At 42.5% G+C, this 110,478-nt stretch overlaps 1 protein-coding gene across 2 annotated transcripts; it reads right to left on the reverse strand.

Moving 5' to 3' along the window:
• Positions 1 to 1,003: 1,003 nt before the first annotated feature.
• Positions 1,004 to 80,503, reverse strand: MED27 (mediator complex subunit 27). Of its 2 annotated transcripts, XM_080356138.1 has the most exons (9): positions 80,285 to 80,503; positions 78,612 to 78,756; positions 50,258 to 50,388; positions 28,095 to 28,188; positions 18,633 to 18,740; positions 11,962 to 12,003; positions 3,844 to 3,921; positions 3,014 to 3,116; positions 1,347 to 1,475 (listed from the first exon to the last, which is right to left on the reverse strand). In XM_080356138.1, exons 1-8 carry the CDS (start codon positions 80,488 to 80,490, stop codon positions 3,036 to 3,038), a joined length of 885 nt encoding a protein of 294 aa, XP_080212264.1. In that variant the 5' UTR covers positions 80,491 to 80,503; the 3' UTR covers positions 1,347 to 1,475; positions 3,014 to 3,035. The 2 variants fall into 2 exon arrangements, with proteins under 2 accessions (XP_080212263.1, XP_080212264.1); XM_080356137.1 differs by lacking the exon at positions 3,014 to 3,116 and having other exon boundaries at positions 1,004 to 1,475.
• Between the last annotated feature and the right edge of the window lie 29,975 nt (positions 80,504 to 110,478).

A 110,478-nucleotide genomic window follows, 5' to 3' on the forward strand; every position in this document is an offset into this window, starting at 1 on the left:
GGCATCTTTTCTTTCCGCAATGGAAGTTTCTTACACAGGCAGATGGAACCTCAAAAATGAGTCCACAGCGCTAGACCTTAATGTCCATTGATTTGAAAATGAACTGTGTGACAAATCTCCTGCACACCCTCCCCCAGCAGCTCCCCAAAGCAGGGTTATTACCAAAGCTTTTGCAGGTTGTAAAGGAAACAACGCTGCTAGTGGGAGTGATGGTAGAGTTAATCAAATTGGGTACCAGGAGACAACAGATGAGATGTAAAGTCCTCAAGAAAATCCCAGAGAAGACACTTCACCCCTGGCCAGTGAACCCTGGACACCCCGGTCTTTGCGGGAAGGAAAAATGCCTGAGACTCATCAGAGTTGAACATTCAGAGAATCATAGAATCGACTGGGTTGGAAAAGACCTCAGAGATCATCAAGTCCAACCCTTGATCCAACCCCAGTCCATTGACAAGATCATGGCACTAAGTGCCATGTCCAATCCATTCCCAGTGCAACGATCGCTGGGAGGGATCTTCCTCTTCGCTGCTGTGTTGCGTGTACATTTTAAATCATTTAGGAGACACGCTGCGTGTCTGCACTGTGCTTTGGGGCTGAGTTATTTTACTGCTCTCTGTTCTAAACCATGACGAATTATACACGCTGCCACTGCTCATCACGCGTTTCCTAACCACTTAATACATGCAGATCTTGCTAACATTTTTCATTACATTTTTAGTAAAGGGAAACATCTGTTTCCCTCTGCCTTCGAAAGTACGTTGCATCTTCCAAGCTGCCACATGCCTTTGAAATTCCGTGTTCAATCAACGTCATAATCTCTCCCACAAAAAAAATCCCAGCACCCAGATAAGCAGCCTTGCCGCACCACCCCTGCCCCATCGCATCAGCGTGCATGGTTAAATGTTTCAAGTTCTCTACAGAAAAGAGCCGTGTTGAGAAGTCCACACCAAACCCAAGGGGTTTCTTGACCAAATAATGAAATAAACAGCATGAACTCTGGAATACAAAATTTATTTCAGGCTTATAAAAGTCTTCAACATTGCAAATTCTGCAACAAAACACAAACTGTACACAGATATTTTCATTAAGGTTTAGAATAATGATTATTACTGTTGGGTCTCCTCAGATATATAATTTCAGCTCAGAAGCATCAAGCGATCACGCACGGCTTCTCACATGTACCTTGCAGACCGATGGCTTTTAAACAGTCAAAACGCATTAGCGCAACCTCACTACTTAGTATAGGATGAAAGGTTCAGAAATGGAACTACCAACCAGAACTCCTAAACCACCAGCTTGTTCGCCAACCAAGAGACTGTCGGCTCCTCGCGTCTCGGCGACTATTGCCTGCAAGTGTCATGAAAAGCTTCGAGCGTTCGGAAATCCCTCCAGGTGGGCGGCAAACCGTCCTGCAGGAACTTCCCGCAGCGCTGGCACGGAGCCTGGAACAGCTTTATGTAACTTCGTAACCAGGTCTAAAACCAAAAGGGAGAGAAATTCAGAGAACTCTGGATGGGGACGTTCCCCTTTGTCATCATTCTTGTCAAACAGCGACAGCAAGGACAGAGAATGTACTTTGGCCAGGGCCCAGTGGGTGATTTTATAAACAGAAACATGCAGAAGATTACAAGGTCACTGTACAGTTGAATTCCCACTTTATTAATCATCTTGTGCTTTTTTAGTCACTTAAGCAGATTTGTTACTAGAGATTCATGCACTCCGAGCAGAGATATTCACAGCTCAAGAACCAGGGTGGACAGCAAGTACTGGAACGCTTCTCATATATTTACTGGAATATAATCGTTCTTGATGGGTACCTTCTTCAACCAAATATTGGTTTGTCTCTTCCTATGACCATCTATCCTACCCCGGCTGCAATCACACTGGATTGGTCTGAACTCGTCATTGCTGAAGATATAAGGACTTTCACAGCAAGCTAACGAACTTCCTCTCTAATGCAATTTCAAGATCAATACTTGTTGGTCATAAAAATACCATGCCATTTAAAATCTGATTATGCTGATAAATATATACATAAAGGGCTCATGCTGAGCAACACAGAGCAAGTTTGGGTGTTCCTGGGGAAAGTTCTTGCCTCTAAAGTGGATTGTTCCCATCATCACATATAGCAATGAGCACCACATACCCCCCAACCCAAGGAGATACACAACTAAATCCCACCTAGACCAGCAGATTGATACTGTGAAGGATGCACATGAATCTTGTCATTTAAAGTTCTATTGAATCACATCGATAAGAGAAAATTGTTCTCTGAAGAAGAGGTCAGCTGAGTTTATTGAAACAAATCCTTCCATCTTCATCAGAGCCTTCTCTATAGCAACCGAACCTTTGGCCGTCAATAACTCTCCTCCGAAAGAACTAGATCTTCCCTGGGTTTAGCAGTAAATATGGGGACAAGGGCAACAAAACACTACAAGCAAATTGCTGTTATTTACTTCAGCTTGGATGGGCTTTGCTCGCACTACAGAGAAATCGAACTTTCTGAACCATAACATGAGAATAGGTAAATGAAGTTAAATTGTGCACTTGAGACATCTGTAGATAGAAAAAAACCCCACAACATTCTTCACTCCCATCAGAAAATTAGGGGTTCATGACATCCTGTCATGGTGATTGCACAACTGACATGTGAAAGGACCAACATATTGACACTCCTGGTGTACATCTGGCTTCGCTTTCTTAAGAGTTTTAGTAGCGTTGTATCAAATCAATAAGGCAGGTCCATGGCTTAAACAAACGTGTTACCCATTCTATTAAACATTAATTTTCAGAAACATGTTGAAACATGGATTTGACCAGTAATAGTTGCTTTCACCTTTCAAAGCCTATTATTAGAAGATGCAGTCCCAGAGAAGAGACCGTTGCAAATCTCTCATCTTAGTGGCCTTTTTATCAAATAAACAAACCAGCACAGCAGGTAAAGGAGCCTGACTGGTCTGAAATTACAGAGTGGAAATGACAGATACAGAATAACCAAAGCTACCATACACACCTCAAGATTGCGAATGGCAAAATTAGATGTTTGTTTTCGTAAGTCTCGGTGACATTGCTCCAGGTGAAAGGGTAATGTAGTGGAAGTAAATGAAGGAAAAAGTCTGAAAAGAAGAGAAAACCTTTCCCCGAAGCCTTTGGGAGACTGCAGCGGAGAGAACAGCAAGAGCCTCCACCGCCAACATTCAGCTTGGTGGAAGAATTCTGAATCATAACCCCTTGCTTTCACCCCCTGATTAACCAGGCTGCTTGTATGCAAGTTTATTTCAAAAATAAAATTCTAAATACAAGCAGAATTAAAGGTGATCAACTTAAATCTGCATATCAAGGTTCAGCGGTATTTGATTCATTATATCCAGCAATAAGCCAGTGGAATACTTGAGCAAGCTTCTCCTTGATTTTCAAAAGAACCTGCTGAGGTGCGGGGTGAGTCCGTGCAATTCCTTAGGAACAAAGTCCGGGCTGGAAGTGGCTACAGCAAAACGGGCTCATCCCAAACATGTTCCTCCCTCTCATCATTCTGCAGATAACTCAGATCACTTCCCATGCTGGACAGGTTGACAAACAAGCAAAGAGTTTGGCTGAGAGAGATGACCCAGAGCAGCTTTGCAAATAGGACTCATCAAGCAAATATAGAGACCTATGACAGAAGAACCGTATTCAACTCAGTCCTCCAACACCAATTATGCCAGGGTAATGAGAACGAGCTCTTCATCCTTGTCCAGGTATGAGATACAAGGAATTAGTGTAATCCTCTACTGTGCAGCTTATTTAAGCAGGTGCAAGCATGCTGAAGTCTATCTGGAAATCTGTATTTTCCAAGACACTTACCATGAAAGATCTGACCACCACATCTGGCATTTGAGGCAGCTGGTAGTGCAACAGAGCCGTGGTCGCATGATCCGTCACCTGTACCAGACAAAAGGAGAATACAACCTTATAGATGCTGTGTTTCAGACAAAACAGTGTTAATCTGCAGGGAAGCAGTGTAAATTCCATGGGGATGTAGCAAATCGAGGATTACATCACTGTGAAGACATTCTCAAAGTAATTCTGAGTAGATTTGGCCAGCGAGCTTCCATTCCCTCTGCCGAGTTCATTCGAGAATGAGCTGAAGAAATCAGGATAAATAACTTCGTATGCACACACTAAAATCCAACACACCTCTGGAAGTTCAGAAAATAGGATAAAACCTAATAGTGCCCAACAAAAGACAAAACGCTGTCAATAACCTTGCTAAATTAAATAGATCTGGAGGACTAACTTATAAGAATAGAGACTAAGAATTCCAAAAAAACCTAAAGCTTTGGGGTTGGTGTGGTTTACTGGAAAAACAAACAAAGACACGAATAAACAACCCCCCCCCAACCACAAACCAACCACACAACCAAACCCACAAACCAAAAAACACCAAAACCCTCACCTAAAATAGGATAAAATACCCTCACTTGAAAATGCATTTTGATGAAAAAAATCAGCACACTTCTCTCCAGTTTTTAATGGGGAAACTTAAAATAGTCCTAGTTCAGGTCGCTTACATTGAACGAACTGGAATCAACGTCTCAGTTTCATGTCCTCTGAAACCAGGAATCAATCCACATGATTATGGTTTGTAAATACTCGCATTAGGAAAAGATTTCTGATAGAAAGCCTTTTGATTTCCCAGATGGAGCCATAACAAGATCTTACAGCTGGGAAAATGTATAATAACAAGAGTAATTAAAGAAAAATCAGGAAGACTAACCAATAGTTTAATAGATTTCTACTTTAAAAAAATTACTACTATTTTAAAATTACTCTGGAAGGGGCAGTTTCTGAACTGCTACAATACAATTCACTAACAGTTCCTAAATGATTAGCACAGTCAATAGCTTGTTCCTGTCCTGAAGTTCTGGGTTTAATGTACAAATTGTTGGCAAAACTCTTTAGGCTTGACTATAAAATAACTCAGACAACACAACGACGAGAGCTCTTCCACTTCTTGTAACTTGTAAATCTATTAATGTTCCTCATTAGTAATAACAAAGCATTCAAGAAGATACATGATTGTTTAGTTAGTGATTAAAGTGTATTTTCTAATTTCAGCACAGAGAAGTAATGCTTGTCTATATATTTCCCAGTGCTCGTCTATATGCTATGGTAAATTTTGAGTAAGATAGTATGAACTGAAATTACATTTGCTATTCCCAGCTAACTCCGCTTGTTCTTGATCCATATTTAGTCTAATTCAGCAATGTAAGTTGTGCTGAAACACTCCCACTTTGGCTGGAGAAAGAGGCTCGTGCTTGAAGCTATTCAGGGAGGTGAATCTGTAGATGTATTCCTGAATAGATCCGTGTATAGACAGGCTCTAATTCACACCACGCAAACCTCCACACCACATCAAATCAGTCTGTCCTGCACCAGAGCTGGGCTGAAGTTACTTCACAACGTTGGGAGCAGCTCCTGCTCCCCTTGGTTGGTACAGCAGTGCCGTTCAGTGTGAACACGGGATCCCGACATCGGGAACAGAAAACTATCAGGACCGTGTGCATTCTGGTGAGTTCGCAACAATATTCACAAAATGGATCTCAGCCTCCTTGGGCCATTTCTATTCAAAATAAATCAGAAAGAATGTGATTAACAGCGTGTTAATACCTCTGCCTAACTCAAATCAGGCATTTCATTTAAATACATCTCATGTAGCTTTTAGAAATGACTGGAATCCAAGCCCTGGTAGCTATGTGAATTATTTTCTTTTGAGATAATGCTTTTATAGGATGGTACCAGACATGTCAAAGAATAGAAAGTTCTGAAAATATTTATGAGCAGCCGCTCTCCTTCTGCTGTATTTCTACTTCTAACAAACTGTATTTCTTTTTTTCCTGAACAACAAAGTTGTTTTCTCTTGGCACTGAAGGAAGTTGCTTAGAAAAATACTGCTATTAACAAATTCAAATTGACTGGCCACTTTGGCGAAGTCGCACATATGTTGTTCCCATTGTAATGTAAAGCTAATGAGATGCCATGGGGAGATAAAAGCCATCCCAGCATCCCTAGAACACTAATAATGTTTTCTGAACAAAAAGGAGGTGATATCTACCATAAAAAAAGCGCTGCTAAAGTGCTTCTAAAAAAAGATCAAAGTAGGTGTCAAATGTGAGGAAGAGTAGGGGAATGACCCCCCCAAAACCAGCAAACATGATGTCAAATAGAAAAGAGCTGGGCAAATGATGAACTGGCCAGTCCATGGGAGAAGGGGAAGGATTATACCCCCCAGGATAACACAGATGATGAGAGAAAACATAAACCGTCCAAGATTAAAAGAGGAAAAAGAATCAATACCCACAGCTCCACTAATGGCAATACGATTTCACAGCAAAGCAAAGCAAAACAAACTGCATATGTGCCAGCTCGCTTAAAGGACACGCTTTTTCTTCCAGCCAAGTTGGAATCACAAACTAATTTATTCTGGGTTTAGGATGACATGGTGTACATTTCAGGGCTTTATTTTATTAACTTCACTTTTATTGCTCTACCTTACGTACTGCTGTCTAAGTTATCGGGCCCTTTCTAATGTCTCTCCCTGTTTCTATTCGGGAGCACATTCAGAAGAGCACACATTGATCGGGATAGCTGGATCCTGAAATAGATTTTCAAGTGATCTTGCAGAAAAGCTCAACATTTCACAATTCATATATCTAAAAGCACTTGCACTTTTTATCAGAATAAAAGCAAGACAAGGCAATCTCCTGAAGCCACAATTTTGCTCAATGAAACAGCCACTGTGTAACTGAGCATGGTCCTGCTTGGAGACAGAGCAAAGAGACTTGAGTTACATGGGAACAAAAAGCTGGCAAAGAGACAGTCCTGGTCTTCTCCTTTGAACAAATCTCAGCTGTCTTGGGCTGTGTGAAACGCTTCTCCTTTCGCAAGGTAAACTGAGCAAGAAAACTTCCCTTCTTGCTAATAGTTAATTATATTGCCTGAATTTTTTTCTTTCTCTTTTTCACATCCAAATTCAAGTTGCCTATAACCACGTGCTTCTTAAACACAACTCTGCTCCCTTGTCTAGGGCACCGTATGTATCAGGAATACAAACCAGACTGACACTGGATCAAACCTTATGTGAATTTGCATGGAATTGCAGTGAAATCCTACGTCCTTGTCACTCTTGGCGAACGCACTGAGGACCCAGAAAGAGGAGGAAGAAAATCCCCAACACCCAGAACCCAAAATCCCTGCTATTTGACTCACCCGAACCAACCCCAGTCATTCCTGCAGCATTTCTCTACCCACTCGACAGTGCTACTGGGCTGAAACGTGCTTCCCAAAGGTGACACATCCAACAAATGGCACCTGTCAGTCATACAGCATTCCCAAGGCTGAAAATTCATTGTAAAAAAGCATTCTGCAATTCACAAGCTGAGAAAGCTGAACACGTGCTTCCTCTAATTGGAATAAAAGGCACCTATGGTCCAGCTTTGTTCCACCACAGCCGAGGTATGTTCCACAGATATATCAAGCTATACCCGGTATAAAAACTAAAACAGAAAAAATATGAACATCACAGGACTAAATTATAGAAGCTGCCTCTCTCTTCTAGCATTTTATCTCGCTGACAGTAAATATGCTTTTCAAAAGTCCGTGCAAAACTTCCTTTAAGCGCCATAACTTTCCTGCCACTTACTTATTGGTTTATTCCCTCAAGCGCAGCACTGACAACTCCATCTCATATAAAGGGATTCTCTAAATCCCCTGGAAGTTTTTTCATTTTTTGGTTTAAACCCTGCTAAGTTCACGGCCTTAACAGTCACCTGTAGCAATGAGCTCTGGAGGATGATCGCAGCACTAAAAAAAAAAGAAGTTATAAGTTATTTTATTAGTGTTTAGACCTTTTACAGGAAAACTGCACAAGCGCCTTTGTTCGTTCCCAAGGATTCTCATTATTCAACCTTCTCTCCAGAACACATTGGAGTCTCTCTGGAGGGAAGCCGGCGCATCAACGCGGTGCCCGAGAGGCGCTCGGAAGGATGATGGATGGTGCCTCTGCCAACGGGCACTGATGAACAACATACGAATCCTTCACGCACCTTTCCCCACTCCCAGTTCAGCAAAGCACCACCAGACTTCTCCGAAGCGCAGGATTTATCAGTTGTCTTGAGAGCTCATAGAGCGCTTAAGTTTTTATTTCGCTTGTTCTGCTTATTTGGAATGGGTCATGGAGATTTTATTTCGAACAGAGCCAAGTACTGATCACGCAAAGGAGCGATCGCGCAGGTGACCCTGGGACGGTCCATCTCCTCTCCTTGAACAGACATCATCAATAGCCCAATATTTGCCTCATGCATGCATTCATCCCGTGTGTGATTTTATTCTGAGATTATTGACAAGAATACATCTTCATACATTACAATACTTATGTGCCCTTGTGGTGGTGAAAATCGTGCTCCGAGGTCCCCCACGGTGGGATCACGCAGCTCACAAACAGCTGCATGGGCACAAATAGCTTCCCAAATTTAGGTTAAAATGTGCCTTGGGATGAAGCATATCAAGCCAAAACAAAGGCAGCTTGTGGCATGCTAAAAGTGACAGACTGCTCAGGCAAAATTAATAACAGCACTCCAAGATTAGAATGAAATACATGAGTTTAACACCTATGCATATGTCTCAAACAGACAAACTGACCATATTACACAGCTGGAACAGCTACGCTGCTCTTAACTGGGGAGCTTGATAAACTAAACAGTTAATGTTTGACACCATCTCCCATTTTGATCCATTCAGAGCGGTTTCACTATTCTATATATTTGCCTGTTTTTTGAATGTAAAGTTATGAATATCGCAACATTCTCTACAATATATGATCCTCTGCACAATGACCGGGCATTACACAGCCCTCCTGTACAGTCTTCCTCCCACCCATATTTAAGTCCCCAAATATCTCCTGTTCCGTTCCTCCTCTCGCACGAGTGGATCAAGCCATGCAAGGTGTTAAAATAAGGAGGTTTAAGATCAAAACAGTTGCCGCTCCTGCCGAGTTTAAATGTCAGACCAACACGGAAGCCTGAAAAACCTTTTCTTTGCTCCTTGTGCTTTTGCCCTTTCAGCTTTCCCTCTCTTCTTTCCCAGCTCCATTCTCTGAATCTAACCCTGCTGGTGGATTCAATGCCTATAAAGCTTATTCACCCCAGGACCAGATTCAAGGAGTCTCCAGGGAACTCAGAAAATGACCGTACACTTTATCGGTAATGGGCCCTCCGGGAGCTGTCTCCCGTCAAATTATACACACTCGGGTATCCTGCTTAATAAGGAGGGGAGAGAAAAGGCTTGCTGACACAGCCAACGTTTGCAAACAAAAAGTCAGGACAAATTTAGCTTCGTTTGACAGGGTTGGTTTGAAGATCAGAGGTCTCTGGTCCTTAACCTGGACAGTCGCACTGAGCCCTGTGAGGTCTGACAGGCCGGCGGCCACCCCAGCAGGCACCTCGTCAGCTCCAGGTGTTGTTATTTATCATTGAAGACACAGTTGGAGAACTTGGTCCAGGTTTTAAAGAGAATCAGCCCTGCCCTTCAGAGGGGTGATGGGTTTTACCACGGGAAAGGTGGGAGCAGATCCTCAGCCGCGTTTTCCCATGCGAAACGTGTTTCAGGAACATCCAGACGTGCTCTGACACATTTACTGATGATTTTTTAATGGCACAAAAACATCTGTTCTGAAGATCCCGCAGCACAGATCCTACACTAGTAACAGAGTGTAATAGTTTCTCTAATGCTATTTTATCTATTTATCTTGCTACTGCTACATCACTATTCCTGAGTATTACAAATGGCTACAAGTGCAGCTTCAGAGAATAAAGAGAAAATCAAACCAAGCACAGCACCACAGAGAAAAAAACCTATGCTGAACCACAGCATTTTCTATCATCTGCTTGAAAACTTGACTCAGGTCCTAGCCTGAACTTTAACTATCAGCTCAATAGTACAGAATCTATCGATTACAAAGTCCCATCGCCTTGCATTTTTATCACATTTTTCATGCAACCGATTCAGCAACAGCTCCTGTGACGTCAGCAAGTATTATCCCAGCCTAAGGGATGTGGGAAACCCGTCCAAAGAGAGGTTGAGATGCCCCAGGTAACACAGCGACAGGGCTGGGAACAAAATATATACAACTACTATAAAAATGCAGACAGCTGGTAACAGGGAACCCTTCCTCCTGCAGTCCTTTCCTTCTGGTTTTGTGTGGTAAATATTAATGCATTTGGTATTATTTACAGAGAGGGAACTGGAGAACAGGAACTTAAAATTCAGGTTGCATCACGTTATTTTAGAAAATGAGGAAGACAATGAAGATTCTTATTTATGCACACAGGCAGCAGTAAGGGGGTTAGTTCATGTTTTCTCACTCTTTCAGTCTGAAGGCCGTGAACTACACCTGGAATTTACATGTTCCCTAAGTCCTTAACTTGGACTTCTAAACAAACTCTATATTTACTCTGTTATCTTGTATATAGAAAAATAAAAACATACTACCAAAACCTCACAATTTATTATCATTTAGCACAAATTATGGCAATCGGACTTAACCCTTCTCAATTATTCCAAACCAAAACACCCAGGAAGACTATGTTATGCCCAAATGAACTAAGAACCAAGTGCACACATGGGGGAATTCAGATGATGCACTTACAGAACTTTGAATCTACTCCATTGCAAGAAAATCTTTAAAGCACACTGCTAAACAAGTCAAGATATACACTGGTTTACTTCCTGCTGGTTTACCCTATTTGACACTAAATATGTTTGAAGAGCAAGAAAAAAAGAGAAAGAATATTTAATCCACTAATCTCAGGGGTAAAGCATGAAATGCAGCACAACTTTGCTTTAATGGTAGGCAGAGGGGAGCACAAGCACCCTCCCCAAAAGCTGTCCTTTGATCTCCAGCAGGTTAATATCACAGGTCAAACGTCCTCCCTCCTGAGTGCATCTCAAACCTCGGAAGGAAGATGCACAAATAGAGTCGATATGCCCCACTTTTGACCCCTGCTTTTGTGCCCTTTGGAGTCTGTGACCCCCATTTGTTACACGAAGTACAAAAGCAGATGAAAGGAACCTGGAGCAGGAGCTGGAGACTCAGGCTCCTTGAACTGTGGCTGGAAGGTAAGGAAAGCGGAATTTAAACCCAGATCAATCTGAACTTAGAGCATTTTGACAAGAAGGCTTCAAAGAAAAATCTTCTCTTCCCTACCTGAAAATAGCAAGATATAGATCTTCCCAAAATACACTGTAACCTTCTCAGTAATTTTATACTCATTGCTCACATTCATTGGTCTTTTCACAGAATCCCAGAATGTCAGGGGTTGGGAGGGACCTGGAAAGCCCATCCAGTGCAATCCCCCCATGGAGCAGGAACACCCAGATGAGGTTACACAGGAAGGTGTCCAGGAGGGTTGGAATGTCTGCAGAGAAGGAGACTCCACAACCCCCCTGGGCAGCCTGGGCCAGGCTCTGCCACCCTCACCAGGAACAAGTTTCTTCTCATATTTAAGTGGAACATTCAACTGATGTATTAAACTCAAGCCCCCAGGAAAGGGAGGGGAAACTAAACCCAACGAAAACAACAAAACAAAATCCAAATCAACCTGAAACAGTTCTTCCTCCCCTGAAAGATCTAAACCAGAATACTTGACAATTCCTCATGAAATTTTAAGGCTGCAGTAGTATAATCTCCAATATTCTAAACCATGGACTGGAACTGTGATGGGAAATAAATCCAAATTAAATAACAGAGGTGATCGCCTTTTGTATTCATAGTTTTCCATCATTCCAGATTATTGTCTGTTATTTGCAGGTTGTGATGACAAAGGAACAAAATCTGAATTCTTTTACATAAGGGCACAGATATTTAAAATAATTTCCACGTATCTACTATACGCATTATGGAGAGAGAAACAACATGGGACTTACCTTCTGAAAAACTTGATAGTTGGATTTGGACCATATGTCAAGCTACAGTAGGAAAAAAAAAAGTTATATATTACTACATGTGATTATTGAGAAAAAGAAGTTAAGCAGTTGTTCCAATTAAAAAAGCAGCAAACAGATCTATGGAGACTTATTTCTCAGTTCGCTGTTTTGAACCAATTGCCTTTACTTATTGCAGTCGAAGAACAGGAATTAATGACCTACGATTTCCTTTGCATCACAATGAAGGATGAGCATAGTTAATCACAGCTGTAGTAAAAAAAATACATATATATATATATATACAGGACCTGTTGAATTAACACATTGTCTCTTAAAAAAAGCAAAATCTCTATTTGTATGGGGTTGTGGCTGATCTATGCAAATATTCATCAGCTCAGTCTGTTTCTAAAATGAGGGCATTTTTCCTAAGTTTATGCTTGTCTTGTGTCTGAATAAGTGATTCAGTTACAAACGACACAAAGAACGTTTAGCTGAATTAAGCCCAAGCAGTGGTCTGCTGGGGCTAAATAAAGCATCCCTTAGGAAACTGCATTTACATTTGAAGACAAAAATTCCACTAAAAGAGATTTAAGGTTGCAGATAACTGCACAAACCCATGACATGTATGTGTGCTCAACTATAGACAAACTAGAACAACAAAATTGAAATAAGTTTTATTAACCCCAGAAACCAGAAGGTAAGGGACATGTTAAACAATTTCAGCTGACATGCTAATGCTCTTTTAGCCCAGCCCTGTGCAATATCTTGTGCTGTGTCAAGGAAAAGCAGCAGCAAAAAATGAGCAATTTCCATCAGTTCCAGCCTTGCAAATCACTTTTTTTTGCTACAGATGCCACCACACTGGACAATTCCATATGCACAAAACTTGTCATAGGAAAGGTGTCTGCTACAATATTAACCTTGGGAATCTTAATCTAGACAGAAGAAAACATTTTCTGAGTAAATTTGTGAAGCAGATGAAGCTCTTCTAGCGCTTGATAACATGGTCAGACACACGCGTTCCCACCATGGGGTTTATCTCCTTTACTATGAAATACAACTTATTATTTCAACACTGTCTTATGGTAATGCCCGTAAGTGATATTGAATTAACAAGTCTTCTAAAAGGCACAAAAATGAGAGTCTGAAATGAAGGAAATCACAGAATCCCAGAATGTCAGGGATTGGAAGGGACCTGGAAAGCTCATCCAGTGCAATCCCCCCATGGAGCAGGAACACCCAGATGGGGTTAGGTAGGGAGGCAAAGCAAGTAGGGAGAGGGGTTGCCCATGGCCCCGAACTGGAACCTGCTTCCAACCCTCGTCATCTTTTCTGTCCCCTACCTCTGCCCCACAGCGACGGGGCTGTCTCAGGTTTTCTCCCTCTGCCCAACAGGGCAAGGGGTTCATCACCTTTCGGGGGGTATCCCCCTGGAGCCCCTCTGAGTGGCACACCAGGGAGTTACTCCACCAGTCGATTTCCTTGTCACACTCCCTGATGGTCCTCAGTGTCTCAATCTCCTCCTTAAGCTTCGCAACCATGTAGAGCAGACTTTGCACCTGCTAACCCCTCACACAGGGGACTGGGCAGACAGTCTGTCTGAGTTGCTACAGTCTTCTTCAGACAAGCTCTCTTTCTGGTTGAGACCAAGGTCAGCAACAGTATGAGACACTGGCAATAGGTGAGAGAGTCTAACTAGCAAAAGGTGACAACCTCTACACCCTAGTGCACAAGTTACCACATCGCTAAAACGGTTCAGAATGCACAAAGTTCCCGCTTCTAAATACTGGCACAGAAGTGACACTTGAGTCCCCGAACCTCAATCTGGACAGGAGGTGATGTTAAAGACTTTAAAAACCAGTTCAGGACAGATTTTTCCTGGCTCAGTACCACTGACCTTGCCGTGACACCAAAGGCAGCTGATGTCTCGATGCCTTTTCCAGGTCGGACTAAGACAGAAATACCTTGAGGCATGAATCTCCAAACCTTTTTGCATTTACCAGCTCTTAGGGTGGGATCAAGAACCTGCGTGAACACCAACACCCTCATACTCTAGAGTCCATTTCAGCCTGAAGTTGGACCTGAGCTTGATTTAATAACAGACCTGAGCCTGTTGGGAAGGAAGCATCGCATTTCCATTTAGAAAAGCCTACATTTGAATATAAAAAATTAATGCGTATTTTTAAAAAAATGTTTTCATGTAATTTAAGGCTTTCTTTGGCTGCAGACAGAGTTGCTATAATTGGAATGTATATATGGTTTTGCTAATCTCTAGTGATCAAACCAAGTACGTGATTCTCTCTAGTTAGACTCAAGATCTAAAAAAAAGTCCACTTCAGATGCTGCATTAAGATGAGTCCAACAGGTTCTGAATGTTCATTAGCAAGCAGGAAGACTGAAAAGCTGAAAAAGTAATGAATGTCTGTCTTACAGACGTGCTGTTATCCGAGTTAAAAAAAAGAGAAAGAAAAGCTACCAAACCCCTCAAACCACATGCATACATCCTAAATGAATGCCCACCTTTCCCCCCCGAAACAGAGGATTAAGGCAGAGGCAGATTAAAGAATGCATCGTTATAGGTCTATTATTCTTCAACTTTTCACTTTCAATCAAGACACACATTTGTAACTAAAAAACTGCTGAAAGCACAATTTCAGGGCATCCTCTGCATGTGAATTAAACTGGGGCTCTTTTTCCCAATGCCCCACTCTCCCCACCCACCCCCGGCACAAGTAACAAGAGGCCATTTTCTGAAGGTCGTCTGAACGATTTCAAAGGCGATAACAAATCAGAATGTTCCCTGCATCTAATATCAAACAGGTCCGGTGCCAACACTTATTAGAGAAATCGGATTTAACCCCCCCGTCACCCAAACACACACACATCCAGCTTTGAAGTGGAAAGAATGCAGGGATCAGAAATTACCCGAGAGACGGCTCTGCCTGTCTTTGAAGCTTTCCTTTGATACTACTATTTCTTTTCCTCTCTTACGCTAGGAGGCTAAAAGCTGCCTTTTCTTATTGATATGGGGTAATTAATGAAGCTATAGAATTAACATAACCCAAGTTCCTTAACGTGATAATTCAACAGAGACACTTATGTTTCTTTAGTTAAGTATAACAGATGCAAAACCAGGAATTTGGTGAGGCAGCAGTGTTAAGTACTCACTCTAAATATGTCCTGTCAAGGTGGTTCTTGGTCTCTGCATCCAAAGAAAAGCGTGGTATTATTCTGCCAAAAAATCCCAATCCATTTTGATTTTTATTGGCAGACTAGGGCTCCTAATGGCTCAGCTGACAATAAGGCTGCCCTGGAAGGGTGAGCTGCGTAGCTTCATTTATTCAGGCATCAGGACAACACTAGTAATTAATTACTACCCATGGTTAAATTCCAGTGCACAAGGAGTGTGTCAGAGTTTGAAATTAAGGGTGGCACGGTGCCATCATGAGAACCACGGGGCTAATTAAAGTGCAGCAGTAAGTGGTGGAGGTAACGGGTTCATACGGTAAGCAAGAGAGACCACAGAGCGATCAGCGCCTGGAACCCACAACACGACAGAGCCTGCCAGATCTCACCCGTTGTTTTCACCAAATGTCACCAAAAATGTCTAAGTTATGTAGCTGGCAACCTGGCAATGACATATTCTGTGGGGTTTGTGAATAACTGAAGAGAGAAGTACATGAAGCACTTAAGAAACGAAATTATTCTTTGTCTGTGTAAGCAAAGCGTGAAAATAAAACCCTGGAATGTAGTATCCTATTTTAATCAGTGCAAGCTTAAGACTTCTATTTTTTCACCTTAATTTTGAAAGTATTTAAAGCTGTAAGAGGGAGTACGCAATTTAACTAGACTCCAGCACAGTAGAAACCACGTGAAGCTTTCACATGAACTAGTAGGATGCCACCATGGACCACCACTGGGAGCAACATTCACATTTGTTTTATTTCTATACTTGCCTGACTAAGGGACCAGAGGACCGTCAGCAGTTCTGCTGTTTGCACTCACCTCTTCCATTTGTATTTATTTTTCTCCAGTAATGTGAATTTTGCTAAACCAGTTGTACTTTCAGAGACGACGACTTCCCTGCTCTGCAAATCCTCGGCCTCTTCTGTGCACAGTCCATGTTTCACTTATGGTCCGTGTGACCATTCAGTCTCCCCATGATGGCCATTTCTTCTTTTGTTGAATAGATTTTCCTGCCCCAAATCTTGCTCTACCTGCAGGAATCCCCTCACTAAATCTCACTTTTGGTACTGAAAGGACCTCCTGCTCTGTGCAGCTCAGAGAATAACTCAACAGACCCTCATTCAGCTATTTCAGCGTAAAGAAACACAACCATTTATCCAGCGTCCCTTCTTCAACATGGCTTACAGAAAAGACAGGAGCTTCAAAATTGTCATATTGTATGATACGTTAATCTCATCGCTGCTGTTTGCAGGCATTAAATGCTTCCTAGGAACACATAAACCAACGTCCAAATCAGCAATGACTGTGCAAACTGCTCAATGGAAAAGACCATCTCCTACTGTGATCCTGAGTGTTCTCCCTGTTTTTGTTACTTAATAAAGAAGATACATGCTGATCTTCTCTTTTTTCGTACTCTTCTGTATCTCTTCTGTGCATTTTTTCCCCCTTTCAGGCTATAAACTGAGAAGCCAGAATAGTTTGGTGAAAGCTCACTGGTACTTTCCCAAAAGCATCTCTTGTGACAGCGAAGGAATTGGAATGGACTATGTTTGCAACTGACTGTAATCGCTCATTCCCAGCAGGCACAATAAGTAAAGCAAATCGTTGCAAGAGCACAATCTTATTCTTATTCTTCAATTACCAGTGTAGTTAATTAGTGAAAAAGAGGGAGCGCGCTGTTTGTCAATATGTGCTCCAGTTGGCAAAACTAGCAAGCTACGCATTTATTCAATCTTCCAAGCCAAATTTACTCATGATTTAAGTGGCCGCAACTCCAGTTCTACTTCAGTTAAATGAAATGTTCCAACTTACGCCTAAAACACAGACCTTCAGGTTTGCGAAAGCCCTGGGATGGCCCAAGGGAACAGCAAACTGCCACGGAATGGTCTGTGTAGCCTCGCGGGAGCAGTCAAAGAGCGGGGCTTTAGACACAGAAAGCTAAACTGGTAGGAAACAGACTCCCTGCAGACTGGCTTAAAGCAAGAAAATAAGCCAGGTGTTAGCACCGATGCTTTGGAGCGGCTGGACCGCTCCCCAGGGACAGCGGACACAGGTTAGTGCCCTGTGCCCAAAGCTGGCCTTGGTGGGACCCGCCGTCCCCTCGCAAACAATGACAGAGGAACAGCGTACGGCTCGAGAGAGGGTGAAGCTGGAGCTAAATACAAGCCCAGCGCCAGGTGCCGAGTTTCAGAAAGGAACTCTTTTACTTAGCTTTTCAGTGTATATAGCATTATTTTATTTCAAGGGAGCTTCAAAGCAAACTGGATTCATCAGAGGATACCCAAATGAAGGGTGACACGGGAATCCATCAAGCACTGTCAGCGCTCCTCAGGCAGACAATCATGTCACTTCCGAGCAGAATTTGGGGTGAACAGGGGCTGGTGCTCTAAGTCTGTATTTATATGCTAATATACAAGGATATGGTGCAGCTGCTCCTGCATATTTGAATAATGCAAATAAAAATCAGGCAGTTTTTGTTTTACTACTTCTTAGGCCAATCCCCTGCCCTTTGAGCCAGAATCTCTCTCTGGCAACATAGCTGCAGTGTCTCCTTCAGCACATCAGCTCCCGGCCTTTTGCAGGGAACGGAGGCTCAGCCTCAGCGCCGCTGAACCCCGGGTCAGCACACAACGTGCTACAACACTGTTCTCACTTTTGAAAAGAAAAAAGTCTCACCTCATTATAACATGGCCTATGGGTGCCAAGTGCTCATCTTGATATAATGAACTTTTTATTTTAATAGGCTTCGTAATCAGAAGAGAAAGCTCCAGAGAGAAAACTATGTGAAACATGGAGAGGTATTTAGTACTATTACTGGCAAAGGACAGTGCTGGTGGATGTCTCGGAAAGAGAGACCGTTCCACCCCGAAAAGAGAAACAAGCTGAGCTGCAGGCCGTCAGGTCCCATTAACATCTTGCGATGCGCTAAAGAGCCACAGGGAGTGTGTGCGGTCAGACGGAACTTGAGGGTTCAAGCAGGGTGAATTGTTCATAAAACAAATCGCTTGTGGAAACAGGTAACACTTGCTTTAACAGCTGCTGTTCTGCGCTATTACTGACAGGCAAATTCTTGAAGACAACCTACCAATGATCCTCATGGTTCCGTTTCTCAAGTTGAGCACAAAACTAGCCCACGGTTTCCCAATGGCTCTTGGTAAAGAGAAATCTGAACCTTGGGCTATTGATGTGCCGGTACGCTGAAAAAATGTTTTCTCAGTGGACATTATTAACGAGGCAACTGGGGTCTAAGGTGATCAATTAGAAATTCAGGCGAGGGCTTCAGAGCTTAGAAAGAAGTCGGATATTTCGGTATGAAAAATCCAAGCGGAGCATGATAAACTGAAACCGGAGCATCCTGCAAAACATCCACAGAGCCTTCTGACAGTTTTACATTTCTAGCATCCTTGTGAGGGGATTCCTGTTCTCTGTCCTTTAAATACCAGGTGAAAATAAAACTGAATGTCGCTGGATATCCAATAACCTACCTTGCCATCTTCAGTGTAGACATTTTCATTGTAGCCTTTCACTATCGTCCGGTCAATGAAGAGGCTCCGCATCACCACTATCACTTTTAACACTTTTCCTAAGGTAACCTGTGAAGAACAAGAGAAGGACAAAAATGAGCTGAAGGAGAGTCACAAGACCATCAAGTTAACGGCCTAAGCTGATGCAATTTCAGTTTTTAATATCTTACAGATAGACCAAAATAAAAGATCTAAAAGCACTGTGTGTGTTATGAGAAAGAGGGAGACTATAAAGTACAGAACAAACAAACATTCATTTGCAACTGAAAATGTAAGAATTCACAGAATTCCCTTGTGTAGGCATGACACCACAACTCAATAACTTGTCGAAAACAACGAGCAAATGTGATTATTTTCGATGTATTTGATATTCTCCAATATAAAGTCCACTCAGAGAAAAATAATTTGAAAGACAAAGCGGACTCTTCTCACGGCAGCATTTAAAAGCATGTCATGAGTTCAACGGAAAACATTTCAGGTCCAACAAAACCGTGAAATTATTTAAAAGGAAACTACAGCTAAAAAGTAAGATGTTACTTTTTCAAAGGTTTAATTTTCTTCTGTGAAAGTCGTAAACTGTAAAGAATAAAACTAGTACCACGAGAAAAAAAAAAAACAGTATCACAGGGTCAGTCAGAGTATAACAACAGAAATAAGCCTAAATTATATTACGGACAGAAATGCAATAATGAAAGCATTTTAATTGAAAAATCAATTTACATTTCAAAGATGAACTTGCACTTCAATATTGTTGAGATGTGTGTCTAACAAGAATTCTTTGTGTTTTGTTATACAGAGATTATTACGGAGTTTTTCCTCACTCACAAAAGCATGAAACTGAAATTAAAAAAAAAGACAATTGGGTCATTTTAATATTTCCCAACCAGCAGTGGCTCATTTCCCATTGCCTGTGTCCCAACGTTTCCTCCAGTATAGACTAACACAGGCTACAACAATTGTGTTTTTACTGTTAACCTCAGCAGAGCTACACCCAGAGAAACCAGTCAATGCGCATCTTTATTGATTTGTTACATGTTTTTCCTTTTTAACTCCTGCTAATGACTCCCACCTACCAACTTGTTTAAGCACCAGTAACCTCAACCTGATGCTCACTAACCAAGAGACTAATGGGCAAAGTGACTCTGAAGCGCCAGACGCTTCTTCCCCATGGAGGAAGATGGAAAATCTGGCACAAGGACTCCATCTCAACGCTGATGTGGAATATTTTGTCTCCACTATCTCCACACACTTCAGTGGTTGCTCACTTCTTTGCTCTTCCCTTAGGTTCTGCATTCACGGCATCTGGCATTGCTGCCGGGTAGAAACAAAAACTGGATGAAATTGAACTGAAGCCTGTGTGGGATGTTCCCAAAAATCCTGAGTGAACAGCAGAATGTAACAAGCTGAAAAATGCCACGTTTGGCACTTCATCTTCCTTGAATATCCTTATTGCTGGCCTCAAACCTCCCAACAAGATCTACCTACACAAATGCACCCAGGCAGTGTGGTCGTACGGATAAACAATAAAATACATTGCAGTTTTGGCCAGGTTAGTGCTCGGCTGTCTGAATTAGCTCTTCCAGTGCTCGGGTATTGACGTAGAGAACTTTCCTATTTTGTGTCGCTGTTGTTTTGACACGAGATTCCTGTAGATTTTACATTGGCTGGAAGAGAGATCGGGACTTTCCGATGGTTCTTGCAGGACTGTATCATTAGTTACGTCTGACAGAAGCAGAAATTTTGTTAAAAAGCATAGCTCAGAGAAATGATAGTTTATCATTTTAACAGCGTGGAAAGAATGAGGCGAGTAGTACCAAGAATGAACAAAAACCTGTCACCAGACTGGAGGATGCTGTAGATTCGGAAGCCAAGAGTATGTTCCACAGCTATTTCCAGGGCAAAGCACGTTCTGTATTGTACACAATAAATGGGATACCCTTTCTTTTTTCCTCTAATAATCAAGACTTGTAACTGTTTTCAGGACTTAATGTTTTTGTTCACCTCAACCATATTTTACAACTCGTGTTTTCCAGCAAACCATTTTCTTTCAATGCCCACTCCACTTAGCTAACTGGAGTCCATGTTCAGAAAATATCTACGTATGGAACATAATTTACACTTATAGTGACACAACTGTGTCCCTACAGACCACCTGAAAGAAAGTAATATAAAACTAATGGCTCTGGTAAAATGTAATTTGATGGTCCTACTCTGAGCTCCATTGGTCAGGTCTCTGCTTCTGGAGGTCAAGACTCACCCAGATGGTCCCTATTTAATGGGCACTAAAATGTCCCTGCATTTCCACACATATCAACTGAAAGGAACTTCTTTTGTTTTACAGAAAAAGATACTTTTCAATTGTGACAAAAAGGCAACAATTTCCTTTCTAAGCCAACTTCTCCTATTAAATTTCAGCTTCTTCCGTCGATATCCTGTTAAGACAGCGCTTGGCTTTTTAATATTTTGCCTGAAGGATATATGCCAACCCGTCCTTGATGTAGAAAATTTTAATTCAAATCAATACATGTGCAAGGTCACTTTAAAATTCAATTAATATGAATGAAAAAATATGCCCCACAGTTCTGTGAGCTGAAAATGGAACAGTTGCAAGTTAAATACTTCTGTAGCTTCTGTTTTGCTCTGTGTAATAACAATGTACTTCTAACTGCCTTTTAACTAAAGTATACTCAATTCAGACAGTTAAGTTATTCATAAATCCCCTGCTTCCCAAAATGGCAAGCTCCAGAAGAAGGTAGGACAGGCAGCTGATTGAAATCTGCAATATTATGCAGCTTTTCTGACAAAGATAGAGAAAATAAAAGTCTTCTTGAAATATCCCAGTTTTAAAAATATTTTGTCTATCACCGAGATAATTCTCAAAGACCATATGACAGACACCGTGTGCCAAGAGAGGGGAGGGGGAACGCAATAAGCAGTGAGGATGGTTTAGATCATTTTTTGTAAGCCTGCTAAAAAAGTTCCCATTTAACATCACTTATGATTGGAAAAGTAATAGGTGCCTCTGCAAATAAGTCAGAATGAGGGTTGAAATGAGTCTACTAAACGAAAATTAATTTACCATGCCAGAATTCCGCCTGGAGGAAACAGCCTGAAATCGCCTCCTTTAATTTTGCCTCTTCGTTGAAACTGGTACCCAATGAAAAGCCCTTTTTTTTGAAAAAAAAGCATTAACAAACATGCTTTCTTCCAATTTATGTAAAAGTTTGATATTAGGAAAATGTATGCTGACAATACCCAGCTCCACCGCTGTGCAAAAACATTCCCAAGGCTCAGATTTCCTCTCGGCATCCCAGGGACTTTGCTGCTGGTTGGAGCTGCAGCTGCTCTGCAATGCAGAGCCAAGAGACAAAAACCTTATTGCCGGTTAACACGGGTACCTCGCTGCTTCTATAGAAAGCGGCACAAGGTTGTATATGCTTTTTAATTCTCCTTAGCAAACAATAAGGCAACGCCAAACCAGAAATGTAACCAAGCTGTACGTATTTCCAGCAAAAGGCCAGACACCTGTTTCTTGCCATAAGCTTGTCCTCCCACTCGTGTATCTTACTAATCTGTACAATGCTTGGAAATCATACATATATATACACTGAAAAATAAGGTTTTGTATTAAAAATAAAGTAAAAATAAAAACCACTCAGACTTTCAACTAGTTCTTTTTTTTCCGATAGCTCATCTGCTGCTGGTATGAACGCTGCGCTTTCCCTCACATGCTCATTATTCTTTAATGATGCCTATTTGTAAATAGCAAGATAAGAAGCAATTAAGCCATTAGAGTCTAAATAAACAAACATAATAATTAGGTTCTTTACTAGGATTTCTTTTTTTATGTAAGGGCTGGAATTTACCTTTCATTAGTCTAACCTAATTGCAATAGTGCATGATAAAGAGTCAACATAAATGAAGGACTTTGAATGATTCTGACATATTAAGGATGAGCTGGTGATCCCCTCTCTCAGTAACAAGGCATATTCTCTTAATAAGGTGAACAAACTGGCACAGGATATTGTTCAAAGGTTAAAAACCATATTTTACCAGTGGCCAGTTACACTTAGGGAAGGGTCACCTCAGCCCAGCATTGTTACAGATGATGGAATGGTTTCCGTCTCATTTTCCATTCTAAATTATAGCACACCAGGGATTTTACAGGGATGAAAATGTAGAATATATAATACATCTATGGGAATATCAACACAGACCTGTGAACCTTTAGGAGTGGGCAGCAGCCCTGGGGCACACGAAGCCTGCAGAGGGAGCGAGGTGAGGAAATTCCCCACAGGTCTTCTCTACTTTTTCCGCTCTTGTTCACTATCCCATCAAAAGACTCTTCCTCACCTTCCTCATTCTTACATCACACAAGCAGAGAATAATTTACAATTTACTTGCCACTCCCTGCTCACATACGTTGCTGATCCAAGACATTCTTCTTCCACACGTCATAGAATCCCAGAATGTCAGGGGCTGGAAGGGCCCTGGAAAGCTCATCCAGTGCAATCCCCCCATGGAGCAGGAACACCCAGATGAGGTTACACAGGAAGGTGTCCAGGCGCAACCAAGGCAGCCCCCAACCTTTATCGCTTCAACCAGACCCTCCTTGTTAGTGAGGATGAGGTCCAGGAGTGCACCTCTTCTAGTCGGCTCCTCCACCCTTTGCATCAGAAAGTTCTTGTCAAGGCACTGGAGGAACCTCCTGGACTGTGTCTGGCCGGCTGAGTAGAGTCCTTCCAACAAACCTCAGGGAAGTTAACACCCCCACCACAACCAGGGCACTGCACCAAAGTATTCAGATAATGCTTGTTTTATTCAGATACCATACTGTTTGCCCAGAGTTAATTAACTACATAGACCATTTTTATCCTTGGACTGTTGATGTCATACCTGCCGTTGCTTATGAAGGTATTTGATGCAGTGGTCGAGTTGTTATATTAAAACATCTTTAAACACAATCATTCCATTTACCAGAAATAAACATGTATTCATTGTCGAAGGCACTAGTAAACAGTGTCCATAGTTCAAGAATGTGCAAATGCTTGGAAGGAGATGGGGAAGAAGAGGAAGGGAGTGAGATTCTTTGCACCTTCAGAATAGCTGGAGTCTTTGCCAAAGAAAACATCTTCAGGAAAAAAAGACCTAACATGGAAAGTTTCAGCCCCAGACCGTACAATTACGTGTGTCCATGGAAATCAATTTATGTCCTTGTCTGTAGAAGTGGGAATTTCATGGTCCAAGGCTCATCCGGTGTTTCAAGAGGAATAATTATTGGCCTGCTGGTTTGAATCTTCTGGCGAGTAACCTTTGTGTTGAGCTCAGTTCTCCCCAACCAGGGTACGACTTTCATAAAGCCCAGAACTTGGAAGCAAAGAGAAAAATAAACTATTCCTGAGAGCATAAATGCTGTGTCTTGAAAGGTTGCTACCTCCTGGTCCTTTGAGGTTACTGCTTCCTCCAGACAATAGGGATTTTTCTTAATGCTTTAGATTTATACACAGCAATTGTACCTCATTAGTCTGGATTTATGCTACATAGACCAAACACATAAATAATTGAAACCTTTCAGAGCCATGTGAAATCCTCAACTGATTCTAAAAGCAGTTTATCATGGTATTTCAAGGTGCTGTTTAATCCCAATCTTCACTAGTGATTTTTCAATTAATCTTTTAATCACGCTATGCATAAAAAAGGCTAAACATAGAATTGTATCAGCTTTAATAACAGTGTCATGCAAAATTCATTTGCAGCAGCAGCAGAGGGGACTGTGGACTCCTTAAGGTTTTTGTGAGATTTTGTTGGTCAAATACAAGTTACAAACACTGGGTATATATTTTTACAGATAATTGAATAGCTTTCTGTAATTTGAGCTGGTTCTTAAGCATAATGATATGTATAACTAACTTCCAGTTTGAAAAATTCAGTTGTTTCTGATAAACCGAAGCTCAAGGCAGGAATCATGTTTTTTTCTTTCCAAGTTATTTTACGAATTCTTGATGATAAATTAATTTTATAAACTTATACTGATGCCTCCACTTTTAATAAAAATATGAAACATGTTTTTCTACAATTTTATTCATTCTCCATAAAATCAGACACATTTGCATTTCAACTTTCAAGCCTTGTTCCAAGCATTTTAAACAGTCTGATTGTATGGAAGTGGGCTGTATTAATTGCAAATAGGCTAGACATCTGTTCACTGAAGCTAGATACTTTCTTGTGTCTCATTGTTGTTTATCAGTGTTTTACATAAAATCGTTATTGTTTTTTGTTGGAAAAATGGATTCTGAAATGTATTATTTGCCCATGAAGAAAGGCCACCAAACTGGGGTTTCTTCCACAGACCCTGATCCTGAAGACCCGGGGGCGGGGAGGAGGAATTCACTAACTGATTTGAAATCAGTATTGATGTCCTACTTGGTAGGAAACAATTTAATGCTAATCTTTTCAAATCAATCTCTTTTCTCCAAAATGCTTTAGCAGTGTAAATTCCTCATCCCAGTCTGGTGGTCCATTCGGAAACTGGTACACAGTTGGCACTGGATACAGGTGGGCAGATTCATGGTAGGGATGTGGGTCTGTTCACGTTTGGTGCCTTAGGCACCTAATTTTAGGCACATGTGATGAATATTCATTTAGGGATTTGCTGTCTTGGAGGTAACAGCTGGGTTTTGGTGTTTGATGGAGCCGCTGGGATGTTTCAGGATCTCTGGTGGGAGCTGAATCTTGAGGAATCACTTCCGAGCTCATAGTGGCACTGTTGTGATGGAGGTGGCTTCACGGTTTGCCTCTTTAGATTGAGAACCAGCATTTAAAAAGTATTAAGCCAACATCTGGGGTCATATTAGGGGCAGTCAATGTGGCTTCACCAAGGGGAAGTGGTGCTTGATGAACCTCATTAACTTTTATGAGGACATAACAAGGTGGATGGATGATGGCAGAGCGGTGGACTGATCTACCTTGACTTGAGTAAGGCATTTGACACAGTCTCCCACAGCATCCTCACAGCTAAACTGAGGGAGTGCGGGCTGGATGAGCAGGTAGTGAGGTGACTGTGAACTGGCTGAAGGGAAGAAGCCAGAGAGACGTGGTCAATGGGGCAGAGTCCAGTTGGAGGGCTGTATCTAGTGCAGTGCCTCAGGGGTCAGTACTGGGGCCGGTATTATTCAACATATACATCAATGATTTGGACGAGGGAGTAGAGTGCACTATCAGCAAGTTTGCTGATGACACCAAGGTGGGAGAAGTGGCTGACACTGGAAGCTGTGCTGCCATCCAAAGACCTGGACAGGCTGGAGAGCTGGGCTGGCCCAGGCTGCCCAGGGAGGTTGTGGAGTCTCCTTCTGTGCAGACATTCCAACCCACCTGGACACCTTCCTGTGTAACCTCATCTGGGTGTTCCTGCTCCATGGGGGGATTGCACTGGATGAGCTTTCCAGGTCCCTTCAACCCCTGACATTCTGGGATTCTGTGGTGCTAAACCACAAGGGAGCAACTCCAGCTCTAACTTGGGATAAGCTCAGAGTGAGACACCACCAGTGCTGAACCCTCCCTCCTTCTGGGGGAGATGCCCATCCCGCAGCACCTTCCACGGAATGATTTGTGCCTGAAAACAGCAAAAGCTTTTGTAGCAGTTGGGGCCAGATGGAAAGTGCCATATTGGCAACATCAACTGAGACAGATGGGAAAGAGGGAAAACCTGCCTAAAAGAAAAAAATGATACACCCATCCCACAGTCACGTACGAAAATACTTTATAAACAATCTTTTTGATCTCTGATCCAAGAAAAATATGCACACCACTGGTTCAGTACGGGGCTGCTGCCTTGTAGCAACAATAATGTCCTTGATTTTGAGAGCAACTGCAACATGGAATTCACTAAGTTACTACTGCTTGTAAAAGGGGCTTCTTTTACAGTTATCACTCTCCCAACTTACCTTATTCATAACCAGTTACATCCAAGATAATTTACCTAATTTCCTAATTGTTCCTGAATCTTGAGAGGTGTCGTGTATATTCTGACCTCAAAAAGCCATTATTAGTGGAAGGCACTTTATACACAAAACATTGACCGGGTTTCAAGTAAGGAAGTAAAAACAGACATTTTTCTATAGCGAAATAGTTAAATATGAAGTCAGCTTAAGAAGAAATGCTAAAGCTTCCAAGACTTATAGCTTCTTAAGACTGCACTGATGAATTCAATTCTTTTCTGGAATGTATTGTTCCACTCGGTGAATCCGACAATTGCAGATTAAATGTTTTAACGCCAGCTGTTTATTTTAACCTCTGACTCAGTTAATCTCTTGCAAATTGGGGGCTGTTCAAAGAAAGTTAATAATGGGATGCTAGACAGCTGATTAATTAAAACTAAACATAATCACAGCTATACTTACTATAGAAGAATTAACAGCACCTCTGAAAAATACAGGCAAAAATCTAATCATAATAGTGTTTTACAGTTGACAAATGCTAAAAACAATAGAAAACCTAAGGAGCGATCCTATCGTTGACTTATGTTGACTCAACAACTTTGTTTTGACAAAGTATCTGATTTTCAGACTCATTTTACCATTTGCTTGGAAAGTAGAAATATACTTATATATACATTACACCCAAGAATTTTGTAATAGCCTATGCGAGAAAGGAAAAAATAGGGGGAAGTGCCATAAGAAATCTGAGCTGGAAAAGACAGATTTGGTCCCAGTTCTTCACCTGTGTATACAGTATATTTTCTACTTTTATTTAAAATTTGGCAAAAGATGCAACTTCTGCCTTTCGCCCTCCTACAGGAGAATCCGCATCCAGCTGCAGACTCCACGTCCACGTTGTTGTCTTAGAGGAAAAGCTTTAGAGATTTCTCTCGCTATGAGCGCAACAGCTGCCTGTGAAAATTGATGTCAACAATAGGTTCTTGGGGAATGAAATCTTGCTTGGTCAGGCAGAAATAAGTGCAATGTATTGGACTTGTTTATCTCTAATCCAGCCTTTATTGTTCATTTACCTCCAAGGCAAATTCTCGACTTCATCATATAGCAGAAATTCACTGACCCAAGAACAATTTGAACAAATTTAAATCATATTGGTTTCCTCTTTCTTGCTCCCACCACTCTTTTCCTTCTTAATTATCATGATTAAGACTCATTCATTGCCACGACAGCTGAAAAACAGTGAATTTTGAGTTTGCACTCATATTTCTATGGTCACATGTAGTAATAAAACATAATAAAACTTCCTTCTAAAGATGGAATTCTTTCTGTCATTCATTTGTCTAAGAGCAAGAAAGATCGCACACCGCTGTGATACCTGAAGAACAGTATGTTTCTGAAAAAAAATATAATCTTTAATAACCTGCATTTTAGGAACAGTAATTCAATCCCTTAAGAAACGCATCTCAAGGGATTAAATGATCCAACTTACCAGAAGCATTGCAGAGGTTCCATTGGGCCGGGATAACTGGATAGACATTTCAGGGAACATCCTATCAATCCGACTGATCACATCATCGACGTATCTACCAACCAAACCAAACCAACAGAATTAGCACGTGTTCCTCACCACAGCCTCAGCCGCAAACTCGTGCCATCATATTTCTATACTTCTGCCTCTGGAGGTCAAAGGATACGTTATCAAGATTACTCTTCCAGGGTGGGAATTTGTAGGTTGCCACCTCCTTACGCTCTCTTTGATAAACTAAACAAATCTCCTCAGAGTCTTGATGCATTCAGGATTTTTTTCTGATTCTCTCCCATTTATTCCACGCACTGGTGACTCTAAAACTGGCACATCCCAGGGGTTTCTCTGGGGTGATCAAACACAGAGGCCAAATAACACCCTCTCTGCTGGGTATAACCCCTCTGCGTACACAGACCACAGCGAGCTGGCCCACGTTGGTCTTGGTTCCCGATATCACATTAAGAGCTGACACTCGTCAACAGAGAAAACCTCCTTTAGGCAACCTCGTTTCCCAGGACACGCTGCCCCATCCCATGGTCGTGTCATTTCTCTGGACACGATAAAATGCACATTACTTGCTTTCGCGGAGTCTACGTGACGTTCTGTATCACCTGTGCACCGCTGCCAGTTCTGCTGACATACGGGGCGCTACCGCCTGGTTAACACACGCATCTACAAACCCTGCAACTTGATCACAGATCCATGAATGAATTGATTGATAAAACCGTGTCATGCTAACCCACTCACATGCTCTGAAAAAAAGATTTCAGGAAAATTAGTTGGCTCAGATTAACTGAAAAATCTAATTATTTTCCTTTATCCTTCTTAAATGAAGGCAAAAAAAATGCTTAATTCTTCAGAGCTATTCAGTTCTAATCTTAGTTGCTAAAAAACACCCCAAAACCAATGAGGCGTTATGCTCCAACTGTTATTTTGCAAGAGATTAAAAATCAACTGAAACAAATAAAATGAAATAAAGAAAGCTAGACTTACACGGCTGGTGAGGTCAGCCTACTTTTAACAGTAACAAAAGAGTGGAATTAGTTATGACAATTCTGCATAAAATCCTAATCCACACTTCTAGTTGTGCAGAAAAAAGTTTCCCCATTCACTTGAGTGACTCATTAACAGCTCGTTTGCTGATAAGCAAAGTCAAAACATCCACAAGCCAAGAACTTCCCCAGCACAAAGAGGAGACGCGTTAAGAAGACGCTTTGGGATGAGTCAGTTCCACTCAAGAGTGCACACCTAACTAATTTTAAACATTACTGAATCCCATACTCTTTTTTTTAAATACAGCATGAGAGTTTATAACGTTCAGCAAATGCAATTACTCCAGGCTCACAGAATCCCAGAATGTGAGGGGTTGGAGGGGACCTGGAAAGCTCATCCAGTGCAATCCCCCCATGGAGCAGGAACACCCAGATGAGGTTACACAGGAAGGTGTCCAGGCGGGTTGGAATGTCTGCAGAGAAGGAGACTCCACAACCCCCTGGGCAGCCTGGGCCAGGCTCTGACACCCTCACTGAGAAGTTTCTTCTCATATTTAAGTGGAACCTCCTGTGTTCCAGTTTGAACCCATTACCCCTTGTCTTATCACTGGCTGTCACCGAGAAGAGCCTGGCTCCATCCTCCTGACACTCACCCTTTAGATATCTGTGAACATGAATGAGTCCCCCCTCAGTCTCCTCTTGTCCAGCTCCAGAGCCCCAGCTCCCTCAGCCTTTCCTCACACGGGAGATGCTCCATTCCCTTCAGCATCTTGGTGGCTGCGCTGGACTCTCTCCAGCAGTTCCCTGTCCTGCTGGAACTGAGAGGCCACAACTGGACACAAGATTCCAGGTGTGGTCTCCCCAGGGCAGAGCAGAGGGGCAGGAGAACCTCTCTGACCTACTGACCACCCCCTTCTAACCCACCCCAGGTACCATTGGCCTTCCTGGCCACAAGGGCCCAGTGCTGGGTCTGCAGATAAATGGAGCTATCGCTTGTGCATGAAGAGAGATGATCGACTGAGACCAGGCAAGGAGAGATTGTGCATTTCTGGATCAGTATGTGGTCAGAAACACGATGCACATGATGATGCAGAATATTGCATAACTTCTGTTCTCTAGTTTTCCAAGCTTTGGGCAATAATAAGTAAAAAACAATCAAAAGACACAGTTGCATAAAACAAGGGCTGCTTACACAATGACAAAGTCTATCTGCATTAAAAATGGAAAATTCAAGTAATTTTAAATCATAGGAACAACAGTACGACTTGGGCATTTAATCTGCTTAGGCCCTTCTGAAAAATCCCAGGGAACATGTACATTTATTCTTTGAAAATGTGATCCAGGCTGCTTGGAGCTCACCAGTTAGTTCTTCAGCTCCTTCCTACATCTGATTATTTTTTAAATGTAAAAATTGTTTTGACCACATGCCTTAAAACTTGACTGAAACTCAACTGTCGCCTTCTACTACCTGAGGAGTATAAGGCAAAACAGGGCACTCAGAGGGAACTTGTGAAGAGTCTTCCCTTTAAGTAAAATCACACGTACAGCAAAACAGAAGTCTTCTAATTCGTGATTAACCAGCTCCTGAAATCAAAGATGAGTTCCTAAGACAATTTGGGCTCAGAAGCCTGCAAATTTGTACCACTCTTCATAAGTCAGTTGACAAAACCCACACACTTCAGGAAATGTAATGCTTGCCTTTGCAAGGCTCAGCAGCTCTATCAGGACCATCCACGCAGCTTGTTCATACTCTTCTCAGTTCAGAGAACGTCAGAGAAAATCCAAGACCAATACGATAAAAGAGCATTGACGCACATATTCTCGTTGTGCCCCTTTGCCTTTTTTTCAAGTAGACATCAGGGTTTCCTGAGGACTCATCAGAACAGAAGGGCTCTTCAAAGATGCATATATAATTACTAAATTAGCCCGACTACATGGCGGCCTCAAATATAAGATGACAAACAAGCCAAACTAAAGCAAAATTTTTCTCTAGATACGTCCTTCAGAGAGGACATCTGGTAAAACATCTTGCGAAGGGATGGATACGATAAATCAAATGCAGCAAAGTGTAACTGGTGACGACTTCAGAGAAAACCAAAGAACACGTGATAAAGACAAGATAAGTGTGGTCCTGAGGCTGTCTGGAAAGAGGGTCAGAGAAAAAGCTGCTGTCTGGAACTTATTTTACAGAACTGAAATACATTAATTTAGTGCCAAAATAAGCAGAGTCACAATTTACACATCTCCGTCCAATCAGTTTTGGCTCAAAAAATATGATAGTTCCTATTTATGTTACAGAACTTTCTACAGTGTCTCAGAGAAACGTAGCACTTAAGAATGGAGAAAAGTCTACTCTTGCTCTTTTCTTTTCCAGAACATCTATAAAATGCTCACATTTCCTTGACTCCAGTACCAAAATCTCCAGCCTGTTCTGACCAACTTCATCGCCAGCTCTAAGCTTCGTGCCAGGCTCTCTTGTCTCTCGTTGTTAACACTGTCCTCTTGTCCTTTCTGAACAAACTGCTTCAGTGCTTTTTTCCTCTCATTTCTCACCCAACTTCAAACTTTCTGTTGGGCGAAGACTCCAGTCAGGCTCCTCCTGGCTCCTCTTGTTTCCTTCTGTTCCCTTCTCATCTGCACACTAACTCATCCTCTGCTCCTCCTTCAAAGCCTCCGTTCCCGCTGTGAAATCTTTATTCATGATATTTTATAAAGGGAAAAAAAAAAAAAGAAGTTACTTTTTGCAAATAACTGACTGACTTCCAACTACCACGAAGCAAGTTGAGGGCAGAGGGGGCAAACCTGAGTCTCTCGAGTTATATGCAGTTCATCAGTCCTGGGGGTACAACATATGATCAGCAGGAGGGAGTTCTGGCACTGGAGCGTCTTGGTAATATGAATCCACAGGAGCAGGGAGAATAAAGCCAGAATGTGAGGACTGCAAAGAACAAAACTGCTAAGACACCTTGGACAAAGGTCTTAAGGAACAAATTTGCTAAGATTCATGCCCAGCTCACAGAATCACAGAATGTCAGGGATTGGAAGGGACCTGGAAAGCTCATCCAGTGCAATCTCCCCCCATCCAGTGCAGCTCCACTCCACCATCTTTGTTGCCCTCTCTGTTGCCATCTCCTCCCTAACCTGCAGCGCAGAACTGAGACAACACTCATCTGAAAGATTCAACAGTAGCTCTACATTTATTCTCACAAGTTAGCTTGTTTTCAACTTTCCTCGAGATGTTATTTCGGTCATAGAGGATTTACATTTCATTATTGAGTAGATGCAAAAGATTAAGTTATGTGCTTAAATAGTCTAGAAGTGTTTACATATAAACACATGGTGGTCTGTTTCAAAAGCATATGCACCGATCGCTGGATCGAACACTTCACCATCTGCACTTCTCGCTCACAAAAGGCCAAACCTGGTACAGCACTTGAGGATGAATGTGAAGCCGTTTGGACAGTTCTCCAGAAGCCAGCACAGAGTGTTTAAGGGTTGGGTTTACAAAGACATTTAGGAACCAGGGGCTGTGATTCAACAACTTTCAGTCTTCGGCAGCAATTGTGCCATAAGGCGCTGACACATCCCCTCCCGCGTGCCGCAGCCCCTCAGCCGCGCTGCGCAGGGAGAGCTGGAGCACACAGCTGAGACGGCTTGAAAATGTAAAAAGAAAGAGATATCTTGTTTTAAATCTAAACTGGTTTAATGATTCGGCTCCCTGTGCGGCTGCACACACCGTATACCAGCACAATTCCCGCTGGGACTGTGCCTCACAGCCCAGGAATACTGTTCAGTGGGGTCAATCTATTACAACAATAAAATATTGTTTTACGGTAAAATCTGTTACTTATCCAGTATTGTTTATACAGCAAACACAATTCTGAATCCTTCAGTGCTACTGTGAACCCATTGGTAAGCGACGTGGTGTAAACTTGCAAGGAATGTCCCCAAAGGTACGAGCTGATGGTGATGCTACAAATGCTGAATGCTTATGAAATGCAAACTTGCCCCTGAATCAAACAGTCTCTGGACGTCTGCACATTTAAGATGAATATGAACCCCTCTTTAATGCACTCTGAAAACAAACGTTGTCAGCGCATAATTTGTTTTTATAAGACAGAGCAAAAAGACATCTGTTCACAGTATCAAGTTCTAGTGCACCACCCTAAAAAGTATAACTTTAATAAAGAAAACTTTAAGTTAAAAATAGAGCCCTTGCAGTCAAATTCCCATAGATGTTTTATTATATTGTTGAAATAGCTTTCTTTGTCCTTATGTGGAATGCACTTCAAAATGCCTTTAATTCACAGCAGTAATCAGGAGAGGAATATGGATATCAGAATGTGTGAAAGCTGGTTAACAAAATAAGCATGCATCTGCTTTACAGTCATCAGCAGGATCCTGTCTGAGCCTGCTACTAGTCTGCGCTTCATGGAAAACATCATTAACTCCTTGATACACACCTCGAGAGGAAAAACAGCCCTAACAACGTAATAGAATTTCAGCAGCAATACTTTACAGCACATATGTATTGTTTATATTTCCACTTCTTCGTGAAACTAGATGTTGCTCCACAACCCACCAAGAAATGCTAACAACAGTAATTTTCAAGGGCCTGCACGAGAATTGGAAATATTACATCAGCATTTATCTACAGAGACGGCTCTTCAATCACTCATAACTTCTCAAGCAAATTGTGCCCCACCTATGTCCCTGCATTTGCACACCGTGAAGTTCGACCAAAAGTCCTGAGGAGAACCTCAAGCCAAGAGATCCAGCTGTCCACACTTCCATTCCCGAATCCAGACTTCTGAAGCTAGAATTCACAGAATCCCAGAATGTGAGGGGTTGGAGGGGACCTGGAAAGCTCATCCAGTGCAATCCCCCCATGGAGCAGGAACACCCAGATGAGGTTACACAGGAAGGTGTCCAGGCAGGTTGGAATGTCTGCACAGAAGGAGACTCCACAACCCCCTGGGCAGCCTGGGCCAGGCTCTGCCACCCTCACTGGGAACAAGTTTCTTCTCCATTTTAAGTGGAACCTTTTGTGTTCCAGTGTGAACCCATTACCCCTTGTCCTATCATTGGTTGTCACCGAGGAGAGCCTGGCTCCATCCTCCTGACACTCACCCTTTAGATATCTGTGAACATTAATGAGGACACCCCTCGGTCTCCTCTTGTCCAGCTCCAGAGCCCCAGCTCCCTCAGCCTTTCCTCACACGGGAGATGCTCCACTCCCTTCAGCATCTTTGTTGCCCTGCGCTGGACTCTCTCCAGCAGTTCCCTGTCCTGCTGGAACTGAGGAGCCACAGCTGGACACAATATTCCAGGTGTGGTCTCCCCAGGGCAGAGCAGAGGGGCAGGAGAACCTCTCTGACCTACTGACCACCCCCTTCTAACCCACCCCAGGTACCATTGGCCTTCCTGGCCACAAGGGAATTTAGTATTTTATAACATGGTATTTTCAGCTCTGCTATTGAAGAGTTACTTCAATGGCAAAGTCTTCTCACTTTCTTTCTTTGTGCTTTATTTCTCCCCCAACAGAGCAGAAATTACAGTACTTACCTCCTTTTGTTAAAAGCAATAGATGATGCATGACACCTATTATGTGTTTTATACCTATCAAAAGCAGCAAGATTTTACCTTTGGGTGGAAAGACTGATGAATAGGAAACATAGTACATTTTGCACAGTTAGGGCTTTTTATACACTATGCTTGACCACATAACTAGCACTGCTGGAAGGAAAAGATCTTAGCGACCATGGTTTGTAACCACGCTAACATCTGAGAATACTTTGATAACAACAAAAATGCCTGAAGGAGCAAATTAGGCAAAAGTCCAAGCAAAAAAACCCCATCATAGACACGAAGGCATTCATTCAAGTCCTCACAGTGACGTATTACTACATTCCTAACTTTCCCCTTTAGAATGACGTTTTTCTTCTAGAAAAAGATGTTGGAATATGTAGGATTAGGAAGCAAAGACTGAGGTTTTAGGCCTCACCAATAGACTTCAAGCAGCCACTCAAAAAGAGCAGCCACTTCAAGATCTAGTGCTTTATTAAAATTATAAATTATAGTAACAACAAGCAAGTCTTAATAGCACTCGTTCCAAGGGTACTTAGGATACTTGATATCAGCCTAAGATCAATTTGTTCTTCTGTAATTAAGAGGGAAGTAAAAGTGAAGAAAAAAGAAAAACACAAAACCAAACCAGTTGAGATACTCTAACAAATAACTGCTTGCACAGCCTAGGGCAATGTATTACACAAACTTTTACCAAATGCCCATTTCAACTGTTGTGATCACCTACTTTAAGTTTTCTTGAGGGAATTTCATAATTAGTCCTGATTTTTCTCTTCAGGATTATGCTCTGACCAAGTATTTTGACCTGCCTGTGATACTAGAGAGATAAAAACATCTATTTTAAACCTCAGAGGTCTATCAAAAGACTCCTTCAAGGTCACCTTTACACTCCAGTACAAAACCTGCATAACACAAGTACAATTAGGCATTTATATACTCAAGACTGCCCTGGAACAAACATTTTGGAGAGAGATGCCCTTCAAAATATTATTTTCAGAGAAATACACTTTCATCACTTCTTCCTCCAACATGACAAGCTGTTCCGCAGGTTGGGATTTTTATAGGGCGCATGGAAATTAATTGCACGGCTTCCACTGGAAGTCGGTGTGGGGGAGGAGGGCTAATTCCCTTAAGCAAATTATCCGAAATAATTTCCCTTTAAACACTACTACCACTACCAGAAATAAAAAGCAGAGTCGGTGAAAGGGTTTATCATGGCACTTAGTCTGGGCTTGCCAAATCCACTCGAGGCGTCGCAGCAAAGCGACGGCAGAAATTCGCTGCAGCTTTTTGGCTGTTTTCCCACTCTCGCCGTCAGGTTCTTTCCCCTCTGCCGTTCTCGGCCCTCGCTCGGGCGGCTCAGCGTGCGAGCACGGCGGAGATCACAAGGGCGGCGTGTTCGCTGTGGTTTCCAGACGCCGGAGTCTCGGCTCTGCCCGTGTTCCTCTGCTGCGCACATCAGGCAGAGCGGAGTTTAAAGCACTTTGTGGGGCTGAGACCTGGACTGAAGCCAGAGCAGCACCACGATGAGCAAATCCAGTTCTGCTCATCGCTCTACATCAACCGCAGAGCTTGCCCCAAACATAAAACCACCTTTTACGTCTAATATATCTAAAGTAGAATAACCCCTTTAAAACTACGGTGTCCAGTGCTAGCAGGGAGAAGTGTTCAACCTATTAAAAAATAATGCAATTCTGTTTATGTAAGTACACTAACGGAGAAAACCGCCAAAGTGAAAAACAAGGAGGGAAGGTCTCCTTAGGTAAATACAAACACGATTATTAACACTGCTGAGCTTTGTTCCTAGATATGTTTCCCTAATTCTGAGCATCTACTTCATGAATATCACACTCAAGGATTGTAAAAAGCAATTCTGCCAAGGAATGTCGAGTTGGTTACTTGAAATCAAGAAATTCCAAATTGCCAGATAATTTCTAATAGTAAATAGGTACAGATTAAGAAACAGGTGTCTCTATGCATTCACAGTCCTTAATTTAAAAAAAAAGACAAAAAAAAAAAAGGAAGAAAAAAGAAGAACGGCTGCCCTCTGTAATGGGAACGAGTGGCACAAAATAATCCAGCAGTAGATAATGGGTGCAAACTGGAACACAAAAGGTTCCACTTAAATTTGAGAAGAAACTTGTTCCTGGTGAGGGTGGCAGAGCCTGGCCCAGGCTGCCCAGGGGGTTGTGGAGTCTCCTTCTCTGCAGACATTTCAACCTGCCTGGACACCTTCCTGTGTAACCTCATCTGGGTGTTCCTGCTCCATGGGGGGATTGCACTGGATGAGCTTTCCAGGTCCCTTCCAACCCCTGACGTTCTGGGATTCTGTGACTAGATGGAACCATCCATGGCCAAAAGCGAGAACTCAGGCTCTGCAAATGGCACCTCAAAAGTTCTGCTACAGGAGGGACAACACAAGATTTCTTGTCGACTCTGAAGACAAAACCAGCCCGATCAGCCTCTTCTAATGGGCAGCCAGCGTCTCGCCCGTCTGTCAGTGCCAGGGGCTCACAGCAGGGAGTAGTTTATTATTCTAATAAGATGCCGGAATAAAGAGAGGGTCAGCTACGAATCACTGCCACGAGAAGATTTAATTAGATTTTTACACTGACTAAAGACACTTCCTTGCACACAGACTAAATTTTAAATATGGAGAGAAATGACAGTGTGTTTTAAGGCAAGGTTATTTTGGGGTTTTTTGTTTTAAATTTACTGTTTGTATTTTTCCTTTGCTTGACGTCGCTGTTCACATTATACAGTCATACTGTTCAAGCTTAAAGGTTTGTTATGAAAGACAGTTCAATATAAAAACTATAGCCAAATCTTCTGAAGTATTCCACCCAAAAGAAAGCACTATGTTTTCCCAGGAAAAGGTCTGATGGTAGTACAATAAAAAAAACCACCAACAAAATAAAGGAAGAAAATCTGTCTCATCACAAAGTAAAAGCTACAGAATAGTTTGATATCAAACGCATGTACAATATAGACCTACGTATTATTGTAGTATGGTGTTGAATTAAAAATATACCGTATAAAGAATAGGTCTCAGCTATATTAACACACAGAACCGCAAACCGTATGTATGAGCAGACAGAACTTTCATTAAGAGTAACCTTATATCAAAGATTTTTCTAAAAGCAACCAGAGGAAAGTTGAAATCAACCACGAGGGCTATGGCTACTACAGCTACTTCAATCGTCAGGAAACCATTATCTCAAATTCATGCTGCTAACAGGATACAGGCTCACCTAGTAACATGACAGCAAATTATATGATTAATTAGCTCACATGGAGCTCCTGTGAGCCAACCAGTTGAGGCTGATGCCCTACAGAAGCAGATAAAATATTACCAAATGTTTTCTAGCACCTCAAAAGATCGTCCTGCAGTTCTATTCCCAAACATCAGTGAATTTGCAAATGTTCCAAGGGAGCTCTCCAGTCACGCTCACTTTGCATTTGGTACTCACTGCACTGACACACATTTCTCTATTTGACTCCTGTCTAATCATTTAATTACTCTTCGCTTTTTGCCTAATTGCAATCATCAGCTTTCTGTACATTCAAAACACAAACACAAAATACCAGGTTTGCTACGTAGCTCATTTACACCAGCATTTTAAGATGTGCAGAGAAGAACTTCAGCAGAAAGTATCTGAGAGACTTGCAAAATGCAGATCTTTAAGATTCAGTATATACATACACCTTCACAGAATCACAGAATGTCAGGGCTTGGAGGGGACCTCGAAAGCTCATCCAGTCCAGTCCCCCAGTGTTTAAAAGCAATAAATGTTTAAACTTAGGTATTGTCTATAATAAAGGTGAAGTACCGTTAGATATGACTATGATTCTTCAGCCTATGAGTCTGCCATGTAGCTGATTAGCCCCAAATTTAGATCCAAGTTTGATTTGTTTTCCAGCCCTTCACAAAAGGCTCTTTTGTAAGACCTGCCTACAAGGCGCATCCACATTTGTCAGGAGCAAAAGCATCATCTTTGCTGAGCAAATGTCAAAATGCAAAAGCCAAAATGAAAGGAGGTTCTGCATGGAAAACAGGAGAGTAGAAAAGCCTGGGTTCTGGCTTGAGGGGAGCTCACTTTCATAGTGCTATTTTGGACACAGACATTAAATTCTGACTTAAAATACATCAAAACAGTAGGGTGTCTTTTGCCGCTTCCAGAGCACGTTTGATTTTAACTCCAAACACCGAATGCAACAATCAGCAAAAGAGCTCAACAATTTAAAGATTCAAGAAGTCGGGGGAGTTTGACATAGACTGACAGGCTCCAGCCAAGATGCCGTGTAATTATTTCATGTGTCTGCACTTTGTCTTCCATCACTGCAATGAACACCTAAAGGCAGGAATACAAAGCATACGGAATAATCCATCACCGTTCATTTCTCACAATGAATGCTGACAGTGGATAGTTAGAGCTGCCCATTAGGTCTCACAAGCAGGAATGATATGGTCACTCATTCTTCACAACGTGTCACTCCTGGGCTTTGAATTACGTAAAAAATTAACTGGTCTGGAATAACTGACAATAAAAAGACAAGAAATCCAGGCTCTTCCTCTGGATGAAAGCATATGCCTTCTAGTTAATGCCTTCTCTTATCCCAGCTTTGTACAAATATTACTCGAGTCACTCTCAGCACTCCTGCACAGTTCACTATTAATATATTAGTTTTCAAAATGACATGCACAAACTACTGAGTGACACGACTGAAATTACGAAGACAGTGCTGAGACTTTATGAGGTAAAACCTGTACAGCAAAGAGGAAGCGCTCTGCACAATTAAACCCTCTGCATGAAAAGAAGAGTAGAGCAGTATCTATAAAGGGATGAAAACGGAGCCACTTCGCCCAGTGACACTTCGAAAGGTTGCATTTTATTTATTTTTTCTGCTGTCAGCTGGGAAAATGGGACAAGCAAAATAACTGTACGAAAATACTTCAAATCATTACAAATCAAGGTTATGTTTAGAGGAAAACTCTATGAAGTCATCACCTGGAATTTGCTACCCAAGCTTTTTACATTGTACCCGTCCATAGGGTTCCTTGTAAACACATGAATACCCAGAGAATGCCCTAAAGTGAAATTAAAAAGTAATAACCGTTATTTTTAACATGAAGTAAAGAAAGCAGAGCAAAGCAGTTCTGCTGCTCTGTATCCTTTCTCGGTAGGAAGGACGTTTAATTGTCCCCACGCTCCAAAGGCTGATGGAGGCTGTGACACGGCCAGGCCACTGTCCCCTGTGGTCCACAGAATCACAGAATGTCAGGGGTTGAAGGGACCTGGAAAGCTCATCCAGTGCAATCCCCCCATGGAGCAGGAACACCCAGATGAGGTTACACAGGAAGGTGTCCAGGCGGGTTGGAATGTCTGCACAGAAAGAGACTCCACAACCCCCTGGGCAGCCTGGGCCAGGCTCTGACACCCTCACCATGAAGAAGTTGCTTCTCAAATTTAAGTGGAACCTTTTGTGTTCCAGTTTGAACCCATTGCCCCTTGTCCTATCACTGGTTGTCACCGAGAAGAGCCTGGCTCCATCCTCCTGACACTCACCCTTTATATATCTGTGAACATGAATGAATCACCCCTCAGTCTCCTCTTGTCCAGCTCCAGAGCCCCAGCTCCCTCAGCCTTTCCTCACACGGGAGATGCTCCACTCCCTTCAGCATCTTTGTTGCCCTGCGCTGGACTCATTCCAGCAGTTCCCTGTCCTGCTGGAACTGAGGGGCCACAGCTGGACACAATATTCCAGATGTGGTCTCCCCAGAGCAGAGGGGCAGGAGAACCTCTCTGGGTTGCAATTCTGCTCGCTATCCTGCTCCTGCCACATGAGATCCTGAACTCCACCATCTCATGCTCGCTGCAGCCAAGGCAGCCCTCAACCTTTATCGCTTCAACCAGACCCTCCTTGTTAGTGAGGTAAATCTCCACCTGCGGTTTGTTACCTTAGGAAAACTCCTCCTTTTTGAACAGTTACTTTTGAAACTACAGGGGCCTTTCTAATTGCCTTTATTTTCAGGCACAACTTAAGTTTCAAAGTTTTCTTACTGTGATACACCCAGAGCTTCCTTTTTAACATTATAGCTTTTGCATCTGAAAGTTCTTTTATCCCCCCTCACAGTGGAGCTGTTTAGTTTGTCTCTCAAATATATCTCCAATCTAATAATAGCTAAAGGTTACTTAGAATCTTTTAGAGGTACAGCAATACAGTCATTAATAAACACAGTCACAATACATTCGTATCACATCACATTACACCATATTATTATGCAATAACGCTGTTCTTGCTAAGCCACCAAAATATAGGAACCTTCTCCCTCCACCTTATTACAGTTCTGCTTTTTCGCTCGTCATCTTTGACATGGGAATATACAAGCAATGCAGATGGAAACACTGGAACGCGCTTCTGAATTTGGCAAGTGGCAGTTTTCATTTATTCTTTTCAGATTGACTGTTGCAGAGTAAAGCAGTCTCTCATCGCATCCCCCAAATAGAAAAGCTAAAAAAACCAAGCGAGTCAAAGCAATCATACGACAAAATCACAGCTTTGATATCACTATTAACTTCATACAAATTCCCTCTCTTATCTAGCTTGTTCTTCACTGTCTAATTAGTCCAACCACTGGTAGTGTTCCTTTTTTTTCCTGACACAGAAACAAGCAGTTAAACTAGTATTTGCAGTCTTTAATTACACATTAAAAATCTTCATGCTTAACTTTTTTACTGAAAGTACAGGGATTCCCTACAGTGCAATATTAATGTTCTGCTCTAAATGCTGCAAGGGCATCTTCTAACGGTCAGGACTGTGGAACAACTTTTAATTAACTGCCACCCTTTAATGGCACGGTCCTCACACAAACATTACCTTTAAGGCAAACATACATCAAAGAGTCAGAAATTTGCTCTTCTACAGCAGTGCTGCCATCCCCAGTAACTCTGACACTCACTAAGGGCTCCACGCTGCTCGGATCTGTGCACGTTATGGAAAATGAACACGCAGACCAAGGCTGGTACGTGGGCCAAAGTTTCCAAAGGAATCACAGCGTTCTCATCTCCCGACCAGTGAGTGTCCCAGCTCATCTGCAGCAAAGGAGATGGGAATTAGTCCAAATCACTCTGCTTGGTCACACAGGGCTGCACACGGCACTCGGAACAATCCTATTTGCAGGATTAGTCTGTGGAATACAGCACCAAAACGTCACCAGCAATCAGTCCCAAGTCTCTTTTGGGTAAGTTCATTAATGGGGGCTGCACAACATGGACATTTGAGCAAAGGCTATTGGTCCGTAACGGCTCTCACACACTACTAAGCCAAGCTCTATACACTGCAAAGGAATAACGAAATCTTAATTAACATGCACCTTCTTTCCACAGCAGTTGGGAAGAGTATTTGTCGAAAAGTGAATAAACAAACCAGATTTTTCCTCTGTGTCAAAACACATTGTAAAGTTTTACAACAAAACTAATGCGCATTTCGGTAGTTTACTGGGGATAAAGCGGCGTCCAAAATCCTTGTCTCTTGTACTTGTATGGATAGAAATTATTATCCCGTTAATGAATATCATAAGGAACATTTGGTTTTAGTCAAGTTTTTTTCTTTGGACAATCTGTGTTGATCGATGCCTGCTGGTTTGCTGTAATTACTTTGTAAGAAAATATGCAGCTGTATAGTACTTAATGGAATGAAATGAAATTTAGCATATAGCTATAGCCAAAAAAGCATTGATCTGGCATAACAAAACAAAGAAGATTATTACAGAAACCCCTGCTGTCAGATATATCAACATTAGGAGATTAGATCAGGATTAAAATTTTTAAACAAAGAAGATTATTTCTAAAGATGCACAGAACTGCAAAGGTGCTGACTCAGCCCTGAGTTACCGAGCGTCATCAGACTCCAGGATGGCAAAAAAACACAAAAACTCAAAAAACGTCCACACAAAGTCATGTTGTAGCCAAGCAGTGGCAATGTGGAGTGTACCCAGATGGCCACTAGAGCTTTGGGACACTGTGTGAGCTTCCATGGAGGTCACGCTGTGACCCACCTACCAACTGCGGCAAAAGGGCACAGACGTGGGGACGCGGCTCCGCACGTCACATGTGAGCGACCAAACCTGCTAAAAAACACAGCAGTCTATTACAGAACTGCTCCCTCCTACAGTGAAAGGGTCCAGTTCGGATCCTGCTCAACACCCCAAGTCATAAAGCTCTACCTGGGGCTCCAACACTCCTACCGGTTGGCGATGAACATGAATGAAAATCCAAAAATCTATTAACACTGTGAGAGGGTTTTTCCTATTGTTCGAATGCTTGTTTAATACTGTTGTTGCAATCAAGTTTATAAGACAACTGGATTTATATTGCATTCCAATACGCCATACAAAACCTAGGAGTCAGAGATGCAGAAACGGGCTGTGGCCCCAGCGCTGTCTGTTGCAGCACTGAGTGCTACAGTTTATTTTTATCATCTACAAACTTTAAAAGCAGATCACATTTTTTCCTCAGATTTCAGATTCTCATTAAATCTGTGTTGGTCTGCTCTTCCAAATTGTCCCTAACGAAAGAAACCGCAGACATCCCTAATAAAGCACAGGACAATCAACTGACCTCGAGTGCTCCACAGACCAAACAGGGAAAGAAAGAAGGGGAAAAAAAGATAATAATCTGCCTGCCTTCTGTATCTTTGGTATCTAAACAGGTTACAAAACACACGCGTGGTTCCAAAGTTGACATGATAGATAACCCAAGTGAACAGCAGCAACATGGAACAAATTAACGGCACCTTATTTTAAAACTTACCTCTTACAGTGAAATCAAAAGTTCAACTGAATTACTCCCTTCTCTCTCTTTTGGAGCAGAGCTTGCTAAAGTGTCTTTGGCTTCAAATTGTAGATGACTAATCAATGTTACATCCCCGGTAAGTTATTGGATTTGTTCTCGTTGGAGTTGTCTAATAAAGTCCCTCATGAATCAAAACAGTACTTTGGATTTTTTTCTTTCCAGTTAAATTATATTGAGTGCGAAGCAGTAAACACCACATAACTAAAATAGACAGATTGTTATTACATTTAACAGCAGACTGCTTTTCCCCCCTGGTATTTAAGCAAAACACACAAAAAGAAACAGGATAAAGCAATGACAAGCCCATCACTGCTCTGTGTCTGAGAACAGCCGGCCACAGAGATGAACAAACCGCTTGTCACTGTTGACATGGGACGTTAGGAAAAAATACATCTCTCTTTAAAAGCTCAGCATCATCTTTCATCCAAATGACAGGGACTGGTTAACTCGCTTGTGTTACACTTGAAAGCCAGAAAGAACAACGCGCCACCCACATGCACAGCTGTTCTCTTGGGAAAATTCACTCCGAGAAAGTTTAGGGATGTGTTATCATGTAGGAATTTCCCCTCGTAATCTGTAATACAATACGAGTTTGGTGATGGCAGACGCTTCCCCAGCTAAGCTGAGTGTCTGGACTATTGAAAAGAACAAGATCAGCTCCAAGTCATCTATTAAACTTCGCCACCAAGTTTACAGGTAACTTAAACCAGAATTTCTGATACTGTGGTGGTAACGCACTTTGTAGTAATCCAGACAACCAGATTTCTTTGGTTTCAGTGCTGGGGAAACACTGCAACCGGCACTAAAACAGCTTCACAAAACATCTGCAGAACAGGTGTTCCTCAATTTACTAAAAATAAAAAGACAACAGTACAACGATGTGATCTAAACGGTGCACAAGACACCAAATACAAAACCTAATGTTCAAAGCTGCGAAGTAATTAAACCCATTCATGTAAATACTATTGGCTTACAATATACAGAACTAGTTTTTAATCTTTTTTCTTCATTTAAAAAGGGATTAATTTGTGGAGCAAAAGGGTCACGTATTTCAGCAACATGTTCTTACACAGTTCCTGTTGCACGGTCTTGCTGAAGTCAAGCTAAAGAAATACCATAAGAAACTTAAACATGAACAGGGATATTAAATGAGCTCCTTGTATTGAAAGTTATTGGAAACTGATCTCTTCCTTATTAATACAATTCCCCACCATGTACAGAAAGATATCTCCATGTTCCAGAATGCAAACAGAGTTTTAATCTTTAATTATATTCTCAACCTCAGCTCTTCTGGAAAGAAGTATAGATGTGGGCCTGAGGATTATTGCTTTATTACATTATCATCTCGGTGGTATTTAATGAATATTGATACTTAATGCAGCTTTGCCAGTAGGGGGGAAAGAAGAATTTTAGAACGGCACAAAGAACTTGTGAGGACTGTTCTCAAAACGGAAAATACGGCCACACAATTCGCTCTTCTACTCTTGAATGCTGAGAAGAGGCCTAAATGTTCAAGTACAGCTCATAATACTGAACAGGATTATTGCAATAACAACACTTGCATGTTAAATAACCCCATTCCCCACAGCCTGTAGAGCAGGTGTTAACTGGTACATCAGATTCTTGGTTTCAAAGTATGAATCCCCGGCTGGGCTTTCAGGTCTCTACAATGAGGTCAGACTAGATAAGCATAATTTAAACATACGCTCTTAAAAAATACAATTGTGTAGTTAAACAGGGAACTGCTGGGTGTGCTCAAGTGGAAGAGGAGAGTTTACAGATCATGGAAGGAGGGGTTGGCCACTTGGGGAGAATATAAGGCTGTTGTCAGAGGGCGTAGGGAGGCAACTAGGAAAGCTAAGGCCTCCTTAGAATTAAACCTGGCGAGAGGGGTCGAGGACAACAGGAAGAGCTTTTTCCAATACATAGCAGAAACCTCTGAAAACCTATGAACATTATTGGCTTAGGCATGCTTTGCCATTATCTTAAGAATAATCTGCCTCTTTCTTTCATAATGAAAATCCCTGAACCTAGGAAGCAATTAGATGCTGTTTATAAAACAAAATACTGAAATAAACCTTTCCTCCAAAAACTCTTGGCAAAGGGCTCATCAGGATTTTTCTTAACGTAAAAATGATAAATTACACAAGTTAAGTTCCAAATAATTTATTCTGGCACATCTTATGACTGGGTGTATAGTGTTTATATACATGTATGTATACACACACACATACACACACCTTTCATTTAACTTAAAAATAGCAAGTATTTTTGAATACTACATCATAGTCGCTCCAAAGGATGGAGCAAGTATGGACTTCTTTTGAATATATCCATCTTCTCCAGAAGAATCCAGATGGATTCTGAGGTGTGGAGAGCAGAACAGAGACCTCCCGTATCTCACGAGTGGCAGAAACAACCCAGCCCTCCTGAGTCTCTGCTCAGCACTCTGTCCTCAAGTCCTTATTATCTCCTAAAAAACCCAATTATCTCCACAGCTTTCTGTTGTTCATTTATCTAGAACAATATTACAGACAGTGCTTTTTTTTTAATAACAGAAAAGTAATTTTGCTGGTCTGCTCCTAGCAATAGAGTACAAATTCCCAGAGATTTTTACTCGCTCTATTGCAGTGTTTTCCCTGTCAGGTTAGGACATACATCAGAGCACAAGAGATTAACAAGACAAGTTGAAGAGCCCTGAAACAAAACACTGGACTGTCTTTTACTCAAGCCTCCCTGTCCATTGAGCCTAAAGTTGTCAAATGAGAACCAGAGATTTCCACTTGTTTATTGTTTGCAGTGTTTGCTCATTTCCCCAAACCCACATATGTCACAACAAATGACCCTAAAAGGCCCCACAGAGGGCATGAGTCTCAGTACCTTTTGTGGTGAGCAAGTTCTTGTGCTGCCCATTTCCTTGCAGACAGAGAAGACAGATGATTAAGCTGGGAGAGCTGAGAAAGCCCCATGCAACAGAGCTATCAAAGTCATAAGGTTTTCAGCTGAGACCCCTAAAAATTGCATTAATACTAACGGACCCTCCTGTGTGTGCCAACGAACACAACTGCAGGAATATACTCAACACCTTTTCTTTCTTCTTCCTCACGTCAGAGGGACTCGCATCCTTTCTTATGGTATTTATTTCCAAGCAGAAGAAGCCACCCCTGGTTTTCAGAAGGGTTGCATGTATCTGCTTTCCGAGGGACGGGGAAGGAGCTGACAGCTTTCAGCACTTCAGCAAACGCTGCTTGGAGATTCTGTAACAGAAGGAAGGAGCCAGCAGCCAGATGAGAATGCATCTATTAGCAAGTACAGGGAGATGTCTTGTTAATACAAGACACAAGGAGGGACAAAGCAGCAGAGAAAGAAGCCAGCAGTTACTCATTTTCTCATACAGATACATTTGGCTAGAAATGAGCCGCATATCAATCCAGTTTTCCTTCCCGCACATTCAGGGCCAGGGAAAACCAATACTGAAAAGCAAAACTGAACATCAAAGAGTCGTCTTCAAAATTATTCGGCATTCTTAGAGACCCTCAAATAACAAAAACAGCAAGAAAATGAAAATTTTCCTGGTAGAGGTAGCGTAAGACAGAGACCTTTCAGTTTTAAAAACAACTTTTTGATTCAAAATTGCTGCTGCTGTTTCAAATATCTACTAGGACAGGGAACTGCTGGAGAGAGTCCAGTGCAGCCACCAAGATGCTGAGGGGAGTGGAGCATCTCCCGTGTGAGGAAAGGCTGAGGGAGCTGGGGCTCTGGAGCTGGGCAAGAGGAGACTGAGGGGTGACCTTATTAATGTTTGCAAATATATAAAGGGGGAGTGTCAGGAGGATGGAGCCAGGCTCTTCTCGGTGACAACCAGTGATAGGACAAGGGGTAATGGGTTCAAACTGGAACACAAAAGGTTCCACTTAAATTTGAGAAGAAACTTCTTCATGGTGAGGGTGGCAGAGCCTGGCCCAGGCTGCCCAGGGGGTTGTGGAGTCTCCTTCTGTGCAGACATTCCAACCCGCCTGGACACCTTCCTGTGTAACCTCATCTGGGTGTTCCTGCTCCATGGGGGGATTGCACTGGATGAGCTTTCCAGGGCCCTTCCAATCCCTGACATTCTGGGATTCTGTGAATAAATCTCAGGTCACACCATAGCAGTAAAATCAGAGACATGGATGAGCAAGATAATTGCTCAGCCTGCATCATTGCCATTAAGAATGTAGCACACGATAGCAAAAGTTACCCATGCAGTTTCTTCAAGGAACAGGAACATAAATAAATAAATCAACAGATCAGTAACACGCTCACTGACGCTAACTTGAACTCAAATTAAGACATGTTTAATATCTACTCATACACAGTTTAATAACTACTCATACACAAAACATGCATAGAAATAAAAGAGTTTTTAGAAGAGCCTTTGTACAATTCATCCCCTACGTTACCTGCTGAGCAGCAGCGTTTCCTGCATTCCTTTGCTGGCTGAAAAGAATCACTGCAGTGTTGCTATTTGCTCCAACCTCCTGTCCTAAAATGACATTTTGGCACACCGTCGGTTTTAACTACTTCTGTTTAAGAAAAGCTCTAGATAACAGAGTTGCTCTGAACAACATCTAATATATACTTGACTCACAGCACGCTGTTACTCAGCCCAAAGACTTGTCACTGAACTTCATTTTAATAGCATACATCAAAGCAAAAAAAATAAAAGACAAAGGAATAGTTACCCCTTTCTTGACTAATCAATAAAGCTGAAATTTAAAAAATCCCTGACTTGCCATAGGGAAATTAGTATGCACTATGCCCTGTCAAGGAGATATGCGGCTTTGCACCTGGATATCTTCTTCTTCTGCATTTTAGAGAGAATGAAGCGAAAGAAAAAAAACTACAGCATGATTCATCACTATTTGCATGAAACTACAGCAAAATCGAGATATTGAAAACCATCTGCCATATTCTTTTTTTTTTATTATTATTATTATTAATACTTCTCACAAGCCTATCTTCATAAGTCTTTTTATAATCTTCTGCCCTGTGTTGGAGCCGTGATGCTGAGCTCAACAGGTATTTGATTTGACTTAATATAACTATTACTCTCTTCTTAAGACACACCAAGGTAGAAAATAAGGACAAATATGGAAAGGTCAAAGAGGAGCCAGAGAGGAGGAAACGGGTGACAGACAAAGGGCCAGCTCAGCATAAACATATTTTCCTTGTGCATAATGCTGGGAGTGGTAATAAGATATTGAAACATAAATCAACTACCAGCTAAAGTTCAGTTACCACACTAAAATCTCATTCTATCTGCAAATTCTAGGTAAATGCATCATTGAAAGAAAAAACAACTATGATATACAATACTTTGAAAAGTGTACATTATATACCTCATGTTAAAATGTATATAGCTGCAATTGTTTAAGTACAGATTTGCTTGCAAAGATAGAAGGTAGCTCTTTCTCACTATAGGAAATGTAGAAACCATTATTTGAAAACAAAACACAGAAATACCAAACACAACACCAAAATATTTTAAGACCTCTGAATAGAACTGTGACAACGGGTAGCGCAGTTACTCCAGGTTACAAACTTCTTGGAGAAATCCATTTTAAGCTCCGGATAAACCTGGTACCCCAATGAGGGAAGAAAACTAATTAGCCGGTTTCGCACAATATACCCCTGTTCTTTCACAGATACAAGAGAAATAACACCTGGTTTTCCAACCTGTCGTTCTGTTAGAGCTGCCCTTCTAACCATTCTTCTTTGTCTGACATACCGGTAAAATAATAGAACATTTTATGGATTCTTGAATCAACAGCCCTTTAAAGCTAATATACAAGGGCTCTGTTGACTCTGATTTTTATCTCATTTCTTATAAGGAAAAACCTCTAAAGTTCCTTTGATTCCTTCACCAACTTAGGCCTGTGGACTCTGGTGACAGAGACTTTTATTATTACAGGTATGAAGTTTTTAGTAGCAGAGTGTTCATACATCAGTGCCTCTTGTTCTGTGAAAGCAAGCAGTTTCCACAACCTACAAGGATGCTCAGTAAAATGAATAATTGCTTAGCACTTGATTTTCTACATAATAATCATTTTCTTATATGTAACTAAATATTTTAAGCTCTTTATTAATTTATAAGCTTAGTCGTGGACAACTCTTGTGTTTTTGGCATCGGCACAGAGCCTGCCTAAAGTGTTGATGCTCTGTGTCCTCAAACAGTTCCTAAGTGTCCTCATAATTGCTTGTCACCTGTAAAAGAGGTTTAGATCCTATGCAAAATTAACATATGGTGAACAGATGGACTCAGAACAGGCGTTTGTCGAGAAAGCACTCACACCAAAGACTTTTTGGCTTCAGCCTTTCAGGACCTTCAGAAAAGTCCCGCTTGAAGCTCCAAGCCATGCTAATCAGGGAACATCATTCCTCAATGACAGTCTTGTGTTGCAAAAACTTCTATGACCCGCTACAAAGCAGAATCCTCGCAACTTTTCTGTTGTGACAGTGCCTCCTCAAACAAAAAAACCCCAAAATATTGTCTCCATAGCACACTCTACCCGTCCAAAAAGAATAATTCCTCTTGTACGAAACAAAAAAGCAAAGATGCTACTATTATGATTGAACAAAGAAAATAATTGCAGTAAAATGTTAAATAAAAGTATCCCCTCCCCATGCAAAGTCTTGAAACGACTCCATGACTTACTGCGGCGGTAAGACGAGCGTTGTTGGCTGGGCTTTCGGCCGGCGTTTCGCAGAAACCCCCATCTGGTTGGCGGAACGTTTCAGGGACTGCTGATTCAACAGGCCAGATGCTAACCCGGCATGGTACTGCAACTGGAAAATCAAAGGATATATATTAAAATACACACCGCTGCAGTGCTCTATGTCAGACCTCTGCTGTCTGTACCACCTGATTCAAATTGCAAGTTAATGTATGGTATTTCACATATATTGCTTCTTATACGGGAGATGTTCTGAACAAAAAGTATATTAAAAAAGACTGCTGTAAAATAGGTATTGCAAGGAAGTGATGTGATAGGGCAAGTAAGATGATGAATCAAAGACTTCTGAAGTCCTAACTCTCCTGAAACTTGGCCTTGCTTCTAAATGTTAAGACTGTTTCTCCTCTCAAGGGATCCAGCATTCTTACTTTTTAGAAGATAAGAGGAAAAGAGATGCAACCCTTTCACTGTACAAACCAGCTTTTTAGAAACAACACTCATTGTTTTTCTTAAACATAAAACCAGAAAACATTCACAAAGTTTCTACCACTGTAAAGAAAAACGGAGCCTTTAAAATACCTGCTAGCGCATCTCCATAGCATTGCAACAGAAAGATTCACAGTCGGTAGCTTTCTCCTCTAACCTTTTATTTTCCTTGCCAAGGAAAGACCGATTTATGAAGGGCACAACATGAATCTGCAAGATTTCGAGCGCATCCCCACTGCTCGTGGATTTAAGAACAGCTTCAGTGCTGTGTCTGGACTGAAACCAAGTGCAACAAGTCCCGAGCTCACCTCTACATACTTCCCATTTATTTTCTTAGTTCCTTGTTTTTTGAAGAGAAGGGGTGGAAAAAAAAGCCCAAGATTCAGTGTCAGACAAATGCAATTGCCTTCACCATTCTAGTCCCCACATTGATGTGTTCATTAAAGTGTGTAAAGATTTGTTCTGAAAACAGCGAAGTGTTTAACGCGTTAACAACTCTAACCCCATGGTCTGCACTAAAAGGTTACAGTTAGGAAACTAGGACTTATAAATGTTCAGAAAACAAAGTGGTCTTAGGCAAAGCTGTTCTGCAGGTTACTGATTGAAAATGAGAGAAACAAAGCTTGGTAAAGTGATCTAGTTGAACATGGCTATTAAAAACAGGTGAAGCTTCCCCGTGAGCAAATCTGACCAGAATGTCAAGGCTCAGAGCATCCAAAGGGCTTCTGAGCAGGGTCCTGATTTACTTGGCTGCTTCGCCTCGGGATCTCGGCCACGGCACAACGCGAACACACGTTGCATCCCTAATGGGAAGGGAACCACTGGGAAAAGGGGGTCGTGCTGCCCCAACAGCTCCGCTTAGACCAATTAATTTTGCTCAAATTTGCTTCTCTCTGACTGATTTCTGAAATGGAAAGGGAAAAAAAATAATCAATGAGAGCACTGGACAGCACATGTTTGAAAGGCAATGTTTCAACATGTCAGGGGCTTAGGTTTCAATCTTCACCACCTGGATTTGCAGTGAGTGCAATATGCAGGGAATTAAAGGGAAAGACAGCGCTGGCAAAAGACCCCTCTGACTCCAGGAACACAGCTTTTCCTTCCTCTTCTGGCATCTGATTACAAGCAGCCCTCCTACAGCCATTTTGTGCTGTGGGCACCATTCACTTCAGCTCACTGCGCAGAATGACACTGACGGGGATTGCAGGTAAATAACACTATTTGGACACTTGCTCATGTAATCACAGGTGGTAATCACAGATGAAGTTTAAATGCAGCCTTTAAAAATGTTTCCTAACCTCCCGGCTACTCTGACATTTAGTGCTCAGGCACTAAAAAAAATAGGAATTAAAAGTAAAGATACTAAGAAACAATTCTGTCCTTAGCTGACTCCCAGTGATCAAGCGATTTTTATTAATTATAAGTATTTCTTTACAATCTACCTCCGCTCCCAGGAATGCAGATCCAACTGTCAAAATCTATAAGGGCCATTAAATATTTACCAAACCATCCTTATAATGGGAGAAAAGGTCAAAGTTAATAAAACTGACAGGCAGCTTCTGTCCAACTTGATTTATACATTATTAAACTATCACACAGTGCATTGCACAGAATGCATTCCTTTTTGGGGGCAGAGGGGTGTTAACTGAAGAGACTGGGAAATTCTTCCTTAATCATTTGCTCCGAGGAGCAGAAACGAGACTGAAAATAGTGCCAAAGCAGCACCACTAGTGTCAAAATTACAGTCAGGAGATTCAGCGGTCCCGATGGATAATAAATGTGCCATTTGGTTCCTTTTACCTCTTGCAAAAGGAACACTTTTGTCTGCCAGCATTGGCCACGGCAGCAAATCTCAGCTAAAACATCCCAATCCCCTCAACATTTTTGCTTACTACCAAGCAAATGCTATTTTCAAACATACCATCTTCACCTTAGGAATCCACATGAAATGTTTGGCCAGAGGATGTTACAGGTGCTAAAATCTCATGCAGGGAAGCCAAGATGAGCTCATGGGACACAAACCCTTTGAGGATTAATAAACGTTAACAAACACATAGAAATCACATTTAGCTGAAGAAGTCCCTGATCCAGAGCCTGCTGATGGCTGGAGAAACCTTGGGGAACACCTTGTATCCCAGGGTCTCCTTAGAGCTGCTGCTGGAGATGAGACACATGGAATCACAGAATGTTAGACGTGAGGCTCTGGGAGCCTTTGGGGTGACCTGGTGCTTCAGTTGGTGTCTCCAGAGGGTACCCGGGCAGGTCTGAGAGACCCAAACTTGGGCACTTGTGGATGGTCCCGAGTGTGTTCCAACCACCTTCCAACTGTGCCCATTTAAACCAGCAGGACTGTGACCAGCAAGAGCTTTGTCCATCAAATACGCTAAATACTCACTGAACTGGAATACGGGTGCAGCATTATGTAGTGCTGAGCACTGTAAATCATTTCGTTATCAGCCGCTAAGGAATTCCCCATCATTCAGAGGCTTTATTACAACAAGCACCCGCGTCTTTCAGCTTTGGGGAATTCCAACTGGTTTATATGAAGCTAAGCTCTTTACTTCCTAATGAAATACTCCTCTGTAAAATTTCAACAAGATTGATCTTTTTCTTCAATACATGCAGATAAAACATAAAATCTATTGCGGAAAAAGAAGAAATAAGAAACAACAACAACAAAAAAATCGATGTATAACACTTAGCAGCTAGGATATACACCAGTGCCAACTTGTACAGTTTTATGATGAGTCTCATGATAGCTGATATTTTTCTTAAAGCTGTGGTTCCAAGTAGATGTGTGAATTCCACATCTTAAAACCAAGAGACTTGAGTTCTCAAAGATGTAGCAAAAGTACTGAAAATAACACTTCAACACAAAAACTTCGCCTGAAGGAAAATAAAAAGGGAACCTGGATTGTTTTTCAATTTAATCATTTTTGAGATTCATTATTTTTCTATGTTAACAGCAACACAGCCTATATTTTCTAAAGGAACAGATTACCACTTATGTTTTACAGGTGTCGTAATTCACATTTTCACAGTGTTCCTGAGTGTATGAAAACTACATTAATACATTAACCGTTCTCAATCTTCCTCCCAAAGTGAAACACATCCTACCAGAGGCTGCACTTTGGAGTTGCTCTTCTCACAGCTGTAATTGTAGGGAGGGCAATTTCTTCATTCATGTAAGATGTCTTTGGCTTTCACAGAATCACAGAATGTCAGGGGTTGGAAGGGACCTGGAAAGCTCATCCAGTGCAATCCCCCCATGGAGCAGGAACACCCAGATGAGGGCAGACAGTCTGTCTGAGTTGCTACAGTCTTCTTCAGACAAGCTCTCTTTCTGCTTGAGACCATAGTCGGCAACAGTATGAGACACTGGCAATAGGTGAGAGAGTTTAACTAGCAAAAGGTGACAACCTCTACACCCTAGTGCACAAGTTAACACACTCGTTTTCACATAAACTATTTAAATAGAGAAGGTGTGTTAAGATAAATACGAGATTTACGACTAGATCTAGTTCTGAAAACATTAATATATTTTTTGAAGTTAATCACATAATATGTCTTATTTATTCCATCCTGGTGAGTCTCTTCTTATCGGAAACAGTGCAACGCACACCTAAAACAATCAGAAGAAACAAAAAAGAACCCCCTGAAAGGTCACACTGTTTTCTGCAGATGATCTTTAAGGTTTGGAGCAGACAGAGAACTTCTGCCAGAGCCAAAGGGCTTGAACGAGATCAATGCAGTTTGCTAACAGAAACGTACTGACCATATCGTGACAGGTAATATTTTGGCCTATGGGATGACTCTACAGTGTACGCTGTGAAACTCCAAACATGTACACAGTGCTTATTTAAAACTTTGAAAATTAAAGCTTCATCATTAGAATCACGCTGGGTCTAGAGGTCTTTGGTTTCCATAATTCATGGGCTGGAGATTTTGCATGTGCTGACTGCTGACCAAACAAGTCGTCACACTCCACTGCCTGACAAGGCCATTGAAAGATGCACAAATTGGTTGGGTAAGAAGGTACAAATCAGGGGAGGGGGGGAAAAGGCAAAGAAAAAGCAAAAAGCAGTCACTTGGAGCATTTACAATTGATCATGTCACCTCACAGATGCACATTAAATTTACATATTGCCATTATTTAAAGCTTTTTAAGCAGCAATAGGTTTTCTTTAAGAAGTGAAATCAGAAGAATGACTTTTCTCTGCGATCACATTAATCTGTCGTGGTATTTTTTCCATTCTCATGTAAATACTTATAGACTGCATAGATAAACAGAAAAGCATTTTCTCAGATATAGGTAATATTAACAAAATGTTTCTTCCCAAGAAAAGGAGATTTACAGAAGTGGCTGACAGATACTTATCCGCCATGGAATTTGCCAACTTGGCTGTAGTTCTGGTGAATACACGCACATTTGCCTCCCTTTAAGATGTGCAGTACTTTGCCCCTCATCACTATATTATTTCTCCCTTGCAGCTAACAAGAGATTTGTCTATTATGATACAACTCCAATCGTTCCTTTGAAAAGAGCAACGAGCAAGCAAGCAGGACACTCCTCCAGTTTCATCTCTGCAGACTAAAGTAGGCAAGAAAGAAATTATACTACATTAATTGATATTTTTAAGCTTTTCTCAGATAATGAGGCCCGTTTGGAAATTCTCTTTTTCTCTAAATAATGTTTGATCATTTTCGGATAGCTGAATTCTTGACTTGGCCAAAACCAGCATCAATAAAACAAAAGAACAGTCTCTGATTTATTTTACTCATCGGTTTTCCTCTGTGGAACTGGGTTGCAGGCTTTTCAATTAATAGGAAAGCTAGACATTGTGCCCTCGCTTTAGTTTACAATTTAATTAGGACACTTTGTTCTGTTTTTTTTTTAAAAGCATTTATGCCCCCCAAACACTTTCCAGTTTACAAGAATATTTAATCAGCAACTACCTACCCCTCCCTTCCCTTCTTTTTTAAAACCCTGTATAAAAGTTATTGTATCTTTTCCTAAACACCCTGATCCGACTAAGCTGTGAAACTAATGAGCTCGCACTTTTGTCAGAAGCCTCTGTCAGGGCTCATACTGGCATCGCATGGAGATGCGCGGGGCCAACGCCTCAGCCTGGTCCATAAAGCAGGAGACACGGAGCTTCCTGAGGACACCGACCTGCACGTCCCTGCTCAGGCAATCGGCTCTTCCCGGCGGTTTCTCCTCCTCCTTCCCAAGGGTAGGGAGTTAAAAAACAAGTTTAGGCATTTACCTCTCTCTCTAAAAAGATACAATAGTACAAAATGCAGCGATACATATCCCTGTTTCTTTTAACGACTTGTCTTCGCCACATCTTTTATTCCATTGTCTTTGAATTCGTATTTTGGCTGAGAGCGCTGTTTTAATTAGTGTCGAATTTCAGCCTCAAAGTATGTTCTTCTCATACTTCTCTTTCGAAAACATTGAAGTTCTGCTGATGAATGACTGCATCAATGTTGCCTCACTCCAATACTGCTTGCAAGTCTTTGGCTTTTTACCATGCAGAGATAGCAAATCTGGTGGCGCTTTCTTCAAGGAATTGGTCAAAACTTCAGCATCTGCATCTTTGCTGCCAATAAAATTACCTGTGCTGTTCAAAGTCTCTGCAAAAGCCACTACTCCTCCAGGGATTTTTTTAAGTGTTCTGGAATCCATTTAATACTTACATACTCTTGCTTTTTGGATGATGCCAACACAAAGTGACACTGCACAGCCATCAGGCTCAGAGGTTTAAAAAGAACCAGTATTTCATACAGATTAAGAGGCAGAGTAATCATAGTTTGAGACTACCTTATTTACCTCTTCAGAAGAGTAACTGTATTTTATGCTTCAGATGTTTATAAATAGTTCTGGGTACTCTGAAGGGCTCAAACATATATATTTCCTGAACGATAACTAAACGAACTGGCATTTCATTGGTTATGCAGCTACAACCCAGACACCTAACACTATCATGAAAAGCAGAGTAAAGTTATTACAGTGCGTTCTGCATCTAAATGACAAAATAAAACCACGTGCAGTAACAAACAGTATTTTTGAGTGACCCTGACCTCAGGGGGAGCAGTTGGTATAAAGGTTGTCCCACCAACAGGGAAATGGTCTTAGTATCACCCTATGTAATATACTCACACTTGTGTGCTCACTTAATGGATTTCATTAAAGCCTAAAGACCCAAGAAGTGCACTTCACCAGTATTTGACAGAAAACTTATATTAATTTTCAACAAAAGTATTATCTTTGCATAGAACAAATAATCTGTAGCAAGGAAATTCAACATTAAAACTGCAGACTGAATAAGGACACAATTAGTATCTTCCCCCCATGCTGCTGTGCCTCCTTAAACAGCCACCACAACTTTGACCTGCAGACATTGCTCTCACGCTAAAATTCATATTTTCTAAAGCCCTGGACTAAATCTTTGGCGTCAGAGGCTCAGGTGGCAGCTGTGCCAGGATAAAGAACGGCTGCTGCCTCCGAGACAGGGGATGCTCAGGCGCTTAGAAAAGAAATGTGAAGATACTTGAAAACTGAGCGGTAGAATAAAGAGCTGCAATCAGCGACAGCACCACTCTTGGAATTCTCCAGCAGCCATGATTTGCAGCGCTGTGGTTGGGCTTTACCACTAGAGCAAACAAACGACTTTTCAGACAAATAGAGAAATGAAGAGTCGTCTTCAATAAAACATCTACAGGGTGCAGCTTATGTAAAACCAACTAGTCCAGCTGCACCATTAGACAAAGAGCCCCAGCTCCCTCAGCCTTTCCTCACACGGGAGATGCTCCACTCCCTTCAGCATCTTTGTTGCCCTGCGCTGGACTCTCTCCAGCAGTTCCCTGTCCTGCTGGAACTGAGGGGCCACAACTGGACACAATATTCCAGGTGTGGTCTCCCCAGGGCAGAGCAGAGGGGCAGGAGAACCTCTCTGACCTACTGACCACCCCCTTCTAACCCACCCCAGGTACCATTGGCTTCCTGGCCACAAGGGCCCAGTGCTGGCTCATGGTCACCCTGCTGTCCCCAGGACCCACAGGTCCCTTTCCCCTATACTGGTCTGTAATGTCTTTAGACTTCAAAGAGTTAAGTTATGGGTGCTTTTAGGAATGAAAAAAGAATCTATCAGGTTTGATTGATAAAAGTGTAGTTTTTAACTAAGACTGAAAAACTGAAGACTGGCAACATTTTTTTTCGAGAATAATATGCTTCCTCTGCTTTTTTCAGCACGGTGCACATAAATCAAAGAAATGTTAAAGAGGCCCATACATCACAAGCTGGCATTTCTAAACTATTTACAAAATCTGTAACAGTCAAGAGGATGGAAAATACCGAAGTGTGACCAGCAAAGTTACTAAAACGAAAAAAAAAAAAGCAGTTCTACCATCCCAACAGGGTTAAATAAGGTTGGAAACAACTCTTGATTGTAGGATTTAAGAACACTAAACCAAAACAATCCTGGGCTACAATAAGGAAAGAAGAGAGTGTATCATCCAAACCAGAGAGAAGGTAGATTTGAGCAATGTGCTTGTTCCACGATTACACACGTGGTTCTGAAAAGACATAAAGCAAATGCTCTAATAAGGCTGGAAGTACATACAAAGCAGGGCTGACCCTGCATCTGCAAAAAGCCAGCCCCAAAAATATCACCAACTCCAGTGCTGAGCTGTGTACCCATCGCATTTTCACACCCCGACATCTAAGCACACAACAGACTGAGACAGATGAGGTTTTTCCTCAACAACTTTTACAAATGAGAATCTCAGCTCCTTCTCTGAAAGGAAAGACACGGATTATGGAAAGTTTATCTGTCCATCTGTTGAAGATGTCACACTCCGACTAAAGAGTGCAAAAAGCACAGAGATGTTTTACAACCAAATCCAAAACTTACAGTAGTCTGAAGCAGTGTAAAAGCCATATGCTTTGCAAAAACACCTCTTTCGCTACACGTTTTTTTACCACAGCACAAAGAGTAACAGCTCTAAAGCTGCTGTAATCTTTATTTCTGAAAATAGATCCCATATTCTTACTCTCATCTGCCACGCTCTGGTATAAGCTAAGCGGTTAGAAACCAGAAAAGCAAGGAAATACTACGTTGTGCAACAAAAGCTTAAGAAGACAAACTTCATTGCAAGAAGTTACCCCCAGTTTAGAGGTAAAGCGGCAGCTCAGAGAGCCCGGGGATGATGCTTGAACTGGATGATGCTTGAATAGGATGATGCACTGAACCAAAGGCAATGGCACATAAAGCAGTTTCACTGTTTTCTCTGTCGGTGTTGAAACTTCCAGTAGGATTATTTCACACGAAGCCCAGGGACCTCAGACATGTCTTTAGGAGTAAAACAAATGGAATATACACTTCATATTATTTTCATGGGAGCTTATAATGTAACTAAGTCAATTACGCCACAAGATTAATAGCCTTTAAAATGCTTCCAGTCATTCATTACAGGCCTAATTAAAACTCTCTTTTGGTGTTAAGCCAGCGAGAAATATGAAAATACTTGCTAACTAACCGTATATAAGAATATACGGTATTATCTCTATCGTGCTGTTTGTTTCCATGTTCACAATTCAGTGAGCAGTTTGGTTTGTTTCAAAAAAGTACAAAATATCAAAGACAACCAGAAAAATGGACAAGATGCCACTCAAGAGGCTTCAACACCTGCAACAGCATCTCAGCTCACCACAGCTCGCCGGTTTATTGCCAGTTTTGCTGCCACAGTTAAGGGCTTCTACAATAGCAGATGCCTTTCCTCCCACACGTCAATTAATTTGCAAATGCACTCAGGTTGTAGAAATAATGAAGTGCTGACTGCTCGCTGTATTGGCAAGCTGTGCTGTCAGGAGGTGGATGCTGTGGGCGAGGTGCTGAAATGCGCTGCTGCCGTGTGCGCCAAAGGGAGGACGAGCCACATGGAACCCGGTCGGCAGCTAACGGGGCACATCAATTATTGCATTCACCCCTCTCTCACTGGAACCAAAAGGAAGAAATCCGCTCCAAAAGCTTTTTGTTGTGTTTATCTAGGTATTTACAACACAATCTACAGGGAGATCTGAGCTTCTGCGCTGACCCAAGAATCATTTCATAGAAAAGTCACGTTTTTTCGCCTATTGCTACGTTTACTAAAAGATTTGCATCAAAATCGTTCAAGTTACAAACGAAGAATTCAATAACTAGGAAATGCTTGAATTCATATTGCCAATGTAATCTAAACCAGACTGCTTGTGCTCAGGATTCAGACTTTGATTACGTGCTTCTTTCCAAAGGACCTCAAATTACCGCAGCCTGCAGGATCCCCTGGATGCAGAGTCATTTATTCAGCACCCATTTTCATGCACAGATTGTTATTTACAGTATTTCACACGATGCCCACGCTTATCTTCTCAGATGTCTTCCATTGTATTTTCCTGCTTATCTTGCTTCTTTACAAATACTGTTAAATTTACCTTTGTAAGTCGTATTCCACTCATGCTGGCTGTGGCTGGGAGGAATCTCAGGTTTTTAAGAACACGAGATGTTTTCCCTATATTCGTAGTACAGTTTCTATATGAGGTCACCCCTCAGTCTCCTCTTGTCCAGCTCCAGAGCCCCAGCTCCCTCAGCTTTTCCTCACACGGGAGATGCTCCACTCCCTGCAGCATCTTGGTGGCTGCGCTGGACTCTCTCCAGCAGTTCCCTGTCCTGCTGGTACTGAGGGGCCACAACTGGACATAATATTCCAGATGTGGTCTCCCCAGGGCAGAGCAGAGGGGCAGGAGAATCTCTCTGACCTACTGACCACCCCCTTCTAACCCACCCCAGGTCCCATTGGCTTCCTGGCCATAAGGGCCCAGTGCTGGCTCATGGTCACCCTGCTGTGCCCAGGACCCCCAGGTCCCTTTCCCTTACACTGCTCTCTAATAGGTCATTCCCCAGCTTATACTGGAAACTAGGGTTGTTCCTACCCAGATACAAGACTCTACACTTGCCCTTGTTCTATTTCATTAAATTTCTCCCTGCCCAGCTCTCCAGCCTGTCCAGGTCTCTGATGGCAGCACAGCTTCCAGTGTCACCACTCCTCCCAGCTTGGTGTCATCAGCAAACCTGCTGATAGTGCACTCTATTCCCTCATCCAAATCATTGAGGAATATATTGAATAATATAGGCCCCAGTACTGACCCTTGAGGCACTGCACTAGATGCAGGCCTCCAACTGGACTCTGCCCCATTGACCACGACTCTCTGGCTTCTTCCCTTCAGCCAGTTCGCAGACGCTCATCCAGCCCGCACTCCCTCAGTTTAGCTGTTAGGATGCTGTGGGACATTGTGTCAAATGCCTTACTCAAGTCAAGGTAGATCAGTCCACCGCTCTGCCATCATCCATCCATCTTGTTATGTCCTCATAAAAGTCAAGGAGGTTGGTCAAGCACGACTTCCCCTTGGTGAAGCCATGTTGACTGCCCCTAATGACCCTCTCATCCCTGATATGCCTTGAGATGGCACCAAGGATATGTGTTTAAAATTTAGCAAATGTAGTTACAAAAATGGAATACAGACGTGCTCATCCTTCAAGTCTTCCAAGGAGGGTGAGTCCCATACTATTCATCTGCAATAGTTCCAGTACTTAATTACTACAAGTGTTTAAACCATGAACTTCAGCTGTAGTCTGAATTTGTTAAACTTTATTTTCAATTACTGAGGGTTTTTTTGTCCTTGCTTGCTACAATGAAGAACCCTCTTATCCACTTTTTTCTCCCTCAATAAAGATGTTAGTACAAAGCAAGTGAGTCACCCGTTATCTTTTCTTTTATGAGTGGAATAAATTGAACTTGTTTGATCATAGAGCAGGAGCATAGGAACCCAAATGCTTTTGATCAGTTCTAACATCCCTCAGCTAGAAAACCCAAAATTAACAGGCACCTAGACAAATGGTAACTAAGTAGTTTTACACTGACATAATGCTTAAAACCATTTTCAAGCCTTAGTAACTGAAAATGTTATTAGCACAGGTAATAACAGGTAAGGAAGTTTGTTGTTAAAAATTGATAATTTTCTGCTTTTTAAAATATGCAATTTTCAGGCTGACCTTGTCCCTTTTAAATTTTTATAGCATCTTCAGTTCCAATTTGAGATTTTCGTATGGGGTAGGCAAACCTTCTTATGTTCTATATTAAATGCAAGACACCTTCTTGGTGTGATCTGCAGTATTAATAATATAACAGTACCAATTCCAGGAGCAGCAACGTGGCATGAACACACGCATACCTACACGAATGGAATTTAACCGTGTATATCATGGAAATCTTTAATACATCATGCAAAACAAAAAAAGCAGGTCTAAGGCAGCTCGAACACAAGTTGAGATTCCCTCTTTTGCCACACAAACACATGACCTTGTCATGCTTCACAAGGTAACACGAACGGAGCTGATGCAAGGAAACATATGCTTCTCTTCTACTGGACTCAAAATAGGAATAGAGGGGAAAGAGAATGACACTCCGGGCCAAACGCAGGTTCCTGAGGGCCAAACTTGCAGCTGTCGCTGTATTCAGCACAAAACATCCCCACCCACGCAAGCTCTGCAGTCCTCCCATCACTAATTGCCACGATAGAATATGACAAACACTTTTTTGGAAATGATAAAACACTATGGATTCTTTATTTAGCTGAGAATCTGCACTGATGTTATCAGAGGGGTTTTAAAGCTTTGAGACTGAGCCGTTTCTATGTTGCTGTGGGATAGAACCACGGGAATACCTGATGCATTTCTATGGATTTCAAAGGAGACTGACATACATTTGACTTTTCATGCACCAGCTGTCTTGCAGGGACTCTTCAATAACCCAATTACAACTTAAAAGCCCACCACCTAACCCACAGATACTTCAGCTCCTCACCTTAATCTGGACATACCTTACTTCTATATCTTGACAATCACTAAGAAAATCTTACCAGAGTCAAACCCAGTGGTTCATCAGTACCACAGCTTAAGGCACCGAATAAACAGACACTTCTCTCGCTGCTTTGTGGACTTCATTATTAACGAAGTAAAAATTGTGGACATCAATCTATTGCTTCAGGTGGCCATCATAAGAAAAATAAATAGAAAGTTAATGTGGCTGGCCACAGTGGCTTGTCTGGCATATTTACTGGGAGGCAAATTAAGAGCGCTAATGAGAGAACTATTGGAGGTGACTAGTTCACTGAACTGAATTGGGAATGTAAAAACATATACATATCAGAAAAAAAAAAAGCAAACTGCATCTTTTTTGGTCTTAAAAATAAACAAGAAAACTACATTAAAAAAACTACACTATTGTTACATTACAATTAGGTTTTGAAACAAACATACACAGTATTAAGTTTTCCAAAAGAATCACAGAATCACAGAATGTCAGGGGTTGGAAGGGACCTGGAAAGCTCATCCAGTGCAATCCCCCCATGGAGCAGGAACACCCAGATGAGGTTACACAGGAAGGTGTCCAGGCGGGTTAGAATGTCTGCAGAGAAGGAGACTCCACAACCGCCCTGGGCAGCCTGGGCCAGGCTCTGCCACCCTCACTGAGAAGAAGTTTCTTCTCAAATTTAAGTGGAACCTTTTGTGTTCCAGTTTGAACCCATTACCCCTTGTCCTATCACTGGTTGTCACCGAGAAGAGCCTGGCTCCATCCTCCTGACACTCACCCTTTATGTATCTGTAAACATGAATGAGTCACCCCTCAGTCTCCTCTTGTCCAGCTCCAGAGCCCCAGCTCCCTCAGCCTTTCCTCACACGGGAGATGCTCCACTCCCTGCAGCATCTTTGTTGCCCTGCGCTGGACTCTCTCCAGCAGTTCCCTGTCCTGCTGGAACTGAGGGGCCACAACTGGACACAAGATTCCAGATGTGGTCTCACCAGGGCAGAGTAGAGGGGCAGGAGAACCTCTTTCGACCTATTAATCACCTCCCCTTCTAATACACCCCAGGATGACATTGGCATCTTTAACTCTTCAGGTGCTTAGACAACCAAAGGATCTTCGCGTATGAGATCGCGCTGCCAGCAACACGCCAAACTGGCGCGGGTTTAAGGAAACTGGGGCGGTGGAGGAGCAAAACACTGCGTTTTGCAAACCATGATTTTGAAACTTTCTACCACTTCTCTAGTACAAAATCTTCTGTAAAGGACGACACTACCTACCTCCCAAAGTTTATTTTATCACACCAATAATTCAGCAACATGAACAATCGACAATTCACTCAACTACAGCTTTTGCTCGAGGCATTAAAAAAATAAAAGAGCAAGGAGAACTTATAAATGGTGAAAGAGCTGAAGACTTGCTACTGGCACACTAAACAAACGGGAACAATTGAAAGCCACGGAGCAGTTAGTAATTTATACTACTGAGTCTAATGCTTGGACAGTAAGGGGAACAGATGGCTCTGCAATATGGAGATGGCTCTGTGAAAAGCAATCGGCACCACGATACTGCAATAACGTAGTACCAATAGTTTGTCTGGTTGTTGCAACAGCCACAGCAAACTGAATTGCATCATTTCAGGGTATAAAACAAAGCACAACTTGATGAGAGTAAACTGAAATACAACTTCCTAGTTCAGTACACTTATATTCCTTTATAAAACGTGGTCTAGTTTAGGATTTTTCGGACAGTCTCGCACAGTTCTGTGCAAATAAATCAGCTTAATCCACCCAGCACAAGCTGTATTCTTGTTCCTGCCCCGTCCCCCTCCCGGTAATTTCGCATCACACCGCACGGCTGTGAACGTCAGCTATTTAGTTCTACTTTTAGCTCTGCTTTAAATAAAAGTGTGCTGAGCGCGAGCTGCATAATGAAGGCTCAACACCATGGAGATGGCATCGACTGCAATCGGGCAACTGCACCAAGCTGCGGGGTTTTGATTTCTCATTCCACAGGCTTATTTAACTTGTGGGACAAAAATCAAGCTTTGCCAAGGGAAGTTTGCAACTCTCTGCTGGATCAGACAAGCAGCTGGATGGAATCAAATGGAATTCCAGTGTCGGACCTTGAGGACATTCTCAGAGGCAATGGTCCCGTAGGGCACACAAACACCTGAATAAGAGCTGAAGGGCTTCTTGCCATAGGTGTAAGGAGCTGAGCATAACTTAAGTTTTACTTTCCATCATGACTAAGTAATATACCAGTCATGTAAGCACTTTTAAACCTAACCTGCAACTCTTCAGAAACGCCAAATCGTTAGAAACTCTTTGACCACAAGAACCTCTTAAAATATATATACGCTCTCTAGGGCATCAGAGTGCAGTTGAAACCCAGGTTTAAAGCCAAGCGTAAGAGTCTTCTTCCTCTGCAACTTTCCTACAAAAAATCTGGTTGTTCAAAGGGCAATGTCAGGAGCTGGAGTAGCTGAATAGCTACAGACTATGCTGACATCCTCTTTGTTTTAGCAATGAGACTGTTTTAATTAAAAAAAAAATATTCCATTAGAACATCTTACTGTGGAATATGTCTATTAATTTTCTTAAATCAAAACTCACTGACACAGATGCTGATGCTGGTAGAAGGCAGTGGAAACCAAAGGGCTCAGCACACAGTTTGGCTGAGAGACAGGGAACTGCTGCCCAAGGATCAGCCCTCCCATGTCTCTCTGAAGTATTTTCCTCATTCAAACGGTCCATAGTTCAGGAATTTGATTGAAATAATCTCTGCCTGAAGCACATCCAAAGACCAGGGCTAGTGCACTGTCTGAACGCTGGTGAAGGTGTAAGCTCGGCAGTGTTCGAAAGAAGTCAGAATTAAAATACATCTGCGCCTGTGTTTAGTTTGTAAAAGAATCACGAAAGCACAAGTTTGTTACCCCTCTCTACAAGCAACCAAATATTGCTGTTCTTTAAAGCAATAAACAAGGAAGAAACTAAAGGAAACTGATTTCAAGGAAGATGTTTTCAAAGTACGTTTCTCTTCTTCTGGATTTAAGCCCGAGGAGTAAATTGTACAACAAGCATCAGAACAGAACCTGCAAACTCATTCCCAGTGTGCCACCTGCCATGGCCGCTGCAGCTCGTATTGCTCTTCTTAAGAAAGCAAATTATTATGATTGATTAAATACCCACTTTGCGTAAATACTCTTGATATTAAAGGTATTTTTCTTCCCCTCTTCTATTGGGTATTTTATTTTGGCAACTGATGGATCCGATACTAAACCGTTTGCACTCAGCAGATTCACCAAGGGCAAATCGTGCTTGACAAACCCCAACACCTTGTATGACAAAGTCTCTTATAACCTGACAAATCCCTGTAGCCTGGAAACTTCATTATGGTATTGTGTATTCTTGTTTTAAACCTCTTTGAAGTCCCTCCCTACAATAGTGTCTTTCTAACCTACTGATCAGGACAACATGGAACTGCACACAAGAATAATCATTTTTCCAGTACCCTACATGCACTACTTCTGCACTTTAGAAAATTAATTGTTTCCATAGCTATCGATTTAATGAAGGCAAAAATCATCAGGGGTAAGACTAAAATAAATAAATATGCAAGCAAATTGCAAGAAAATAAAAACCAAATCAGTCAGTCAAGGTACTGATTGACTATATCAGCCACCGGGAAAAGTCACAAAGGATTTGCTGCTACTCTGTCCTGATCACGCAAGCCTCCGCAAACTCTGCCTGCTCCATTATTTATCTTAAAAAAATACTCTTCCCATCTTTACCGTAAGCATAGCGTACAGGAGGCATTAGTTTCCCAGACTTCACATTGTGGCTGACAAAGCAAAACGTGCACTGAAGTTCGAGGGCCGTCAGAGCAAGAAGCTCTGGAAAAGGAATGCATGATGACCATCTCAACCGCTCGCCCAGGCGGAGTCTCCAGCCCCTGCTGTCAGTCCCAGTCGTTTTAAAAGCAGGTCATGGATGCTGACAGAAAAGCTACACACTCTTGATTTCGGTCCATCTGGGAATTACTACATTTTGCAAGTTGGCATATATAGAAATGCACTAAGGACAGTTCTCCCTGAGTTAATTTAGACTCTGGGAATTCTACTACAAATAACCTTTGTAAAACAGTTAACATTCCCCGCAACAGATTTTTTTTGGGGGAAGTGACTTTTTAAGAGAGTAATCCTTCCATGTACTGTTAATGCAACAAACCCCTTACTACAGCATGACCATCATCAAATATGTATTTGCTAGCCACATGAAATCATAAAGTTACTTTGAAATTTGTTTGAGGATTAGCTAAAAGCATTTGCAATGCGGTACTCTCCGATTCAGGAACAATTCCCATGCCATTCAAGTCTATTCCATTTAAAACATCTTTTCTCCTCTGGTGCTCAATGGAAGATCCACGCAGAAGGACGGTGGGTTTATCAGTACAGGAAAAGAGCAAAACTGAACAATGAATGGGAGTCCTATCAAATTAATATGGCAATAATACGGCTCATAAGCATACGGCTCAAAGCATAATGTGTTTTAGTTTATCAACCTTTTTTCATTTTAGGACTCATTTTGCTTTATTGCAGAAAAAATGAATTGTATCTGAGCAGGTGAGTGTTTTATATCCCTGCTGCTTTTAGTTCACACAACCTGCCATCGCATTCGGGTTGTGGCAAAAGACTAACAAGAAATTCATTCACCTCTGTATGCAGATATAGTTACCTGATACATGGAGATACGACTTTGAAACACTGTATTTACAAAACACAACGCTCCAAAGCTTCTTGGCCTCTACGGACACATGCATAATACCAAGCTGCCACATAAAACACTAACGAGATGTTCTTTTGATTCCCCATAATCAAAGATCACCACCCACCAAGAGGGTTGTGCCGTCTCTCTCTTCCATCTGTGCTGCCCTTTGAATGGACAACACCCACCCTTGGAGGCACCAGATCTGGCAACCGAACGGATCACTAAAGACAACAGCTACACTGCAGCTTTCCTCACCGCTTTCCCCTGAAAAACACATTGTGTTCCTTCTATTTCTGCAGTGTAGTGGACTCTTCCTCCTCACTTCAGGTCTTCCAGAGGGAAAACGTTGGCATGGAGGAAACACAACCAACCAGCTCCCTCAGCGACAGGAGAAAGCAAGAACATTGACTTGTGCCCTTTATGTACTGATGCTCCAGCTGAGTAAATGAAGATGTACAGGGGAAAAGCAAAGAGCACCAGAAGCAGGTACATGACCCAGAAAAGCACAGTAGCAATTTTATATCTTCTTCCATCTTCCTGAAATGTGATTACAGTTGACCTTTAAATCTAGTAGATCAACCAATCAATTCTGCTGGAACAAGCCTGTACATGTGATCTAAGAGCACACCCACACTTTAAAAACTTCCAGTGGCTGCCTGGCACAATCATTTTATTTTGCTGTAAAAGTTACCAAGATTTGTCTCAATTGATTTTACTTGCAAGAAAAACACAACATCAAAACTGCAGCATCAGCAGACACGAAAGGTCTTTGCTTCTTGCAGGATGAATGCAATATCAATAGTTATTAAGATGTATTCATACAAGGTACACAAGAGGGATGGAAAGAAGATGTTGGTAATCTCACTTAATCCTACCGCAGCCTCACGTCAGGTTCTTTAGGCTGTGGGAAAAAAATATATATGCAAGGAAAATTATAAACATTCCTAAGTATTTGCCAGGCAAACCATTCAGTGTGGAACCGAAGGAATATTTAACAGCTCTTTAAGTAGTAAAGCTTTCGTGTCGTGTTAGATGTTAGTTCCATTTGAGCTGATAAATTGTGTTTTAGGAAAATAAGTCAAAAGAGGCTTCTGGTTGGTATTTGTCCATAGTGGGCTTAGCAGTGGGATCAGCAACCACCAGTGATCCTACTCACACACACGCTCATACTCCTCCGAGTACTTACTCTGTAGCACAACCCTCATTTTACAGATGGGAAAACAAAGACGTGTAACAAAGTGACTGGTGGAACCTCATGCAGCAGGACGAGGATGTACAACGCCAGAGTCCATCCAGTCCCATTGTAAACCGGGCAACATCGTCATTCCTGAAACATCCACCCTCCCACCAGAAACATCCACACATGGTATCACCACACACTTGTGTTCACACAGTCAACTACATAACAAGCTCTTTTATGCAGAAAGTCAGTAATTTCACTCCATATTACATGCTAGGGTGTCCAAAAGGAGCAGTTAGGCAATCTGGACACCCATAAATCCACGGGTCCGGATGGGATGCACCCATGGGTGCTGAAGGAGCTGGCTGAGGTCCTTGCTGGACCACTCTCCATCTTTGCCAAGTCTTGGGAAACGGGAGAGGTGCCTGAGGACGCGAGGAAAGCAAATGTCACTCCAGCCTTTCAAAAGGGCAAGAAGGAGGACCTGGGTAACTATAGATCGGTCAGTCTCACCTCCATCCCTGGGAAACTGATGGAACGACTTCTCCTTGGTGCCATCTCAAGGCATATCAGGGATAAGAGGGTCATTAGGGGCAGTCAACATGGCTTCACCAAGGGGAAGTCGTGTTTGACCAACCTCCTTGACTTTTATGAGGACATAACAATATGGACGGATGATGGCAGAGCAGTGGATGTGATCTACCTTGACTTGAGAAAGGCATTTGACACAGTCTCCCACAGCATCCTCACAGCTAAACTGAGGGAGTGCGGGCTGGATAACCAGGTAGTGAGGTGGACTGTGAACTGGCTGAAGGGAAGAAGCCAGAGAGTCGTGGTCAATGGGGCAGAGTCCAGTTGGAGGCCTGTATCTAGTGCAGTGCCTTGGGGGTCAGTACTGGGGCCTGTATTATTCAATATATTCCAGCGAGGGGATTGGACTGGATGATCTTTCGAGGTCCCTTCCAATCCCTAACATTCTGTGATTCTGTAATTCTGTGATTCTGTGAAAAGAACCAGAAAATTGGAAATGAAAGGTTAGTTTTTGTTTTACCAGCCACAAGAGAGCTTGCAGACGTGATCGGCTCCGTGATCTATGAAATTTCTACAAACAGCTTTGGAAGAGGCACCCGGCAGCGCAGCCAACCCCTAAAGATGGCACTGAACAAACTGAAAATGCTACACTGAGATTTCTGAAAATACAGGATCTGACTCCAGAGTAAAACTGAAGCATAAGGCGAGCCAGAGAACTTGTTAAGTCTGAGTGCAGAGACAACTGCAGAGAAAACTCTAAATAGAACCCAACTGAAAGCATATGGGTAGGGCAGGGAACATCAGAATAAAAATCTAGCTAAGGGTAAAACATACAGTGATGTTTTTTCTTAAAAGTCACGTCAGAAGAGAAACATATATCCAACCTCATCGAGGGATAACCTATTATTCTTTTAACTGCAGCTCATTTGATAAAATTAGTGACATTTTCTCTGAATGAAGAATTCTTTTAACATAAAGAAAAGCCAACTTCTGAAATGACACAGAGCCCACTAACACTGCAGTAGTTGAGAATGTCATGATTTCCATCAAAAAACTGGTTTGCAGGGATTAGGAACAGCTGTTTCAAACTGAATTAGACTAAAACTGGAAACAAGCTGTCAAGACCCAAAAAATATATTTTATACATAAAAGAAGGTATTTGATTCAGCTGTTTTATCGCGCTGGTCAGCCAAAAGAGAGAAATAAAGTAACATTCTGAGACTCCAGACGTTGTCGCAAAGACTCTCTCATTTTTAACACTCTTTATGTAGATTTATTCCTTTGAGCATTTGGAATAGGAAAAATGTCAAACAGCTCATATCACAGATTCTTGAATATTTCCAAACCACGGGCAGCTTAAAACAGTTTAAAAACACCTGAGGACTCTTTCTGTTCCAGTCCACATTCTCTGCATCTTCTGTAGCAGGAACAGGATTTTGCCATACGGAAAATAGACCCAATTGCTGTTAACAAGAAAATCTTAGAATAATTCACTTTAACCCATCACTTGTGAGTAACAGCACACACATACAGCTCCTTTTGTGCATGCCTGCAGATCCCAGGATGCTTTTAGTGGGTATTTTCAATACCGATTTCCACAGGAATTGCAATTTCATATAATGAGAAGCAAATACACCTGGTTTAGACAATACTGTAAAATGTTACATCTAGATAGAATTCCTTTGTGTCTAATGGCCTATGCAGCATACAGAGCACTTACTACACTGTGTTACTGCCAGTTACAGAAACTCAGAGAATCCAAATACAACAACCAAATTAATAAAGACTAGTACTGGTTTCAATAGAATTATTTGTTCCAAAGCACATCTCTGCACATCAAAGACCCCTGTGATTTCATTACATGCTGTAAGATGTAGCCATTATACTCTGCTACCCAACCAAATCTAAAGTCATCTTGAAAATATCCTTCCCATTTTTCAACATGTTCATTACTTTTCATAATAATGATATATACCAATTCTACCCAATAAGTGTATTAGTTATTACTGTCAGCTTGTACTTTTGAAGAAGAGGGATCTGGGAGCAAGCCCATTCATTAACGTATTAAAAACATGTACGCTCCAACAAATACATTTTTAACTCACTAAGACAGCAGACAAGTGGGCAAGTGCAGCCGTGCACCATTTCACCTTTCAGATTACTCTTCTTAATGGCTTAATGTTATTAGGGAAATCTTACAACTTTGGGGAGAACAGACAACTTGCTTCAAATCATCAAGCTCTGAAACGTCACCTGAGATCAACTGCACATCTTCTTCAATACACCTCTACCTATGTTACAACTGAAAACCAGGCACAGATATGAACAATAACGGTACTCGTGTCATGGTCTGTAATTCCTTATCCACATTCTTCAATTGCAACAGCATCGGAGCCACAAACCAACACCACCCCTGCAGGGCAGGATTAGTCTTTCCTCCCAGGAAAATGAAAAGCAGTTTGCAGTGATCTGACTGGGCAGGAGATTCCAAGAGCCACCATAGACCAGCTGGGTAAGACGCCTTCAACACCAGCAGCTCAGTATTAACACCTGCTGAAAATAAAGCTGCTGCCACATTGCCATGAAGCAGCAGCCAAACCCGCGGTCTGACCTGCGCTCTGATTCCATACAGCTCCTCACACGGACTATTTTCAATTTTATTAGCTTTTAGGTGATTTCCACGTTTTGTAGTCCAGTTATCAACAGTATCTGATTAAGATAAAATGGGAAAGAATTGAGTATTGCTTATATGCAATGCAAACAATTAAATTACTCTGTGAACTGTCCGAGCGCTCCGACTTTAGTAACTCCAACCAAGATTACAGAGATGAGCGCACTTCTGCGGCAAAAAACCAAATAACAGTCACACTAAAAGATGTGACAACAACAATAGTAGGGTGCAACAGGGTGACATCATTAAATTTTCCATTTTATTTGATTTCTTCTAGAAGCTATTGAAAGAAAATCTTTTCCATATAAAGAATACCAAAGGGATTGCTTATCACCTGGATCTGTTACTTTATATTAGTGTTCATATTCCTTGAATGCCCTTCATGAAGGTCCCCAAAGGCCTTACAAACACCTTTAATTTGCCTCAAAGAAAGCGAAGACGCATCTTTGAGTCTCTGAAAACATCCTCTGTGCTTTCACGGTGGTCACCACATCAGTCGGGCTTTCATCACCGATGGCGAGTCAGCCTGAGCCAAGACAGCCAGCAAACGTGCAATTCAAAGCAGCGCTGGGTCCGAGGGTTTCCCACAACGTTGCTCTTGTTCTGCAGTCCTACATATTCTCCAGTCCTACATATTCTCCAATTAATCTCTAGACAACATGGATTTCCAGTTAGACTTTGTTTTATTTCTCAGCTTCTAAAAGTGAAGTCTTTTCTTCCAATCTTGCCGTTGTCCCATGACTTATTCACCTACAGACCACGTTTCTGTGCCTCTGCGTGGCTTAGTTTGAGTCAAAGCCTGTTATTAATACAAAGCAAAGCAGTTTTACCCAATTTGATTTGGTGACCACATTATACAGCTTAGAAAAGGAAAGTGATCGCTGACTTCCAAGTTACATAATTCAGCCATCCCACATGAACTGTGTGGAGAGTTTTGCAGAGGGAAAAATGGACTTGGGAGGAAGAACCGGGAGTGGGCAGAAGTGTTTTGGTTAAAATAGAGCGACATCAATCATTTCCATTCTGAAATAGGCTAACAGCTAGAACATTAATACTTATCAAAGAAACCCGGGAAAAAAATGCCATTCATTAGCAAATAAAGGTGTTGCAAAGCATTAAATAATTCCCACCAGCTGACAAGGGGGCTGTGATTTATAATAGCGCGTATTGATACATCACTTTCCATAATTAGGAAAAGTGAAACTGGTGCTGCTTGCAGCATTATTTTGATCAGAGCCTTGAAAAATACTGTTGAATAACAACAAACACCAAGCACAACAATGGAAAAACGCCATCTCATGTTCTTGGGCTGCTTCAGGTTTCAAACCAAGTTCTCTAACAAAATCCAGTAAGGAAGGCAAATTCTGTTTGGATATATACAACCTCATTTAACAATAGCATCCTAGTGTGAATTATTACTATTATAACTCTGGGAAGATCACAGGTATAAAGCATTCAAACTACATAACAAACAAGCCAGAATCACGGGCAACTTCTCATTTTTTCAAGCAACAAGTTACTCGTCATCACTCATCTCTTACTGAATCACAGAATGTCAGGGATTGGAAGGGACCTCGAAAGACCATCCAGATCAGCTCTGCTTTCTCTGTATCTTGTTACTGAAGTAACAAACTAACCTCAGTGTACTAGACTGTCAAAGAAATTCAATTAACCTGCAGGAATTACACCGGCACGGGGCGGCATATGCGGGAAATTCTCACCTGCCATAGCAGCTTGCCAGTAGTGCGAAGAAAACAGAAAATAACCATTTTAATTTCCTTTTGTTCCAATTATTAGGTGTCATAAACACTTCTATGGTAACAATGAAATAGTGTCCTGTCCCACTTTTTTCCTTCTCCAGTAAAGCAGACATAGATTATTGTAATTCCTATCCTACCCCCTTTTATTTTGATACAAGTACTTTTTTCCTCCTCATGGCTTTACCACTGCTCTTTCCCCCATCATTGTAATATTAAGGATAATTTGCACACTACCTGAATCTGCCACCCCTGCCTTTGCTGGTCACTAAAATCAACCCTGCAATAATAAAAGTCAATATTCTCCAGGCAGACAACTGAGCAATAATTAATCACTGCAGCAGTTGGAGGCAAAGAGGTAACCACCTGTTCCCTAGTCATATTAAAAAAAGAAAAGAACATTAATGTAATTCTGAACAGCAAAAGCATTGCACCAAAACATTTGCCTAAAATTGCACAAAATTAGAAGCCCATAAAGGGCATTTTTCCAGATTGCCAGGCAAACAACATTAGTCACTAGCTGTATAGTACTTGGCACCTATAAAACACTTCTGTCCAAAGAACCCAATGCACTTGAGACACATTTAGACCAGAAACTCCCAATAAGTAGGTTAAGTATTATTATCCTATTTTATCCATAAGAAAAATGAGGCACAAAAAATCATGCATCCTGTTCAAGGTTACAACAAAAATTAGTACGAAAAGCAAGAATAGAATCCAAGTGGCCCAGCTCCTACTTTGTACCTCGTGCATGAGAAAACACCAGTTTGTGCATCACTCATTTATCCAGTGATAGGAATATAACCTCTGTGGTTTATCTGCACAGAAAAGGAGCCCATAGCCAGTAATCCCTGAACACCTTTCCACTCCGGCTCCCTCCACAAAACGCTGATGCTGCTCTTACAAAGCAGATTAAATTGTGCTCTTCAGCGTGCACAGAGATCCTTATAGGGGCTTGTCACTTTGCTTCAATTCAAATCTTATTTCGTCTTTTTTTCCCCCCTTCTCTGAGCAAACCAAGGGATTTTAGTCACTTCAAATCTTTCAAGTAACATCTTCAGATCTCCAGATCATGGAGAATCCCAGTGACCGTGATCCAGTTTTCCTCAATTCCACACGTCTGTCACTGATATTATCATGCACCTGACAAGAAAATGTTTCCCAATGTGGGTGCGTGTAATCTCGGTTGAATAAACTGGATCTTCATGCAACGGTATTGTCACAAAATTACAATGCTGCATCTTTGTAGAAAAAAAGGCCAGAAAGGACAAAATCTTGGCCATCTGCCTGAACTTCCAAAGAACTGCCAACACAATAATTCACTTACATTGTCCATGCTACTGTAAAACTACATTAAATCCAAAATGTTTGAGCACATCCAAAATTTTAAAGTAATGTTCCTTGGAATGAACATTTTACAATCAGGTTGAACAACAACAAAAAATTACTTCAACAGTGTTCCTCTACTATTATGGTTAACATTTAATGTCATTCATTGTCATTAAACTCAATATTTGTGTCCAATCAATACTAAGCTACCAAGGGCAGTTGTAACAAGTCTGGACTTTCTCTACAGGCTTTATTGATCTGTTTTTTGAGACCTACAACAAACACAATTTACACAAATAATTTATCAGGGTACACATCAAAATAATTTAATAAACAAAAACCATATACTCCTTTTCTCCTCTGTCATGTGACAGAAAATCATTTTAACTCATTAATGGTAATTATCTCAACAGTTCGATTTTAAATTTATGCAAAAACAAGAGGAAGCTACGAAGTAACAGATTAAAATCCAAATAATTCTCATGTATTTCAACACGCAGATCAACGGCAACTTTTTTTCATTTTGTATTTGCCAGTGTATTACTTTAAAAGACATTTATGACAACTCCTGCCACGTATTGGAAAAAGCTCTTCCTGTTGTCCTTGACCCCTCTCGCCAGGTTTAATTCTAAGGAGGCCTTAGCTTTCCTAGTTGCCTCTCTATACCCTCTGACAACAGCCTTATATTCTCCCCAAGTGGCCAGCCCTTCCTTCCATGATCTAGAAACTCTCCTCTTCCCCTTGAGCACACCCAGCAGTTCCCTGTTTAACCACGCAGGTCTCCTGGCTCCCTTCCTTGGCTTCCTACGTGTCGGGATGCTCTGATCTTGTGTCCGGTAGAAACAGTCCCTGAACACTGACCAACTCTCTTGGGCCTCTTTACCTCCAAGCAGCCTTGCCCATGGGATTTCCCCCAGCAATTGCCTGAAAAGGCCAAAGTTTGCCCTGCTGAAATCCAGGGTTGCAATTCTGCTGCTATCCTGCTCCTGCCACATGAGATCCTGAACTCCACCATCTCATGGTCACTGCAACCAAGGCAGCCCTCAACCTTTATCGCTTTATCTGCATTACTCATACAGAATGACAGCTTTTTTTTTGTCTTATCTAATATTATATCTTCAGTATTACATTAGAGAGCACATATAGTTCCTTCTGGGAAATAGCACTTCAATTGCAATGAAGAAAAGTTATTTTCTTCCAGAAAATTGAAGAGGAGGGGGGAAAAAAATTATCAAGTAGACCTAAACACTATCCCATGGCTTTTACACGCCTCTGTGCACCCCACAGTCAAATCATTTACTTGTGTGATTTCTACTGATCCATAAAAGAAGCTGAAAAACCACTTAACTTTTGCTTGCAATAAAATCAACTTAAACTTCCCCTGTTTTTCAGCTATAGCTTGTGAGCTCCGTTAAACACCTGGAAAAGTAAAGTTCCTTTCCAGCTGCATGTGGTTGTAATTAATGCATTTATCAAGCTGTTGTGTTCCCAAACAGCTGCTGCCATTACATGGACAACTTTTCCATCTGCAAAACTATTGGGTAAACGACAGTGAGTAAATATCAGGATAGCAGGTGCTGATAAATAAAAAGCGCTGCCAAGATAACACACCCTGTAAGGGCAGTTTTAACTTTCTCCCCTCTACTTTTCTGTGCCCCTGCAACAGGCAAACTGCAGATACTCAGAACCAGAGGAGTTAGTGTTGTGACTCACAGAACCAGTAAAATAAGGTTTGGGGCAAATGTATCTGAAATCACAACTACATGCGATCAATATTTGTTGCACTAAGCCAAAGGGTTATGTCAGTAAATGTGCACCTACAAGTGGGTCTCCTCCAAACGCATAAGCAGCCACAGTAACACATATTATATGTGGTAAATAAAACAAGTTTTAAGTGTCAGGTAAGTCTAATCTCCTATGTTAACGTTCAGATCTGAAACCAAATTTTCTATTTATGATGTGAGTATGATCCTCACTACATTTCCCACCCAGCACTGCTACTTAACCCGAAAAGTTTGTTCATGAATCCCAGACCAGATCAAAATCAGGCACTTTTCTGGTTTGAGTTTTTGCTGGTTTGGGTTTTTTTTAAGAATTACTCTTTCAGGACTCTAATTGTTCTTTCAATTTTACATAAAAAATAAGGCAAAGCTTTTTTTTTTTTTAATATAGTACTATGTATTGTGCTTTGATATACTGAACAATAATGCTTTGATAATACCGAACAATAATTTGCTTCTCTTGATCCCAACATTACTCATTCTTGTCCTACAAGCTACTACAGCCTTCCCATGTTTTAAAAATAAACAGAATGCATTGAAACAAAGTCTGTGTACTCATTTTCCTTATATTTAATAAATGTCTTTTTTGAATTGCACCATAGCCCTGAAACTCTACCCTATCTACCCTCCCCTGGCAGCCGTGTGGCTATTCCTGCCATCAGTAATGCATGAACGATCCAAGAGAGAGGAAAATGCCCTTATCTCAGCTCATCAAAAATACAAGCAAGCCACAGAGGAGTCACAAATTAAAAATTAAATGCAAACAGACATAAAGTGTATTGACACATCACCACATCTAAACCTTCCCTTCGACACAACAGAAAACACCAGACACACGTAACAAGAACAGAAGGTGGCCAAAAGATGTAATGAAAAAGCACTTATTCAAAAAGTGTATTTAACAATGAAGAATTAAGCAGCGATATACATGAGTATCAATAGGGTCTTTGCTGCTAAGGGTAAATCCAGCAGTTGTTATAATACCCGCACACAGGCAACACATCTGCAGTTAGGAACAAGTGCAACCTACCCACACCTGCTGGTCGCTGCAAACCCTGGCAAGGATGCTTGTAAAGTTCCGAAGAACCATTCGGTAGAAAATAGCTATTTAAATACAACTTAAAGTGTATTTTATTTTAGCTGTAAAACAGAAATCAAAGACAACAGAGAGAAAAAAAAAAAAATATACTGTTTTTCTCCTGGAACGTTTAACTGTGCGTAAGTGTGCACAGGACACTAAAACCTTCTGAAATCAGAATCCAGCATTACAAAAAACTGCTCTTCAAAGCTCTGTAACACTCAAAGTTAATAAGAAACCAAAACAATCTCTATTTTTAATGTAAAAAACTGCATTATCTGCCATATTTTTAACATTATTTGAAATTCAGTGCAATATATACAATCCAAAACCACTAGGTATGCCAAAGCTGTAGAATACAGTTACTACTGAGACCAGCTGCAAATGTCTTTTAGCAGCAGCAAATGGTACAGAGAGGCACCAAATTTCTGCTGATGACAACTTTCCTATATGCTTCTTTCCTAGAAATAGGTTTGGAGGTGACATAAGCTCTTGATGAGCTCTAATACCCACTGCCCTCTGCTACAGTGTTTATTGCCAGATACAAGGACACAATATACTTTTATTTTATATCTACGTAAGAGGCTAAGCAGCTAACTCAGAAGGTGTTACTGTGCTTGGGAGTTAACACCCCCTTTGGAAAATAAGGGCACACCTCAGTATCACAGAAGAGTCTCCTCTCAATTACTGCATCATTTTTACCCTCAGAAGTACACTCAGGTACATATTATCCTCCTCAATTCATAATATACTTAGCAATTTTGACAGTCTTGAATACTCAGATGTCTACTGTACCACAAATCAAACGTTCTGTAGGAATGCACAACTAAATTATACTGATTTTGGTACCTTATTTGACCACTTGTAGGCTTGAAGAAGTTGGCTGTAAAGAGGTGTTTTGTCCTGAACAGGATCGAGGCTCAAGAGTCCACTGTTGTGCAGAGGATGGTTCTCGGAGGGTTTACCAACAAGGTTGCTCAGACGCTCCAGTTCACTGCAAGAAACAGAATGGCAGGGCTTTTTTAAGTCAAATGTGCAGGTACGGATATCTGAGATGTACAGCCCTCCTGCAGGGACAGCAATCACACACAAAGTCTAATTCAATATCTACGTGATTTCTAAATAACCGCCCATTTCGATTAAAAAAAAAAAAATCTTAATCACTGTCATTACCCAAACAATTAAATTGGTCTGTTAGTCATTAAGCTCAGTGTTTCTAAGGAGAGAAAGTACAAGTCAAGAGTCTGTGTAAGACAACCTGGAAAGAGTCAAACTAGTGTGGGTCCTGTTCACAAGCCCTTCCAGAACCCAGGGCATCTTCTGAGCAGCACACACCTGCAGAACTTCAAAATTCTGACTTGAGCATTGGCTGTAATACTGGGGCCAACATTAGAAATACTTTTTTACCCATCGAGTAGGCAAATGCCTCATTTCATTAAAGATCTGACTGCAAAGAATCGCACAAGAACTTCATGGTACTGAAATACTGGACGATAAACTGCAAAGTAGAGGAGTGCAAAATACTACACATGAGACAAAATAGGTCAGAGTCAACTGCTAACCAATGTATTGTTGTCTGGGAACAAGATTTTGGAGTTATATTAGATAATTCTTTTAAAAGTTACCAAGCAAGACAAGCAAAATCACCAAAGGAAAGGCACGGCTGCCATGGAGCCTCCTCAACTTGAAAATAATAAAAACCAAAGCGATATAAAAGAAGTCTATACAGCTGTGTACAACGTCATTCCCAAGAATGATTATCTACTGTCGTTCCCAAAAGATGGGAAGAAGTGGGTAACAAATTATATTACAATCAGCACAAAACAAAAATCAGCAAGGTCTATGCACCAACATGAAACAAGTTCTTGTGTAGAAGACCCCAAGCCCCAAGCCTCCAAAGGACAGAAGATGTGCTGGGTAGGGCAGTTACACACTTGTCCTGCCCTTGGACACCCCCCCAAACAGCAGAGATGTCCCAGGGGACACGGGTGACCCCAGCAGAGCCCGGGACCCATAGAGAACAGCAGCCCCAACCCTTGGTCTCTATTTACGTGAAACATACCAGCTTGTAATGGTATTAACTACCATATTTACATACACTAACTTCCCAGCCTTACAAGTTTTGGTAACAAAATGGTCACTCTTGAACCACTTGGATGCTACTGAACAGTCAGAGCCTAAAGAAATGTGTGGTTTTATTAATAAAACACTACAAAAAACCCACGAGAAAAACCTCCCTGAAACCCGAAGCATTCGCTTGCCAACACAATCCCAACAACAGCTCCTTTTCTAATACAAAACAAGAAGCAGGTGAATATTTTGAGCAGAACTCCTCTCTTTGGAGACTCTGGAACCAAACACCACGAAGGGGCAACACACATGAGGTTGGAAGGAATAAACCAGCCTAAAACTTTCTCCGGGAGTGGAAACGGCCCCGGGGCCAGGTCCGGGACAGCCGAGTGACCCCGGGACCCCTCTCCGTGTCCCCGGGGCAGGGAAGCCCCGCCGGGCCGGCTGCTCACCCCAGGTCGCGGCTGACGGAGTGCAGGCTCTCCTGGAAAGCGGCCACGAAGCCCTTCTCGCGGCCTTCCAAGGTCTCCTTGTTGCGCATCCCATCCTTCAGGCAGTCGAAGACCCGCGTTACGCTGGAGCGCAGCGCCTGGATGGCGGCGATGGCCTGGGAGAAAGCCTCCAGGTTCACCCCGGGGCTCAGCACCCCCTCCGCCATCTTGGCCGGCCGGGCCCGGCCTCCCCCGCTCCCTCAGGCCGCGGCGGCGCGGGGCACGCTGGGAAATGTAGTCCCGGCCGCTGGCTCCTTGTCTGTTTCCTCCCCTCTGATTCGAGGCTTAGTATTTTTCAATATATACTTTTCAGCTGCTAATATCACATTTATTTTGACTGTCTCCACGCTCCCTGCCATTGTGGTGCCCAAGAATTTCTGATTTTACATCCTACCTGGAACAGTAAAAGGGCTTGATGGTTGTTTTACTGTTTTTTCTGTGAGGGTGCAGAGCCTGGCCCAGGCTGCCCAGGGGGCTGTGGAGTCTCCTTCTCTGCAGACATTCCAACCCGCCTGGACACCTTCCTGTGTAACCTCATCTGGGTGTTCCTGCTCCATGAGGGGATGCACTGGATGAGCTTTCCAGGTCCCTCCCAACCCCTGACATTCTGTGGTTCTGTGAACTGTAACAACGAAACAGTGGCCTGGAGACAAACCCATAAATGTATAAGGAACTTGCCCCTAAAGAACAAAGAGCACCGCATACCTTTAGCTTAGAAACTCACTTTTTGTTTTATTTTTTTTGCTCCAGGGATCTGCTTTTCCTTTATAAATGAGGAGCCAAGTTCTCCTGAACATACAGCGGGCAGTTCAGAGCACCAAGAGCTCCGTTGGCTCCGTCAGGAGTTAAGGCAAACTGCTTCAACATAAAGCTAAAGAAGGGAGACGGAGTTCCTGTTCCTCTTATTGCTCCTCCTAGAAGGCAAAGGTTCCATCATTCGGTGTGCTCATTAGGAGGGCATTGCCTTGCCCAAGTTGCTCACTGCTTTCTTCTAAGCAATATTCCTTGAGTGGCATCTTGCCCAAACCAAGACAGTGTGCGAATTTCATCGTCATTATAGGTATCATGTAAGTGGGCATTATGGATATAAAATACGTGAAACCAAGATATCTCCAAGGTATCGATAAATATCTTTTTGCCTTAAAATCCCTGGTAAAACATAAAAGCAAGAATCCAGCTGATGTCGAAAACATCCAAAAATCTTCCTATGTGACAGCTGTTGAGTGGGCTCCTGCAAAACTGTTTGGGTGGCCCAATATGGACATGTATCCACATGTGAGTGAGCATCAGGACTGACATTTTCTATCCTCTCCAACAGAAGTTCAAGGACTTAGTGGTCTCCTGCCAAAAAAAAAAGAGATCACACTTAAAAGTGCATGGGTTCTGTCCACGATGCACAACACAGCGTCACGTGGAGAGATGCAAACAGCAGCCGCAGCCCTGGAAGCAGCCTGCTGTAAGTTCAGCATTATGGTCAGACCAATAATCCCTGCCCCTCGGCATTGCTAATTAGCTCTGGCAGAGCCCTGTGCTAATGCGGTCACACCACACCTTGCCCAGTTGCCAGCACCTGCTGCTGAACGTGCCACCGACATGGACCAAGGGATGGAGCAGAGAAGGGAACTGCCAGCTCTGGATCCATTCTGTGGCTAAAGAGAGAATTTCATTTTGGGTGCCCTCAGTCTCGTAACGTGCACAAGCTCTGAACTCATCTGGGAGAAAGGGAAGGGGAAAAAAGGTAACGATCCCACCTGGCATCACATGCGGCTTGAAGAGAGCGGCACAGGTCTCTTCTGAGGCAGAAGCTTGACTGGGGAGCACATCATTAACATGAACCTTACATAGCAAAGTGTGTTACAGCAACGTTACTTGAATTGCAGCTACTAAGAACCAAGCGGGCTGTAATTGATCAGCAGCATCAGAGAAAAGGGAGGATTTCAGAATCCTTGCAGAGGTACTGTAACCAATTTGTTAGGGAAGAAAGTGCCCAAATGCATCCTCATTTAAGAGAAATTAATTTTGTTGTCAGGAGAGACAACTAACGGCGAGTATTGGGTTTCATACCAAGTGCAGATAATGTCTCACAAAATGTCTGGACAGGACTCAACATTTGGAATAAGTGACATAAGAAATTATCTTTATCTTGCTCTGAGATAGATAAATGCGGATATTTATTCTGCGGCAAGCTGGACCGATATTCATCAGCAGGGCCTCTTCATTTCTTCATAGTTCATTGCTACATTCTTGACAGCACTTCAGATAAATATAATAAACTGATTTTTTTGTTGTTCAAATAATTGTGACGCTCAGTAGTGCAATTGGTAAGATATTCTTGCTATTTTTACTTTCCTATTAATTTCTTTCAGGCTTTCAGTCTTCAGTTAGCCACACAGTTTACTACACGATGCATTATTGAAACAGAAGAGAAGCTGGAGGTTATCGACTCGTGTTTGAGGCTCCTGCCAAGGGAATGGAATGCAACCTGCCTCCTCTTAGACAAGGTTGGAATGGCAAGACACTTTCAGATGCGGGGGAGCCTTGATCTTCAGTGCCATTTCTTTCCTATTGTTCCCTGAATCAGAATCTCCCACTATATCCAAACAACAGTGAGCGAAAATCTTATCTGAACACTCCTGCCAAAAGAAACAGCGAAATAATGAACTGAGCTGACAATGATGTAGTTATCATCAGATTTCCCGTGGGATGAATAGAGTTAGCTCAGGATTGTTTCAGGCTCTCAGGCGACCCGGATCACATTTCAAAGGATCTTCCCCCACATCACAGCGGATGGAAAACAGACCCGGAGACCTCCCAGTCCTCTTAGGGGGTCACTGTAGGAAATACAATTTTCAGGTGGCTATTCAGTTCTTTATCCAGAATGTTTTGTTTCAGTTTACAGCTCTAAAGTGTCCACATCGCACACAGAACATTCCACACATAACAGATTTGTCGGCAGCACCACTAAGGGCTGGATGGATTATGACTCTTCCATTGGCCCTTGTCTGATGAAGCCAGCACCCTTGATATCAGTTTTAAGATAATTCAAAGAGATCTGTGCTGCTGCTGGAGTTTCGCTCCCTGGGGAAGTCAACACCTTATCCCAGCACTGAATTTACATGAGAAGTGTAAAGCAAAATACAAAAAGTCAATCGTACCCAGCAAAACTCAGGGTGTTATTTTATGCATGCGGAATTCTGTCCCGAAATATGTCAAATTTTACTTGCAAAAATAAAAGGCTGCTGTTTTATTCTCTCTGTGTGCAATCTGCAGAGAAGTACACTCAGCTACTTCTTTTCTTTAAACATTCAGTGATCAAGTGTGGAATCTGATGTAAAACCGAATGGGAAGAAAGTATCATTATTTAAAGGCTAGATAACTGCTTAAAATTAGAGCTGTGAAGGCATCAAAAATACCAGAAATCACAGATGGTTTGCAGACAAATTCACATTGCATTTAGTCCACTCAACATCTAAAAAAAACCCTATGCTTTTGCCTTGCTTTTCAGTCTATCTGTTGATGCCTGCTCAAAACATACTTTAAATTGGGCTTTGAGTCCTCTCCCGTTGCCCTATACCTTCAGATCCCAGTCGCTTTGAAAAATCTACACAAATACATCTATTTTTAAATTGGGTCATTAAAATTTAATATATTTTGCACAATTTCAAAATGACAACTATCCTGAGCAGGTTAAATAAGATATTAGCAGGGATTAAACAGTAGCAAGAACAGACAAGTAGTGCTGCAATATGCAAGTGGCTGAGACAGAATGACCCAGTTGCTTCTTCGTGACTATATTGATGATTCTGCAGGGTTAGAGTCAGTTAAACTCATTGTTTTCCCTATCCGAAGACTGCAGGATCTGGCTTTTACATAATTCTAGTGTATTCTGTAATTTAACTAGTTAAAGCCTGTTTGCCTTTTTTTAAATGCCTGGGCTGTATTTTCAAACGTTCTGTCTTGCCCTCCGGCTTTTCTCTCTGACACTGGTTTGCTCTGGGGAAAATTCCGCTCCCATTATCACAAAAGACCAGGATTTGGCACAATCATTCCAGCTTCACCGCCCAGCAGCAGTCAGCAGAATTTGCTTGAATACATAATGCTTGAATTGTACTCCTTCCCAGTTTCTTGCGGAGGTTGGATTTTGCAGCAGGCGAGGGGAAGCTTGAAACGTGCTGGTTATTCAATATATGGTTGAGCACATCCAGTAGCTATTGCTCTTCACTGAACAGGCGCATGAACGTTTTAGATGGCAGCGTATCCGCTGTTATGACAGCAAATGTGATGGAGTTCATGGTACGATATATGGCATTTCCTCTTGCCAGGAGCAAGCTCTAACATGCAGATTTGAAAAGCAGAGGTTGCTTTTCCCCAAGCTCTTTTAACAAAATCTGACAAGGTAACAACTACTGACACAAGTTCAAAGTGTTCTGAAGTTCCTGATTAATAAATGTTATTTGAGAAAAGTGTAATCTCAGGACAATAAGGCCTGACATGAACCAGATTCAGGTATGATTTTGGCAATCTCCAGCTTTATTCCCTCTAAACACAAACGCAACATGCCAAACAACCATCCTGCCCAGCTCCTGAGCTGAACGTTCCCTGTTCCACCAGCCACTTGCCAAGAGTCATTTGCTCCAGTACTTCTTACAAAAGCCAAGCTGCTTCTCATAACTCTCCATCCTAATTAAGCTACTTGCTGGCTTTTATAATCACCTCTCCATAAACCGATCAATCTCAGCAGGATTTTTAACAGATGAAACTGGGTTGATCTCCTCTTAAAGCACCAGCCATCCTGAAACAACAAGGTCTTATTTTTCATGTTTTCTTGCATGTCTTGTTATTTTCTTTTCCAGTTGCAAAAGACAGAGGCCAACAACAAAAATAAATATAGTCAAATATGCTGAAGGCTGAATGAGGCCATGGAAACCTGCAGTTTTCCAGACAAGTCAAGCAGTTCTAGCAACTGCATAGATCAAGATTTTCTTTCGAGCCGTTTCACACTCAGTATTGTCCATCGATCCATTAAGGAAGACACACAACCATGCTTTTTAACAGAAATCCAGACAAAAGAGGCAGGATGAATCAAAGTTTGGGGGTACTCAGAACTTTGACGTTTCAGAAATGCAGTACTTCATTTGACCTTTGTTCAAGAAAGCATCTGAATTCAGCTTGGAGTATGTACGAAGGGACTTTTCAATCCACAAGCCTTTCTGCAGCCCTGCTGGTTGCTTCAAGACCCTGTTTCTGGAAACTGGAGGGCAGCTAAACCGAGTTCTATCCAGAGTCCACAGCCAAAAGAGCATTTCCTCTGAGGGGGGCTCCATGGGGAAAGCACACGTCCAAAAACCACGCAGAGCATCCCATGGGCACCACAGCACTCCACATGTTACCAGGACACAGCTGGCATTGACTGGATTTACCCAGAAACTTCTGCTCCCACAGTAGGAGTTCTTGCTGTCTCATAATATGGGATAAGATAGGCATCAATACTTGGAGATAGTGGACACACCATATGAAGTGGAAATTAATTGGCTTCAAATAAAAGATGGCCTTCATTTTGTGAGGACAGACACGGTATGATACGCACAGACAGTGAGTCCACATTGCCACCAGTGTCCCCAGTGAGTACCTGCCCCATTTGAGTGTTGTTCCACCAAGACCAGCAAATCCAAAAGCAACATGAAGGACCATACATTGTAGGTGCTGTGCTGCTGACACACAATAGGACAGAAAACAGGGAAGGACCCAGAGCCGTGTGTGGCACGGCCAGAAGATACAGAACAGGCTGGATTTTTTCCAAAGACTATTATCTGAAAAAGACTTTGCTTTATACTTGGGCCAATGTGGTAAACTGTGTCCGGTTAGCTCAGGAAAAGGTCAGAGATAATTTAAAGTAAAGAAAGGCCGTCTCTGGCAGCTGTATCCAATTCAGCGAGATATATTATCCCCAAAGGAACATCAGAAAAAAAATCCTTATTTATTTTATTTCTACATATTCCATTTATCGCTACCCTGGTGCATTCATGCTGTGGAATTGACCTATGTTTTCAAGCAGATCCAGCCAGTGTCTCCTCAAATGAGACAGAGGTTGTCTAAACAGACAATCACGTCCCGGAATTTGCAGATCTAATTCCATACTACAGTATTTAAGGTCTCCAAAAAAAAAAAAAAAGGGACATCCATCTTCCCTCTGAAAAAACATAGAAAGATTTTCCTTCTATCTAGAGATTATTTAGTGCTCTGTTATTGACACTGCTTCTATTGAAAGATTTAAAGATAAAAATGCAGTGTATTCAAGTAGCGATCATTTTTCATCGTCACTTAGTGACAGTACAGCCTGCAGTCAATTGCTGCAGATTTATCTTTGCTGCTATCGATCGCGCGCGGGGCTCAGCTGTTTGCAGGGGCCTGGCTGCGTCGCTTCTCAACTGCAGCAAGAAATGCAAAGGCAGTGGACAGGAGTGGTGCCAAGCAGCCTTGTTTTCGCTCTAAAGCTCTTTAATTATTTCCCTATAAGTGGTGGGATAAGCAGCTAGAAGGGAATTTGTTGATGGACACAAGATATTTCCTGCCAGACAAAAGGAAGAACATGCAAACACTGTCACCCTGTGTAGCGCAGTCTACAAAGAATCACAGGGAAATGCGTTCAAGACACTGGATGTGAATGAAAACTTCAGGTATCAGAGGAGTAAATGCTTTGAGAAAAGTAGGGGCTGCCAGTCAGGTTGCTACAGCAAACCTCCCATGAGCTCCTGTGGTGAAGATGCTCTCTTGTGCTCTCCTGAGGGTTCCCATCACATCATGGAAAGATTCCTTCAGCTTTTTAAAGCCCACAGAGAATGGAAAGTATTACCCTGAGGGTTTGGAGCACTCCAGCCTCCAAAGCTCCGTGAACCATATTTTTACTTAAGAAACGGGGATTAATTCTGGTCACCTTCTGGGTTCAGTGTGAAGCTGAAGGAGAAAAAAATCTCAAAACATTTAGATGCAAGATAGAACCTGCTGGTTTTCAAACAGAACAATATTGGATCTCAGACTCCCATCTCAAACACAGCTACTATTTTAAACAGAGCCAGACTTCTATATATGTGCTTCTTTGCTTAAGCCAAATACATTGGTAATTGCTGATACAGGGGCTGTGAATTTGAAGGCTGAATAATGCTTGCGGGAATCCTTAAGAGACCAAGAAAGCTTTCTCTAGAAGCTGTCATGCACCTCCCTGATGGATCACAGCTCACAAACCATAAATGCACTTAACGTGGGGAGCAGCCGGGACCAGGTCTCCGGCTTCCTACAGCAATTGCTCTGTTATGGAGTTAAAAGGTGCATTTGTGCTTGTTTCTCGTACCAGGTACGAGCTGAGATGTGACCCAGACACCTTTAAAGTTTCTGTCTATAAGGTGTTTGTGTTAAATATAAAGGCTGGGAAAGAGGCATACAAAGAACTCCAATGAATGAGCAGACCAGGGTACCTCAGAGCTATGCGCAGCTTTCTCATCCAAGTGTTGCCATTTATCTCCTGTCCCTGTTGTGACTTTGAATTGCTCCCTTTTTGGATATTGCCCATATGGATTAGAAAAGGGAAAGGCAAGCACTGGCCATTGCTTGAATAAGGAGACCCATTCTGTTCCTTGTTTCCCCTGCTTCTTCCTTCTACTCCTGCTGGGCAGACCCGGGAGATCTATTCATACAACAGCAAAAAGCCCCAAACATTGTAACTACAGGAACTACCTCGAGATGAAAATCACGTACTTTATTCTAGGGGCAGTGACTTAACCTAAATCAAGCAAGCTATACAAATAAAACACATATGTATAGGTTCAGCCCAGGTTTGAACTTTACAATGTTCAAGCCCTTCTCTCCTTCCTTGTTAATCACGTGCTTGAGGTTCATTTTCTAATCACTTCTATGACAGACGTTCTTCTGCAGAGCCCTAATCTTTTTACGCTCCTCGGCAGAGAGCTCCGACTCCTTCGTCATTTCCCAATCCAAACCCTTTTGATTAACATCTCGGAACAGGTTGATCAATCTGTTCTGAAGCCCGCACACAGGAACATACATGTTCAGCAGATATTTCCCTTACAACTTTCTCTGCTACACTGTTTTGGAGAACTGTTCTAAACGGTGCCAGCTAACTCTTGCTATTTGCAGACATGGGAGATGGGATTCTAAACCATGAGGACTTGCCAAGGTAGCTAAATGAGTATACTAGCGAAAGGATATTTCTCTTAGTGTACAGCTCATTCCTGTTCTTCAAATAAATTGTACTAGTAGGACTTATACTGCCTCAGCAGAAGGTTTTTGTTGATAGGAAACTAGTTTCACCTCTTGCATTGCAAACCAGTATCTCAATGACAACACAGCTTTTGGCCAGGATGAGTTGTTTTCTCCTCAATATTCACAGCTGCCAAAAAAAGGGAATATGATCAGTCTTAAAAAGTGGCTTAATTCTGTCCCCCAAAATAACGTGCACTTTTGATCCATTCTAAATTCCTTTTCTTGCAAGGCTTTCCTGCACAGATAACAATGTTAAACAAATTAGCGAATTACTCTCCCTGCAAGAGCCAGGTCATATTTCACCATTAGAGAAGGAGTCTGATTTTTCCTTTGGTGGAAATAAACCCACAATAACAGTATTTGCTATAATTCACGTCTCAACATTCTGTCTCAAAATAGTTTCATTTTGTTATATTTAATGCTTCAGCGTTACATCTTAAAATAATGTCAATAATTACAAATCTCACTGTTTTATTTTAGGCGCTGTTCTCCCAGAGTGACAGAAGCACACGGATTGAAAATATTGCTGCAAAGATTGCTGGAAGATAGGGAGAAAATCAAAGGTGGCAAAAAGGGAAAGAGATGCTCTCTGGACAGAGTAATGAGGAGATACAGACATATCTAATGTTCATAATTTGCTTAAAGCTCAAACAGGGTTCTGTGATAGTGAAGTAAAGCGCTGCAATATCGTGAGTTCATGGTGTAATACTTTGGCCCTTGTGGGATGTTATACTGCAATATTGGAATGAAGGATCATGCTCGCAAGTCTGCAATCTGGTGCCCCTCTCTGGCTGTCATACCTGATTCTACACAGAAGAAACCCAATAAAGCATATTGATCGAACTCTGTCTGATGTGTCAGGTATAAAATAGCCCTTTGTATGTAAATAAAAAACTATACAGAACAAAAAAAAAAGTATTTGAAAACTTCCTCTCTTCAAATCATTAAAGTTCCTTCTGTTGTAATACAATATTTTCATAAGTTTTATGAACTCTAGCACTGACCTATTCATTTCCTAATGCCTGAAAAATTACAGATCTTCTCTTGCCCATTTAGTAAGAAAGTCAAGCCCTTTACAAACCTATTAGGAAAACAATATTTACAACAAAGTACCAAGGAAAAACCTCCCATTAAATTTTACAGCAATTTCCTTGGACGAGTCCTTCCTACTGAGAACAGCTGGACTTAATTGCAAATGAGATGGCTGAAGGAAGTACATCTGATTGCAGATGTAATAAAATTCATGCTTGACACCTTAATTTTTTTAATATATATTGGCTACCATCAAATCACTGCATTTGCTGGTTTGCAAGCTGAAGGTATCGAAGTTCTGGCAGGAGAACAGACAGGGAACGGAACAGCTTGTGGAGTCCTTCAAAGCCTGGTGCTTAAGACACAGCTTTTTAATGCTATTGATTCCTAACAATCAATATTTTTTTCAATAAGAAAGTCTCATATTACCCCTTTCCCCAACCACCTTTCACAATGAACTTAGTTAGGATGAAAAAGCACTTAATGGCTTTCTTTCGAGGCCTGGTTTATTTTTGCATGTTCATCGCAGTCTCTTTTTCCTTACAAAGTTCATGGCCCTCAGCCCCGCTGGCTGGTACTACGTGGTTATAGAGTGGTCAGCCAGATCTTCTCCAGCCTAAAAACCTCCTGTCAGGTTATAATTTAACCCAGAAAAGTTAATTCCTTTGAAATTCATGAAATTGCAACCATATCAACCTATTGCCTTTAAGATTATTTGCTTAGAATCTACCATGAAAAGCAGTGACTTGTGTTTCTTCCTTATTCTGTTGTATTTCTGCACGTAACCTGGCTGGTCATGAGCTTCATGAGCAAGGTTTTTAGGCACCTTTTTACCATTAAATTTGAACAAACGCAGTCGTTTCTGTTGGGAGCCTTTTATGCTGACTTTTCAAAAAGCAGGGCTGGTCATCTCTGTTGGCAAAGGCATCAGAATAGGAAACTTTGCTTAGAGAGAGAACAGGGGGAGCAGGAACCGCGATTGCTGCCACCGAGATTGCCCGAGAACTGAGTTTCGTTGCTGACTAATTGCAGGCAAATTGCTTCTGCTGGAACATCTATTGAGTGAGCAGTAGGAACAGTGTTTGCTTGTAGAGCAGTGAGTTTAACAAGGGTGGAATAAACACTAAATACTGCCCGATTCCTCCTGCAATGAAGGATATAATCTCATTTCCTCTTCTTGGTATGGGAGAGTGGGATCATCATCCCATTCTCAATGTTATCCCATTTGCTGCTGAAGAAAACACTGGGATAACTCTTCCAATTCTCTCCCATCTCCTAGCCTAACAGGATTATTTCTGGACAGAAACACAGATTTCTGTCAAAGGAAAATAGTTATCTTCCAGCAACATGTTGAGAGCTGAAACTAATCATCGGGGCTCATTACAAGCGGAGGCTGCTTTTCCTTTCATATTTTTTTTGCAGAGTAACACCGTGCGTGGCATCCCAATGCTTTAAAAATAACCTGCTGCTCCGCTGGTACCTAGCGTGATGCTAATAAGAGCTTCGTATAAGGGATGTTGCAGAATCTGTAATGACAAGCTTCATTTTTTTAAAAGGAGTAGCATTCTCTGCTTGCTGCTGTAAGTGGCTGTTTAACAAGGCCCACCAAATGCTGCAGAAATACATACAAATGCATTTTAATCAACCACAAAAACACTCTGTAGCACAAGTAGTTATGCAGCTATGCCCACAAGAGCACAGGTAAGTAGGCTAGTAAATATTTTATAAACTATTGTTGCAAAGGATAGTAAACATAAATATTTAGTACAATATTTATTTACATTTTATCCTATGTTTAGAATAATATTATGCCTACAGACAAGTATACATTCCAATGTTTGGTCTAGTAATACTACTCATAGACACGTGCTTAGGTAAGATACTTAATACAGTGACATGATGCAGGCAAGAAAATGAAAGGGCTCGTTTACAAGATATATGCACAGACACAACTATATACACATTTAGGTTTTTGCATAGAGGAATTGCACTATGAGAAATGAATGCACTATAAATATCAGCATCTCTTTGCAAGGTGGTATATGTTAGACTTCTAACACAGGATTTGTTGGTCGGTAGGGAATGACCTTGGGGGGCTGTGTTACAAAATGCAGAACTGGCACCAAGGCAGATTTCCAATGAACACAGGACGAAGTGCAAATATCGCTCCCCAAGGCGTATCCCCAAGCACAGGCAGATCTCCTGCCTTTCTTATAGAGTCAAAGCGGGGGTTGGTGATTCCTTAAAGAAATGCAGGGTGCAATAACTGCAAAGAGAACAATTCCATGGCCAAAGCCCTGGGAATGCACTGGCTCCCTGGCAAGGCTGCGACTCATCCCTGTCAGGCTGGTGCCTCTATCCTGGAACAGAGGTGGCGAACAGCTTGACACATTAATATTTATTACAGCTTGCAGTGCAGCAATAGTCCTATATCAGAGCTGACTCTATTATAGAAAAGACCTGCATTATAGCAAGAGGTGGCCCTTTACAGAGATTTGGTTTTTCTGCCTGATAATGCATTTTGGACTACAGAGTCTCTATATACATTGAAAATTCCTTTTACAGCTACATTGCATTTATGATAACAGACAGCTTTTATCTCCAGTTGAGGGCCTTTTCAAAGAGTTCCTTGAGTTCTGATTTTTTTATTATTATTAATTAGATGAGAGTTCTTGCAAAATATGTATCTCTATATGTGCATGCTGGCTTGGGTACTGTTTAGCACTATTTATTTTTGACCCCTGACCGAAGCCACGATGTCAGTTTGACCAGACTGTTTTATGCCAAAGTAGAGGGGTCATCTTTAGAGGACCAGAAAAGCAGCAAAAGGCATTTAATCTCTAATTCCTGGGCTTACCTATGGCCTGTGTTACTCAGGACTGATTCACAGCTGCTCCACGGTGACCGCAGCGAGATGTGGCAGAGCAGCAGTTCCCATCTTAACGGATACGAGTTGCCTGTTGCACAAAGAGCATTGTCACTGTTAGTACCTCCAACAGAAAGACCTATATGCAGTATTGGGTTTTGTTGCTTGTTTTGGTTTGTTTTTTCTTAGCATGCATCATCTTTTTAGCGATATGCCTACTGAATGTTCACCACCATAATGATCTCAGTGCACCTCCATAGCACTCCTGCTTCCCTTAGTCTGAGCTGAAGTGATTTTCTGCGTGTGTAGCAGTTTCAGCAGAGAGGCCAAGGACTGGCAGAACTACAGCAGCCGAGCAACCTTCCTTTTCTTCACCAGCAGCTCACAGCCAGGCACCAGTGCTGATGCACAAGGTGGGAAGGTTTTGTTGGCATTTTGACTTGTTAACGCTAAATTCTCCAGTGCTTACACCTTTACTCCTGGGCTCTGCTCTGCTGTGCACCACACAAACACAGCACAAAAAGATGCTCAAGTCCTCAGAGATTATCTCTGCGAGTAAAGAACATTCTTGCACTGTCACGGTTGAGATGGACAAACGACATGGACCAAGTTCTTTCAAGATGAAAGTAATAGATGCCATTTATTGCTACAAGTGCATTTTTATACAATTCTACCAGTTCATGTGTCTTTTCACTATTGGTTACAAGTTACAGCACTAACATCTCATTGGTTAATTTTTCTATCATCCATGTTATTCTTCTATCCCCTTCTCTCTCACGGGTACATCTCTCCTCTCTCCGGATACTCCTTTACTCCCATACTTTTCAAGGGTAAATCTTAATATCTCAAGGCTGATCTCTACTCTCATATTTTCTGTCAAGGATTCCACAGACCCGCTGCAGTTTCCCACATTGCACCATCTCCTCTGGAGGGAGAAACTGGAGGTGAGGACAGGGCTGGGAGGATGGGGCACCGCAGCAGGTGGGAGCAGAGGATTGGCATGGCTATGGTGAAGGTATTTGTGTTTCAGGAAGACCAGATGAACTTTCAACGACACGAAAAGGAACTTGTACAGGCAATGTGCCAAAGAGACTCATCTAGAGCAAGAAAGGGGCTAGGGAAGTTGTCAGAGAATTTTGGAAGCCAAAACAAAAAAATAGTCATGGAATCATAGAATGTCCTGAGTTGGAAGGAACCCCACAGGTCACATCATATGTCTGAGGACGTTGGCCAGTCTCTTCTTGAACACGGTCAGGTTGGGGCTGTGACACCTCCCTGGGGAGCCGGTTCAGTGTCCAGCACCTCTGGGTGAAGAACCTTTTCCTCATGTCCAACTGACCCTCCCCTGGCACATGTTCCTGCTGCTCCCTTGGGTTCTGTCCTTGGTCACTAAAGAGAAGAGCTCAGCGCCTGCCTTTCCTCCTCCCCTTGTGAGGAAGCTGTAGAGTCAAAATTACAGAAGACCATTTGAATTCTCTACTCCATGACTGGGAAATACCAAATCCAAAACTGACCTTGTGGAGATGAGTGATGAGAAGGAAGCACTTCAGTCTGCCAGTGTCCTGGGTGAATTATTCATTCCCAGGTAGGGAGTGAAACTACAATGCCTCCTGTCTTGAAAAGCGAGCAGATGTGGGAAGAGGAGAGGAAGGCTGAGCAGACGCACCGACACGGGGTCTGCGATCCTGCTGCTCAGGTCCCGGCTGCACCTGGAAGAGCTCAGGAAAAGGAGAGGCAGGAGGAACTAAGGAGGCCACAGCGATCTCTCCCATGTGCCGTCAGCATGTTATCCCTCCGAGTGCTGCTGTTCCTCCCACCTCACCCAGCTGCAGCCGGGACATGTTGAGGAACACAGAACTAACTCATCCCAGCATCTCCCAAAAAAGGGTCTCCCCCCTCTCTCTCTGCCTTGCCCCCCAGGCACTCTTCATTTTTCATCGCCTGACTGATAAGATTGTGCCTGACTTCATTGAGGCTTTTAAAATCTTACTCTTTGCTATTAGTATTGATTAGCTTTGTCCTCTTAATGGGCTATTTTTTTTGTCTCCGGGCTTGTTGCATCATCAAGTTATATATTACTCTTCAGGGTTCTTTGTATGGATTCATAAATATGAGTACAGTTGCGCACCAGCTCTGAGAAAAGATGCTAATCTGCTGAACAAACCCCCAAGCCATCTTTCAGTTTTAGGAGACCACTTACAACGAGAAAAAGGATAAATAATATGGTCATTGCTTTTTTGGGGGAGGCAGTGAAGAGGTGGGGGCAGCAGGGAGAGGGGAAAAGAAAAGTAGAAAAGAGAGAGAGCAAATTGCTCTTCCAAGGGGAGAGTATGAGTATTGAGTGACTTAGTGAGCCAATGCACCAGCTTTATCCCTGCAGCTGTGGGTTCTCAGCTTAAAAATACAGAAGTAGCAATTAATAGTTTGCACTCGTTTAGCATTTTTGCAGATTAACCTCTCCACCAAAAGTTCACCTAAATCTAAATGCAGCCATTTCTGGAGTGGAAAATAGTGGTAGTTTAATAATGCATAGCAACACCACGCCAGAACTCAAGTCAGGGATATTATACAGAAATAAAAATGCAGGGGCAAGGTTCATAGCGAGAGAATTCAGTTACTCTGGCTAGAACTGCTTCACTCAGTCCGGCTAATAACCTGCCTTACAAAGTTGTTGCTGAATTGTTAAAATATTACAAGTAGGTATCACAAGCACCCTTCAGTTCCATATCTCATCTTACAGCCAGCATCTCCCAGAGCGTGGTGCCTCCAATCTAATACTGCTGCATTAATCCAATATCGATTCTAAGGAAACAGAGCTTCTGAGCCACCCAAACAACGCTTTGCAGCACAGAAGGTTTCCATTGAGATCTGTCCTCGAGCACTGACCCGGCAGCCCTGTTAGTTTGTGAGAGCTGCAAATATCACACTGCAAGGTGATGCGGGTGCAGCCCATTGATTCGATGCTCTCATCCTCATCCTCGGGGAATGCATCCATTGCACAATTCAGCTTGGATGTCAAAGTACTGCAGGCGAGAGAACTGCCTCAGAAACAGACCGTAGTTTTCTTCATTTTTCTGGTGCTAGAAGACGCTCTTTGCCATTTCTACGGCTCATTTGCAGTCCCCAATCCTCAGCATTGTGTGAGTCAGCTGGTTGACAGGGGATGGGGCTCAGGGGTCACTTTTAACCCTTTTCCTTGGGTGCTTGTGCCTGGGATTTGACATTCAGATGCCCCATTCCCATGTGCTCACCGACACGGTGCCTGTTCTGTTGGCTACGAGCTCTGCGCCTTGGTCCTCCCACCACAATGGAGATGTCCTGGGACAGCTGGAGATGTCGCTCATGTACATGGGTTCAGCCCATGAAGCGGCAGAGCAGACAACTGAGGGGCTGCTCACTCGTTAGCTGATCCCAGGTATTCCTTGATTGGACTCTGCTTCCCTCAAAAGTCTCTCTTGAGGGTTGAGCTTTAATCAGATTAATTTGTCTGTTGGCCAGTGAGGAATAACAGTAAATCTGAAGTCCTGAAGGCTTATGGAAATTTGCCCACGTGGAGTATATAATTTTTAAATATAAAGGAGAAAATGAATTTGCGAAAAAGAAGTTTATCCGCTGGCAAAACAATCTGCAACAGAGAGCACAGCAAAGGGGAGAGAATAGTGCAGAGAATGCCACAACACAGCTTCAACCCACAGGCTTTATCTGAGAGAAGCAGTGTCTTGTAATTTTACTGGAAAGGCGTTTTACTCTGAAAATGAAATCTAGACAGGATGTTACTGATGGTCCGCACCTTATTTTCAATAAATGATGAACCTTCATGTCCCATGAAATATGAAAGTAGAAAGCTGCATTCGATTATATTCAGCGAAGGTTTTTCTCCCCCTTTTGTTTAAATATATTCATTATCAAAGGTATAGTGCCCTTGAGAAGCCGAGGCAGTCGCTTGTGTTGCTGTGCAAGGAATTTAAGATACTTACTAAAGTTTTTACGAACAAAGATGCAGAGACGTGTAGCGTGTCTTTCAAGATCCCCAATCCATCTATTCAGAACTGACACTTAAGCTGTAAAGAGACATCCTTGTCAAACTGCTTACATATTGCATATGCAATGAGATAGCTCTTCATTCCTAGCACACTAGTTGCAGGAGTCAGAATTTAAAGCAGAAAGGCTCCTAGACCTCTTATTTCAAATTCTTGTGGCTCCATGTGCGGAAATCGCATTGGCAATAATGAAAGTTCAGCATCTACATTGAGTGCATAGTGCATGAGAGGCCATGAAAATGTTTTGATGAGAAAGAATCTGACTGGATACAATAAAGTTTCCATCCTGTGCTTCAGAAATTGTTCGCAATGAGTTTGCGGGGGGGTGCAAAGGGATGGTGCTTGTTTGGGACATGGGTTATCCCCAGACATCCTTTATCCTGCTGTTCAGCAGTGATGCTTAGGAAAATAAACACATTTGTATGTGCCGGACAGATCTACAACACAAAAGAGAGAAAACTATCTCAAATGGCCGATTTCTGAAAGTCACTGAGAATAATAAGAGTCAATTCAGCCCTTAGATAAATACCAATGGTTTCATCTTATGAATCCTCTTTACCTTTTACACTTCCCACTTGTATTATTATTTTACTAACACTTTTCCTGACCTCTCCCTGCCCTTTAGACACACTGATTACCAATCCTTATGATATTTTCATTTTTGATTTGTGTTATACCCTCGCACATGGTTTAAAAGCAGGAAGAATCATTTATCTTCTAAAAAAAATAACAACAGTTACTATTAACTGGATTTTGGTCTCTGCTGCGGAATCAAGCTCATGTGCCTTCAGTAGCTACAGCCCAGGAACTGAACTAGAAGTAGATGCCTAAGTTAACAGGAAACTTATGATTACGTATTTCAAAGGAAAGTGCATGTGCCAGTTGTGATGGGAACTAGAAGAGCCAGTTTCTGCCAGTTTTTGTCCATAACAGTTTCTTATCAGCAGCCAATTTGTTTACTAAATTTACTTAGTTAATGCAACTTAATAATTACCATGTACCAACAGCTTGATCGCGCTTGCCGGAGTTCACTAGTTAAGTAGTTCTCCCCATAAGAAAAACCTCTGGGTAGCAGGGGCATTGTCTAAACCAACTAATTCCCTGCCAGGAACTGGCAAAGCTTCTTAGAATAACCACAATCAGGGCAGCTTTCTTACAAATCACTATAAATCCAACCCCTGTGGAAAGGACGGGTGCCACACGGCTCTGGTTTGGAGGCAAGAGCAGGAGATCAGATTTCCCTCTGCCTCCAGGACTCCGTGGGGACGGAGCCGCTCAGAGCAGCGCTAACGCTGCACAACGTCGGCTCCATCTCAGGCAGCCGCCCAAGGCGACTCCAGCAGCTGGAAATCTTTAGAGGTGCTTTATAAATATGCCCCCACTCTTACAGCAGCTGTCACGTCCTATTCCACCGAGGAATTCTCCTGCATCTGCTCCATGGAGAAATCCTGAAGGTCACAACTCGGAGAAGTCCTTGTGTTAAGTGACCTCAGCTGGCGAGGATGTGGTCCCGGGTAATAATGTCTAATGGGTTTCGTATGACTCAGATTTTTCTCCTTTGTCCTTCCCTCTCCTTCACCAGTGTGCACTCTCCTAGTTAGTGGTTATGCAGCAACAGCTGCAAAATACCATTTTAAGGCAAGTTATTATTAATTGTTACGAACTATTGGACATCATCCTTCTGAGCAGCCTGGTCAGTGCAGCCCTCTAAGCAGAGCACGCATTTTGATCCGCACCTAAAAGAGCGGTGCATAAGGATGCAAGTCAGGGAAGCTGGCAGCAGAGCCCAGCTCAGCCAGCCCAGGCTCCCGCTCACACCGGGAGCAGTTACGCTGCAAAAGTACAAAACCAAAAGAAATCTGCTGGAGTGAGCGATGTTTCTGCGATGTGGCAGTTCCATAGGTGGCACATGGAAGCTAATGCTCCAGCACGATACTAGAGGGCACTGTAAACCTGGCAGTTTTGGCTTCCGAGTGGGACAGAGTAAAAATTGAAGTGTTTGCTATTTGCGGTCATTAAAGCTCTCTTGGCACTTGGTGCAAAATCAGTGCTAACCCCTGGGTCTTGAACAAATTAATTGGTGGAATTACATTGTGCTGCTGTAGATTCCCCCCCTTACAGCTGCAGTACAGGATCCTTATTCACCTCCAGGTCCTGAGCTGCTGCATCTGCTGCCGGAGGAAAGAGGAGCAAGATCCATTATGAGAACTCAGGAACTTTGTTTTTAAAGCTATCACTTAACACTAATGTGTTCATTAATTGGCAGCCAGACCACTGCCTGTCTTCATTTTAAAAACCTGATGGTTTCCTTTTATTGTGGTAGCACAAGGTTTCATCCCATGCCTTTCCTATCTGCCAACATCCTTTTTTCTTGTGTGCACCTATCAAAGAGCAGAATTCCTGCACTGTAATAAAACAAAGTTGTTTTTAAAAGAGTCTGTTGAAACACATTTAAAAATAGGAATATGCTATTCTAAAGAAAACACTCCAATCAATGTGATAGATAGATTAATGGATTGCAGGATTTGTCTCCTCAGATATTCCTCGTACACCCATCACTGTAATTTATAGCTCAGTATTCAACTTAAATTAGTAAGGTTTAAACTGAAACAACAACAGACTGACAAATAAACAAAACTTCCCAATTTCAATGTAAAATGTTTGCTCAATATGCAGAATCAAGCTCTCACAATATCACCATCACGCAAAATACACATAGAACGACAGAGAATAAGAGGAAAAGGGATCTTGAGCGGTCACCTAGTCCACCTCCCTCCCCCAGGGTAGGATCAGTGCTGCCTCAATCAGTCCTGACAGGAGTTTCTCTAACCTGTTCATCCCTGGGGGGTTTTAAGGAGGTTCCACAAGGTTCCCAGATGGTCTGTTGTGGTGTCAGCTATTCTTATAGATGGAACCTTTTCCCCAAAGTCTAATCCAAATTTCATTTGCTGCAGTTTAATCCCACTGCTTCTGTCCTACCCCAGTGGAGGTGAGCAATGGTTTATTACTTTTGCAGCATCTTTTACATATTGGGAGATTATTACTGTATTTTCACCAACCTTAAGCAATCGACCACGGTTCTTTCCTTCTCGGTAGGTTTGTTTTCTAGAACTTTGACCGTTCTTTTAATTTTCTGTCTTTATCTGGAAGGCTGATGATCAAAACTGCTCCTCCCTAGTGCTCTGTATGGACAGGAGCAATGTACCACACCACCCTCTCTTTAAATACCCTGTTCTCAGCTTTGCTGTTCTCACACCTGGGCACCACAGCTGGCTCAGGGTTCATTTGTTGCCCACAATATTACCCCTTTTCTCTAGAAATGCTGCCTACGCAGCCACTTCCTGATACACTTTCTGATAGCTCCAGTACATTCTGCTTTGCTTTTGTCCTTTTCAAACATCAATCTATTCTTTCCAGCATATTTCTTCGGTTTGTTAAGGTTTTTGAATCTTTCTCCTGTTCTCTAAGAGCACTTGCAGCCCCTCTCAGCTCGGTATTGTCAGCAGATGCAGTAAGACTACTCCATATTCCATTACCCAAGTCACTAATGAAAATATTGAGTAATACCAGAGCCCTGCAGTGCCGTACTCAAGCCATCCTTCAACAACAAACAGCCGATAGCTTTCCAGTATGCTTTCCCTGCTGGTTTGGGACCTTAGAGCATTTCTCCTCGACCATATTCCCTCACCTTGCTCCTCGGAATGCTGTATGAAACAAAGCCTTCCCACAGCCCAGGTGTATCCCATCTCCAGCTTCTCTCCGAGCCCTGCTGCCCGGCCACAGGAAAATTAGATTGGTTTAACATGATTTATTCTTGCCAACGCCACAGCTTGTGGGGCTAATGTATACCTTATGCCAATCTAGTGAGCAAAATTCCATCCCCACTGCAGCAAGAGACAAAGCCCCCAGCATCCAAGAAGGACTTTGCTGTGTCCAGATTCCACCCAGCGCACAGAAGCAGCAGCAACATCATTGCATTAGTGCTCAAGTGGGCAAACAGGGTTTTATTTCCAATACAGGGATATCATACATGGGTTCGAGCTTTGTGCACCCCGGGCACCATCGTGTTGTGTGCACACAGTCCCCTGCCTCCCACAACTGCATTATCTGGTGCTACATCACTTCATTAGTATCCTCGGGTCAGGTTCAATATAGGTGGAAGGGGGTCTAATTTACACGCTGAAGGGAGCTGGAAGAAGGTGTAAATTACTCAAGCACGGACTACCTAAGATTCAGTTAAAATTCACTCTGAATTTGGCACCAGATATATAGGAGATAATAAAGTTTTCCTTTTCAAGATCTTGTGTATTTAGAACCTGCTGTGTTTAATTTTTGCAGTCACAACAATGCTCATTCATAAATATTTCCTAATGTTTGGTCCTATTAGTATGTGCTGCACAATATTCGACTAATGGACTAGAACAATGGCATCAAATATATTTTGGGCTCTGGAATACCACTTTGCAATGCCTAATATTTGATAAGATATTACAGATAGGTTTGTCTTCTGACTAGATGTGATTGCATTTGAATTCTGAGAAACTCAGACACAGATCTTGGATAAGATCTGAATTTCAAGGGAGTCTTAATTACGCAGCACGCTGGACCAAACTCTGAGCTCTGCACATTTCCAGCGTCCGATTCCTCCCAGCTCAGATGCAAATGCTGTTTCTTAGCCCCGTCTCTCAGGAATTCATAACATATTCATCAACTTGTAGTACCTAAGAGCCCTGTCCGACTGTATTTGGAAGACCCTAATTTGACTCCAGTAGGATTTTAACAGTATTAATAACTAATATTACACTGGATTCCTAACATCAATGCTAGGACAACACCCTTTGATCACTGCATTAATCTGGTGCAATTGTGTTTATATCAGCCTTGTTCCTCCCATGTGTGCTTTGTGCCATCTTGGCATGAATATGAAATATGCAAATCTGGGGGATACACGTTAATAGTGGGTCCATCTGCTGGGATCTTTTATTAAAGAGAAGTGTGAATGCAGTTGCCATGCAATACACTCTTACACACAAAGACCATGAGTTACGAAAACAAGAGAAAACATCTCATGCTTTTGCCTTATTGGTATTTCACATTCATCAGCTCTACAGCCGATTTTCATTTTAATTTAGAAATTTTCACGAAAACGAAATTTGCGTGAAGAAGCTCAACAGTTAGCAATGACTGTGCGTACAGACGCACGCACGTTTCTTCCTCTCTAGTGGCAGACAGGATATTACTTTTCCACTGCATATGAAATTAATACCAGAAGCATAAGAAGCAGCATGTGAATTCCAGCCCTTAAAGCCTGATCTGGATCTCCCCGCTGCTGCTTGAGACAGCTACAACCTAGAGGAAAACTCTCTGTTCAAGTCAAAAAGACAATCCAGAGCTGTGGAACAGAGAATCGAGCCCAAACTGCAGCTCAGCCTTGAGTATGGAGTCAGAGCCCATTGCCTCCACAGGGCACGGATGAACTGCTATGTGCTGCTGTTTCACTTTTTCTGTAATAAACAATTCTTCCAGCTCTATCCAAAAGGAAAAGCTCCCATGGCTCATTGCTCTCGTGAACTGCTGTGTCCTTAGCTTGTCTCTCCCATGGACGTGTGCTGTTCCATGCTAATAGTTTGGGGGGAGTATGCTGTAATTCATTTAACAGTTGGCAGGTCAAACCTCCGTGCCCTAGAAATGCAAGTGCTGATTCGGATGTGGAGTGGAGAAGGTGTCCTGATGACAAAGTCAAAGTATCCATCTTGATGAGCATCCTTAACCCAGCAACTGCCTTTTGTCCTATGCAGAACTTGTGTCACCATAGCTAGTTCTGAGTCTCAGACTCATCCCAGAAGGCTGGAGTGAGCAATTGCTCCTTTATCCAAGGGCACCAGGGCTAAAGTACAAACAGGGTCCATATTCTCTGCCTTGTTTCACAGATATTTGAGTAGGCAGGAGAGTAAGCAAGAAGAGAGGGTTTTTTTCCATATCTTCAATATGCAAATCGATCAGTGAGCTCAGCTCTCTATTCATTGCTTCTAACATACATGACACAGATGATGCTGTTCCCATTGTCAGATCAAAACTGGGGGCTTGATGACAAGAAACTCGCTGAGTTTCCATCTGCATAAAGCTGAGATGATGGTTGGGTAAGGAAAGTCACTGCACTGGAAAATGTCAGCTCCACTGTCTACATCCCCGATGTATGAGCTGTGTTTGGGATCTGAAAAGCCAGTTATTCCTGCACCATCAGCTTTTAATGCTACTTGGTGTGGCCTCATTTGTGTCTGCCCAAGGGACTGTCACCTTTCTCCCTTGCTCCTGGGATCTGGCTACAGCCACTGAAACTGCTGAAGTCAGTATTCAACCAGCACATAACTCAAGAAAAAGTTAAGTGTTGAGATTGATTATATATGTATTTATTAAGTTCCAGTGATGCAAATAGCATATTAGCATAACTGGGTCAATTATTTGGCAATCAGCACATGTGTGCCTGGGAGGGAAACATGTGCATGTGTCTGCTGGTTTTGTGCTGCTGAACACATCACCTGCTTGGAAGAGAATAAACATGTTTATCCCTGTGCTAAGGAAAGAGAGAAAAAAGAACAAGTCAACCTTTCACAGCTAGCTGATTATGCATTTTCTGCATCAAATTGTCAGCGTTTATTCAATTACTTCACTCATTACAAGTGTGTTCTTCAACCGCTAACCTAAAAGCCCTCCCTGCTGCTGTCAGCTCCATTAGAAGTGACACGTTCCTTCCTCAGGTTAAAAAGCGTTTGTGGAAGGTGTGACCCCCCAGTGGGACTCAGCCCTGTGCTGAGACAGGGGCTCCTCTCCCCATCGCCGCCCGCCCCGAGCGAGGCCACAGGGGCAACCCTGGGGCTTCCATGGGAATCAGTCCATGGGCTGAGGTGAGACCCCCGTGGGGTGCCAGGAGCTGGGTTTAAAGCACAGACACGCTCCAAGGCAGGGATTAGAGGAATTTGCAGAGCTCTGTCAAGGCTACGGAGATCCCCAGAGCCAAAACCATATACTCTCCAACACTTCCATTTTAATAGTAAGTTAAAAGCGAAGTTCCCCTTCTGAGGGGTTGTTAATTATAGATCCCTCCTTTAAACGCTCCTCCTGTTTTTATCCATACTTACTCCCCCACAGCTAGTAGAGATAAGGAAAGCTCTACCTTCTCCAAAATCAAATAAATCTTAAATGCTTCCTGAGCTGATTCACTTGGCTAAGCTCTAGCTTGATATATGAAACAAAAGACAAGGCAACAGAAAGCAACATATTTTCCCCCGTGTCAAGGTGAAGTACTTCCCATCACCCAGCCCATCTCTGCTGGGGTTGATGTGCATCAATAATATTTAAATGATCAAAGTTTTTCAGCAAAGACTGTGATGTTATTCGTTTTCTGACTTGTCATGCTTGTTTTCCCTAAAGAGGCAATGACCAGCCGTAGTTAAGGTTTGCAGTTTGGCATGCAGGAGCGTTTTGAGAGGCGTTATCTCCCTAACAGAACAGCAGCCTCATGTTTCCTTGCACAACAACCTTTCTTAGCCTAAAATGCTTTGCATCCCATTTCCTTGATCTGGCTAAGTGCTCGTATGCTGAAAATCCCACCCTCCCTCCAGCTGTCCTTCTGGCAGGGAAGAGACAGCATCTCCTCTCTCTCGAGAGTACAGTCACTGCTCCTTTGGTTATCTAATCAGGGAGGGCAAAATTCACCCAGGGCCCTATAAAACCATCTGAGCTGCAGAAAATGCATCCGAGGTCTCATGTGGGAGGGTGCAAGGCAGGGAGCCGGGGGAAGCCTCCCCTCCCGGAGCAGATGCTCGCTGCCATCACCCCAATAGCTTTCACACGGGGAAAAAATATACAGAGAGAGTGCTCCAAGGACTGAAGCACTTGGCTCTGCCCTCTCCTTCTCCCTGGGGTATGTGTGCTCAGGGAACCGGTGGCACCTGTTAGTCCATCCCCAAGACTCAAGGAACAGCGTGCAGGAAGGGCAAGAAAATAAATATCCCCCACCCACCCTCCTGGACTGCGTGTACCAAAGCTGTCTGTTGCTCAGTTCCTCAGCCTTTGTGTGGGTTTTCCAGCGTTTTTGCTAACTAGAAAATATTATGTCTCCCTTCCTTTGAAAACTCAGAGATTTTGGTCTTTGCACAGTGCGTGAGGAACTGGGAAGCAAAAACCTTCCCATTCTGCTCGAGCCAAAAGTTTTCTTCACATCCAGCTTGCTAAGAACAAAAGGACAGTACAAGGGTGGTGAGATGAGACAAATCTCCCCTGATAAACACAAGGTCCAAGCAGCCTTCCCCTCCACCATCCCTAAACCACCATAATTTCCTCCCCTTTTCTCTGCAAACTTCTCCCCATAGGTCCTGGCGGGCTGGAGGAAGCCACTGCTGGAACAAGGGGTCAGGCTGAGCTGTGCTCATCAAATATTACCTGAGACCTTTCCTTGCAAAGGGGTCTCTCGCCTGCTCCTGGGCTCACAGCACAATTATGAGCCTTGTTTTTCCACCTAATAAAATGCTTACTCACTCGCAGTAGGCACTTTGACATCCTTGGCCGCGCATTGCTAGATAAGGACTATAAAAAGAACGTATTGCTATTATAGGTGATACAGCAACATGTATCCTCAAATGAAAGATCCTTTATAAGCCTGGTTATTATTCTGGCAGTAATCTCAGATCTCTCTCCATGGACTCAACTCAGCTCAAGTGTTAGCAAGCACATCGCCACCGAGAACAGGGACAGCGAGGTGTCACGTTTACCCTCTGTTGTTTCAGTATATCCTCTATCATCCCAAGTCGGGAAAACACTTCCCTCTTCTCCCACGCGTGTCAAAAGCACCGTTTGCCATTTAGATTTAGGGAGCCAAATATAGCCATAGTATAAACAGGTGCGAGCCTGCATATGTCAATAGAATTACACCTGCTTATAATGGGTTTACATTTGGCCCTTGAGCCCCAGGGATCCCTTCGGGAGCAGAGGCTGTATTAAATATTAAGGGCCTTATTCTCCACCCCTGCCTACGCCGTAGTAATTAAATCTCAGTGCAGCCCCATTGATTTTCGACCGCGCTCTCCTTGCATGAGAAGGTGGTGCTGGGGCGAGGGAGGGGGCAGAGCTGTCCCCTCAGGGAACAGCGCATCCATTTTGCTCCTCGCAGAAATTTCACCCAGAAGGAAATGATACCGAGCATTAAATATTTGCAAAATGAGCTTGGGCAAAAGAATGCAAATGGTCTAAAATTAAACATTCGCTGCAACTCTTCCCCATCCCTTCCTGGCCATGACGGCGGCACTGCCGGCTGCGTTGCCGTCGCTTCCTTAGCGTTGCCATGTCTCTGGGTGCCACGGACCATCTCTCTCCTTCCCAACACAAGGACCCTCGGAGCCAGACCTGTCTGTTTACCCCAGGAATGGGATCATCATGATTCCCATCCTCAGAGCCTGCTCCTGCATCTCCTAAATCCCTGTGTAACCTTGGACAAGCCCCACAGCTGCTCCCAGCCTCTGCGGGGTATTGGGCTGATTAGTTAATTCTGGAGATTTGCCTGGAGCCAGCGCCTTTTACCTGTGTCTATACAAGTATTATTGCTAGCTTCTGATCTTTTGAGCTTGCAGGGCTGAGAAAAACGACTTTGTTTTTTCTTTAAATGACATGTAGTTTAGAAGTGTGACAACTCATACTGTGCTGTTATTCTTTCCAATTGAAACCTAATGATGCGTGCATATCACTTAACTCTGATGTCAATAATCAGCACACCACTTGGTCTTTGCCGTGGCTATTAGAGGGAATGAAAATGAAATACCAACTCCTTTTTATCCTGTTACTGTACCATAATAACTAATAAAGGAGTAATAAGTGAGACACGGGGAATTTCCAGGGGAGTCATTACTACAGAGAAGACCTAAAGGCACAGAGTGAAATCCAGGAATATTAGCCAGCCCTGAATTCCCAGCCAGTGCTTCTCACTTAAGTAATACTGCTGCCATAAAATGGGTGTTTACAGAAAAAATACCATATGGAAAGTATCAGCCTGTGCCCTGACCAGAGCAGTGGAGATTGAGCCAGAATCAGACAGCCTTGCAGGTAAAGACCACCCTGTGCCTCAGTGTAGCGTTTAGGCTGGGCAAGAGTCAGACACACGCCAGCATTTCATAAATCTCACTTATGCTCCAGTATACGGGAAACGTTTCCCAGAAGAGCTCTAAATCACCCGGTCACTGGATGGATCGTGTGTTTTCCAGGGACTCTGAGATGGGAGAAGCCACATAGAGACCTCAGAGCAGTGGGCCAAGGGAAGTCATGTAACAAAATACTGAGTCAATGAGATGACAAACCGCATGCAAGCTGGACAATGCACTTTCTGGCTTAGAAATTGTTCAATTCTTGGTTAGGAAGAACAATCATTTTTTGGTGGTCAGGTACATAGGGGGCAGTGAGGATTCTTTGGTTTTCCTCCCCATGAACGGACTGTCATTTAGCCATGTGCATGTAAAAACAACTGTCATTGCTTAGGAACAATCCTGTCTCCAGCATCTAACTGGTGCAGGGCAAACCTGGACTTCTGTGTGCCAGAGTTTTACCCACCCCATCAACAGCTCTGCCCCTCAGTGTGGACACAGGACAGCTGACCGAAGCAACACCTATAGTTCCTGCATCCCCATCCTGCCAGGTGTTCTCACACCTTACAGCTCTGCACGTCAATCCTTACCAAAGCAAAACCTGATTTGGTTAAATCCCAAAGCACATTCCCACCGTTACCAACGCATTTCCCAGCCATCTGATTCCCCCATCTCCGAGTTCCCGCTTTGTTTATCCTATTAATTCCAACCACCCCCTCTTCGCCCAACACACACGCACGCAGCCTCATTTACAGCATCTTCGCCAGCAAAAGCCTCCCCAAAATATTCAGGGCACACCACGGAGAACTTACACGTGCGGGGAAACCCTCGTGACTAGAGCTTTTTTTTTTTTTCTTCGAGCAAACATGATCTCATGATTTATTTTTCTATTTTTTTTAAGCTCTTAAAGGAAAGAAAAAAGCCACCAAGGAGTGGCACAGCCGGCCTGCCGTTATCTAACCGGCGGCAGCGGGACGGGCGCGGATGATGCTGCAGCCGCCGCACCGGGAGCGGCGGGACCCGCGGAGCCAGCGGGGCTGAAGGCTCCCGGCTCGCAGCCTCCTCTTCCTCGGGTGCTTCTCTTCCCTCTCCTCTCCTCCCTCCCCTCCCTTTCCCCCCCCTTCCCCGCTCGCATTTCCTCCCTGCACCTTTAAGAAGCACATTGCTCGCCGGTGGGATGGTGTGTGCTAAAGCTGCACAGAGGAAGTTACGCAGCCGGGATCAGGCACGGAGATAAAAGCTCCGATTGTGATTGAAAGTGAGAGCAAAAGGGATTTCAGCCTCGGCATTAACTTGCCAGGGGAGCCGGGGATTGCGCAAAGCTTCCCCGGCCATCTGCCCCTGGGGGCCGGCGGCGCAGCGGCCGCTCGCCGGGCTGGGGGGGGGTGGTGGGGGTGCGGGTGTGGGGGGTTCCCCCCAGCCCCGAAGTTCGCTGCTCCGCCGGGAGCCCCGCGCCGCAGAGCTCCCTCCCGGTAAGGACCGACCCGCAGCGCCGAGCACCGGGCGGGGGGTGCGGGGGGAGCGACGGGCAGCGCGCGGTGCCGGCGAAACTGCTCTGTCCCCTTCTCCCCAAGGCAACTGTCCCCATCTCCCAATTACCAGCGACCCCCCCCCTCTCCCCACTTCCGAAGTTGGTCCGCGGCTCTCCCGGGGTCCCTCCCGCTGTCCCCCCGCCCCGGAGCAGCACCGGCTCCCCCATCACGGGAGGGGTTGATTTATTTTTCCTCTTCGGAGTTTGCTCCGGGAACGGCTCCTCTCCCGCTTCGCCTACTTTTAACACAGCCCTTGCAGTCCCTAAAAGTCCTTTAGTGTAAAAGAAACCGGGGGCGAGGGCGGGGGGGGGAATCGGCGTCGGTTTGTCTGGAACCGCAAACGCACTAAGGACAGCGGGTGGTGCGAGTGCGATGTACAGGTTTTTCTGTTGGGAGTTTTGAGCTTTGCAGCGTTATTCGGGGGTTCAGGCTCCTGGCACATCGCAGGCAGGGCGGGTGTTGCCCAACTTTGCTTTTCAGGATGGAGGGAAAGGGACGATCGGCGTGGAAAAGAAGAGGAAAAACTCCCGTTTGCTCGGTGTGGGGGGGAAGAGCGGTCGGGGTTTACTTTGGTGGCGACACTTCTGAAACAAAATTGGAAACTCCTTCAATTGAGTTTACTTTCTGTACTTAATTCCAGAGCAGCTCAGTTGTTGCTCAGCGTTGCCGCTTTGATTTCGATAGGGTGTTAATCCAATAATAATAAAAAATGGAGCCAGCTAAATCAAGATACAATCTAATTTTGTCTTTTTAATACTCTGGCTATCAGTCCCCAGTGATTTCTGAGTACTCTTCAAAGAAAACAAAGAGCATTGATTCTATTTGTTCCCATGAACTGCAGTTCCTTAATAATATCAGGTGAAGATGTATTTTCTAAGGATCAAACCAAATCAAACCAGGCAAAATGTGTAATTCGGAGAGTCCCTCTCTCCCATTTGCACTGTGCTGCCTTATTCCAGAGCAACTATTTCTGCAAGGGGCTGTACGGGCTGAGTGTTGCATCGCAGACTTGCAGGGAACCCGCACGCCTGGCCGATTGACTGACAAATACATTTTCCCAGCAAATTTTCCTTTCCCTGGAAATCTATGATATTTAAGCCAGCATCACAAGAAACTAATAGATATTATAGATCCTTTCATCCTGGGTTTTTCCCCGACAGCCATTCAAGTGCAAAATACAATTGTTAAGGCTATGAAAATAGATCCATAAACTTAACAGCACTGGAGTCCTCATTAAAAGTACGCCGCTTGTTTTCTGTACAATAGTGGAGCTTCACGCTCTCCGCTGCTGTTCGGCACTTGGCTGTGACCAGCTTGATGTGATAATTAGGAACTGACTTGTTATAACTGAAAAGACAGCTCTGATGTCAGCGGGACTTATAAACACTGTGTCACACCGGTTTATTATTTTTACTACATTTACTCATAATGTAAAAATAGCAGCCGGTCTATTCTTTCTGGGGAAGTTTATTCAGGTCCAACACAGCTATAATAGGCTTTTCTTTGAGAGCTGGCAATGAAGCATGAGAGGTAGCTTCTCTTTGCTGAACTCATTCATCTCCATCAACAATCTTTCAACCAAAAAGGGGGAAAGGGAGATGGTAGCACAGCGGAGTGAAGCCCCCGAACATGGATCAACGCATCTGTTAACCTGGAGTTTCTGAGCTTTAGTAACTGAGCTTATGAGAGAGCAAATCCTGAACATGCTCTTGAAGCAGACAGCCCTAAATTATGTAAGAAAAGTTGAGGAATCAAATAGAAAGGGAATTATCCAGAGCTAAATTTCTCTTCTGGATACATGCCTCCCACCTCCTCTTATGAGATCTCCCTCCTGGGTCTAATGCTGACAGAGGCTTTGACTTTTTTTATTCAGTTCTTTGTCATTTTGTTTTGTAATTACTTAAGATTTTTATAGCTCTACTGGAAAGACAACAAAATTGCAGAAATTTTGCTCTAACCTGAAATGAATACTGGGAAGGTCATTGCTCTTTGTATTAGGTGAACCTTAAATGTTATTAGGACTTTAAATTGTCTTTTATTAAATGTTATTGTTCAGATAAATCATATGTGGGGATGCTGGACAATGTATCTGTCTCCCCAGCTGTCTTATTTTTTTGCTTATCTTTTTAAGACTGCCAATTTGTCTGTCTCTCCCTGCTCTGTGTCTGCATATTCTCCATCTTCTAATGACCTATAGCTGCTTCTTGATATTATTTGAAGACCCATTAGAGCTCTTATTGTCCAGTTGCTGTTACAAACCAGATAGTTTAAATGGGGC

The sequence above is a fragment of the Nesoenas mayeri genome, assembly GCF_963082525.1.
Source record: "Nesoenas mayeri genome assembly, chromosome: 18".
In the NCBI taxonomy this organism is placed as follows: Eukaryota; Metazoa; Chordata; class Aves; order Columbiformes; family Columbidae; genus Nesoenas; species Nesoenas mayeri.

What these genes read in the sequence shown, in the direction of transcription:
- MED27 (XM_080356137.1), bottom strand. Translation starts at nt 80,490, where the DNA reads ATGGCGGAGGGGGTGCTGAGCCCCGGGGTGAACCTGGAGGCTTTCTCC. An exon ending in GAACCTCTGCAATGCTTCTG is followed by an intron (nt 18,741 to 28,094) that starts GTAAGTTGGATC and finishes TGTTCTTCACAG; the next exon opens with GTTACCTTAGGAAAAGTGTT. An exon ending in ACTATCAAGTTTTTCAGAAG is followed by an intron (nt 3,922 to 11,961) that starts GTAAGTCCCATG and finishes TGTCTGGTACAG; the next exon opens with GTGACGGATCATGCGACCAC.